The sequence below is a fragment of the Canis lupus genome, chromosome 38 (genome assembly GCF_048164855.1).
Source record: "Canis lupus baileyi chromosome 38, mCanLup2.hap1, whole genome shotgun sequence".
Lineage (NCBI taxonomy): Eukaryota > Metazoa > Chordata > Mammalia > Carnivora > Canidae > Canis > Canis lupus.
Genome location: NC_132875.1, coordinates 1,317,221 through 1,461,399, shown reverse-complemented (window position 1 = coordinate 1,461,399; position 144,179 = coordinate 1,317,221). Strand labels below are relative to the sequence as shown.

At 44.6% G+C, this 144,179-nt stretch overlaps 3 protein-coding genes, 1 long non-coding RNA gene and 1 pseudogene across 4 annotated transcripts in view; 2 read left to right on the top strand and 3 right to left on the bottom strand.

Annotated features, from left to right (window-relative positions):
* The first annotated feature begins 44,966 nt into the window (after window positions 1-44,966).
* Window positions 44,967-46,566, top strand: LOC140626833 (olfactory receptor 10J5). Its single transcript, XM_072814565.1, has one exon. The coding sequence runs from the start codon at window positions 44,967-44,969 to the stop codon at window positions 45,924-45,926; it is 960 nt and encodes a 319-aa protein (XP_072670666.1). The 3' UTR covers window positions 45,927-46,566.
* A 9,307-nt stretch (window positions 46,567-55,873) lies between these two features.
* LOC140626625 (uncharacterized) lies at window positions 55,874-68,539 on the top strand. Its single transcript, XR_012025691.1, has 2 exons — window positions 55,874-56,015; window positions 68,256-68,539. It is a non-coding gene; the product is annotated as an uncharacterized lncRNA (long non-coding RNA).
* A 27,707-nt stretch (window positions 68,540-96,246) lies between these two features.
* Window positions 96,247-100,801, bottom strand: LOC140626752 (olfactory receptor 10J1-like; annotated as a pseudogene).
* Window positions 100,802-104,140: 3,339 nt separating this feature from the next.
* LOC140626776 (olfactory receptor 10J4-like) lies at window positions 104,141-109,496 on the bottom strand. The gene is made up of 6 exons (XM_072814513.1): window positions 109,265-109,496; window positions 108,333-108,403; window positions 106,510-107,551; window positions 106,045-106,272; window positions 105,698-105,807; window positions 104,141-105,221 (listed from the first exon to the last, which is right to left on the bottom strand). The coding sequence occupies exon 6, from the start codon at window positions 105,205-105,207 to the stop codon at window positions 104,272-104,274; it is 936 nt and encodes a 311-aa protein (XP_072670614.1). The 5' UTR covers window positions 105,208-105,221; window positions 105,698-105,807; window positions 106,045-106,272; window positions 106,510-107,551; window positions 108,333-108,403; window positions 109,265-109,496; the 3' UTR covers window positions 104,141-104,271.
* A 33,126-nt stretch (window positions 109,497-142,622) lies between these two features.
* Window positions 142,623-144,179, bottom strand: part of LOC140627065 (olfactory receptor 10J1-like) — a 1,607-nt gene continuing 50 nt past the window's right edge. Inside the window, exon 1 of the mRNA XM_072815113.1 lies at window positions 142,623-144,179. This exon is cut by the window's right edge and continues 50 nt beyond it. Coding sequence (XP_072671214.1) covers window positions 143,240-144,169 — 930 coding nt within the window. The 5' untranslated portion in view covers window positions 144,170-144,179 and the 3' untranslated portion in view covers window positions 142,623-143,239.

The following is a 144,179-nucleotide window of genomic DNA, read 5'->3' as shown; positions in this document are numbered from 1 at the left end:
TATGCTCTAGAAAGAAGGCGGGAGCTAGGAAATCAGCTGAGGGTGCTTGGCCTGTTCTCATACACAAGCATCTGCATTGACCTGGCTCCCACTTCCCTTGGCTGTTTGGTGCTTGGCTTTTGTCAGAGGGTGGAGCAGACCTAGCAACAAAGCCAGTGTGACTTCACTTAATCCCAGGGACCACCTGAGACTTGCCAAACCACTTGTGTGATCTCAGTTATAGGATCCTTAGCACGGCCCTTTCAAAAAGGACTCGCCTTACCATTTGTTGATGGAAAAATAAATGGTTGCCGCCAAGAGAGACCCCTCTTTGATGAATTGGTCCCCGTCGGCATGTAGCATGAATTCAAGAGTACCCTTTACTTTTATGGGAGAAAACAAAGGTCTTTTTAAACTACGATATTGTCGCAGCTCCGGAAAATGAGCACAAGGAGAACAGATGGGCGTCTCTTCCGGAGGAATGGTGCCTTCCTGTAGAAGTCTTCGGAGAAACGTTGTCTTCTCAAAAGCCTTTGAGAATTGTTAGTTCCACGGTGGCGGCTAATTCTGGGCGAGCAGCTCCACTTGCTCTTCAAGTGTGAACTGCAGTTTTCCCAGGTGGGCGGGTGGGGGCTGAAGGGGTATTTTTCTTCTGTGTCTTTTCCCGTCACAGTTGTTCTGAAGAGCTCTCCTCTGTTCATGTCCAACCCTGTGTTTCTCGGTTGGGTGGTTAGGTGCCTAATGAGGAAATTTGTACGTGTCTCCCGTGTGAGCTAGTAAAGGCATCAGGAGAGTCTTGGTATAGTAACACCTACTCTACACACTCCTATATCCTAGAAGGAAGAGACTACTCCTTGTTTCACTGCCAAAGTCAGCCTTTCTGTGTTCTGTCCCATACTTTGGCCCTGTTTTTAACCACAAAATGAGGACGGAGAGGCACGTCTTGGTCACCTATGACAATCTGTCCCTGCAACAGACCGCTGAAAGTCAAGGGTGCCTTCTCCTGGAATCTCCTGTCCCACCTAGGAGAGTGGGGCAGTCAGTAGGTGATGCCGGCGTCTCTGGGAGGATCACCTGCTGGACCATCGGGCAGTTCTGAAGTGAGGTTCATGGATCCCGAAGGGTTTCCGTGGGTTTGCAGACTCCCTGAAGTTGGGTGTAAGATTTTGTGAGCGTGGGCACATGTGCATTTTTAAATCAAATTTTCAAAGATAAAAAAGATAAAAAATCTGCCAAAGATAAAAAATCTGTTGATCTAGAGTAGGCTTTTATAAAACTATTTGGACTAAAACCCACAGTAAGGTTTTATATTGCAGTGCCGTATGCACGTGCGTGCCGCACATGTATACGTATGTGTGCTGATCAGAATTACTCTAAAAACAGTAATTTAGACTTAAACAGGCTTAAGTCAGAAAAAAAATCACAGGATGTTTGAGAAGTGACCAGTCCTGTGTGGCGAAGGGGAGGCAAGAGCAGAGCGAGAGGGAGGATGTGTTGTAGGGGCCGCCTCCCTCACGGGTAGTCCTCCTCGCGGCAGCCGCCCTGCGTTCGTTCTCTCGACTTCACCCAGCCGACAATAGTTGCTCCTTTATCTCTGCTTCTACACTACTTTGCAAATGCTTTTCATATTTGAGTACTAACTGGGGCGTATTTCCTTTTACGATGTACGTTACTGCTCTAAGCCAGGTAGAGCCTGTTCCTTAAGCTCAGGGTCTCCAGAGACTCATGTGGGGGGAAAATACGCAGGCGTTGGGTGGATACGCACCTAGAACGGTGATGGTGGGAGATGCTGCCAGGGCAGCGAAGGGCCAAGGATGAGCTCGGCCCACGGACCAGGACCTTGGAAAACCAGATCTGGAAGGTCCCGGCTGCCCAGTCGGCTTGCAGCTGCCTGTGGGTGCGTTGGCCTGGGAGGAAGGAACCAAGGTTCTGAAATGCGATCTCCACTGGGGTGTGGGGAGTGGAGGGAGGCGCACCCCTTAGTTCCTAGAAGTGGCCGAGAGGAAGCCAGTGTTTGTGAATCCCCCACCTGAGCGAGCGTCGCCGCCGGGGCCTGTCCCGCTTGCCCGTGGGAGCCCTGCAGTCTGCAGGTGCTCCTTCCCTGGCCGCACCCCTCCTCCAGGCGCAGGCAGCTGGAGCAGCTTGTCCCTAATTCCACGGGGCAGGGGGTGGGACCCTGGGCACCATCGGGGGGTCCCTTGCTAGGTGGCGGCTTGGGGCTGGGGAGCAGCCGGCCGCAGACTGGGGGACGGACTCCAGGCCCCGCTGCACACGCCGTCCCCTCTGCCCCATCCTTCCCGCAGCCGGGCGCATCCTGGGGGACCCAGCCTGTCCCCACTCACACATCGGTTAGAGGTCTCTGGTGTCCTCCTCTTCGCTTTGGTAGATCAGTGAGACACGCTCATCCGCTTCCTCGCGTGTCAGTTCTGTCTCCACTCAGGAATTTAGGATGCACTGGAGGTGTTGCCTCTGTATTAAATTATCAACAGATGGCATGTTTGTGATTATTTTTTTTCTCCAACGAAAGCTGAACTAGAACTTATCATCCATAAAGTTGGAGTATGGAGGGCCGGCCGGCGTCTCCTCGCACAGAGACCTGGGCATCGCGGCCCTTCCTCTGGCCCTGAAGCCGCCAGCCCTGGGCGGCCAGGCTCCCGGGCACGTGTCTCTCTGGACTGGCCCTCTCTGGATGTTTTCACACACAGTCTCCTGTGTGACTTCTTTTCCCGGTCACTCCAGGGCTGTAGCAGGTAGCCGCGCACCGTTCCTTGTCATGCCTGAAGAGCTGTCCATGATGTGACTATTAGTACAATAACTGCCGTCGGGCTAAACCGCCCTTTCATTCTCGGGAGGATTCCCACTTGATTGCAGCGCATGATCCTGTTCCTACTGTGCTGGAGTCCGTGTGCTAGTATTTTGTGGATTTTTGCATCTGTGTTCACAAGAGAGATTGGTCTTAAGGTGATTTTTTGGTTTTGTTGTTTTTTTTTTGGGGTGTGTGTGTGAGTGTATGTGAAGGCTTTGGTTTTAACGTCCTGGTGAAGACAGGCAGGTGATGCAAATAGTGCGAGAAGTCTTGGGTCCTCTCATCCAGTCCCCCCCGCCCCCCGCCGTGGGTACATCTCATGTGATCATAGTGCGGTATCAGAATCAGCACCTGAACCAGGCCCTGGGGCTGTGCGTCTGCCCTGTCACCACCTTCAGAGATCCACATACCCATGGGGAGGGCCATAGGATTATAATTTTTGCTTCAACTGTTGAACGTAATTTGGAAAATTCCAGAAGGGAAGGTCTTTTATGTGCACCTCTATCTTTGCCTGCTGTGGTCTCCCTTCCTTGCTGATGTCCCAAGGATTCTTCTTTTGCTTCCTTTCCATTCAGAGGCCTTCTGTGAGCCATCCTTCTAGGGCAGGTCTGCTGGTGACAAATCCTTAGTCTCCCTTTCTCTGAATAGGTCTTGATGTCTCTCTTATTCCCGAAGACTATTTCCGCCAGATAGAGGAGTCTGGCTTGACAGCTCATTTCCTTCGGCACTTGAAAAATCTCGTGCCCCTTCCTCCTGTCCTCCACAGGGTCTGGTGAGAAATCCACTGTCACTCCAATGGTTTTCACTATTTCTCTCTGGCTGCTTTCAAATATTTTTCTTTCTCTTTTGTTTTCAGAAGTCTGTGGTGGGTCTTGGCGTGGATGGTTCTCTGGTTTCTTCTGTGGGGGGTTTGCTCAGATTAAGTCTGTAGGTTGGTGTCTCCTGCAAATTTGGGGATATTTGACCTGTGTCACCCGGTAACCTCGTCCTGTGCCCTTTGACCTTCCCTGGCTGGCTGCTGCCAACAGAGGATCTTTTATGACAGTCTCGTTCCTCCGACTTCACCCATTGTGCCTCCATCGCTTCTCTCTTGGTTCAGATCAGAGACTCCGTGTTCAAATAGTAGGATTCTTCCTCTATTGTTCTTTACGTTCTTCTGTGGAGCTTGTCCTCTGAGTTGCTTTTGATTATTTAATTCTAAATTTGTTAGGTTGTGCTTTTCCTCCCCCTCCCCTAAGACTGTTGCCGAGACTTGCTCATTTGTCTCCTGTGTGTTCGTGGGAACACCTGGATGGTCGCTCCTTTAACATTTCTGTCACCTAATGCGTCATGTTGGGTTAGCATCTGTTAATTCTCTTCATTCAGCTTGAAGTCTTCCCGTGTCTTTATATGATGAATTGTTGGTCAAAACTCAGGTATTTTGAGTATTACGTTGTTAGACTCTGGCTCTTATTCAAAACATGTTTCTGGGGGTCTCCTCTGAGGCTGCTCTGGGGCGAGTCACCACCTGTTCACTGCTGGGGGGGCGGGTGTCCTGGTGTCTGTGCTGCCTCTGTTGATAGTGGGGTGATGGGGTCCTTGCTAGTCCTGGAGGTGCAGGGAGAGCTCAGACCCCAGGATAAACCTGAACTGCTATCACCACTGCCTCCCAGGGAGCCTCCACGGACCCCATAGGGAGTGGCCTTGTTCTTGCTGAGTGCGGGGGACATGCGGACCTTCCAAGCAGCTCCTTAGTTACCACCCCTGCGGGGCATAGGGGGAAAGCACCTTATCTGCCCTGCGTGGGGCAGAAAAGCAAGCTCCGTGCCCGGTTGCCCCTGGGGGTCCCTGGCAGGGGAGTAATTACCATCTGACAGAAATGAAATGGCTGCTTCTGTTCGATTGATCGTCTTTGACCCCATTTGGGTGCGATGTCGGGTGTCCCGTTACTGGCGAGAGTGGAGACCCAGGCTGTCCCCTTGGCCTTTGCTGCCAGGGGCACACCCTGGGAGGCAGGTTTCTTTGGTCCTTTGCAGCAGTGGAGCAGCTGTCATCTCAAAGTGTCATGTCTTGTTAGGACCCTGCTTTCCCGGTCTTCTGTCCAGAGGGAATAAACTTTTGTGGGGACTCCTTGTCTGTACCCATCGAGGTTTCCAGGTTCCAGTATGGGCTACAGAGGCAGGTGGAAAACCGAACGGACCAGTTACCGTGCCATTCCTCAGGTCCCACGGCCTCCGGCTGGTCCTCCTTCCCCTGCGTGGTCTGTTTCATGCGCGGTACCCGGGCTCGTCCACCGTCCTGGAGAATCCCAGAGGTCCTTGCATTTAGCCTTCCTGGAAGTGGACATCTTAGGCATTCGTACAACTTCTCTCTTAATATTAGAGAAGGAAGAAGAGTAATACCCGGTCACTGTCTTGTAGAGCAGCCACAGTCTTCCTATCCAGTTGCCGTGGGGAGCTAGTCTGTCCTTATGGAGGCACATTCCGTCTGGCACATCCTTTCAGCCTGAGGCAGGCACTTCCGTTGGCGTCTGGTCGAAGGCAGGGCTGCCAACAGCACGGTTCCTGTTTCCACTTACCTGTGACGTGTTGATTTCGCGTTCGTGTGTGACAGGTAGTTTTGCTGCACGGAGGATTCCTAGCTGACACGTTTTCCTTCAGGACTTGGGATATGCCGCCCTGCTGCCTCAGGCCTGTGTTATGTCACACGAGAAGCCGGTAGTGAATCTCCCTGGGATTCTCTCGCATGTTATAGGGGGGCTTTTTCCCTTGCTGCTTTCAGACTTTTTCTATCTTTGGATTTTGACGTTTGGGCAGTGATGGATCCACGCACCACTATCCTCATGTTTATCTTGGAGTTTGTTGAGCTGCTTGATGGCAGGTTTTTTTTTTTTTTCTTGTTCTTTCTCAAATTTTGAGAAGCACTCAGATGTCCTTAAAAATGGTCTCCCTCTCCTCCGACCATACCATTATGCGTATGTTGGTCCACTTGATGGTGTTCCACATTTCTCGTAGGCTCTCCTCATTTTGGTATATATTTAAGGTCACATCATTTATGCTGCTCTGTTGGGAGCTTTGCAGCTGGTTTTGCCGGCTCAGATCTCTCGTTGAGCCCCTGCAGTAACTGTTGATGGTTACCCGCTGTTGAACTGTTCAAGTCTAGAGACCACAGCTGCTCTTAATGATTTCTAAGCTTGTTGCCGTTTTTAATTTAAGCTATTGCTACACATCGTAGTTCTTAAGACATGGTTTCTTTGGTTCTTTTAGTATATTGACAACAGCTGCTGTGAAGTCTGTCTGCTAAGTCCAACATCTGGGGCCCTCAATAGTAATCTCTTTGCTTTCCCCCCGCCCCCTGTTTGCATCGCATATTTCTTTACATGTTTCACAATTTTGTGTCGAAATATTTTAGAAAACCCATTGTAGCAGCTCTGGGTACTGATCCCTACTTTCAGAACTTTTTCTTATCTATTTATTGGTTTAGTGACTTGGCTGGACTAATACTGTGGAATCTTTCCCCTGCCCCAGGGTGTGAAACCTCTGCTCAGATTGCTTCCTTTTTTTTTTTTTTTTTAAGGCTGAATTTTTAACAGTTACCTTTCGGTCAGCATAGCTCAGTGCTGAGGTCAGAATTTGTGCTTCCCTCTTGCCAACACTTGTGTGGAACAGGGTGGGGGTGGGTATGGCTCGCTCTTCACTGGCTGGCCCACCAGAACTTTCTGTGGAGTGGGAGCTGGGGATGGGGGAATGGGCACTGCTGCTGCCCTCTAGAACTGATTGTCTTCTGTGGCTCTGAGCTGAAGGGATGGATTCTGTTGTGTTCTCTGGCCACCAGATCCATGTGCAGCACCTCCTGCCCAGCATGGCCAAGTGGTGAGGATGCAGGCACCATCAGATGCCAGTCTCCCAGGATTTTTACCAAGCTTGTTCTTGTCGAGTTTCCATAGATTCTGCTCTAGAAGTACTTCAGTTGTGGTAAGCCCTTTGGTCAGTCTTCAGAGACTCAAGATGATTCTTTGATAATTTTGACCAGTTGAATAGGTACATATGCAACTGAATGCTTCTGCTGAGCTGCTCACGTCCCCATTCCTTGAGTCTTTGTGCTTATGCTTTGAGTCTTTTTTTTTTTCTTTTTGCTTATTTTTACCATAGTGATTTCACTGAGTTTTGTTCACTCTAAGTGTCAGATGCTGGGTTTGGCACTCAGGATGCAGACATAAGTCACCACTGGTCCTAGGAAAGGACAATCTAATTGCTCTCCATTACATGATCGTCTAAGAGGGGCAGCAAAGGGTGCATTAGAGTACTGCAAATACAGTGATTTTTAGGTACCTAACGCTCACTGGAGGTTGGGGAGTTGGCTGCATGTGAGCTTAGTACAGGAGGCGGTATTTGGATTGGATTGGGAAAGATGAATAAGTCTGCATTTTGACAGGCAAAAGAAGGGATTGTAGACCGTTGGAGGGTGCAGGAAGTCAGTTGCTATGTTCAGGAACATGCAGATGATAAATTACAGAATATTTTAAGCCATAGGAAGCACTTGGGATTTAAAAAAAATCTTTATTGACTATGTTTGACATAGACGGCTGTGTAAATATAAGGTGGACGGTGTGTTACTCTGATACGTCTATATGCTGTAACGTGGCTGCCGGTGTGGCAGTTTCACATCACATGATTACAGTACGGTATTGTTTGTACTCAGTGTGCTGTGCATTTGCTCTGTGGCTTATTTACTACTCATGACAAACTTGTACCCTTAAGCACCATCAATCTTCTACCTGCCTCTCTACCTGCACTTTGAATTTTATTGTCGTAGGAATATTTTTGACGGGTTGTAGAGGAGGAAAATGAGAGGTGCATGTCACGTAACTGGCAGGCCTAAGGCCAATCAAGGACCCTAACTAGGAGGCTGTGTCACAACCCACTGGGCTTTCTTCCTTAACAAAGTATCTCCTGCAGTCTTTGTGTGACTTGCTGTTTGTTTCTAGAACATGCCATGACTCCTCACACCTTTTTGCTTTTTATATTCCATTTTCTCTGTAAAAAAAAAAAAATCTGGGTGAGAGACTGGGGGAGCCTGGTTAGAGGTTAATAATGTTTTGGCCAACCAAGTAGCCAGTGGGTGGTAAGAAACCATCTATCTATGGAAGTGGCATTTAAATTGAGAAGTTTACTCATAGAATTAAGCTAGAGATTTCAAATACTTCTGGATGTAGAGGTTTCCTTGGGATCCTACCACCACCACGACTTTCCCAAAAGTGTTGTCTCGGGCAACAGCAGACGAGTAGCAGGAGACCTGGCAGTGTGGGGAAGGAAGGGAGGAAGAAGAGCAATATTTTTAGAAGTTTATACCATTTGTTTTTGCCGAGCGGTCTCCTAGGTTTGCCAGGCACATCCATATGTGCCCATTGAATGTATTTTTAAATTTCAGATTGCTGAAGCAATAGGTTTCCAAACTCCAGGAGACTTATTTGTTGGGCATGCTTATTGATCACCTACCTTGTGCAAGAAAGACTCTATGCTCCATCTTTTGAGTTTTGCTTTTCAAGAAGCACAGAAGACCTAAAAACTTGAATGGAAAGCCCCAGTATTAGTTAAGGGTAACGTCCCGTCCTGTAACAGACTTACCTACGGAACCTCATGACGTACTTCCGTGGGAATTTATTTTGGCTCATGTAAAATACAAGTGCACGGTCTTGATTGGCAGCAGGCTGCCCTCCAGGCTGCCTCAGTCACGGTTGAGGACCCTACATAGCATCTCTCCATCAGCCACAGGCTGTCAAAGTCCTGTGTTTCTTTTTCTGCCTTTAGGTGATGATGAAGAAGAGCAATGAAGGAAAAAAAAACCCCTCACCTGCTGCTTAGCTATGACAAATTGGAAGTGGTGCCTGTCACTACCATCGGCAGGAGTCATTCTTGTGGCCACTTAGAAGCAAGGAGGCTGGAAACGGTTGTGAGCTGGGCGCCTGCTTCCCAGAAACCATGCTATGCTCTGGAAACGGGGCACAGATGGCTGGTGGACGGCCAGACAGCAGTTTCTGCTGCAGGATCCTGTGATCTTTAGAGTGGTACTGAGTTTTCTGTACTGAGTTTTAAGAATTTATTTGGGATTAATGTTTAGGAAAGCTTTGTTAAATGTTTCTGCCCTATGAGGTAAATTTAGCTTCTCTAGTTTCCTGGTGTATGATTCTTTACATGCGTGGTTGATTTGATGTGCTCATACGTTGAGGATTTCTGAATCCGTGTATGAGAGCTAGTGTTCTGAAGTTTTCTTTCTTGTGATATCTTTTTTTTTTTTTGGTGTTGCCGGAGTTCTTTATAGATCTCGAATATTAACCCCTTATTGGATACGTCACTTGCAAATCTGGTCTTCCATTCAGTAGGTTGTCTTTTGTTTTTCTTTACTGTGAAAAACCTCTTTATTTCAATGTAGTTCCAATAGTTTATTTTTAGTTTTGTTTCCTTTGCCTTAGGAGACCTACCTAGAAAAATGTTGTTATGGCTGATGTCAAAGAAATTACTCTCTGTGTTCTCTTCTAGGATTTTTGTGGTTTCCGGTCCCACATTTACATCTTAAATCCACCTCGAATTTATTGTTATGTATAGTGCTAGAAAGCAGTCCAGTTTCATTTTTCTGGACATGTAGTTGTCCAGTTTTCCTAGTACCATTTTTTAAAGATTTTATTTATTTATTCATGAGAGACACACAGAGAAAGAGAGAGGCAGAGACACAGGCAGAGGGAGAAGCAGGCGCCATGCAAGGAGCCCAGCATGGAACTCAATCCCGGGTCTCCAGGGTCACACCCTGGGCTGAAGGCAGCGCTAAACTGCTGAGCCACCCAGGCTACCCTCTCAGTACCATTTTTGAAAAGATTTTTTTCCTCCATTGTATATTCTTGCCTTTTTTCTTAGAGATTAATGAGCTTATAAACATGTGTTTATTTCTGGGGTCTCTGTCCTGTTCTCTTGATCTACTTGTCTGTTTTTGCGTCAATACCATACTGTTTTGAGCACCACAGCTTAGTAGTAGATCTTGAAATGTGGAATTGTGACACCTCCAGTGTTGTTGTGGTTTTTCAAGAGTGCTTTTGGCTATTTGGGGGTGTTCTGTAGTTTCATACAAATACTAGTTTTGCAAAAAATGCTTTTGCTGTTCTTAATAGCAGTTATGGTGAATCTGTAGATTGCTTTGGGTAATGGGGATATTTTGACAATATCCTTATCTGTGAACATGAAATGTCTTTCCAATTATGTTATTTTCGGTTTCTTTTATCAGTTTTTTAATGGTTCTCAGAGTACAGGTCTTCCACCTGTTTGGTTAAATTTATTCAGAAGTATTCTTTTGGGTACAATTGTAAATGTTTAATTTCTCTTAAACTTTTTTAATGTATAGAAAAAGTATCAGTTTCTGGGTGTTAATTTTGTATCCTATTTTACTGAATTCATTTATTCATTTAGTTTCTTGGTGGAATCATTAGGGTTTTCTATGTGCAGTTTTTTTATCTGCAAATAGTGACAGTTTAACTTCTTTTTAATAGTATGATTGTCTCATAGTTCCTACTGTCTGATTGCTGTGACTAGGGCTCCTAGTACTATGTTGACTAAAAGTGGTGAGGGTAGACATCCTTGCCTTGTTACTGACCTTAGAGGGAAAGCTGTCTTTCACCACTGAGGATACTAGTTGTGGGTTTTTCATAGATGGCCTTTATTTTTAAAAATTTAAAAAAGATTTTATTTATTTGTTCATGAGAGACACAGAGACATAGAAACCCAGGCAGAGGGAGAAGCAGGCTCTGTGTGGTGGGCCCGATGTGGGACTCGATTCCAGGACCCTGGGGTCATGTCCTGAGCTGAAGGCAGACGCACAACCACTGAGCCACCCAGGTGTCCCAATAAATGGCCTTTATTATATTGAAGTATGTTCCCTCTGACCCCATTTTGCTAGTTTATTATGAATGGATGTTGAATCTTGTCAACTGTGTTTTTTTCCTGGATCTGTAGATAACTGTATGATTTTTTTCCCCTTTGTTTTGTTGATGGAGAGTACGGCATTGATTTGCAAATATTGAACCATCCTTGCATCTCAGGAATAAATCCTACCCGGTTGTGGTGAATGATTATTTTAATGTGTGGTTGTATGTGATTTGCTAATATTATTATTGAGGTCTCCTAGAATGTATTCAGAAGCTGCTTTTTCTACTTTTTGGGGATAGTTTGAGGAGAATAGGTATTAACTCATTAAAGGTCTGGTAAAATTAGGAATCCATTTGATGCTGGACTTCTATTTTTTGGTAGTATTTTGATTACTGATCCAGTTTCATTACCTGTAATTGGTCTATTCAATTTTGTTCCTTCTGGGTTTGGTTCTGGAAGATTGTATATTTCTAGGAATTTATCCCTTCCTCTAGGTTGTCCAGTTCATTGGCATATACTTTTTCATAGTATTATAATCCTTTCTGTGGTATTAGTTCTCTTATTTCTGTGGTATTCTCTTATTTATGATTTTTATTTGGGTCATTTCTCTTTTTCTTAGAGTCTGGCTAAGAGTTTGTCAATTTTCTTTTCAAAGAACCAGCTCTTGGCTTCATTGACATTTGTTCTTTCTTTTCTTTCTTTCTTTTCTTTCTTTCCTTTCGTGGGAGGAGTCCTCTCTCCATTTGTTTCTGGTTTGATGTTCATTTCCTTTTCACCTTGGATGTGGTCTTTCTCTAGTTCCTTTTAGCTGTAAAGTTAGGTTCTTGTTTGTTTCTTGAGGAAGGGCTGTACTGCTCTATAGTTCCCCTCTTAGAACTGCTTTCATTGAAGACCAGGGATTTTGGACTGTTGTTTCATTTTTTATTTGTCTGTATTTTATTTGATTGTTTCATTGATCTATTGTTTAGTATCCTGCTTAGTCTCCATGTGTTTTTTTTCCTTTTTTTTTTTTTTTTTTGGTGCTTGACTTCTAGTTTCATGCCGTTGTAGTCAGATGCACAGTATGGATTCAATCTTAAATTTACTGAGGCTTATTATATGGTCTAATACATGATCTATGCTGGAGGACGTTCCATGCACACTTAAAGAATGTGTATTGTTTTTGGATGGAATGTCCTATATTATGTTCATCTGGTCAATATGTAATTTAAAGACCTTGTTTCTTTACTGATTTCTGTCCAGATGATCAATCCATTGACGTAAATGGAGTGTTAAAGTGCCCTAGTATTATTACCATCAGCTTCTTTGCTTTATGTATTTCATTGGTCCAGTGTTGGGTGTATAGATCTTTACAATTTTTATATACTCTTGTTAGATTGATTCCTTTATCATGATGTAATGCCCCTCTTTGTTGTTACAGTCTTTGTTTTAAAGTCTATTTTGCTTGATCTAAGCTACTCCAGCTTTTGTTCCACTTCCATTTGCATGGTGAATGTTTCTCTATTCCTTCATGTTTGGTCTGTGTACACCTTTGGGTCTGAGAGGAGTTTCTTGTAGGGAGCATATAGATTTTTTAAAAAAAATTCATCCTGCTACTCTCTTTTGGGGCACTTAGGCCATTTAAATTTAATTAATAGATATGTACTTATTGCCACTTTAAAAATTTCTTTTCTGGTTGTTTTAGTAGTTGGTACTTTTGCTGTCATTTTTTGTGATAAGTATAGTGTTCTGTTTGGATTTCTCTTTGTCTATCCTAGGTTTTGGGTTTGTGGTTACTGTGAAGTTCATATATAACATCCTAGGTGAATAGCAGTCCATATTAATTTGAGTCATTTAATTTCAAACACATTCTAAAGAAAAAAAAACCTCCCTTTTTCCCTTTTTTACTCCCTTCTCCACATTTTGTATGTATATTGTCATATTTTACATTTTTAATCTGTATTTTTTCTTCTAATGACTATGTCTTTTCCACTTAAAGAAGTCCCTTTAATGTTTCTTTTAAGGCTGGTTTAATCATGATAAACTTTGTTTGGAAAACGTTGTCTCTCCTTAAAATCTGAATAACCTTACTGTGTAGAGTATTCTTGGTTGTAGGGGTTTTTCTTTCAGCACTTTGAATATATCATGTCACTCTCCTGGTCTATGAAGTTTCTGCTGAAAAATTGGCTGATGATTTATAGGTTTTCCTTGGGGGTAACTTTTGTTTCTCTTGGTGCTTGAATTCTCTTTATCTTTAGCCTTTCAGATTTTAACTATTATGTGTCATGGTGTGGATCTCCTTGGGTTTGTTTGGAACTCTTTCACCAGGACTTGGATGTGTATTTCCTTCCTTAGATTAGGGAAGTTTTCAGTTATTTCTTTAAATAAGTTTTCTATACCTTTCTCTTCTCCTGGGACCCCTATAGTGCAGATATTTGTTCGCTTGATGTTGTCCAAGACAGCTCTTAATCATTTAAAAAAATTATTTTTGCTGTGCAGCTTGTGTTTTCTGTTACCCTGTCTTCAGATCACTGATAATGTTGTTCTACATCCTCTCAGCTACTGTTGAGTCCCTCCAGTGTGTTTTGTTACTGTATTCTTCAGCTGTGATTGGTTATTCTTAATATTTTGTCTTCATTGAAGTTCTCAAAGTTTTCCCCAGCCCACTAAGTACTTTAATGATCATTACCTTAAATTCTTCATCAGGTGCATTGTTTATCTTGGTTTCATTTAAGTTTCTTTCACTGAGGGTTTCTTTTCTTTGAAGCATATTTCTCAGTCTCCCATTTTGACTTTCTGTATTTGTTTCTATGGATTAGGCAAAATGGCTGTTTCTGAAGTTGAAGGAGTGGGCTTGTGCATGGTGACCCCTACACAGACTGTACGCTTGGTGGTTTTTGCTGGCTTCAGCCACTGGCTGAAGCTATGGCTGTATATACTATTTATTTATTTATTATTTATTTATTTATTTATTTATTTATTTATTTATTTATTTATTATTTTATTTATTTATTCATGAGAGACACACAGAGAGAGGCAGAGACATAGGCAGAGAGAGAAGCAGGCTCTTTGCAGGGAGCCCGACAGGGGACTCGATCCCGGATCCTGGGATCACACCCAAAGGCAGACGCTCAATCACTGAGCCACCCAGGTATCCCCACTAGTTACTCTTTTAAACTGATTTTTTACAGAGAGAATTTAAAAAGGGAAAGAAAAACCAAGGGAAATCTTAAAGTAAAATATGAAACTGTGGCTTGTATGGACTTGTGGACTGGGCTCACTGAGGTTGCAAGCTCACCGTGACAGTTTGACTGGTTATGGCAGCCAAACTCTGTTCCAGTCTGGGCTTTTGAGGTGGAAGGAATTGAGAGCATTCCTGAGTCCCCTACCCCTTTTAAACAGTGGCTTTCCCCTGTGTTGCAGTGCATTTAGGGCTGGCGTGAGCCTGTGGACCCTGGGCCCGCTGAAGTGCAAACTCACAGAAATGACTGGACCCACTCATTAGGTGTCTGGGCCTTACTCCGGTCTGGGTTTCCAAGATTGAGCTGGGAATGTAAGCTGTGGTATCCTCCAGTCCCCCTCACCTGGGGAGCATTCCCACAGGTCCTCCACTGCTGGGTAGAGTTCGAGTTGTCTTTTATATGCTAGCTCTTCTTCTAAGCCATGACTTTTCCCTGGGCCATCAGTGCTGTCCTTCCCATTACTATCCACAGCGTTGGGGTGGAGGTTCACCTCGTTACCATGTCTTCATTTTTTGCTATTCTTCTCCTTCTGTCTCTGGTTGTTCAGTAGCTGTTCAGTCAGCCCTCAGATCTTCAGGAGGAGGAGTCCTGTTAATAGGTGCAGTTTGGTGTGCTCAGAGTCTTCATACCCCACAATCTCCTTGAACTGGAACCAAAAAGGTGTAGGTCTACTTAGATCTATTTCTTCTTGATTCGGTTTTGTTAGATGGTGTTTTTCAAGGCATTTGTCCATGTCTTCCAACTATTTGTGGTACAGAGTTATGATTTCCCTTTTTTATCCTCTTCGTGATCATGAGATCAGTAGTGACATTATCTCTTTGATTTCTATTAGTAATTTTTGAGGTTTTGTGTGTGTGTGTGTGTTGCTGTTGTTGTTAGCCTGGATAGAGGTTCATCAATTTTATTGATCTTTTCAAAGAACTGGCTTTTGGGTTTCATACTCTCTTTTGCTGTTTTCAATTTTATTGATCTCTGCTGTAACTTTTATTCTATTTGCTATAGGTCTTTATTGCTCTTCTTAATCTAGTTTCCTAAGGTGGAAGCTTGGATTAGATTCTGGATCATCTTTTCTAATATATGCATTCAATGCTACGAATTTCCCCTGAAGTACTACTTACTGCTTTTACTGTCCTACAATTTTGGTAAGTTGAATTTTTATCATTTAAAAAATTCCCTTTGAGGGTTCTTTGACTCTGCCTTTTTTTTTTTTCCTTTTTGGAGGGGATATTTGTGGATTTACTGAGTTCTTAATTCTGTTGTGGTCTGAGAGCATACTTCATATGACTTTTGTTCTTTTAAATTTTTTATGGCCTAACACATATTCTTTAATTCTGTTTAAGGCCCAACATGTATTCTGTTTTGGTGAATGTTCCATGTGAGTTTGAAAAGACTGTATATTCTGCTCTTGGATGAAATAGTCTATAAATGTCAGGTCCAGCTGATTGATAGTGCTGTTCAGTTCAACTAGGTCCTTACTGACTTTCTGCCTGCTGGATCTTTGAGTTACTGATGAAGGGGGGATAATACTGGATTTTTATTTTTATCCCTTCAGTTTTCACAGGTTTTGCCTCATTTATTTTGATGTTCTGTTGCTAGGCATATACACATTCAGGGTTGTTGTACTTCTTGGAGAATCTGCCACTTTATTATTATGTAATGCCTCTCTTCAGCCTAGTTAATTTTCCTTGAAGTCTACATGTTTTAAGTTAATCAAGCTACTTTAGCTTTCTTTTGATTATTGTTAACCTGGTATATCTTTCTCCATCCCTTTATTTTTAACCTATTTATAGTTGGTTTCTGTAGACAACTTATAGTTGATCTTGTTTCTTTAATCAACTGTCTCTTTAATTGGCATATTTAGACCATTCACATTTAAAATGGTTATTGATCTAGTTGGATTAATGTCTACCATACTGGTAACCACATTTTATTCATTGCATTAATTTTTAAAAAATTTTCCTTGTTCTTTTTCATTGGTTTAAGTTTTTAATTTAAATTCCGGTTGACCTTCAGTGTGATATTATTTTCAGATGTACAATTTAGTGATTCAGCACTTCCACACTGAGTGCTCATCATAGCTGTGCTCTTAATCCCCTTCACTTTAGTTCATCCATCCCCCTGTACCTTCCCTCTGGTAACCATCCCTCATTGGTTTTAATTGAGCATTTTATAGGATGACATTTTTCCTAACATATCAATTGTACTTCTTATAAAGTTTTTTTGTGGTTATCCTACAATGTATAGAATATTTACAAATAATCTAAGTCCACTTCCTTTTTTTTTTTAAGATATTTGAGATTGAGAGTATGAGTGGGGGGAGGGGAAGAGGGAGAGGGAGAAGCAGGCTCCCTACTGAACAGGGAGCCTGATGCAGAGGTCAATCCCAGGACCCTGAGATCATGACCTGAGCTGAAGGCAGATGCTAATGGAATTGAGCTGCCCAGGAGCCCCTCATTCACTTTCAAAAACTTTGTGCTGCTTCACAGGCAGTGCAGGGACTTCTGTGACCATGCTCTTGGTTCCTTCCTCATGTCCCCTGTCACATTGCTGTCATTTATTTCGCCCACCCATAAGCTGTGATCACCCAATGCATGGTCACTATTGCATTGAAGAAAGTTACCTGTTAAAGAGCAAGAAAAAATATTTTATTCTACCTTCATTTATTTATTCTCTTCATGGAGACAGAAGTTTCTGATCTCTATCATTTTTCTTTTTGAAGAAATTTAACATTTCTTGCAAGATAGATCTGATGTGACAAAATCAGTTTTGGTTTGTCATATTGAGAAAGAGTTATTTCTCCTTCACTTTTGTGGGATAATTTCACTGGATACAGAATTCTAGGTTGGTGATGTTTTTTCACCCCAACACTTTAAATCTATGACTCTAGGCTCTTGTGTGATTTCTGAAGTCTAATGTAAGTCTTCTCCTTGTTTCTCTGTAGGAAAGGAATTTTCTCCCCTCTAGCTTTTTGGAAGATTTTTCTCTTGGCCTTTGATATTCTGGAGTGTTAATATAATATGCCTAGGTGTAGTTTTTTTGGCATTTATTTTGTTTCATGTTCTCTGCATCTCCTGGATCTGGTTTGGTATCGGTCATAAATTTTACATAACTATCATTATTCAAATATTTCCTCTTTTACTTGTATCCTTCTGGTATCCCCTTTATATGTGGGCTATGCCCTTTGTAATTGTCCTACAGTTCTTGGATATTCTGTTTTACTTAATTTTTTCAGTTTTGGAAATTCCTGTAATGGCTCTTCAAGCTCACGAATTCTTTGCTTGACCATGTCCAGTCTCCTGATGCGTCTATCAAAGGCAGTCTTCATTTCTGTTAAGGTGCTTTCCATTTTTGACATTTCCCTTTCATTGTTTTTGGTTTCCCTCTCTCAGCTTATATTACCTGCTGGTTCTCACCTGTTGTCCATTTTTTTCATTAGAACCAAAGTGTATTAGTTATTATAGATTCTCAGTCTAATAATTCCAAAGTCTCTGGCATATCAGTCTGATTCTGAGGTTTACAAGGTCTCCTCAGACTTATTTCCCCTTTTATCATCCTTGTACTTTTTTTCTTGTAAGCTGGACATAATGTATTAGGTAATAGGAACTGAAGTAAATTGGCCTTCAGCGTGTGGTCTCAGCTATGTTTATCTGGCTAATGTGAGGGTGTGTTTACTATTGTAGCCATAGCTGTCCATTTTCTCTGTTGCCCTTGTTTTAGTCCCTGTTCTCTTTGGATTTCACTAGAAACTCCTTCCTAAACAGGCATGTCTTGCAGCTCTCTTACCTCTGATCCATGGTTATGCAGGGTCTCTGATGCAGTGGTAACATTTTGGAGAGGATGGTTGTTTTACAATCTTATGATTAAACCTCTGTTCCATTTTGTGGGCTGTGACCTTCAGAAAACTTTTTTTTCTCCTCTCCTTATGTGAGCTCTCTCCTTATATGAGGCAGGATGGCCAAAGGAGGTAGACTTGTGCAGTTGCCTCCCTTCTGATTTTTGGATGCTACTTTCACCAGCTGGGGAGCATTCTATAAGGCATTGTCATATGTAGTGTAGGGGATAATTGAGGCACATTTGGGGAGGGAAGAGGAGGGCAAACTTCTTCAGTCCTCTGAGCATTTCCCCACTGGCCCAAAAATTGCATGCTGAATTTACAAGACACCCTGTAGCTAACCAGATCTGCCTGCCTTAGAATGTCCAACATTTTAGAACAACTGTCTTCTAAGGCAGGCAGATCTGGTTAGCTACAGGGTGTCTTGTAAATTCAGCATGCAATTTTTGGGCCAGTGGGGAAATGCTCAGAGGACTGAAGAAGTTTGCCCTCCTCTTCCCTCCCCAAATGTGCCTCAATTATCCCCTACACTACATATGACAATGCCTTATAGAATGCTCCCCAGCTGGTGAAAGTAGCATCCAAAAATCAGAAGGGAGGCAACTGCACAAGTCTACCTCCTTTGGCCATCCTGCCTCATATAAGGGAAGAGCTTATTTGTTATACCTCTCTTCAGGAGGGTGGGACTTACTCCCTTTCCTTTGACTGTGGCCAAGATTAGCTTCAAATGAATAAGAAAAGTAGAGGTTTCAGGGTGTGGCTTCAGGGATGGGGTCATAGAGGCACTGCGGCTTTCTGCTTTTTTTCTCACCTGCTGGTGGATCTCTGATGTTGTGAGGACACCCAGGAGCTGGTGAGGAACTGAGACCTTCTGCCAGGAGCCAGCAAGGCATGTAGGTGTGTGCTGACAGCTGCGTGAGCGAGCCATTGTAGAAATTGATCCACCAGTGCCAACCGGGCCTCCAGATGCTGCAGTTCCGGGTGATCTCTTGTTGGAAACCTCTGTGATAGACCCTGGACCAGAACCACTCAGCTAAGCTGCTCTTAGATTCTTGAGTTCAGAAACTATGTGAGATAATAAATGTTTGTGTGTTAAACTGGTAACTAACACAGCTATTTAGAGAATATCTATTATTACTTGAGCATATTCCTTGGCAGCCTTGCCCTCCCACACAGCACACACATGCAGGCAGGCACACACATACTCTTCCTTTGACATCCAGAATATTTCTTCATATCTAATTTCTTAACTATAATTTTGCCCATCTCATCACATTTTAGTGCTACAGAAGTGGCATTTAGAGCCAGCAGTCTGGAAAACTGCCTAGGTAATCCATGCCTTAACCTGCCTCTCTGAGGGTAGGGAAGCAGTCCCATGCAGCTCTTAAAGTGAGGGGTTCAGGGCTTTGTTCACTGAGGTTCCCAGGTGGGCTCTGGGAAGCAGTAGATGCAAGAGGCCCCTGTGGGTCTGGCATAAGCTACAGCCTTTGCTTTATTTACAGTCTCATGATCTGTATCCAGAGCAAAGCATATACGCCAAGTAAGCAGAGAGGGGTTGAGTGGAGATATAGTGAGGATGCTATTTCCAGTGACTGTGCCCTGGTGATGGATGTTGGAGGCTGGGTGGGGAGTGCCTTCTGAGCTGTGAGTACACATTCAGTAATTCAACACTTATTGAGCACCCAGTACTTGTGACTCTGTTCTAGGTGCCACACAGGTAGTGGTAAACACAGACTCCCTGACCTTGGGGAGCTTGTGCTCTGGCAGGCAGCTTTGAGTTCCGGTTGGTCCTTGGGTCCTGGTCTGAGTCAACAAACACTTGCAGCAAAGAATCTTTATGCATCTGTCTTTCTGTACAGTTCGTATTCTTCAAAGGTAACTGTGAAAGGAGAAATCCTGTTAAGTCCCAGTAAATTGTGTTTTATACAGAAAGAGCTTCCAAAAATCATTATAAATTATAGAGGCTGGATACCCTATGTTGGATCCATGCCTCAGAGTATTAGTCTTGAAGTCATTTCATAAAAGAGAAAGAAAAATAGTGAAACTCAAAACCAAAGGATGTGAAAGAAGTATCACTTATCCATGGGGGGGAAATCCACAAAAGAATCACATGGCTCCTTAGACTCAGATGTTTGTGATTTAAGCTGGGCCTACAGAATCAATGTGTTGTTGGAGAAGCTTGGAGTAGCTGAGGGGAGTGGCTTCTTGTGGGTCATCCTAACAGGCCAGGACCCAGGCTGAGGCCCCTCAGAGCTGTTTCCCCACCTCCCCACCCGTAGCCGGAGTAATAGGCTTATGCATCACTTAGGGCCTAGTTGCAGGAAGCAGAAACCAAAAACATACTCAAAGAGGTAATTGTTGACAAAGTTGTGGAGTCCCTCTAGGAACAAGTCCCAGAGCAACATGTGAACTAGCCTGCCTCTGTCTCTGCAGGAGGGATTTGGTTTGAGGGATTAGGATGCCACTCTGAGGGTGGTGGGGACTTGGAGCCATGATGCTGCTGGGGCAAAGGTTCTAGAGCAGCAGCGTAGCTAGTGGTCAGACTGGGACACCGGTTTCTCCCTGCCACTGCTACCGCAGTGGTCTCTTGAAACCCAGGAAGCTGCTGCTTGGGGGGGACTCAGCATTGCCACAACCTGCTCGCCACAAACACTTGCTATTCCATCATCGTTTTCATGTTGGTGTCCACTGAGCACAGTTATGACCAGTTATGACTTTGGCCTGGCTGGAGGGCGGGGGAGGGCATCTGGAAAAACTCGCTTTTCTGAAAAATGGGATAGAGCTCTCTGGTGCTGCTTCCCCTGCTCCCTACCTTGAGCCTGAACATGATGGTTAGAGCTGTGGAAGCCATTTTTGACCTGTGAGGTTATAAGATGTTTCGGAAGAATCCTGAAACATGCTTCTTCCTGGACCATCTACTCTGAACTTTTTGGTAGGAGAGACTGAAATAATACCTGTGAGCTGAAGCCATTTTTAATCCAGGAGGTCCTGGCAGCTGAAAGCACTCTAAAGTTTTATACAGAAAGACTTCCTGCCCCTCCCTCCTCTTCCCTCCTCCTTTAGGAACACCTTCTTCTGTCCAAGCTTGTGGGATAGGGGAGGTGGTACCCAAGAGCTCACACTGGAGACGTTGCTGCAGCATACTGGAGGGTGTTAGTCTAGTAGTCTAGACTAATAGAAAGTAGTAGTAGAGGAAAGTCTCCTTTCCTTCATATCCTTGATGACCCTTGTTATCTGATAAGTCAGTCTACTCAGATGTAGCTGAGTGGGCTTTTTTTTTTTGGAGTCTCCTTTTTTATTCAGATTTTTTAAAATAAAATTTTGAGGTTTATCTGTCATATAACATTGATTCCAGGTATACAACATAATGATTCAATATTTGTGCACATTGGAAGGTGCTTACCATAATAAATCCAGTTTTCTTCTATCCCTATAGAAAGTTAACATTCAGAACTTACTCTAGACCATGCTCGAGCTTGTAATACAGTGTTAGCATAGTCACCACGCTGTAGATCACCTCCGCCTGACTTACACCTGGAAGTTTGTACCTCTTCCCCTGATTTGTGCCCCAGCAACCACTATTCTATTTCCTGTGAGTTTTGTTGGTTTTTTTAGATTCCACATTTAATCTGGCTGCCACTTAAGTAATTCCCTCAAGGACCATTCATGTTGTTGCAAATGGCAAGATCTCACTCTGATGGGTATATAGACTGCATGTTTAACCATTCATCCGTTGATGGACACTTTGGTTGTTCCCATGTCTTGGCTGCAGTCAACTTAGGGATGTATGTATCTTTTCAAATTAGTGTTTTCTTTTTCTTCAGATAAATACTCAAAATTGCTGGTTCATATGGTAATTTTTAGTGGTTTTTAATTATCAATACACATAAGTTTACCATTTTAACCATTTTTTATGTGTACAAGTCAGTGGCATTAAGTGCATTTAGTTTTGTGCAGCCATGACCACTGTCTCTTTCCAGGACTTTTTCATCATCCCAATCAGTGTCCCCATGAAACACTAGTTTTTCCACTCTCCTCTCTTCTCAGGCCCTAGGCATCTCTAGTATAATTTGTGAATATACCTATTCTAGCTACTTTATTGTTTATTATTTTTTAAAGATTTTATTTATTTATTCATGAGAGAGCTATAGAGAGAGGCAGAGACACAGGCAGAGGGAGAAGCAGATTCCATGCAGGAAGCCTGATGCGGGACTGATCCCAAAGTCACGCCCTAAGCCAAAGGCAGACGCTCAACCACTGAGCCACCCGGACGTCCCTCTAGCTATACTTTATATACATGGAATCACAACATGATCTTCACACCTAGATCCTTTCATGTCAAATTATGTTTTCAAGGTTCATCCATGTCGTAGTGTGTATATGAATTTCATTTTTAAGATTTTTAATCAAAGTATAGTTGACACACAAGTTACATTAATTTTGGGTAAAATAATTTCCTTAAGGTTTAATTACATTCCATTTTCTATATATACTACATCTTATTCATTCATATTGTAGTTCAGTTTTTAATTTGAGGGCCCAACAGACTTTACCACGGTGGCTGCCCCAACATACATATATGCTCACCTTTACATGAGAGTCTCCTTTCCTTCATATCCTTGATGACCCTTGTTATCTGATAAGTCAGTCTGCCAGGTATAAGGTGATGTCTCATTGTGATTTTCATTTGCATTTCCCTGATGAATGATGTTGAACATCTTTTCATGTATCTGTTGGCCATCTGTAGGTCTTTGGTGAGGTGTCTAGCTCCTCCACTCGTTCTTTTTAGTCAGATTGTTTCTGTGCTATTGAATTGTAAGAGTTCTTCATATATTTGGGGTATTAATTCCTTACTGATTATGTGACTGCAAATATTGATTTGGGAGTTGAACCCATGTCAAGTGGCTCATGACGTATCTTTTCTAGCAGTTTGATGGCTTCAGATATTCAAGTCTTTAGTTTGAGCAAATTTCTGTGTTTGGTTTAAGATAGTGGTCTAGTTGCATTCTTTTGCAGGTGGCTGTCCAGTTTTTCCAACACCATTTGTTGAAGAGACCACTCTTTCCAATTATAAATTTTTACCTCCTTTGTCATAAATTGGCTGTGCATGGGTTCATTTGGGGGCCCTCTATTCTGTTCCTTTGATCTGTGTGTCTGTTTTTATGCCAGTACCAAATTGTTTTGATTACTTTATAACCTAGTTTGAAGTCAGGGAACATGATGCCTAGAGATTGGTTCTTCAGATCACTTTGGCTATTTGGAGTCTCTTTTGGTTCCACAGCAATTTTAGGATTTTTGTTTTATTGATGTGGAAAATGCCATTAGAATTTTGATAGGGATTGCATTGAATTTATATATTGCTTTGGCTAATAAGGACATTTTAATAATATTCTTGTAATTCATGAACATGGACTATCCTTTCATTTGTGTCTTCACTTTATTAGTATCTTAGAATTTTTAGGGTATGGGTCTTTTACCTCGGTTAAATTTATTACATAATTTTTCTTGATACAGTTATAAATGACATTTTTCTGTTAAATTCTTTCTCATACTTGGTCAGTATATAAAAACAAGTAGTGTTTTTTTTTTTACTCATATCAGTATTTATTTATTTTTAATTAAAAAAATTTTTTTGTATATTTTTTTATCGGAGTTCAATTTGCCAACATATAGTATAACACCCAGTGCTCGTCCCGTCAAGTGCCCCCCTCAGTGCCTGTCCCCCAGTCACCCCATCCCCCCCGCCCACCTCCCTTTCTACTACCCCTTGTTCAGTTTCCCAAAGTTAGGAGTCACTCCTGTTTTGTCACCCTCTCTGATTTTTCCCATTTTCTCTCCTTTCCCTTATGATCCCTTTCACTATTTTTTATATTCTCCGTATGAGTGAAACCATATAATGATTGTTCTTCTCCGGTTGACTTACTTCACTCAGCATAATACCCTCCAGTTCCACGCACGTCAAAGCAAATGGTGGGTATTCGTCGTTTCTAATGGCTGAGTAATAAGTAGTTTTTGTATATTTTATACTCTGCAACTTGTTTGAATTTGTTCTAACAGTGTTTTGGCAGTTTTTAGAGTTTTCTGTTTTTAAAATCCTGTCCTTAAGTGGTGAATTTTATTCCTTTCCGATCTGAATGCCTTCTTTCTCTTGCCTAATTACTCTGACTTGGACTTCCAATATTACATTGAAAGAAAGAGGTGAGAGTGGGCATCCTTATCCCATTCCTGATCTTAGAGGGAAAACTTTTTCACCATTGAATATGATGTTAGTTTGAACTTTGTTATTTGGAGTTCTCTCTGTACCCACTTTGTTGAGAGCTTTTATCATGAATGAATATTTCGTCAAATGCTGCTTCTGCATCTAACGAGATATGATTTTTATACTTCTGTTTGTTGACATGTTGTATGATGTTGGTTTTTGTGAATGTGGAATCATCCTTGCATTCCTGGAATAAATCCCATATGATCGTGGTATAGAATACTCCCAGTGTTTTGTTTTATCTTAAGATTTTTGTACATATGTTTATCAAGGATATTGGCCTGTAACTTTCTTGAGTGGGGAGAGGTTGACGTTTTTGTCTGGTTTTAGTATCAGGATAATACTTCTTCCTGAAATGAGTTCGGAAACAACCTTTCCTTTTCCGTTTTTTGGAAGAGCCAGAGGAGGACAGCTATTAAATCTTTCTTGAATGTTTTGGTATAATTCACCAATGAAGCCATCTGGTCCTGGACGTGTATGTATTGGGAGTTTTTGATTACTACCGATTGGTCTATTCAGATTTTTAACTACTCCATGATTCAGCCACAGAAAATTGTATGTTTCTATGAATTTATCCATTCCTTCTAGGTTGTTCAGTTTGTTGGCATGTAATTGTTCATAATAATCTCTTATGATCCTTTGTATTTCTGTGGTGTTGGTTGTAACTTTTCATTTCTGATTTTGAGCAAATTTTTTTCTTGGTGAGTCTAGCTAAAGATTTGTTAATTATGTTTATCTTTTCAAAAAACTGTTCTTTCACTGTTTTTGTTTTATGTCTATCTCATGTATTTCTGGTCTGATTTTATTTCCTTTCTTCTAGCTTTGGGCTTTGTTCTTTCTGTAGTTTCTCTAGGTATTAAGTTTTTTGAGGAAGGCCTGGATCACCATGAACTTCCCTCTTAGATCACATTTGGTATGTCCCATAGATTTTTGGAAATTTTAAAATTCTTTTGTCTCAGATTCATTTCCTTTTATTGACTCAATAGGTGTTCGGTAACATGTTTAATTTCCACATATTTGTGATTTTTTATAGTTCTTGTAATTGATTTCTGGTTTCATACCAGTGTGGTTGGAAAAGCTATTTGATAGGATTTCAGTCTTCTTAAATGTATTGAGACTGGTTTTGTGGCCTAACATGCAATCCATCCTGGAGAATGTTCCATGTACACTCAATGTGTATTCTGAGTGTAGATGTGACATTTGGTATAAAGTCCACCTGGTCTAATGTGCCATTTGAGACTGATGTTTCCCTATTGATTTTTACTTCAGCATGATCTAGCCTTTGATATAAAGGGGGCATTAAAATCCTGATTACTGTATTGCTATCAATTTTCCTCTTTAGGTCTGTTAAGATTTGCTTTCTGTATTTTGGTGGTCCTATGAGATACATATGCATTTACAAACGTTATGACCTCTTGTTCAACCCTTTTCCCATTCTGTCCTGCTGGATGAGCCTTTTTTAGTGCCCAGGCTTTGGGTAAGCAGTCAATATTAATGCCACATGTGAATTTTTTCAAATCTGAATACTGGACCACCCCAATGGTGACATTGTTTCTCTGGGCATCTGTTAGGTAGAACCACATGAAGTTGCTGGTATTGGAACATTTAAATTATGAATAGTAAGTTTACATGGTGCCACTTAGGATACATAGCTTTGGATGTTATTAGAATACTCTGGAGCTCAATTGAAGCCCATTTATAACCAGTGAGCCATTATCTTTACCAAGCTAATGGTTAAAAAGTGATCCAGGTCTGTCTTGCCTTTCGAGGCCAGCATTGGGTATTCCTTTGGGCCATGTGAGAGGCTCAGGCTCACACTCCAAAGGAACTAACAGTTAACACTTCCAGGTCAAATTGTTCCCTTGTTTTCATCCCAGTTCAGTGAGAAACTAAATTTTACTGTAGGCTGCAGTAAACTACTTCAAGTTCAGGGATTTGTACTGAATATACCTAAGTTAATTGTGCATAGAGTGGTAGGGAGTAGAGTAGTATTGCATATGCTTTTACCCTGGAAAATTCTTTAGTGGTTTGCACAGGAGGAGTTTTTTCTGGAGCCAGGTCGGCCCCTATATAGGAAGAAGATCCCTCTGTAAATGCAGCAGATGGCCAAAAAAGAAAGGACTTTGATGTTAGTGATTGCAGTTCTGTCCAGTGGACATTTATCATACAATGTGAGTGTATCTGTTGTTCTCTAGGTCTTTATTGGCCTTAGGACAACCAGAAGAGTGAGAAATTAGGATCGTTAACTCTGATCTTTCTCCAGTTGTGTTTCTGGGCCTTTGCGCTGTCCAGATCCTTCCATCTTTTTGGTGGATTTTTAATGGTACAAATGTTTTCTCCAGATGATATTTTCTTCATTTGCTCCTGATGCTAGTGTATCTGACAGTTATAAAATGCACCCCGGGAAGAGTACCAGATGTTTCATTTCAACTAATGCCACTAAGTTAGCTAAGAAAAAATATTACTATTGTCACTTATAGACATTCCCAATGGGAATTAAAGCTTTTTTAAAAAAAAATTGTATTTAGAGAGCATGTGCAAGTAGGGGGAAGGGCAGAGGGAGATTGGGGGAGAGAATCTCAAGTAGGCTCCTTGCTGAGCATGGGGCTCAATGTGGACCCCCATGCCATGACCCTGACATCATGACCTGAGCTAAAATCAAGAGTCTTATGCTCAACAGACTGAGACACCCAGGTGATCCAGGAGTTAACACTTTTGAAAGAAGGCTAATCTTTTTTCTAGCTAGAGGTGTTGGGAGGAAAGGTATAGCATCAGCTGGAAGTAGAAGAAAAGTCAAAATTGAGAAGACATTTAGTTTAATGGTTGACTTAGAGGAATTTGTTCTGGTGACAAAACTTGTTGGGATAGGTATTCCATCCGTGTTGCTCAGCTTTATATCTCCTACACCTAGCAGAGGGCCCTGCCACATAGTAGATAAGAAATAGATACAAGTTGATTAGATACATGAATGAAGGAAATGATTGTGTGATATCAAAGTTCTTTGACCAGCCCTGAGAATGTCTCCATGCTTTGCAGAGATAGGGGTCTATAAAACAAAAACAGCCTTTACTGTTTAAAAAAAAAAAAAGTCCTCATCAACACATACTCCTATTGGGAACTTATGGAAATATCTGTGTAGCAGAGCTGAACATTTTACTCCTTCTGTAACTCTCTAGTATTCTCCATGAATCAGTAGGTAATGAGGAGAAAATATTCTGTTTAGTTTAAAACTTGGTCTGAATTAAGTCCTCCCTTTGGATGATAGTCTTTTGGAATAATTGGTCAGTGTTTATTTCCATCCTGTCCCCTGTGCTTCCTAGGGATAGTGGCCAGGTGTGGAAAAGGGTATATTCCTTCCTCCAGGTGGATCCCTAGAAGTTTACTGGTGAGTGGGCCTGCCTTCCAGACTCCTCTCAGGGTCCAGGGTGACAAAGATTCTCTTTGACCAGACTTCAGTCAGGTTCAGTCAAGTTTTCTCCAGTAGGCTTTGACTCTGGGCTTCAGTGTCTGTCCTTGTCAGACCTGCATCACCCAATTTTAGCAAGAATCCTACTAAATCCATCTGAAAAGAATTCCCCACCCTTTACATCTGATCACTCTGGCATGGCTTTATCAAGAATCTTATCAAGTCAGTCTAACCAGAATCTCTCCTGGGGTTCCCTGAATCTTTTATCCCCTGAGTCCCCCAACCCTGCTCCTTGGTTATAACCCCCCGCCATGTTGTCCATGCTGTATAAGGAAATGAGCCCAATTCTGTACTGAGATCTCTTTTCCCTATTCCAATAGTTCTGAGTAAGTTCTATTTTTGTTGCTTTGACAACTGTCTAGAACTGTTTTTTTCTTGACCAGGATGGCACTGTGACTTGGATAGGATGGTGTTCATCATTGCACCCCAGGACCTCTCATGCATGCCCCTACCTGCGTACCTTTGAAGCCTTGTCTTTATTCCTGTCTGATTGATCAGGGGCCCATTGGTGAGTCTAGCTTCTGAGCCAGTGCTCCAGATGACAGGCCATTGACAGATTTTGATTAAGATTCTGAGTGTAGTCTGGGAACTGTGTTTTAAAGGCCTAGTCATCTTTGTCTGCAAGGTACCTCCTGGGATATCTTTCTTACTGGCTCTTTGTTTCAATAGAGATTCACTCCCTGACTCCTGGGCTTTGTTCTTTATTTTGAATGGGAATTCACGTTCTGACTCCTTGGGCTGGAGAATGCTTCCTGGCTCTCTGTTTTGAGTGGGAACTTACTTTCTGACTTCCTGGGTTAGAAGATTCTTCCTGGGTCTTTCTCAAGTGAGAATTTGTTCTGACTCCTATGGACATTTTTTTTCTTGGATCTTTGTGAGCTCTCTTTTCTCTTTTTGATCCTGTTTCTCCTGTGAGAGCTTCTCCATTGACTGAAGCTCCCTTCTCGAACCTGCTGACTATATGTTCTGCTAACTCTTTCTTGTGGGCATGATTTCACTAAGGATAGTATGGCACTTCAATAGCTTCTTTGAGAAACTTAAGATCTCCCCAAGCCAATTCCCCCTAAGACCTTTCACTTCCCATTGCTTCCACTCCTTTTACCACCACCTTCATTTCCTTCGGTGCCTTTGAATCCTTTGATCTGTTCCCCCTTCAACCCCTGCCTCCCGCATCCTCTGTCCAACTCTGCTTGGACCTTTTTTCACTCAGCTCCTCAGGCACTTGAATTTTATAGCTCCCTGTCCCCATTAGGCCTCTCAAGGGACTCCGGGACCCCTAAAAGCATGCATGAGGTTGAAAAGAAAAGGCGGGCTGGATATTGAATCTATTCGGACTTTGGAGACCTCCAGACAGTTGCTTGGGGTACCTCCAGTCTCTTACCTAAAATGTAGTTCAGAGCCTCCAGAAGAGGATTCATTAGGGCAAAAGAAGATTTTCATCTCCTCCACAAATACTGGCAAAAATATTGAACCCTCACATTGAGTAGGTAACCTTAACTTATTTCTGTCAAACAATTTGGATAAAACAGAGTGGAGATAAAACAGTGAAGTTTTTGTGCTACTGTATTTACCTGCCTCATGGCTGAAATTTGAGAATGAAAGGTGGAAGATGTATGCATCTGACTGTATGTATATATATTATGTATATGTGTTGGTTTTCTACTCCTGAATGGTTTTACCAAATTAGTTTCTAAAATCCTGTGAAGGAGCTCTATTCAAAGTAGCTTAGAGATAAATAAGTGCTTATATAAACTAACTATCCCAAACTTCCAGAAATAAAGAAGCTAGCCAAAATGGTTTTCAGGTTCATGTGACTTGAGGAAATCTTGGAAGACAAGTTTGATATCACTGACTTAATAAGAACAGCTATGTCTGAGTTAGCAGTAAGTATCATATGGGCATATTTTTATTCCATGTGGATTTACTAGACAAATAAGGTGATATTTACTGGATGTTCAAGATTATAAAAATTAAAAATTCAACTTAAAACTAAATGTACAGGTAAAGATGCAGTAAAAATGAATTCCTCGATATTTATTACTTTATCAAACACAGCAGTAAAACAACTATTTGGCTTTTTTTGGTGTGTTTTTGTTTTTCCTTTTGTGATACTTCCCTACCATGCATGTGTTGTGAAAATAGTTAAGAGGGAAATAACTTGATGATAATGGCTATCTTTGCTTACTGGTGTGATTATGTCTCCTAAAAAACGTTTCTAAAATATTACCAAAATATTATATATATATATATATATATATATATATATATATATATATCCTCAGAATGATGCTAAGAATATTCATTAAATAGCTGAATAATTTTTAGATAAACTGCTGAAACATTTATTATTGAACATAAGTATATATTACTATTGGCTCCTTAATTTCATGTGGCATAGAGGAGAGGCAAAGCATGGGAGACTGTTAAACATGTTTTCCCCCCATATTCTTCAATGTGAAAGCCTGTACCTATAAAATTGAGATGGTATATTCATAAAACCTTCTATAATGCTGGCATGTGATGACTCATGATTGTCTACTTCCTAGTTTTCTCTATAAAAAGTTAGTAATGGTAAAAGTATTATCAGTATATAAAAATAAAACTACCAAAAAATAAGGGAAAGAACTTTTTAGGAAAGTATAGAAGAAAAATAGGGTAGGTCTTTGATAAGGGAAATAGGCAAAGGTAAGAACGATGTATTTTCATTAAAGGAAAATGACACTAATTTTGTCCCAAGGTAAAGCACTGTTCAGAATGAGAAAAAAGGAAAAGTAGAAGAGAGAACCCTTGAATATAGCAAGTTGCAGAAGGTTTGGAAGAAAAGTAATTTTATGTGGAGTTAAGCTGGTGGAGATTGGATGGATTTATCTATAGGGTTATAAGGAGTTCAAAAGTATACTGATATGAAACTAGAATTTAGTTTTCTCTCTGTTAAAATGACAAAGTTTTCTTGCATTATTGGTCTACTCTTAATAGATTGTAAGAGGTTTTCCTTTACTTTTTAAGTAATCCATGTTTGAAACACAGATGCTACGTCTTATCAGAATAACTTCTTGTGCTTTATGTTAGCCTTATCATGTATGTTCGTGATTATTTAAGAGAACCAAGTCTTATCACTTTTTAAACAGCTGAGGTTTTCTTACACTTTGGGCAGTTCTGCTTTCCCCAAATCAAATCCTAAATGAAATCTTCTTACTTCAATCTGGCTTTGAGATTTCCCAGAGGTACCTTTGAAAATCTCAAAGGATTTGTTCTCTTACCTTGTAAAAATGAGATATTAAACTAATTTGGTTTATTTGATGTACTGGATGGCTCGGAAAGGCATTGTCAAATAAGAAAGATACTAACTTTCCATGGGTTGTATTTGTCTGTGTAAATCTAAATATTTCAGAAATTATATGAAGTTACTAGAAATCGGCCAATATTCTCTATCCATGATATGTCCAGTATATTATCAGCCATAATTCTAGTAATTCTCTTAAAATGTGTGTTATAGAAACCAAATATTCCTATTGAGTGCTCTTAATCAGTCTTAGCCATGGCTATTTTAAGTCCATGTCATTCACAGATGACTTTTTATTTTACTCCAATTCTTCCCTGAAAGCATTTGCAGTTAGCTGCAGGTCAGAATGCGTGATCTTCTTAGACCACGCATGGAAAGGACTGTGACAGGCACTCTGGGCTTACAGTTGCTGATGCGTTGCTTCAGTACTTTTGAGACCACACTACTGGACTAAGGATTTCCAAACTCTAATAAAGAAGTTGGTGGGTTCCTAACACTGGCAGCCCAAGGTGCAGCAGCACAAGAATTAATTACGTGGGACTGATGAAGGATGATGGGGTTTGGTTTGGAAACTTGCTAGACTATATATGTTCCATTTTCTGGATGTAAGACTCCCTTTCCCTTTTCTCCAACATTATTTATACTTGTAACAACTAGATTATAGTTTTGTAAGCAAAAACAAAACCTTTATGTTTTTGTCTCGGTTCCCTCCAAAATTTGGAAAACCTTATCGTTCTTATTCTCGTGGCAATGTTATTCGCATAAATTCACTAATAAGAATCTGTTCTCCTTGTACTAGGACATAACTGGAGACACTGGCTATAATTAGGCTTGGGCTGGAATGTCCTGTTTGAAAATGGTACATAGGGGGACGCCTGGGTGGCTCAGAGGTTGGGCGCCTGCCTTTGGCTCCCAGGTCGTGATCCTGGGATCCGAGATCGAGTCCTGCATCGGGCTCCATGCATGGAGCCTGCTTCTCCCTCTGCCCATGTCTCTGCCTCTCTCTCTCTCTCAGTCTGTGTCTCTCATGAATAAATAAATAAATCTTAAAAAAAAAAAGAAAGAAAATGGTACATAGGATCAGATGTGGCCACACAGTACTAAGGAATGAAGGTTGACTTTATGGAGCTAGTGCTTCCAGAGCCCTCTGGGGAAAATCAGCTTGATGTTTGCCTTACGACAGGGTCTCCAGCCTTTCCAGGTGAGGAAGGGAAGGGTCACTTCCCAGCAAGCTCAGCGAGTTTGGAGTATTTTGAAGAGAGCAATCTATCCATATCTGTAAGTACTGAAGGTAAAATCGACTGGTGGATTCTCAGCTTGGAGGCCTAGACTCGAGGCTTTTGAAACTCTGAGAGTCCTTAGGAGAAGCTCCAGCAAAGTAACTCAAAAAGGCTTATGTGGTCCATGTCCATTCCTGGTGCACTTACGTAAATAATCAGACCGAATCTAATGAAACCAGACTTATAAACAGGAAATCAAAAAGGGAGGTGGGTATAGAGAAATATTCTGTTCCAATAGAAAACCATGAACCTATTCCTGCAGGTCATTAGATTTTAGCTCTGTTCGTGGTCTTTGAGGCTTCATCTGTAAAATAGACTGGATCCTGCCATCTTGCCCATTTTTTTTTTCAGGCTTTGCCAAAATCTCAGTGCTTCGAGTTTTCTCCAATATCTGCTTCCCATTCTTGAAACTAACGTTTCCATTTTTTTCCCTCTACTCTCCTGCCTTGGCTGCCCTGAGAACCTCAGCCTGACTGCTGAGATCCTCCTAGGGGCTAGCTAAAGCAGTCCTGCGAGCTGAAGCTGTCTGCTTCTGCACTCTGCTCTGTGACACTGATGTCTGTGCTGTCACTAAAGATTCTCAGACAGCAAACCATCGAGGCTGCTGGATTGCTGCCGCCGCCCTCCCCTCACCTCTAGTGTGTCATGCCCAGCATTGTAGGCTTCCACTGGTTGTCTGCCCTTAGGAACTGGGTTTCTTTTCAGAAAAATGCCCCTCACTAGATGCAGAACTTGTATCATTGAGCAGATGTTTCCTAGCAAGTCTCTGCAGATGGTCCAGCTGGCCCTTCATGAACCAAAGGTAGCTGAACAAGGATGGCCTCACATTGTTCAATGGAAAAGAAAGGTCTGTGCACTTCTGGACCAGCAGGAGGGGCTGACCTTCTCCTTGACCAGACTTGAGTCAGGCTCTTGTAAGCCCTCGTCTCCACTAGGCTTTGACCTTGGGTTTGGGTCCATCCTTGTGGCGCCTGCAGCTCACCCAGTTTTAGAAGGCCTCCTCCTTCTTGATACCTTATCAGATTCCTTACCCTCCACCCTTAGTGTTCGGCTACCCTGGCCTGCCTCCAGCAAAATTCCCATCAAGTCCACTGAGCCAGAAGCCCCCCGACCCCTGAGGTTTCTGCATAGTAACTGTCCATCTCTGATTACAAGCCCTGCGCCTTGTCCCTGCTGTATTCAGAATTGAGCCCAGTTCTAGACTGCAGTCTCTTTTCCCTATGCTAATCGTTCTGAATAAGATCTGTTTTCTGCTTTACTGACTGTCAGGCTCTGGTTTCTCCTTGATAGCGGGAAGTCCTGTGTCTCGTCTTTCTCCTTTTGAAACAAAGATCACAAGTTAAGCTAAATCTCGAGATCCATCTTCCTAACCAAGGTGAGCCGCCAAATTAACTTTGATGGGATAATTCCAGTGATGACGTGTGTAGCCCAGAATGAGTGATCAGGACACGCACATCCAACCTGTCCCGCTTTTCTGTTGGTCTTTATCACCGTAGGAGGAATCTCGGGGGGTTGCACATAATGCTGTACATAGCTGCTATGAACTGTTGGGGCTCTGTTGTCACCACGCGGGGATCCAGGCTGGTGGTGGGGGGCCATCCCATGGGAGCACCAGAATGGGTGTGGTACACTTTCCCATAAGAGTGGGAGAGAACTCCTGGGGATCTCACACCCACTCTCATAGGGCAGCAAGGAGTTGACACAGGACACTTCTCACGTCCATGAACTAGTAACAGGGCCCTCCTTCTGGCAACAGGGCTTAAAAGTATGTTCTTTAAAGACCTTGGTGAGAATCAGTGTTACCTGTGATGGTCCTGTTAGAGGAGACTTTTTGTCAACCCACTAACTTCATCCTACCTAGAGCATACTTGCCCTTGAACAGTCTATCATGTGGCTCCATCCCACAGGTGGAAGGCTGCAGGGGTGAGGTACTTTAATGCATAATATTCACAGAAAGTATCCCTATTACATTTGTTAAAAACAGAGTAGGGTCACACCAGGGTTTTCTGGTATTCAAAATATAAAATTACGGGGATGTATCATAAGTGGGAAATACATGAAGTCAGGAGATAGGCAGGTGTTTTCTGGCAGTAAAGGAAGGCTATCTTGGTCCCTTTCCCTATTCTCTTACCACTCGGTGACAGGGCTCATGGGGCCTGGCCTATAACCACGCAGCAGCTCCTCCTCAGCACCTAGGACGTCTTTATACGCTCCAACGCCACTCTGTCTTGACCATCTGTTTCTGGAGTCTTCTGGTTTTATTACATTGTGCTGTGCCTTTCATCTGTACTTGGTTTCAGCAGATTTCTTGTTAAAACCCTGGATTATCCAAATGTTTTTCTTCACTGACTCCATTCTCTGCAAACTAGGACCAAAGTGTCTGGGCTGTCCCTATCTGGGACTCCCTCCTGAAGTCCAGCATCTTGTGCTCTTCTCCCTTTGGGAAAGGAATTAACAGATGAAACCCGCTCTCCCTGAGCACCAGCTAACATGATAGTGCACCTGTGTGTTTTATGTAAAAACAGCAACTACAGTAATACACACAATATACTAGCGTTATAACTTACACTAGATCTGTACTGCCTACTAGCCAGTGGCTGAACATCCTAGATGCACAGCCTTTGAACAGGTAGTCACATCCTGCAAGATCCTGATTCCATAGTGAGATGTTTGGTTTCTATCCCAAGGGCCTGGGGATCTTCCAAAGGTATTTTTGAGCAAAACACACCATGAGTCTTCTGCTTTTAATATTTTTTGGATGACCCAGGGGCCACTGGTAGGATCAACTGGTGTTTGACAGTGTTCCAAGGCTGTTGGGCCATGTGGCCCCAGACAGCCCTGCTCCCCAGACTTTCCAGGCTTGTATTTTATCAGAACAGAAGAGGGGTGGTGCTTCAGGAAGGAGCAGCGGCCCTGCTTGAGTAGAGCAACCCCAGACCTGGATCAACTGTGACGTGGAACTGCCACTCAGCAGGTCTTCAGTTAAATTCCATAGAAATACATAGTTGAGCGAAGTAAGAAAACAAACTCCGTATAGTGGAAAGTAGAAAAGCTTCTCCTAGCAATCAAGCCCTTGATTTATTTCCCCTACAACAAAGTTTTGTTTTTATTACACCCAGGGGTTTCCCTGTCTTTTTGAACAATAGAAAAACTAAAAATTGTGACCCCCTAAATAAGCACCACTTGGGGCCCTGAATGATACTGAGCAAATGCTAGGCGGCGTTGTCCTTCTGCTGTAAGCGAAGCAATTCCTTAGGTAGGAAATCAGAGCTGCTCTTTCCTGTCAGTGACTTTGCTTCCCGGTAACCTTGTGCTGTCGGAGCAGAACTTCGGCTCCACTTCTGGAGCTTGGGATTGTGTTCTCCTGCATCAGCTGGTTCAGGGCCTGCCAGTCCCCGGGGAGCTTGGGTGTCCGCACCCAGCACACAACTGAGCTCTTTGGGGCTGCTGCAGCCCCACCTGCACAAATCCGGGCTCCTATGAAGGACCGTCTCACCTCCTCTCTGCTCCCTCTACGGGAATCCTGCTCCTGCCCCAGGACAGTCTCGGGGTGAGCGCCCCCAGGGGAGCCCCGCCCCAGCCACTTGGGCACCGAGAATTTCGCGGTCGCAGAGCTCTGCGGTGCCCTCGGGGAAGACCCCGCACCCATCCTGAGGGAACCCTGCACCCATCTGGGGGACCCTGCATCCACCCGGGGAGGACCCCGCACCCACCCAGAGAGGACCCCGCACCCTCCAGGGAACCCCGCCACCAGCCGTGGCCCTGGGAGAGGTGGGTGCAAGCAGGGAGGCTTCTCCCCGAGTGACCCGAGGTCCCCCGAGCCCCTCCCTGCAGGCGGGTCACCGAGGGGAGCTGGGAGCGCTTCCAGGGAAACACGGCACCAGCTCAGCCTTCTGCTCAGCGGGCAGCTTGTCTGTCCTTCCTGTGGTGCGTCCTTGGGTCCCCAGTGGCACCGCCACCCTCCCACCCCGCCACCCCGTGTGAGCACCTGCTGGTGGGGCCGGGGCCTGGGCTGGGCAGCCACGGGGCGACCAGCAGGGGTGCAGACAGTGGTTGCCCCCAGCTCCCAACCCCAGGCTCTGACACCTCGGGCTCCCCGGGGTTCATGTGCAGTCTGCAGGGGGATGGAGGCCAGGATTGAGTGATGGGTTCTCCACCTTCCCCCCCCCCGCCCCGCCCTGGGGGCCAACTGGCAGAGCTGCTGATGGAGGGAGGGCGGGAAGCGACTGGGGTGGGTATTGGCTACGGGCTCTGCCGGGGTGCCACCCCTGTGACCTGGCTCCAGGCTGGAAGGGTGGAGGCAACACTGAGGGTGGCAGGAGGGGCCCAGTCAGCCCAGGGTGGGGGTGTCCGGCGTCTCCTCCTGAGCCGGCAGTGGGCTGTGCATGCAAGGCCTCCCTCCCCGTCTCCCAGGCAAGTGGGCTGCTCCACGACATCCCAGGTTCTCCTCTCTGCTCAGGATCGTCCCCCTCCCCGGCTAGTTCCAAACCTGCACCCTTGGCCGTGGAGTTCAGGCAACTGGTAGACACCGGGTCTGGCCTCTGGGTGCGCCCCCTTGGCTTCCTTCACCCCAGCCCGACCCCCAGGCCTCCCTCCGGGCCCTGCCGGGAGCCTGGGTGACCACGGGCCTCCCCTGCCTGTGGCTGCCCCCATGGGCTCCAGGATGGCGGGTGGGGGCTGGCCCAGGCTGTGGGTGGGGACTGTGTGCAGGTGCAAGGTCACCATCACATTCTTAAAGTAATCCACTGCAGAGTCAAGCTTCACAATCACCAGCATGGAGTGTCCCCGGAGCTGCACCTCCCGCCCTGGGGCTGCGGTGACTCCACCTGCCTCTTTTCTCCAGGTTCCAGACAGATCCCTCACATTCGTCTACATCTTCTGCTTCTTTCATCCTGTGCACCTGCTCTGCCCACGTTCACCATCCTCCTGGAGTCGCCTGTCTCGTCTTGGCCACTGCTTCAGCCCCTCCACCTGCCCTGCCAGGCCCGGGGCTGGGCCCTGGGCCTCGGGGACCACTGTGCAGCCTGGCTTCTCCTGCTCCAGCCCCAGCGCCTGGAGCCCAAGCGCCACATCGGGGGAGCAGCCCCCTGCACCTGAGCATTGGCGGGGACCAGGCTGCGCTCCCTCCCACTTAAGCCAAAGGCACGTGGGCCAAGGACCGGGGCCAGCCATGACCATCTCCCGGTCCCATGGGTCCCTCCTCTCATCCCGTTGCGCCCTTGCGTCTACTGTGGGCACCTGCCTGAGCCGCTCCCTGGAACCCTAAGTCTCTCTGTAACCCAGAAGCTTGGGGACCCCTGTCTGCTGCTCCAGCCTCGGGGCGCTACCCCGAAGTGTCTCCTCACTTCCTGATGCGGCCGAGGCTCCCATCCTGTCGGTGGGCAGAGGTCTTGGAATCGGACCAAGGTGGATTCCAAATCCAGTGCTGTTGGCCAACTGTGAAAACTGAAGCTTTCAAACCCTGTGCATCTATACTTCCTTGCGTGTGAAACCGTGACATGCTACTCCCATTGCGGGGTCCTGGTGGCCGGTGGCCGTGCGCCCAAGTACCCAGCGCGGCGCGTTGGGCAGAGCGTTTGGAAGTCATCGTTGCTATGGCCTTTCAGGGGGTCACAGAATTCTGGTCTCATCAGAGACCCCTTGTGTATTCATCCAAACACCAGGGCGAAACCGTATAAAAGGCTCCATTTTACCTTTCCCTGGATCCTATCCATGGCTTGACATTTTGCTTCATGTACACAAGTGACGCAGTGGATGTCTGTTGAATTAAACAAGCAGTGATGAAAATTTGTGCGGAGTTTTTAAAAGGTGAAGGGACCAGGGAAAATACTGGTCCAGCACTTTGCTATGCTGCTTCCCACAGATGAAAGGTTCCTTCCAGAAAATAATGGGAATGCCTGATACTTAGCGTTCCTCATCATGAATCAAACTGCCATGTAGTTTGTTAAAAAAAAAAGCATCCCAAAGATAAACAGTTCTTTTCTTTCTTTTTGCCCTTCCTTACCGAAAGATTGAGAATTGATCACTAGATGGGACCAAACAAGGAAGACACACTTGGGGGAGGGAGTGCTTAGGGAAGTAGGGTGACCCAGAGCGGTGAAGAGGGCAGAGGAGGGGTCTGGCCGGCAGTGGGAGCCCATTCTGGGCCTGGGAGGTGGAGCAGGGGAGGAGGCAGTGGTGGAGGGAGGCTGGTTACCTGCAAAGAAATGGATCCCCACTATCCCTAATATAGTTCCTTACTGTATCTGCTTTCTCACTGTTGAAAAGGAGAGTGTGATATGGAAGTGGAGAAACTCGGTTATCCTGTGGTGGTAGACGAGAATTTGTGGTTTTGCTGTGAATTTCTTTCCTACTCGATGCTGTATTTCACTAAGAGCAAACAGGGATCCTTGAGGAGGTGGCTTATTCCAGTCCTGAGGCAGGGAAACTAGAAGATGAACCTGGACTACTGTTTGGTGCCAAAAGGAAGGAAATGATCAAAGAATAATGGAGAGCTGTCAGAAGGACACTAGAGCTAGAGTGAAGGGGATCCCACTGGCTGCACTTGGAGTCATTTGAGAATCTACATTAAATCGTGGAAGTAATCACAGCCCGTTGAATAAGAGTAAACAATCTAAAGTGATTTAGGTGAATAAACAAATTAGAGGAACAGGGCATTTACATAGCTTCAGACTACATCCTTGCAAATTCTTAGAGAAAGAGTGACTTCAAGGTAGAGAACCGTGATGTATACCACCTTAAGCAGTCCCAACTGAGTGTCATTAGGAGTGGGATCATTCAGAATCCTGTGCCTCTCCATTGCATATGGTGAAGCAACATGCAGCATCCTCCATCCTTCCAGGGACATGACTTCATGAGAAAAATATTAGACAAGCCAACCTTTAAGGATCTTCAATGACATATCTGGCCTGTAACCTTTGGAAGTGCCCAGGTGATAAGAGACCAGGATAGATGAAACTTCTAGAAAAAAGTAGGCTAGCAAACACCCCATGCTGGTGATTGTGAAGCTTGACTCTGCAGCGGATTACTTTAAGAATGTGATGAGAACTCTTGGCAAGACATGGGATGGGATCTGAGAAGTAGAGGAGAGTGGATTAGGGTTAATTTCTTGATGTAGGTGCTTGCTCTGTGGTGTGGTGGGTGAGGGTCGTCGTTTCCGGGGAATATTGGAGCATTTGGAGGTGGTGAGCCCTGTACCAATAGCCTGTCTTCTGATGGTTCCAGGCCCTTGGGCTGCACCTTCTTAACTTCTTTCTGAATTTGAGGGGAAGAGAGTGTGAAGAGTTTGGACAAAGTGGCATTCCATCTCGCCCGGGGCTACGACTGAACCATGGACAAGGCGAAAGGAAGATGGATGATTTGGGCCACAGAAAATGGGGATGACTATTTACTAGACAGACCTGTGTGTTGGGTGACCAGTCACCCTGCAGAAACCAGCCTCTTTGGAAAGTCATGTTCTTGATGGGGTGGAAGGGGAGAGGTGAGGCGGGGCAGGGGCTTCATTCCCCTCCTTTTCTCTAGAAGTCATTCTTAGGGCCTTGAGGGAAAGCATGTATGGGGTTAGGAAGACTCAAGAAGGAATAGGGAACTCTCCAGTTTAGGAGGGGAAAGCATTGGAATGGTGGAAAACTGGACTCTGGGTCTTAATTTCTTAATTTCTCACTCTGTTTAGGTGAAACACCGTGGTTCCTGACTCAATGTCTCTGGCATTTTGTGCTTATGTGATAGGATTTCCTTCTTAAGGAAATGCTCACTGACGTATTTAAACTTAAAGAGGCCTGTTGTCTCCTACTTACTCTCAACCAATTGGGAGTTTGCGATGATGAAAAAAAAATGGCGCAAAATAGAAACAATTGGTGAACCCAGGGAAAGGGGATGCTGGAGGTGTTCCTCGCATTAGACTTGCACCTTTGTGAGCTGGAAAGATTGTTTAAAAATGTCAAAAGACTTTGTTGGTCTGGGGGATAGGCATCTGTGACGGCACTGCCTCAGTCAGGGCTGGGGGAAGGCCGGAACGGAAGGCGGCCAGAGATGTTTGAGATTCATTAGATTAAGGGATTTATGAATGCGCTTCAGGTAACTTCCAAAGTCAGGGGTGATGCAAGATCACGAGGTCCCTGTACAGTTGAGTAAAGACTGAATCCAGAGCTACTGGGTTTGAAACTGGTCGAACGGGATTTGGGGGCTACTTAGTTCCTTAGCGTGACTTCCATTGAGGCGCCTTGGAGTCTTAAGGACATTTAACTGCAGTAGACGAACCTGGCTCCGCCGTTGATACGACTACTTGATCCTGATCCGTGCACGTGTGCATGAAATAAAACGCACAATCCCAGGCTTCTGGCACGGTCTTAAGGTATAAAGGAGGATATAAAAAGGACACTAAAATCTTAGCATTCCGTAACTTCAATGCAGGTGAGAGATGAATAAGCACAAACCAAATGGAAAAACTAAAATATCTGCTGCAGTCTGAGGATCTTGAGAGAGGGAGGGGAGGGGTGAGGGGCTTGTGCCCGTCGAGATGAGCAGCCACTGGGCAAAGCTAGGGAGCTCTGGCTGCTGGGAACATGACCTGGCCGTCAGAAAGTCTCCCACAAGAAATCCAACTACCATACTCAGGCTGTGGTTTACTAAGAGAATCTCTCCCACTGAAATGGAATCTATTAATAAGTGAGCATTTTTGGGAATTAGTGGATTTCGTTCAAGCACCCTCTGTCTTGGAAATGGTCCACAGAGTAGTCTCCTGGCCTCTAAAGACGGTTCCTGTACCACACATGCGTGTCCGTGACATCCTCTCAATAAAGTCAAGGATAAGGGAAAGAAACCATTTGAGAAGATGACTCTAGAAACTACCAAGCACCAACCCCTTGGATAAACAAAGATGCTCCATTTTTAATGAACTCCCCTGATAACCTGTCTGGAGTCCAATTCTACTGGTTCCCTCGAGACATTTAGGAAGTTTCGAGGAAGAGATTAGGGAGAGCAGGGCTAGTCAACAAGGCTTTTCCTTGGAGACTCCTCTTGATGGAGGAGTTTATAGGGGCTCCTTCTCTTATAAACAGCTTTTAGAGCCAAGGGAGCCAGTAGGTACGTCATGTGCGACTTTTTCTGAGCTACGGTCCTATCTGGAGAGATGTACGTGACTGTAAGATTGCACATTCTTGAAAAGGTGACAGGGTTTTTGGGTTTTGTTACAGATACTGTCAGACTAGCTTGGAGCGGTATTGGGGATGCCCGTGTATCCTCCTTTTTTTTTTTTTTTTTTTTTCCGTGTATCCTCCTTGAGCCGACTTGAGTCCCGCTTGATTCTGCATCCATCTTGGGCCGGGATCTGGAGTTCTGGGATGGGAAATCAAAGATACCAAATGGGCTCAGGTCCTAAAAGCTCAGCCTTGCACATCCTTTCCCATCATCCAACGATCAAGTGTTCCTCCCTCCCCCCCCCCCCCCCACTGCTTTTGGATAGTTATAATAATGAGATTTTTAAAGAGGTTACTTTATCCATCCCTGGCATCTTAGAATTTTTGTGTCAGGGTCTCTGGAGAAGAGGCCATAGGTTTTTATTTATTTTCTGCATTAATTGACATGTAATATCAATTTTTCAGGATATTAGCCCGAATTGCACATCTGAAATCCTTTCCCTTTCCCTAACAGGTTCACTCAGATTTAAATAACAGATAGATGACTTGTTGTAAGTATCAAATTCTGTAGTAGTTTCTTTCCTTATAAATGCAATTTCTCTTGGCAACTTTGGAAATATCCCCCCTCTTTTATTTGGAGTATAATCTTCATGACTGAAACATTGGCTGCACTAACTCTTTATTATGTTAGCCTGTTGTGGTGGTTTTATTTTCCCAAGAGGAGAATCTGCAAATACTTTTCTGTGTCTCTCGTCTTTCATTATCTCAGTGTTCTCTTTGTGTTGCCTTAAAAAAAAAAAAAAAAAAAAAAAGTTCTTAGATGGCTGCTGCTTATCACAGAGCTGATATCAAGGATAATTTTAAGTGATCTGCCCCAAACTACATGTTTTGACCTTGAAAGATTCCAAAGAAGTTTCCAGATATCCCAAGCCCTGGATGATTCCTGTGTTTCTTACATTCTAATGAGCCCCTAAAGAATTGTAGTTCTAGCGGTGACAGATTTGCAGGGATGGAGTCTTATTTGCAGCTGAGAGCCTTCCAAAAAATGATCTTTGAGGTATTTACCTCATAGGATACACAATAATGTAATAAAATACACCAATTTTAAGTATCCATTTTGTTGAGCTTTGATGAATTTATACATCTGATAACTACCACCATACTCAACATTTCCTTTATTCCAAAAAGTTCCCTTGTGTTCTTTTGCGGTCAATTCCCTAACAATTCTGGCAAGCACTGGTCTGTTTAATTGCGCTATAGATTAAATTAGCATTTTCTAGAGTTTCATAGAAATAGAAAAGGGTACCCATTCAGTACAATTCTGACTGCTGTGATTCAGTACGTTAGGAATCAGCCATGTTTTGTTTGTATTAGTAATCTCTTCCTTTTGCTGTTTGAGTATTTCATTACATGGATATGCCCTAAGCATTTGAGTTTCCAGCTTTTGGCTTCTAGGAATGAACGTGACAGGGCAGTCCATGAAAATGTCTGTACACAGATGTGGACACTGTGTGGACACACATTTTAATCTTGTGTAACTACTTAGGAAAGTCATTGAGTCGTGAGATTAGTATGTGTTTACCTTTCTGAAGGTAAACTTGCCAAACTTGTACACATTGGTTATTACCATTTTATATCACCACCTCCAGTGGAATTAGGGGTTCCATTTTCTTTACCTCCTTGCCAATAGTAAGTGTTAAACTTTTAATTTTAGCCATGTGAGTGGGTGTGTAGTGGTATTTAAGTTTTATTTTTCATTTCTCTTGTGGCTAATGAGGGGATATTGAGCATCTTTCATGTGCTTTTCAACCATTTGTATATCTTTTGTGAAATGTCCAAATATTTTTCCAACTTGAAAAGTGTCTTAGTATTGAGTTGTAAGAATTCTGTATATATTCAGAATACAAGCTTAGACATATCTATTGTGAACATTTTCTCTCAATCTGTGGCTTTCTTCCTCATTTTTCTAACAATATCTTTTGAAGACTAGAAGCTTTAGTTTTGACAAAGTTCAATTTGTGACTTTTCTTATGGTTTATGCTTTTTTTTTTGTATTTAAGAACTCTTGCTCATTCTTGTGAAGATTTAGTTTCAGCTTTTATATACGTATCTTTGATTCATTTTGAATGATTTTCGGTGTATGGGGTCTTCCTCCCATATAGATATCCAGTTCTAGCAACTTTTGTTGAAAATACTATCATTGAGCTATTTTAGAACTTTATCAGAAATCAATTGACTGAATGTGTGGATCACTTTTGGTTTCTGTTTTTGTTCCATTGAGCTATGTCTACTCTTAAACCAATACCACGCCACCTTGATTACTGTAGTCTCCGAATGAAGTAGTGCAAGTTCTTTACTTTGTTCTTTGAAATTGTTTTGGCATTCTTGGTTCTTTGCATTTCCACATAAATTTTGGAATAGGAGTTTTTTTTTTATTATCCCAAATAGAGGGTTTTTAGTATCCTAATCTTTTGTTGAATCATTGTGAATCCAGAAATTTGGACAGATTTGAGAACTTGTTTAAGGAAAAATTTTACTGAATGTGGTATTGAATAGATCCAGACCTAAAATGCTGACCCCAATAGACTGGAATAATGGTGATGTCACTGAGGAAGTTGGAAAAATAGAGATGGAGAGCTTTTGCTGAATATCAGAAGGGTAGAGGTTTCATTTGCTTTTGAAGTTACAAAATTATGTTTGCAAGACCCACAAGTAGAGAAGCCCAGGGCAAATTGTAGACTTCGGGGAGAGATTGCTCCTAAGTCTCTTTTTCCATCAATCAACATAGAAATAATAACAGAAGGATGTCGTGGGACAGTGTGGAGAGAAAGCAGGGGCCAAGTATTAAGTGTAGCAGCATTTACAATGCGGATGGAGTGAGCAGGTTCATGGAGGATAAGTATCCAAGCACTGAGAAGAGAGCGAGAGCACAGTGTCATGGAAACCAAGGTCACAGAAGATTTCTGGGAGGCAGGGTTTTCAGAAGTGTCAAAAGAGGAGAAAGCAAAGTCTGACAGTTTTAACCACGGAGGCTCTGGTGACATTTGAGAGAACGGTTTGATGGAAGTGAACATGATTGAAGCCAAATTTCAGGGAATTTGAGAGGGTGGGGAAGAGGAAGTCTGAAAATTAAAAGAGAACAATGGAATGGTCTCTAGAGACCCACAGGATCAGCTGCATGCTCTCTGCATAGGATGTGTATCCCTTTTGATAAAGGGGACTAGTGAACTGTTTCTCAACATTATATCAAATCCAGTGTGGACCAGATTTAAAAAAATCAATAAGCCAGTTTAGCCCAAAGCAGCTGACAGACTCCTTCCTCCTCTCTCAGCTCCGGCGCCTACATTATCTTGTCCGTGCCTTGAATTGTGCTAACACTTTCCTGTTGTGGTGGAGACAAAGCTATGTCTTCTCATCACCATCCTCTCTTCCTGACCCCACCTCTTAAAAGGATGACTGGAGTCAGCAAAAGAGATCTCTTCAGTGGCACCTGAGTAAGCAGAGTGATCACGGCGGGTTTCTGTGAGGGGCTGCTGACCTCTTTGGACAGCATTAGCTCTTGGAGAGAGGTTTCTCGGTTCAGAACTCAACGGAACTCAACGGAATGAAGCACTGTATCAAAGCCCTTGGGGGTGTGTGTGAGGTGGGCTTTTATTCAGGAATAACCAGCCTGAGCTCGCTGGTCAAGGGGAGGGAGTCGGGCTCACTCTCTGGCTTCACTGTCCTGGTCTCTCCCCACGGAGTCCAGCTGCTGAGGGGGATGTTCTCCTTGATGACTTCCTTTCTTGCTTGCAGACCCTGGTCTAGCAGAATGCAGAGAAAGAACTTCACGGAAGTGACAGATCTCATCTTCCTGGGATTTTCTATCTTTGGAAAGCACCAGCTAACGCTCTTTGTGGTTTTCCTGACTGTCTACATTTTAACTCTAACTAGTAATGTCATCATTGTGACCATCATCCGTGTTGACCGCCACCTGCACACGCCCATGTACTTCCTCCTGAGCATGCTGGCCAGTTCTGAGACTGTGTACACACTGGTCATTGTCCCACGAATGCTTTCCAGTCTCCTTTTTCATAACCAGCCCATCTCCTTGGCAGGCTGTGCAACTCAGATGTTCTTCTTTGTCACCTTGGCCACCAGTAACTGCTTCTTGCTTACAGCGATGGGCTATGACCGCTACCTGGCGATCTGCAGCCCCCTGCGGTACACGGTCCTCATGAGCAAAGGAGTGTGTGCCACCTTGGTATGCGGGTCCTTCGGTACCGGCCTGGCTATGGCAGTTCTCCATGTGGCAGCAATGTTCAACTTGCCCTTCTGTGGCACAGTGGTGGAGCACTTCTTCTGTGACATTTACCCAGTCATGAAACTTTCCTGTGTTGATACCACTATCAATGAGATGATCAATTATGCTGTCAGTTCATTTGTGATCCTGGTCCCTGTGGGCTTGATCTTCATCTCCTATGTCTTCATCATCTCTGCCATTCTCAAGATTGCCTCCGCAGAAGGCCGGAAGAAGGCCTTTGCCACCTGCACCTCCCACCTCACCGTGGTCATCGTCCACTACGGCTGTGCCTCCATCGCCTACCTCAAGCCCAAGTCGGAGAACTCCATAGAACAAGACCTCCTTCTCTCGGTGACTTATACCATCATCACACCCCTGCTCAACCCTGTTGTCTACAGCCTGAGGAACAAGGAGGTCAAAGACGCCCTCCGCAGAGCTGTGGGCAAAAACATCATAACAGATCGAATCGCTTTGTCAGGAGACGTTTAGCCCAGTGTAACGTGTGTCTGCTCACAAACATGCTATCGAACACAAGTTCATCAGAGATGGTGCTGCTTGAGAATGTCAAAGAGTAGAAATGCTGCTTTTTCATGCTCCAGAGACAAGGCGGAAAGCAGGCTTACGCTCTAGTGAATATCGTACCTGAGATACCGGAATCCTTCCAAGCCAGATTAGCACTACTTGTTTCTGTGCTGCAGGATTTTGGTTTTGAGATCTTTTCTGTCCCCCCTCTTCACCTGGCTCCTCTCAGTCAAATCCTTGATGTAGTCTGGTAAGAAGATGTGAAGAGGAGGCAGTTGGAACGGATGTGGACAGGGTCTTCGGAAAACAAGCAGCAGAGCCAGCAGGAGGATGGCTTTCATCCTCAGGACTTAAATCACTTCCCCTGTAGTGATCATTTCAGAAAGGGTTTCCTTAATTCTCTCTGATTGAAAAAACGAACAGCTTTAGCAAAACTGACTTTCATTATCCAGCCATGTGAGCTCCTTCAATAGTATTCATTTCTATGTGCGTCCCTCCTTCTTTGCCATGAAGGCAAAGACCCATGTTCCCTAGAAGCAGGGAGAGACTGTATTGGTGGCTTTTCTGTCACCGCACTCTTCTCTAGACACATTTTTCATGAAGACGTTAAACCTATGGAAGCTTCTTAGATTTTTAATGTATCTATAGCAGCTGCAGCAGATTTGAAGGAATTGTCAGGTATTGGTTGTACCGGTTCCAGAGTCTGAAGCAGCTGCCATTAAGTTCACTTCTCTTAGCAAAGAGCTAAAACTTCATACTTCTCCTGTGTTTATATCAAAATAAGCATAACCATGCCACATGACTGTATACCCTCAATGGGGAAGGTGGTTGGAATATTTATATTGACCTTCCCATCAGAGTTTATCTCTACTGAGCCTGAGTTGCATGATAGTGAGAGAGGCAGACCTGGAAACATGGGTCTTCTGACAATCCTGCTCCTCTTAGTTCATCCGGCCCCAAGTCGGAAACTAAAAGCCAGGAGCCATTTGTGTTTTTTCTGACCTGTGCCACAGAAATGGCACTGAAGCCTCCTCTAGGTGAGCAGTCATTTTCTTCTGCTCTCCACATCCCTTTGAGGAGGAAGTCACCACAGCTGAAGGCTGGCGGGGTAATCTTTGTCCAGTGTCCCCGGTAGCAGGCTCTCACAGTCGAATGCTGTAATAGCTGATGCCAGTGAGAATGATGGAGATTAACAAGACAGGAAACAATACATGTTGGAGAGGATGTGGAGAAAGGGGAACCCTCCTGCACTGTTGGTGGGAATGTGAACTGGTGCAGCCACTCTGGAAAACTATGAAACTGTGTGGAGGTTCCTCAAAGAGTTAAAAATAGATCTGCCCTATGACCCAGCAATTCCACTGCTGGGGATTTACCCCAAAGATACAGATGCAGTGAAAAACTGAGACACCCGCACCCCGATGTTTATAGCAGCAATGTCCACAATAGCCAAACTATGGAAGAAGCCTCAGTGTCCATTGGCAGATGAATAGATAAAGAAGCTGTGCTCTTTGTATACAATGGAATATTCCTCAGCCATTAGAAAAACAAATACCCACCATTTGCTTCAACATGGATAGAACTGGAGGGTATTATGCTGAGTGAAGTAAGTCAATTAGAGAAGGACAATCGTCATATGGTTTCACTCATACGGGGAATATAAAAAATAGTGAAAGGGATCATAGGGGAAAGGAGAGAAAATGAGTGGGAAATATCAGAGAAGGAGACAAACCATGAGAGACTCCTAACTCTGGGAAAGGAACAAGGGGGAGGGGAAGGGGAGGTGGGCAGGGGGATGGGGTGACTGGGTGACGGGCACTGAGGGGGGCAGTGGATGGGATGAGCACTGGGTGTTATGCTATATGTTGGCAAATTGAACTCCAATAAAAAAATATACAAAAAGAATAGCTGATACTAGATGACGACCAACACCTGCTCTACCTCCAGAAGAGGTGTCCTAGTTCTGTAAAGAGTATGTGGTTGGACCTCAGAGGGCTTTTGAACTTTCTGAAATTATTGCATCATGAGTATAAAGGTGAACATGTCTTTTCCTTCATGTTCTTATAGAACATTTTCTCTGATAGAACTATTTCTTCCCCCATATCCTGGGAGAAATGAGACAAGATCCAACTTCATTCTTCTATAGATAACTTACTTCCACAATTTCCTTAAACCCAAAGAAGCAGTCTTTGACCCCATCCATTTCTTGCCTATGTGGGTGATGCTGCTTTTTAATTAAGTTGGGGAAATGGCATGGGTGCTGCTTAGCTGGGAGGCTGAGGGGGAGGGTGGTGGTAGGTGGACAACAGTGGGCACGTGCAGTTGTCTTTACGGAGTTTCCTTGCCTTCTCCCATTTCTTCCCCCCAAATCCCTAAGTTTTTAAACATCAGTCCTGCCACTCCCCTCTTACCTCATGGACAGGTAAACACTCCTCTGGTGTTATGTGGGCTACATACTTGGCATGATTTCACTTTCACGTGAGGAAACTGCTCCTACGAGGGATGCGCAGCCAACAGTACAAGGGCTCACAGGCCTGTGTGGCCACAGGGCCTCCCAGTAGGATGAATCAAGAACAGTGACTCCTTTTATTATGGGCTTCTATAATTGTAACACTTAGCCCCCATGTTAGCAAGCCATCTGTCTTCATCATCTTTATCCTTCACCAAGATCTCTACTGGTGCTCCTTCATTTTCTCTTGGATGCCACAAACACCTCTATTCTTCTAGTACTTTTGCTCAGCTCTTTTGTTCATCAGAAAAATACTCATAATAACTTAATCTACGTATATTTCTCAAGCACTATGTCAAGCCATTTACTAGTTTTGGGTTCATAACAATGGGGAACGCAGGGACTGGGTTTCATGTTATTCACAGTTCAGTGGAGAAGACAAAATTGCATAAAGTGCAAAAACTTGCTTTCAGCACATGCATGGGATTCTTGTTTGGGGTCAGGGGTGTTAAAACACAAAGAACTGATTGGATCTATTTTGAAGGTGAGGAGAGAATTCATAGATGTCTAACTTTTTGCAGCATTGGGTCAGTTGAAGTCTGGGAGATTGGGGGTGGGGTGGGGAGGAACCTGAGCAGAGACACAGTCTGTAAAATCTGCAAGTGTCAGGACAGCAGGTTTCTTATTCATCTCTGTATGCCTACTGCCATGTCAGGTTTTCACCTGGCAAGTAGTAGGTACTTCATATATCTCTGCATAGATGAACGTGTGAACACCTATTAAATATAAGGTCCTATCTGGGAAGGTACAGGGTTTTTTGTTTGTTTGTTGGTTTGTTTTTGATAGATCTATCCTATTTCCCTCTGTCTGCCTTATAGACTTCCCTCGCTGAAAGTAAACCAACAGAGAAAAGAACAGCAAAGCCTACCTGAAATTACTTTTCCCCATTCTGCAATTGCCTGCAAGCAGTTCTCACTTCATAAATGATTGACATCCATACATTAGTCACTTAAAAGTAGACTAGAGAAAAATCCTCCTTTTGAAGGAGACTGGATTAACACTAGGTTAGTATGTTTTAGCCATAACCAGGTTAATGACAGAATTTGAAGTGATTGATAGCTTGACCTAGAAAACCAGATGTTAAGGTATTTTAAAACTTTTTAGAAAAAAAATATGAAACCAACTAATATGGGTCTTAAAACTCCGGAAGTATAATTTTCACAGTGTTGACTTCATAGCTTCTCTAGAGAAAAACTAGTTTCATCTAAGATCCTTCCACATACCCTACTTATCATGCATGATGTGTTAGAGGAGAAAATAGTTGCAGTTCTCCCAACAATAAGTAGAACAAACATTTTCTTGAGTACAAATGTTTCGGGGAGGAGAGGGAGGAAGGGTGGTCAGCAGGAGAGGAAATTAAGCTGAAAGGCAGACAGGGAGGATGTGGCACATGGAAATTAACATTTAGGGCATATTTTAAAAGGTACAAGATTCCAAATCAGTTTTGTACTCTTGCTGAAGTGTGTCTGCATGTGAGTGTGTATGTGAGATTATGTGTGTATGTGCATGCACATGTACTTTTGTGGGGAGAGATAACATTTGAAAGTTTTAGATGTGATGAGTGCCACGATAAGCAGTACTGTTGTCTTCCTGTTATGTACTAACTATCCCTAATATTTATGTAGCTCTTTATAGTTCACGAAGATCTTTCCCATTCATGACCTCAGTGGAGTTTCCCAGCACTCCTATAAAGGAACTTTGTCAGATCAACACAGTGGGGCTGGATTAAGTGACTTTCCTGAGGTCACATACACCACTAGAGCTAGGGCTAACATAGAAGTGAGCCTCAAGATCTGTTAATTTTGAATGACCTGCTCTTACTCCATGTATACATACGTACTCTATTCTTACCAGGGAATAAGGTATGATGGGTAAACCTTATGTTTAAATGCTAAAGCTTCATTTCAATCAGTAGCAATGGACTCTCTGAAATGTCCTATTTCTTTCTCTGCCTTTGTAAACAAGGCATATTGAAAATCATGAATATATTTCCTTAAATGTTTACTATGAGGCACTTAAATTTATCTCGTGGTTCACTGATTTCTTCACTTGAAATAGAGCTTACAATAGTGTTTGTTTCTGACTTAAATGACCCACACATTCCAGTATTTTCAGTTTTGTGTTAGCCTTGTATGATTTCTGAATTTTTAAATGATTCAGTTTTTTCCATCAACAAATAGGCCTGTCAACTCTGAGTATTAGGCACTGGATTAGGCACTAAGGATCCAGAAATAAGACCTGAGCCTTGTTGTTGAGTATAATAATTTACTTGCAATGCATTTTGATAAAGAATTATTAGTGCTATACAGGAATTCTCTGGAACTACGGAGAAGAAAATGGCATAACTTAGTTGGTGACCTTCATCTTTGTATGTACTAGTAGGAACAGGTCACAGTGAATGAGTTTGGTAAGTCCAAACAGTTTTCTAGGGAGACTTCCCAACATTGTCTACTCAGGTAGCAAGTGCACTAAGATTAATGAATCCAGAATTTCTATAATGGGTCATCCACCATGTCTAGTATACAATTACAAAATGTGTTCACCATGGGAACAACAACAACAAAAAATATGACCCATGGTCAGCAGAAAGGCAATCTATATAAATTAACTTCAAGATGGCCCAAATTAGTGGTCAGGGACCTAAAAACAGCTAGTATATATAGGTTAAGTGACTTAAAAATAAAGTCCTAATGATCAAACCTATGTGGGATGCCAGTCAAGAACTTAGTTGTAATAAGGGAAAAATGAATTCATAGGAATGAAAATTAAAATACTTCAAATGAAATATTGACTAAAAGAGTTGATTAAACTGAAAATGCCTCAACAGATTCTAGAAAATGAGGAAGACTGAAACATGAACAAAATGAGGTTTCAGTGATTGATGCAACAGTATATAGAAGTCTAATGTCCATGTAATTGGAGCCTCAGAGAATAGAATGTGTCAAATACTTGAAGACCAACTGGCCAAAAATTTTCCAAATTAATGAGAAATTGAAATTTTTACAGATCCAAGAATCTTCATGAATCCCAAGCAGGATAAATGAAAAGAACAAATCTATGTATTTCAGAGTCAAATCTTTAAAACCAAAGATAAAGTTTTGAAAGTCACTAGATAAAAGTAATCTGTTACATGCAATAACAGTCACTTCACTTTTCATTAGAAGCAAAGGAGACCAGTAAGCAAATGACTTTTAGTATTAAGCCAGAATTCTATGTCCAGTAAAAATATTCAAAAACAAAGGTGAAATATTTTCAGATACGTGAATACCGAGATCATTTATGTGCTACCAGAATGCTAAAGGAAATTCTTTAGGTTGAAGGTCAAGGACACCAGATGCAAGCTATAGAAATGGAGATGACTGGAAATGGCTAATAATGAGTAAATATAAAATGATACCTTGTTTTCCTTCTCTGAATGATTTTTAAGGAATATATTTAAAGAAAAATATTATGAGGCTTATAATGTATGTAATGTCCTGCATATGACAATTGTAGCTCAAAGCTAAATGTAACTATAATCTTGAGATACCTTTAACAAGAAGTGGTAAATGTTAACTCTAAGAAAGATGGTGATAGGTTAAGAATGCATGTGTTAATAGAGCAATGAGGTGTATAGCTGAGAAGGCAGTAGAGAAAAACAGAACAATATTTAATATAAAATAAAGGATAGATGGAGGGGTAGATGAACAAATAACAAATGAGGCCAACTAAAACCTAGCAAAACAGTAGGCATAGACCTCAACCATATATTATGTTTGACCTAAATAGACTAATGATGTCAATTGAAAAGACATTGTCAGAATGGATAAAACCCAGCAAGACAACTCTATGCTATTTACAAGAGATATACTTGAAATAAAAAATACATAAATCAAAAGAAAAAGAGGTAAGGATACACCATGTGAACTCTAATTACACTGGAATGTTTATATCTTCCAGAACTTCCTATAGCATTTGGTAGTATAGACCTTATTTCAACTTAACCTAAAAGTTTCACTATTTCATTTGTACTTTATTTTTTATTTTTTAAAAGATTTTATTTATTCATGAGAGACAGAGAGAGAGAGAGAGAGAGGCAGAGACACAGGCAGAGGGAGAAGCAGGCTCCATGCAGGGAGCCTGACGCGGGACTTGATCCCGGGTCTCCAGGATCAGGCCCTGGCTAAAGGCGGCACTAAATCACTGAGCCACCCAGGCTGCCCTGTAGTACTTTATTTTTTAAAAAAGATTTTATTTATTCATGGGAGACACAGAGAGACAGAGACATAGGCAGAGGAAGAAACAGGCTTCCTGAGGGGATCTCAATGCAGGACTTGATCCTGGGACCCCAGGATCACACCCTGTGTGGAAGGCAGACCACTGAGCCACCCAGGCATCACTCATTTGCAATTTAAAGTTAGTATCAGAAAGTAAGTATCAAAAAATTATAAGGAGGGAGATTTTATTCAGATAAAGGACCTCCATAAGACCTGACAATCTTAAATGTGCACGCCCCTAATACTAGAGCTCCAAAATAAATAAAAACTAAATTAAATAGAGAAGTAGCTAAATCTTTGGTTCTGGTTGGAGATTTTAATACTTCTCTTAGCGATTGAGTAGACAGGAAATCAGCATTAAAGTTCCAATTTCAACGGAATCTATTAATACTTCTAGAACATTCCAGCTAATCAGTACATTTCCAAGTGCACATGGAACCCAGAGCACATGATACGTTGTAAAACAAGATTCAATGCATTAACAGGGATTAATATTCTACAAACTATGTTCTCTGTCCATAATGGAATTCAACAATATGGTGAAAAAATCTTGGAAAAAAAATACCTAAACATTTGGAAATTAGCACAGCTTGGTAACTGATGGGTTAAAGAATAATAGAAATTAGAAATGAGATTCATAAGATATTAAAATGTAAGATATTAAAACATGTGAGATTCAGCAGTGCTTAGAAAGTTGTGGATGGGCTACTTCGTACAGAGAAGTAGGGAATTAGTTGTGGTCCATTCAAGAGACAGAAATCAAAGTGTTTTGAACATGCAAATTGAATATAACGAGTTAATTGTAATGAGATGGCCTGTTGGTTCAAGCAATACGGGGCTGCGAGTGGCCAGGTGACAGCCTCATCACCTTTTATTCCTGGTCGAAGTATCTTCTCCACAAGGATGAAGACCAATGGAACTGAAGGATCCTGGGACAGGAAGAAAAATTCTGCAAGTGAGTTATTAGATATAATAGGTGAAAGTAGGAGTAGCTTCCCTCCCATTAACTTCTGGATACATGAATTCCGGCTAGAGAATTGTCTGATTCAAAATGTACACTGCTTGCTTTAAAATGGAACTCCGTTATTTCAAGATCTCTCTCAACTGGTGATGTAACCCTGTCATTAGTAAGCTATTCATCTTTCCAATACATCAGCTATTTCTGGATGATGGAGTATGTGGTAAGACTAGTTTCATGAACATGAGTCTAGTGTTGTACTTCCTTTACTGTGAAATGAGTTTCTTGATCAGCTGTAATGCTGGGAAATGCAGTGATGGTGGTTAAGGCATTGTGAGGGTCTGCAGATGGTATGCTGGCAGAAGCATTATGGGCAGGGACAGCAAATCCATTTCCAGAATAGGTGCCTATCCCAGCAAAGACAAATTTCTGTCCCTTCTATGATGGAAGAGGTCCAATATAATAAACCTGCCATCGGACCTTTTTTTTTTTTTTTTTTTTCTGGTTTGTTTGTTTTACAAGGAATGGTGCCACTCTTAGGACTACTGACTGGTCTGTGTTCTTGGTAGATGAGATGTGCAATAATAGTGTTAGGTCAGCCTTGGTAAGAGGACATCCATATGGTTGAGGCCACTCCTGACAACATGGCCGCTTTGTTCATGGGCCTTTGAACAAATGCTTAAGTAGCTGGGGAAAGAAGTTGACTGGCATCCTTAAAGCATGCCATTTTGTCCACGTGATCACTGTGAACCCTCATTTTGATTGGTGTGTTTATGTTAATGATGAAGGGTACTTCAAGGAGACTTGGCCTCCCTTTCAGTCAAGAGGCTCTGGGTCTGTGGTTTGATGTAGGTTTGGAAACTGATGGGGAGATTTGACTGGCCAAATCTGTTGACTCAAGTCAGGTGACAGGCATAGGGTCAGTTTGGGTCTGAACCGCAGTGGGCCATTTGGTTCCAGGTCTCACCCTGGGGTTATTTCCTCAGTTTTTGAATGTAAAATGAGAGTAGACACCCTTAGCAATTGGCAGAGTCCCCACAGTGGCTCCCTGATAGACCCTTCTCATGGTAAGTAGTCTTCTCCCTATCCAGAGAGTAAACAAGAAGCAATATCCTATTACTATGGTACTTGTAGAGATCCATTGCACCATAAAAGAGTTGAAAGAAACAGGGATGGTAATACCCATCCCATCTCTTTTAGTTCCTCCTGTTTGGCCTGTGAAGAAGTCAGATGTATGTTAGAGAATGACTATGGGCTATTGTGAACCTAATCACCTTGTGACCTCAATTACAGTTCTTGCCTCCCAGGTGTCCTATCTTTGCCGGAGCAAAATGACAAATCTGTGGTGTATAACTATTGACCTGAATAAAGAATTTCTCTACATACCAATTTTAAAGATAATCAGAAGCAGTAGCTTTTATTTGGAAGGGCCAACAGTGTATTTTCATGGTCTTGCTCTAAGGCCAGGATCATCCTATTCTCTGTTGTTATACAGACCACAGAAATCTTGCTCATCATAACATTTCATAAAGCCTCACACTTATCAACTATATTGATGAACTTATACAAATTGGATCTGTTGAACAGAAAGCAGCAATTACTATAGGTGTTTAGGAAGACGTGGATGGGAGGGTAAATCCTGATTCTCTATCAGAGTCTAATTAGAAAGCCTGTGACACAGTAATTTGAATAGGGAGCTTCATATAAAGAATTATTTACTTCAAGGAACTAGATCAATGAGAGATTGATAGTGATTAGTAAAGATCATCTTGAAGAACATAAGAGTAACAGATAAAAGGACTGCCACTGTCCCCAGGGCTAAGATAGAGTAGTGTTTGGAAGACAAATTTTCTCCAGAATGTGTGTTCCTGAGCCATGGAGATGCACACATTATAAGAATAGAGGGTTTGTTTTTATTTCCCCTAGAACCATTTTACTTTTTACATACAATGAGGATTAGATCTGCAGGCATTTGTTTCTCTAATGGTGGAGCTAATTGCTTCTATACAATAAAGCTCCTCTTATCTTCCCCAGAGCCAAGGTGATGTTTTTTTATTTTTATTTTTTATTTTTTTGGCTAGGCACCTGAGTTAAAGTATTATCTCCCTGCTTGTTTACATTTCAAAAGGGGTGGAGCTTGAAGCCTTGAAGAAATTTTCTAAGTTGTAAAAGCCCTAGACACTGGGTTTATCTTCCTCATGGAGATATTTATTTACATAACAAAGGATTAAAGATTCTTTGCATCCTGTCTCCAAGGAGACACTCAGGAGAGGAAGAATAGCCTTTCCCTGTTATAAATGGAGGACATTCCTATTTCTTCACCTCTTGAATCCAGAGTAAGTGTGCCACTTGTGTAGGATATATTTTCCATCTGGCTCTTATCACATCACTCTGCAGGATTGCAAATGTAGGGAGACTAATGCTCCAATGTCATTCTGACTGTTGATTGTGCAGGGAGCATAATAAGAAATCTGCTCTGATTCAGAAACCTCATGTGTGCTTTCAGGAAAATTTAATAAAGATGAATATTAAAAACCCAGCAAGCACCCGAGGAAGAGGCAGCCCTTCCCTGTATGAGGGTTAAGATCTAGACCTTACTGGGGGAGGGTACAGTATTGACTTACTATGACTCACTTCGGAATGTGCCAGAAATTTGCCCTCTAGTATGCTGGAGAAAGCTGCGCCAAGGATGGTGTCTTTCTGGAAGCATTTCACTATGTAAAGAGGGATGCTGAGGGAAACTGCTTATTTCTGGGGGCTATTGATTTGCCATGAACTAGAGGAGCTGGGTACTGGAGGAGCCACTCATGTTGTAAGACCTTAGTGCCGGTGAAGCCTGCCTGTGCTAAAGCAACTTGCCAAGTGGAGCACAGTGGGACCAGGAAGGGAAGTCCCTTCCTCCTGTAGTATTTCTGCAAGGCTCCTTCCCAACAAAGCTTAACCTGCCAGTTGTAAAGGGCCCAGCTCAGTTCCTTCACAGCAAGCAATGAAGGGAAATTTGAAATTGAAGGGCAATAAATTGATAAATGACTCAAGGGTATAAAATCAATTTGATATCACTGTTTCTAGTCAGGAGGGAATAACTACTACTTGATTAGTCCTTGTAGCATAAAAATATATAAAAAGAAAAATACATGAACCTGCTTTTCAGATCTTGGATAATGGGCACTGAAAGATAGGATTCTTGAAGGAAGACACATACCATGATTGCTCTGGCCTTTTGCCTAAAGGTACTTTGTGAAAGACAGCATAGGGAAGTGAAGTCTAAGCAGGAAACAGGGTCCTACTGAGCTGAGGAGATTAAAAATTGAAATTAAGAGCTGACAGTATGGTTGGAAACTGGGGGGAAGTGTGTGGGGGCACGAAACAGCCCCAGAAAGGTGCATAAGCATCTCTTGGTCTTGAGCTGAATACCAAGCTATGCATATGGGGGACCAGGCTCTGTAAGGCTAGTATGGTATGGAACAATGACGGGGGAAAGGGAGTTAAATGGATGGTGAAGTTTGCACTTGGTTGTGAGACTTTGGTGTCTGACCAAGTAGAGAATCTTAGCAACATGGGCTGTCTGCTGAGACTTCAGTAGGACCCTATCTTAGGAATAAAGCTATTCTAATCCTCAACTGAAGGCTAAAGAGACCTGTCAGAACTTCGTAGGGTCCATAAGTAACCTATTAATATCACAGAAAAAAGTATAATGCTCTTTTAAGATAAACAAAAAGTGTAGCATTCTACACATAAAATTCAAAATCTTTAGCTTTCACTAAAATGCTATTAGAAGATACACAGAGTGGGAAAATGTCACTTATAGTTAGAGAACAATCAGAAGAAATGAAAAATTGGATGGAATGAGCAGACAAGGATTTTTTTTTGAAGCGATCACAAATATCGTGGGTACATCCAAGGATTAAAAGAAAACATGAGGGATGCCTGGGTGGCTCAATCAAGTGTCTGCCCTTGGCTCAGGTCATGATCTCAGGATCTTGGAATAGAACCCCACGTTGGGCTCCCTGGTCCATGGAGGAGTCAGCTCTTCCCTCTACCCCTCCCCCTGCTCATGCTCGCTCGCTCTCAAAACCCTAAAAGAAAGTTCTTAAAATAGATAAAAGAAAACATGGATGTAATGAGAGAGAATGGAAGATTGAAAAGAACCAGATGTACCTTCTAGATGTAAAAGGAGATATGTGGTCTGCAATGAATTTCACCAGATGGGGTTAATAGATGAGGAACCGTAGAAGAGAAGATCATCGAACGTGAAGAATAAGCAATAGAAATGAGCTAAAAGAGAGCTTATAAATAAGATTGGAAACAGCCTCAGTAACCTGTGGAAAAAGTCTCATGCCCCCATGTAAATGCTGGTTAGAATCTCAGAAGGAAAGACTAGACAGCAAAAAGGACAGTAGGAATACTTGGACACATTATTAGCAATATCATTTTAAAATTGGGTAAAAATCACAAAACTACATAACAAATTCAAGGAGATACAAGTAAGGAATACAGTTATACCCCACCCACTCCAGGGCACCTCCACATCACATTGCTGAAACTGGTGATGAGGGGAACATTAAAAGTTACAAATAGAATTACCCTATGATCCAGCAATTACACTACTAGGTATTTACCCAAAGTTTACAAAAATAAAATATAGATTTGAAGGGGCACATGCACCCCAAAGTCTATAACAGCATTATCAACAATAGCCAAACTATGGAGAGAGCCCAAATATCCATATATCCATATATACCTTGCCATTGCAACAACATGAAACTAGAGTGTATTAGGCTAAACCAAATAAGTCAGAGAAAGACAGATACCATAGGATTTCACTTGTGTGGAATTTAGGAAACAAAACAGATGAACACATGAGAGAGGGGAAAAAATAAAAAGGGAAACCACAAGATTCTGAAGGATAGAGAACAAACTGAGGGTTGATGGAGGGAGGTAGGAGAGGGATGGACTAGATGGGGGATGGGGGGTGGGTATTAAGGGCAGGGCACTTGTTATGATGAGCACTGGGTTATAGATAAGTAATGAGTCACTAAATTCTGCTGAAACCCACATTACACTAGAATTTAAAAATTTGAAGAAAATGCCAAGGAGAAATTATGTACACGGGAATATAGAAGAAATGGAGATTTCTTGTTAAAAAACAATGCAAGTCAGAAGACAGTGAAACGGTATTTTTTAAATGCTAAATGACAAAGTCTGTAAGCTTAATTTTATATTCAGAGAGAATAGGACTAAAAATGAGGCTAAATAATTTTTCAGACAAACCAAAGAACTTATTACCAACAGGCCTGCCCCACAAGAAATGTTGAATTCTTTAGACAGAAGGAAAATCATCCCAAATGGCAACATGGATATACACCAAAAAAAATAGATTTGTGTGAATAGAATTCAAAAAAAAATTTTAAAAGATGTATGGTGGCGTTTAAAACATGTAGAGTTATAGAAAATAGCACAGAGGGCAGGAGAGGGAAGGACACTTGAGATCTTCTGTGTGAGGTGGCTTAATGCTTATGCAGGTGTACCCGACAAAGGTAATAGTATAAACTCTGAGCAACCGCTAAAAAGTGAAGCAAAGTAATTAAGAAGCCAATACTGCAGATAAAATGGAATTGTAAAACATGCTTGGTTGATTCAAATTAGTCTGAATAAGAGGGAAAAATGGAACGAAGGTTTTGGGCTACCATTTTGTTCTATTTGACCCAACTGTATTGATAATTACATTAAACCTTATTGCTATGAACATGCCAGTTAAAATGGTGAGTTTGTGAGGAAAATGACTTAACTGTGTTTTCTATATGAAGTATGCTTCAAATATAAAGAAAAAGATGATGAAAAATTATGTACTATGCAAACACTAAACAGTATATTGATCGTTTTAAGAGGGGATGTATCACGATGATAACCAGGCAAGCCATCAGGAAGATGTAACCGTGCAAACATGTAATAGCAGAGCTTCAAAACCTGTGATGGAAAAATGGACAGAACTGACAGTAGACTAGAGCCACAATTATCCGTGAAGAGTTCAATAATTCTTTCTCAATCATTAACAAATAGGCCCCAAATCAGTGGAAATATGGGACACTTGAACCACAGTTTCAACCAATTTGACCTAATTGCTACTTAGAGACCACTTCATCTAAGAACAGCAGAATACACATTGAAATGTTCATGAAACATTCACCAAGACCATTTTCTGGGCTTTAAAACGAGGCTTAGGGGCGCCTGGGGGGGCTCAGCAGTTGAGAGTCTGCCTTCGGCTCAGGACGTGATCCTGGGTCTGGGGATCGAGTCCCACATCGGGTTTCCTGCATGGAGCCTGCTTCTCCCTCTGCCTGTGTCTCTACTTCTCTCTCTGTGTCTCTCATGAATAAATAAATAAAATCTTTTTTAAAAAAATGAGGCTTAAATTCAAAAGAATTCAGAGTCTCTTTTGTGATCACAACAGAATTATTAGAAATAAGTGCCAGAAATGTGTGTGAAAATACATAGGACGTGTATATCACAAAATCCCCAAAGTAAACACACTTCTGAGTATTTCGTAGGTCAGAGAAGAAATCACAGGGATAATTGGGACATATTTTGAAGTGAATGAAAATTAAAATGCAAGATGTAGAAACTTGCGATGGAGCTAAAGCAGTTCTTGGAATTTTATAACTTTGAATACTTATATTAGTAAGGAAAAGTCCAAATTCAATGATCTCAGCCTCCACTTTAAGAAGCTTAAAAAGAAATTAGAGCCAAATTGAATAAAATAAGATAAAAGATGAAATGCATGGAATAGGAAATCAAATCAAGGAGACCAAAAGCTTTAAAAAAGATTGTTGGTGAACTTCTAGTCTGGCTAACCAAGAAAGGATAAAGCAGGAACATCGCTACAGACTTCATAAATAAGCTTAAGGAAGGGACGCATCAGAAACTGTGTCAACCAATTTAACCACTTACATGAAGTTGATAAAAACCTTTGGAAGTCAGATGATCAAATCTGGCCCGAGAGAAAAAAAAAAGATCTAAAAAGCCTTATATTTATTAAAATTAAATTTCACCTACAAAGAATGCTGCAGGGCTCTCAATGGCCTCACTGGTAGATCCTATCAAACAGTTAATGAGTAAGCTGTATAAATTCTTCACAAACTTCTAGATGAGAGAAGAAATGAATATTTTCCACTTTGTGGCCAGCTTTATTCAAATCCAAAATCAAAGTCTTTCTACATAACATAAAAAAGAAAATGAAAGAATATCCCTCATAAACATACGTGCAAAGCTCATTAAGAAAATGATAGGAATTAAAACCCACAAAATAAGCCTGGGTGGCTCAGTCAGTTAAACATCTTACTCTTGATTTCAGTCTTGGTCTCAGAATTGTGACTTCAAACCCCACATTGGGCTCCATGCTGGGCGAGGAGCCAACTGAAAAAATTTTATATGTGAATTTAAATATATATAATAAATATAAATAATATAAATATATACATTTATAAATATAAATAAATATATAAATCTTATAAGCTTTTCTGTATATATGTGTGTATATACATATATCATGTCTCTATTCACAATATTGAAGGGTTGCATCAAACGAGCGTGCTATCATCATCACCCTAACTAGGGTTTCTTTGAGATCCAAGGAGTTCTGGAGGATGTAGGGTCAGGACACTTAAAAAAAAAAAAAAGAAAAATCCTATATAATGAACAAGTAGGTCTTTTTCAAACAATAAAAGATTTAACCTTTGAAAAGCAATTAACAAAATTTGCTGTATATGTAATAAAGGAGAAAAGTCCTATGATCAACTTGATTGATTCAGGAAAAGACAAAATTTAGTCCTGGTTTATGGAAAAGAAAAATGGCAACCTAGCATAGAAGACAATTGTTTCAACCGACAGGTAGGTATCACCATAATTAATGGTGAAACACTGTTCTGTCTCTCAGAATGAGGGTGAGGCAAAGGTACCTTCTTTGGTCACTTAGAGTCAACATTGTCCTCCGTTTCCAACCAGTGCAACAAGGAAAAGAAATTAAGGGGATTAAGATGGTAAAGGAATAAACATAACTTATCTTTATTCAGATATGATCTGCTTGTGTATGGAGAAAAGTCTGAGAAATCAGTAGAAAATGTGCTAGAATTTAAAGTAAATTTAGCAAGTCTTCAGAATGCAAGACCAGTATGTACAAACTTATTGTATTCAAATATTAGCAAACCATTAGAAATGGGAACAATGTAATTTTTATGAAAATATAATTTCTACAAGTAGGTGAAGACCTCTGCACAGAAAACTATAAAATATTGCTGGAAGGAATTAAAGGCATGAATACATATAATACGTGCGATGCACATGGATTGGAGAGTAATTGTTGTCAGCTCTCCCTAAATTAGTGCATAAATTTAAATAATCTCAACCAAAATTCCAGCAGGCTTTTAAAAATAGAAATTGACAAGTCAATTTAAAATTTATATGTAAATGCAGAAGACTTAGAACTAGCAAAACAGTATTTAAAAAGGAGACTATCAAGGTTTACCATAAATCTACATTAATCTAGATACCATGGCTACAGGATAGTAACATATGTGTAAATTGTTGTAACAGAATGGAGAATACAGAAATAGATCCCATGCACATATAGGAAATTATTTATCAATTATAAGGCTGGTGTTTAATAGATACTCTTAAACATTTTTCATTGAGTTATTTGTCTTTATTGAGTTGTAAGAGTTCTTTATATACTCTGGATACTAGACCTTTATGTGATTTGGAAATATTTTTTCCATCCCGTGGCTGGGGTTTTTTTTTTTATTAAGACTATTTTTAGAAAAATTTTAGGTTAGCGGCAAAATTGAGGGGAAGGTACCAAAATTCCCCATATGTCCCCTCCCTCCACACATATCCTCCCCCATTACCAACATCTCTTAACAGAGTGCACACTTGTTACAATTGATGAACCTTCATTGACCATCTGCGCCTGGCGCTTTCTGTTCAGGAGGTTATTGATAATTGATTTCTTTTATAGATACGGGCGTATTCAGATAGTCTCTTTCATCTCATATGAATTTTAGCAGGTGTGTCTTTCAAGAAACTGGTGTGTTTCATATGATGTTATTAAATTTGTGGACATAGAGTTGTTTATTGCCTTTTAGCGTTCATGGCATCTGATACTGTAATGTGTCCTTTTTTTCTTGGCTAACCTGGCTCTAGAGGCTTATTGATTTTGTTGATCTTTTCCAAGAACAGGTTTTTTTTTTTCATTGACCATCTTTATTGATTAACTGTTTTCCTTGTCATTGGTTTCTGCCCATTTTTTTCCTTCTGCTTACTTTGGATTTCTTGGCTCTTTTTCTAGTTCCCTTAAGTGGAAACTTACTGATTTTAGATTCTTTTTCTTTTCTAATATATATATTCAACGCTATAATTTCCCCTCTAAGCCCTGCTTTTGCTGAATCCCACAAATTCTGGTTGTCATGTTTTCATTAAGTTAAATTTTTTTTCATTTTTTCAATTTCTCCTTTGATCTATGTTTTGCTTAGAAGCCTGTTGCTTAATCTCCACATGTTTTGGAATTTCCAGATATCTTTGTTATTGATTTGTTATTTAATTCCATTGTGATCCGAGAGCAGGCACTATACGATTTTTTATCCTTTTTTTGGGCCATAAAACAAATCTAATATGGTCTGTCTTGGTGAGTGCTCCTTGGGAGCTTGAGAAGAATGTGGAGTCCATATTTGTTGGATAATATATTCAGGTGTACTAGACCCATTTGATGAAAAGATTACTCCTTCCGTGAAATCACCTTTGTTGTGAATTGGTTGCCTAAAAGGTGTATGGGTTTGTTTTTGGACAATTCTATTCCACTGATCTATGTGTGTCTTTATTCTAGCAGCCCACAGTCTTGGATGTTCTAGTTTTATAGTTAAGTTTTTGAAATTGGGAAATGTGAGTCTTCCAACTTTGCTCTTTTTCAAGATTATTTTGGTTATTAACTTTTTACAAAAAGGTAACAATGTGTAAGGCTTAAACGAAACCAGTGTGCTATGGGGTGTGTAATAGTGTAGAAATAAAATGAATTCTGAAAAGCATAAAGAAGAGGAGGGAGCACATGAAATTATACAGTCTAATTTTTCTGTATTATATGTAAAAATGTGAATTCAGGGTGGACACTGGAAGCTTAAACATCCATATTGTAAACTCTAGGGCAACAGTGAAGAATAAGAAGGAATATGAGGAAATCAAAGGCTAATAGAGCAGATATAATGGATCATAAAAGTGCATGATTATTATAGAGTGCAGTAGGAAAGAAGGAACAGAAGAACAACAGATTAAAAAATAACCATGTGGGAGACTTGAACTATATAAGCAAACAATATAAACAGATTAAACATCCCAATTAAAAGACAGTTTGTCAACATGGATAAAAAACAGGACTTGTTACATGTTTATCTGTAATGCGTTTTAAATATAAATCTCCCAATAAAAAAATAAAAATAAATAAATAAATCTCAGCTTACATTAAAGGTAAACCAATGGAAAATACATGCTATACAAATACTAGGAATGATAGGATTTGGAGGATAAATGCTATCAGGGAAGGGAGACTTCAGGGTAAGGGAATATTACCATTGTTAAACAGGGATTGCTCAACATGATAAAAGGTCAATTTCTCAAGAAGACCCAAGTCTTAAATGTCTATGTGCCTAGTGCACTTCAATTCTATGCATCAAGGTTCAAAACAGAACTGAAAGAAAAATTAGACAAATTCAGTTTGGTGGATGTTTGAACACTTCCTTCTCAATAATTGATGTAAAAGACATAATATCAGTACAAATACAGAGGAACAAGATCTAGAAGAACATAGATGAAAAAGAAAATAATAGTGAAAGGGAATATAAGGGAAGGGAGAAGAAATGTGTGGGAAATATCAGAAAGGGAGACAGAACGTAAAGACTCCTAACTCTGGGAAACGAACTAGGGGTGGTAGAAGGGGAGGAGGGCGGGGGGTGGGAGTGAATGGGTGATGGGCACTGGGGGTTATTCTGTATGTTGGTAAATTGAACACCAATAAAAAATAAATTAAAAAAAAAGAAAAAAGTATATTGAGGAGTAAGACCTATAGTTTCTGCTAATTTGACTTAATTGCTGTTTGTTGAGTATTGTAAAACCAGAATACACCTCTTCAGGTGTTCATAGGAGATTCACCAAGATAGACCATTTTCTGGGATTTAGAACAAGTCTGACTACATTTTTAAAAGATTAAAATGATGTAGAATATCCTCTAATACCATAATGGAATTAAATTAGAAATTAAAACAGAAATGTATGTGAAAGATACCTGAACATTTAAAGATTAAACATCAGATTTCTTTTTTTTTTTAATTTTTATTTATTTATGATAGTCACAGAGAGAGAGAGAGAGGCAGAGGGAGAAGCAGGCTCCATGCACTGAGAGCCCGATGTGGGATTCGATCCTGGGTCTCCAGGATCGCGCCCTGGGCCAAAGGCAGGCGCTAACGCGCTGCGCCACCCAGGGATCCCAAACATCAGATTTCTAAATAATCATAGGTTGATGGAGAAATCAGGAGGAAAATTGGAACATATCTTGAAAATGAGAACAAAGCACATAACATTTGTGTGATGCAGCTAAAGCCATCCTTAGGGAGAAATCATAGCATTACATTTTCATGTAAGTTAGAAGAATGGACTAAAGTCAGTGATCTGTCTTAAAAAGCTAAATTGATAGTTAAACCCAATGTAGGTAGGTCCAACCAAGTTCAATGTATCAGTAGCTCATTTTTTTGTATTGCTGAGTAGTATTCTGTGATGTGGATGCGTTTTTTGTTGTTGTTTGTTGTTGTTTGTCTTTTTTCGGTTGGATTGTTTTTCTCACCATGGAACTTTGGGTTTTCACGTTCCCCAGGAATGCACTGCCATTACCATCCAAATCCTCACCAAAATTATATTGTCATGGCACTAGTGGGTGGAACTCTGATGTGCTAAAAAGAGGAAGAAGCAACAGTGTCTAAAAAACATTGTGAATATAATCCTATGATTATTTTTTAAATTTTTGAATGTCAAAATTTTAGAGAAGGAGCAAAATGTGGCTGTACTTGAGAAATGTTTTAAGAAATTTGTTGAGCTTCCACCATACGCATATTTGTACTATGTGCCGATAAATCTTTATTGGCCTATTAATACAAAAACTTTAAACTTGAACAGGAATTTATTAAAAGTTTAAGATGATAGGGAATACTACTTGCAGAACTAGCAACTTGAGTACATTTTTTCTCTGATATGATGCTGACTCCACAGCCTCATTTATGAACTCTCAGCAGTTTCTGTGTGCTCCTCAGACTACACTCTGAAGCAGAAATTACTTGTAGGGTTGTTTGTTCTTAGCTTTGGGTTTGGGGCAGCAGTAGGGATCTGTTCTCCCCAGAGACGACAAGGCCAGGGAGGGGGAGGGTTAAAGTATGGGTTTGGGTTCCAAGTGGAAAGACCCCATAAATCTCCCCTATGAAGGTGTTCAGTATAATCTGAGGGTAGGAGTGCTGAATGAGATTAGGGGTTTGAATACAGGAGAGACTGGGAGACCTCCATGGACGATGCTATGGGGGCTGGTATGTAAACAAAGAATCAAAAGATGGCATCCAGCACACTGAGGACAGGGCTGTTCCAGTCTCTCCCTGGGACCAATGACCTGGGAACAGGAGACATGAGCCATTTCTGTTCTGAGCATCCAGGATATCCCAAGACCTCAGCGTTGCAATTTTCATGTAGGTGAATCAGAATTTACAGCCAGTGATGTCCAATGAGCTTGGCAGAGAGACAGGGGATTCTGAACCAGGTGTTTCAGGTCTGAGGAAGAGAGGGAGAGGTTCCTGGGTTTCTGTCAAGAGTGTAATGAACGGGGAGTGAGTGTGATGAAGAGTATGATGGGAGCTTTTACAGGGGGGTCTTCACTTAGAGTGGCAGAGGAATTGTAAGCTCCTAGAAGCCAGAGGTTAGGTCCAGGTTTCTTTGTATCCACCTCTACATGGCAGTGCTCAGATACGCGGTGAGTACTCAGTACTGGGAAGGAAGGCAGATGGAGGGCATTCGTTGTTCTGGAGAACGACTGCTCTAGGAGAAGCAAACGTGCATGCCCTGGGAGTCTGGGCCACACACTGGAGTTCAAAGAGAGCTTCCCAAAGCTAAGGAGAACCTGGCAGGGACCATGGGAATGCAGGCAGAGCTGTCCTTTGAGTATGAAACAAGGACCTCCAAGCTGGGACTCCTGGGCCACAGAGTGGTTGGCTGTATCCATCCTTCCTCTGTTCTGGCAATGCCTGGACTTAGATGTTTTCACAGGATTCTGGGTCATTTCATTACTGGAATCTGGGCCATAAAGTTTGGCATGCATGCAGTAGCTGGTGTTTTTAATAATTAACTACCATTGATCTCTGAGCCAAGGGTCATTTCTTTCTTCCTTTCAGAGATTCAGAGTCTTGGCACCTGTGTGCAGAAGTGAAACTTCACAGATTGATACTCTGAAGCCCCCTCCCCCCTTCCCAATCCGTGTATATGAATAAACCCCAGAAGGTCTGAGCCCTGGACCTGGTGGGTGAGAAGCTTCACACGCTGCGAGGGTGTTGTGTTGCATGTGTGTGCACTGCTGTTGGCCACAGGTTTTGCTCGGGCAGGGAGGAGAGGGAGTGGGGTGGGAGGGGGGACCTGCAGGAACAGGAGGAAAGGGATTGCTTTTAAAAAACCACAGTTTCATCTGGTCTTTTCTACCTGATATTTTATTGGGTAAATATTTTTCTGCTTTTTTACAGATAACCATAGGGAGGGCTTTTTATTCTCCAGAGAATCTACTGCTTGTTACGTGAGCTTAGCTCTACGGCTGGAGAAGCTTCTGCACAATGTTGCTCTCTGTTGCGGAGCCTTCACAGACTTCTCCCTTGGTGGCAGTCCCTTTTCTCTACTACTCAGAGCAAGGGCGCTGGATGAGTTCTTGTGGGGCCTGTAACTGGAGAACACAGTTTGTAGAAGAGGGTCACGATGTTGACTCCACAATCATCGGAGACTTAACCACTCAGTGCTCATCAGTGGTAGTATTGAGGGTCCTCTGAGGCAGGGGGCATCAGTGGGCTCCTGAGTCAATGGGAAGGACTCCATGAGGAAGGGTCTCTGGTAGAGATAGTTGGGGAGGTGGGGAGGGCTCTTCCCAAGGCTGTCCCGGGACAGGAGCAGGATTCCCATGAGAAGGGTTCCATAAGGGTTGTTCATCGTGGAAATCGTCAGATTTGACTGAGAGTCTGTGTCTTGTGCGGAGTAGAGGTACCTTTCCAGTCCTGATAATCTAGGGTAGTGGAAAAGAGTTTATCTTTGGACTCAGAGTCACAGATTTTGTGTCACCAAGCCCCACGCACAAATTGGGAAACAAATATGGCTGGCATCTGCATGGCATCATTACTAGACTCTCTTCCTTATATTTCTAATACTACTTTTGCATTGCTTATGTTTTAAGTTGCCCATTAGACTGTTAATGTCTGAAATGCTTGTCGAGATGGTGAAATGCTTTTTTTTTTTTTTTTCCTGAACAGAGGGCCTTCGTGTATAGTTACTAAGCTCTTTGTTAATCAGCTCTGTGTTGCCCCGAGCAAAAGAGCATTAAGGAGTAAACCAGACTATATTTTGGACAGCCGGGATGCCATCACATAATCCGTGACCTACAGTGTGTTTTCAGTATTCTCCCGAGATGCTTGTTTGCTGAGGTTCATCGTGATTGGACGCTAAGCTTCAGGAAAGGCTTTGTCTGTGTCCATTGAGAGGATAGTTTTCCTCTGCCTTTCTGTAATTATGAAATAAATGGATTATAATGTGTCAACCGCATCTTGTATTCCTGGAATAAATCCAACAGGATTTTGAAGTGTTACCAGTTTTAGGTATTACTGCTGTCCCTTTCAGGTTTTGGTATTAGGTCTCAGTTGTGTTAAATTTGTTTGGGAGGGCGATGTCAGCAAGATGGCTGAGTAACCATCACAACCCCCCCCCCCCCCCAGCCTACTCCCTTAACAGCAACCATTTGGCATCCATCCTCACACAAAAGGGCCTTTGTGGGAGCTCTGGGATCCAGGTAGGATGCTGAGACCTGAGGGCCACTCCAGACCAAGGAGAGCTGTTTTGAGAAGATGGACCCTCTAGGGCTGACTGACTGGGGTCCCAATTATGGACCTGCCAACAGCCCTATACTCATAATTTGGCTGTAGCCCTGTTTGGCTCTGGTTCTGTCACCAGCATCGTACACCACGTGACCTGGGAGGAGTCAGGCCTGACCAACATGCACACACCTCAGTCCTGGCTGTGGACTATTAACTGGCTCCTGCCCTCTTGACCATGATCTAGGAACCCCTGGAGGTGACCTCATCAAAATGGTGACATAGGTCATGCCCAGCTTCAGTCACCCTCACAGGAAGACCACCTAGCACCTATCCATAGATAAGGCACCATTGCAAAAAATCCCCAAACCTGGGGTGAGGCTAACACATTCCCCCAGAACACAGACCCAGGAGAGGCTACTGCATGAGGAGGGTAGTGTGAGGAGAGGTTTCACTGTGACTGCACCATCCCTCCCCAACGCCAGCAAAGCTCCACACTGAGGGAGCCTCTGGGCCTCCAATTCCTCCACTAGGAAAGACCAAGATGGACCGCTAGCTCCCCCGGCTTGAGGGTGCTTCCCAGGAGGCCCCTCAGGTCTCTTCTCCTGGAGATCACTGGGAGAATCTGGGGGCCCCAGTCCCTGGGGATCGAATAGAGAAAGGACCGGGGGTTCATGACAGCCAGGTGCTCCGGCTTTGGGTGACTATATTCCTGCATGAGGCAGGGCCCAGGCAGAGAGCTGAGCCAGTGGTCTCTCTGTCCAGAGAGCTCAACTGGCAATTTTGCCAGATTTGAGTCCTTAGCCAGTGAGTCTACTGGCTATACCCAGGCAGGGAAGGAAATTTGCAGTATTGCCCAACTATTGTGCATAGCTCGAAGTCTCACTGGAGCAGGAAGCCTGGCCAGAGAGCCCAGGCAGCCACGGAGCCCATCTTATAGCCAAGTTCAAGCAGAGTCAAGCCAGCAGCCCTATGCACCTGTTGAGCGTAGCCTCTGGCCTTGTTTTACCAGGCAGCCTAAACAGTGACCTTGGGCATCCTAGGAGCTCAGCCTGTTGCCTTGTCTGACTGCTGAATGGAGCTGTGGCCTCACCCAGGGCCTGGGTCTAATCATTGCACCCACCTAGGGTAGAGAAGAACTTGTGGGGATGAACCAGGGAACTCAGCGAGCTGCCCAATTTTGGAGAACAATCTCCAGCCCTACCCAACCTCAGACTACAGCTGGAGCCCCTGCCTGTCCAGAGAGCCTAGCCAGCGACCTTGGCCAACAGGGGAACACAGCCATCGGCCCCACCTGATTGCAGAGCTCAGAATGAGGCTGTCTGACCTGAGGCCCTGCCTGCTGCTCCCCAGAACATGGAATCCTACCAGTGGTGTTGAATTGGGAAGCACAGCCTGAGACCTCTTTCACATGTACCTATAAGAAAGAACCTTAACTTTAAAACTGTTGGAAGGGGATGCCTGGATGGCTCAGAGGTTTGGCGCCTGCCTTCAGCCCAGGGCCTGATCCTGGAGTCCCGGAATCGAGTCCCGCATCGGGAGCCTACTTCTCCCTCTGCCTGTGTCTCTCCTTCTCTCTCTCTGTGTCTCTCATGAGTAAATAAAAATCTTTAAAATAAAAAAATAAAACTGTTGGAAGACTTCAGTATCCCCACTACCCATCCCTCAACCCAGGAATTATGAGGAGAGCCCAGTAGGTGGAACACAGGTGATTTTATTTAGGGCAGTGAAACATTTGTAGGATTCTTTATAATGGTGGATCATCTTAAAAATTCGTGAGAATTTTGTGTACAACATAGAACTCTGAACCGTTGCCTTAGCCGATGGTGATTTATCGGTGTTGGTTCATGGATTAGAACAGATGCTGGTTGGGGGGGAGGGAGACAATGTTGGAGATGCGGGCAATTTTTGTACTGTCAGCTCATCTAAAACTGCTCTAAAAGCTAAAGCCTATTAATTTAAAAATGCGAAAACAAAATACCCACCTTATATCCTTCAGAAAATCTCATGAAAACAAAAAGAAGGGTCGGTATCCCAAAACCTTAGGCAAAGATGCTGGGTGAGTACTGTGGCGATGCGAGTCAGGAGTGTCAGGGCACCACGTTCACCCCAGGCTGCAGGACTCTGTGGCTCCTGTCAAGAAGATGGAGAAACGCTCCGCCTAAACCATTGGCACAACTGTGAAAGGCTATGAACATTTTTACAATTAGCTGAAATGTTATTATAAAACCTTAAAAAATTTACCTGTTGACTCATAAATCACTGAGAAATTGAGGTCTAAACACATCGGTCTCAGTAGGTTAAAAATATATCTGAAAAGATGGTTATTATACTACATTTTCATCTTGAGTATTTCTAATCAATAGTTAAATAACGTAGTCCATCATTTTGGAATATTATGCCTCTATGCAGAACAATGAGCTACATCTGTTTGTATTTATATGAAATGACATTTGTATTTTGAGTGAGAAAATGCATATTGATAATGCACGTGGACTAAGACAGGCAAAAATAAAGGAAAACGTGTATCTTTGTGTAGGTCCATGAACGTGGGGTGGGGGAGGGGTAAAAGGCTAAAACCATAAACATTGATTGCTTTGGAAATGAGGGAAAGGGGAAAGGCTTTTTCTTGTTACATTGGCGGTTGTTTTATTTTTGCAACAAGTAGGTACTGCTTGTGCAGCTTGAAAGGAAAATCCACCAAATTGTAGGAGAAATAAAAGAAAAGCAACAAAAGAGGAGCCCTGGACAACACGAGCTCAGGGTCAAACATCTGTACGTGGTCAGACCTTTTATACCGGCCATGGTGACTGCCTCATAGTGCAGCTCCTCAGCAGAACTATGCCAGAAATCCATTTCTTTTCTACGCTTTGAGGGAGGTTATTTAAAACAAAACCCCTCCTGCTATAGCAGAGCTTGGTGCATAGCTTAGCAGCATGAGACGTCTGGTAGTCAAAGCTCAGGGAGTGAGTGAAGGGAAAGGTCTCTCCTCCCACCTCATCATCTCCATTCTGTTTTTAAATTGGTTTTGCATCCAGTTTAAGAAGGGTGTGGGGGATAATGTGTCGTGCCCCAGAAGAGAGTAAGGGGACTTGGAAAACTTTGTCTTAAAAAAATTGCAAGTCTTGTCTAATGTCACACATTGCACGTTAGAGCCATCTAATACCGCGTAACCCTGAAACTTAGACGGGCTTAAAACAGCAGACGTTCTCTCTCCTGAGAGTGGTGTCACTGGGTGGTTCTGGCCCAGTCTCTCATGAGGCCACGGTGTTGGCCTGGGTGCACTGAAGACTTACCCAGCACCGGAGGATCTGCTCCACATTGGCCGACTCACGTGGCTGCTGGGTTACAGCTGGTGCTTGAAGAAAGGCCTCAGTTTCCCCCATGTGTGCTTCAACACGGGGCTCAGGATGTGGTAACTGGTTTCACCCAAAGCTAGTGATCCGAGAAGAGGGGCAAGGAGCAGCCCGTAGCACTTTTTATGACCATGTCTCAGAAGTGACATGCTGTCACTCTCGCACATTCTACTCATTAGAAGCAAGTCACTAAGTACAACCCCCCTCCAGGGGAGAGGAATTGACTCCACCTTTTGAAGGGAGGAGTATCCAAGAGTGTGTGAGAGGCTCACCACCACCCAGTGCTCACTGGGCCACTGTTTTCTAGTTTCAGAAACTTCTAGAAATGTCAGATCTGTGGAAGGTGTTCTTTTTCTCCAGAAGTTTGTGGATTTTTTTTTCTTAGTAGCTTTTCTTCAATTTTATAGGATTTTGGTGATCCAGGGTTCTGCATTCCCTTTTATGTACTTGGCTCCTGTTTAGACAAGGTCACAACTTCACATACCTTTGTGTTAAGATCCCAATTCCTATCTTTTCTTCCCGAATCATAGATTCACCAATACAGTGCTCCTAAAATCTGTTGGGACTAATACCATGACCAACAGCATCCCTGTTCCCATCAGTCACTGTACTGAGAGTAATAGCTGACATCTACACGGAGATATCTATATACGAGGCGCTGTTCGAAGGGTTCTATGCATGTCAGAACATGCCATGTACACCAGGGCCTGCTCATGACTCAGGTCTCCGTTCACAACCTAACTCGCTCACCCACCCCCTTGATGCCCATGCGTTCCCTCAGCCCATCACTGGCAACATCCCCAGTATCTTGAATGTCTTCTCTCAAATGTTTCCTTTACCATTTGCTTCCATTACCATCTTGCTCACGCTGGAACCTGGCTCCGGGACAGCTGCGACTTCTGTGGCTCCTCCTAGAGTGGGTGTTTCCTCTCCCGCTTCCTTGGTAGCACTGGGTCCGAGGATGGAATAGCTCTCCCTGCTCCTCCCTGCTGCTTCCAGGCCATTTCCCTCCTCCTCCCTTAAAACCCTTGCAGCTTTGAAGCTCGTGATCAGACGCCGCTGTCTGGGTCCGTCTTTGCTGTAGTACTTTGGGGATATCCCTGGTCACCCTTTTCCACTCCTTGAATATTTATATCTCCTAGATTACGATCTCTACTGCTGTAATTCACGGTGATTTGGATAACTGTACATAGACTAGCTTTCCAAAACTCTGGCTCCTTGGTTTTTATCTTAGCCTCCAAGGATTTTTTTTCCCCACTCTACCTTGATCACCTACTTCTATGGTCCTACAATCTTTCTGCTATTAAGAACTACATCTCCTCTGTGATCTCTAAAACCAGAGCTTCCTCCCTTTCGACTTCTCCCTCTAGCATCCAAGGGAACCAGTCTTCAGCCCAAATAGGACTTGGGTTCTGTGATACTGTGTGATGCATAAGAAATGGGTATTTATGGGGCACCTGAGTGGCTCAGTTGTGCATCTGACTCTTGATTTCAGCTTGTGTCATGATCTCAGGGTTATGAGATCAAGCCCCACATCAGAATCCATGCTGGGCATGGAACCTACTTAAGATTCTCTCTCCCTCTCTCTCTGCCCCTCCCCACCCCCCTCCCTAAAGGAAAAAAAAATACACTTGGTCTCCATCCTGTTCCTGGCACAGAGGTCCTACAACCCTTGGAATTTCCTGTGATGAGAGTCATAAAGATGTCTTTTGTTAACGAGGTGACTTGGAAAGCACCTAAGGTTGGGGGCTGGGTGCCAGCAGGGCCACCCTTGTGATTAGGGGATTGGAACTTTCAGCCCCACCCCTGACCTCCAGGGAGGCAGAGGGGCACTGAAAGTTGAATTAATGACCAGTGGTGGACAATTTAATTATGCCTCATAATGAAATGCCCTTAAAACCCGGAAGGATAGAATTCCGAGAGCTTCCAGGTTTGTGAACAGAAGGAGGTTGGGGGAGAGTGGCACACCCGGAGGGGGAGCATGGAAGTGCCCACACCTCACCCCGGGCATCTCTTCCCTCTGGCTATTCCCTAGTAAGTAAGCTGTTTTCCTGAGTCCTGTGATCCATTCTAGCAAGCTGGTCCAGACCTGAGACGGGTGGTGGGAACCTCTTACTTGAGCCACTCTGCTCAGGGGCACAGGGGACAACCTGGACTTGCAACTGGGATCTGAAGTGTGGTGGGTGATGGTCGTGTGGGACTGAGCCCCTAACCTGTGACGCTCTGGTGCTGTCTCTGCATGGACAGTGTGAGACGGGCCTTGCAGGATACCTGGCTGGTGTCAGAAACTTGCTTGGTGGCGTGAAGAAAGCCAGCACTTTGTAACTGGGAGCAGAGGTAGAGGTTCACTGATCACACAGCAGTCTTCCTGCTCCTCTGGTCCTAACTTCTTACCTGGCTTAGGTCCCTGGTCCCTCACGATAATCACTCTCTTGCATAGTCTCAACTCCCTCGTTTCTCTCTTCATTGCACTCACTTGGGGAGCTTCCAAGCCTAGCCAAGTCCACTCCCAGCTATTTGCCTCTAAAATAAACAGCAGAAATTTTATTTCTGGGGTGGAGCAAAGCACGCTACTCTGTTTCTGACTGTTGACGTGGGCTGCGGGACTGCGCGGTAACCTTCCCGTATTTTCATAGTGCAAACCTCCCTGCACACGAGAATCTCCTGGGCAAGTGTTTTAAAAAATCCTGATATCAGGCCGTGCCCCGAACAGTGAAGTCACAGCCTCAGGGGGTGGACCAGGCATCCGCGCTTGCTTCTAAACCGCCAGGTGGTTCCGAGGTGGGGCCGCGTCCAAGACCCACTGCTCCCGAGCACGCCCAGCTCAGTCCTGCCACCAGACCACGGGAAGGATTCTCTTCCTTCTATAAGGAACTTTCCCCCAGAAAGTTTCCTGATTGGCTTCCTTGCTCCTTCAAGTTTCTGCTGTAAATATCTATTAGTAATACCTGTCTGAGTTATCCCTCACACGACAGGGCCCTCCACCTACCGTAGCCACTTCCTGGCCGCCTCGACTGTTTTCCCCTTAGTATGTATGTATGTATGTATGTATGTATGTATGTATGTATGTATTTAAAAATTTTTAAGGATTTTATTTATTCATTTATGAGAGACACACACACACACAGAGGCAGAGACACAGGCAGAGGGAGAAGCAGGCTCCATGCAGGGAGCCTGATGTGGGACTCGATCCCGAGATGACGCCCCGAGCCAAAGGCAGGTGCTAAACCACTGAGCCACCCAAGGGTCCTCCCCCCTTAGTATTTATTACCATCTCATGGATTATATAGTTATTTCCTATCATTTGGTACCACATACTACAAAAAAAAAAAAAAAAAAAAACCAGCAGGGACTTCGCTCATCTTGTTCATTGCACATAACAAAATATGCAGAGTAAATGTATTTTACTCACCGATCAATAGGTGATCAATAAATATTTTTTTTTAAAGACTAGGCAACAGAAATTTCTCCGGGTTTTATGTTCAAGGCAACTGTTATTTTGTGCAATGAATGCATGTCCAATCCTGGCCAAAGTGGTTGAGGTGGGACTTGGGTTGGGGGTGGAGACCCTGGGGCCCTTGAGAGTGGGGTCCTAGGGGTAAGAGTGAGGCTGGCTGGGATGGAGGGGAGAGCAGCCCTGAACAGTAATAGGAAACGTCACCGTGTGGAGTCCGCAGGGCTCTTTTCAGCAACCAGAAGAGAACCAGCGGGAGGACTTTTACAGAAGCTCAAGGCCCAGAGGGACCTGGCTGGTGAGCAGAGTGACCAGTACTGAGGCCACAGCACAAGTGACAAGCTGCTCTGGTGGTCCTCGGAAGGGGGGGGGGCATACGAGTTGTAGAAGTTACAAGGGTGAAGATTCCACCTGTTATGACTGGTTTGGGTCCCAGTGAGGCTGCTTTTCTGAGTTTGATGACTGGGAAAGTACAGATTCCGCCTCTGCTCTGAGATCTAAGATACAAAAGGAAAGATACTTTACAGGCTAAGAGTAGATCATTTTCTTAAGCTCTGACAGATCATGCGGAGCTTAATTTTTTCTCTCGATAAGTACACTCATTACAAAAGATGAAAGATGTCTTTAGTCAACATCGCTCAACTTTGCTCGAATGATCCTATTTGAGTAATAAACACATGAGCGTCTTAAGCATAGATTCTCCGCATGCAAAGTGGTAGATTTGAATCCATTCGCAGGTCTTTAGGGACTATAAACGTCTCGTTTCTTTTTCTAAATCAAATGAAGTTTGTCAGAAATTCCCTCTCATCCAATCCCATGGGAAGTTGTGCTGTTGAGTCTCCTCCCTCCCCTGGTGGGGCTGGGACCCTATTTTTGAGGCCGCTCAGAGACACATGGGCAGGTGCAATTGCAGACAGTGAGGAAGGAGTCTTGTGCCTGCGCCTGAGAGTCCACTGGAAGGGGCCCCCCTCCTGCGGTGGGTGAGGATTGGAGGGAGGAATTAGGATTTTAAAATCTTTCACTTAGCCATGATCAAAAACATTTTTAATGTGACAGTGAAAACCCCCAGTAGGAAAGTCCCCGTTGTGCCGTGTTGCTTGTCTTTTCAACACACAGAGCCGGTCATTTATTGAGGTCGATGAGAAGACGTCGCAGAATTTTCATTAGTCCGCTAACGTTGTGGGCACAGAACGTGAAGGAGCAGGGAACGTACGCGAATAGAGGTTGTGCGTCTGGTTCTGTTGAGCTTCCTGAGGTAGTCCCAGGTTCTTCGGGGGCTAGTTGTCACAAATTCCTCCTAGAATATTCTTTCATTAAATACCCAACTTGTGTGAGTTATTTAAGTTCCTCTTGAGATGTAACCGTCAACTGGGGAGCATATAAGACCTGTCTTCATTTCCCGTATAAAAATACATTACACATTATGGTGCAGAAAACAGAATTTTTCATTAAAATTGCAAGTGAGCTAATCAACCATATGTTAATCTAACGCATTACTCTGTAAATCATATAGGGGTTTTGTTTTGCTTTTTAATGAAAGAGAAGGTGGTAGGGAAGCAAACCCTTCATGTGCCCTGACCTGCTTTTCCTTTCAGCAAGCAACAAATAAAGGATGCCCTTAGATATTCTAATTTCAAAATATGAAACTGGTTCTTTTCATAGAGTTTGGTCTCCATGGGTATTCGTACAACTGTTTTCCCTCTGCGATCTTTCTATTTATGGGGCACTGTGTGTGAGGAGCCTGCAGATTTCCATGACACCCAGCCCTTTCAGCTCACCAGATCCTCTCGGGTTTTAGGGAATTCAGCCCCCTTAGCTCTATGCCACCCACTCTTCCCCTTCGAGCCACAGCGTCCACATTCCCACTTGTGGACAAACCATCCTAATCGCCCTAATCTCCATTTTTGAAACACAAAGATTTCTCGTTCTGAGAAATATGCAGAAAGTAGTGTTTCTCTCTCTCCGGCATCGCGGAGCTTCCAGAGTGAGAAACAACTCACCGTTTCTGTTTTGGAGTGAAGGCGGGGGCGGGGGGGTGGAGGAGCAGGGACTATGTAGGTTGTTGTTAATGAGGAAGGACAAAGATGTCTTCCTTCTTTCCTGATAAAGTCAGAGCAGGAAAAAAACAAAAACAACCTCAATCATTTACCAAATAAATGAAAATAAAAGGTTTAGAATAGTTCCTCTTGAGTAGCCTGGACCTCAAGAGGGCAACTCCCCAGCACAGGTTCGCACGTCATGAGTGCCCCCAGCATGCCCTGAGCAGGCATTAAAGACTGGGTGACGAGAAGGGAAACCAGGGATTATTGACCTCCAGCCTTCTCACATGGTAGTTCAAATACCACAGGCCACCGTCATGTATTCTTAAGTGCTTACTTTCTAATGTCTCTACTTTTCATATTTATTTACACTTTTAATCATTACATTGACTTCCTGGGGCTGCCATAACAAGTGACCAGATGCCTGGTGACTTGAATTTATTTTTTCACACTTCTGGAGTCTAGAAGTTCGAGGTCAAGGTACGCCTAGAGTTGAGACTTTCCATGCCTGTTCCCTAGCTACTGAAGGCTTGGTGGCTGCTGGCTGGCAGTCCTTGGTATCTGTTAGCTCCTAAGTCCATCACTACAGGCTCTGTTTTGGTCTTTATCTCAACTTCTCTGTCCTGTTCCTTGTTGTAAAGTCGTTTATTATTGGAATCCAGGCCCACCCTAATCCAGGATGACCTCATCCCCAAATCCTTGATTACATCTACAAGGACTCCCTCCCTCCCCCAGTCCTGGGTACAGATTCCCAGCAGGCATATCTTCTTGGGGGCCACCATTTAACCTATGATTGTCTTGGCTTTTTAAAATTTTTGCACTCTTTCCTTTTGAATTTAATGTACGAATCTTCCTATACTCACTATCTCTTTAAGTAGATGTTGTGGGATAGAACATTTCTCCATAATTAATCAACTGGAAGTCAGGGGGTTAGACTTTGATTTCGAATTTTTCATCCATTATCCAATCATGTGATCTTTGTGATCTTGGATAAATTTAATCACTTTGAATCTTACCTTTTTTTATGGTGGTTACAAATCTAGAAATCAGGCCTAGCTTAAGGAAAAGGAAAATTTACTGCAAGTTATAGCAGCATCTCATAAAGCTCAAGGACAAGAATGTAGCCAGACCTTGGGATGAAGTTAGGTTATGGTGCTGAAGTTTCAGCATGACGTCTTGTTTTGGGGCCTATTTCTCTCTACAAACTCTGCATTTCTTTTTCCCTAGATAGCTGTTTCTCTGATCAGAGCGCTCCACCTTAATGTTCTGTCTCCATGGACCACTGCTTTTCGTCTTTGCCCCCTGTTTGTTCTTTCCTCTCTCCACTTCCCCACATTTCTCTTTCTGTTCGAGTTCAATTCCTAATAGAGGGAATAAGACTGATCTCATTGGGATCTCCCTGACTCAATATTTTGACCAGTGATGGGGTCATATGGTACAAAGATGAGTTCTGAGGATCAGACCATATAGTTTGGGGATTAAGGCAGTTTTTCTTTCCTTTTTTTTTTTTTTTCTTAAGATTTTATTTATTTGAGAGAGAGAATGAATTGGGGGGGGGGGAGGGGGGAAGGGCAGAGGGAAGAGCAGGGAGCCTGATGCCGAATGACAGTTTTTCTAGAATAGTTCCTGCTGTGCTTGTGTCACAGGTGTTTGAGGATCAGAGTAGACGCTGTGCCTAAGAACACACTGCACATGGCGTACTGAACACTTGAAGGGGTTTGGTTTTAACATTAATAGTCGTGGATTTCAGTTCTGGACAAGTAGAAGACTTGTTTTTTTTTTTTATGAGAAACGATGATTCATCTGGTTGTGAAATGGATAAAGATTTTCCCTAAGTTCATTGCCATGGTCTCCAAAGTCTTTACTGTTGCCACAATGGCAGGAAATTCCAATTTCAGAAATAGGAATGAAGTTGCAGGAGAGGGGAAGAAACTGGAGCTGCAAGGTCTGAGTGGGTGATGTCTGTACATGGAAGCAGCTCTTCAGAGTTTTCCAGATGGCAATGGTGAGAAGCCTAACTGGACTCACATCCTCCTACATAGAAAAGGCTGAGCTATTTGTGGATTGATTTCTCAGTGACCTATTATATGGTTATTTCTGACAGGTCTTGAAAAGCAGGATGAGTATTCGACAAGCAAAAGTTCATCAGTTTGGGGGGAATCCATAGTTTAGTGGGGGTGTTGGGGGGAAACAGGTTTTTCTCTTTCAACAAATGGATCAAAGACATTATAGAAACGTTTTGTCAAGAACTTTGTCAGTTGGGATTATTGCTGCTTCTCTTATTTCAAAGGGGGCTGGAGTAGCAATAGCATCTACTGCTTTGGGCTTTGGAGCATCTGTGCGCCAGGAAAAGCCACCAGTGCTGGGATGGGCACAGAGGGAAGCCTCCTTGGGTCGCTGTACTTGGGCCTTGGGAAGCCAGGTTCCTACTTTTAAGATCTGTCTTTTCCTTGTTTTACTATTTTATTTTTTAAAAATATTTGGGTCCAATTCCTGGAGTAGACCTGGTAGAAAAAGCCAGCAAGTCATTTAAGGCTTTAAATCTTGACCTCAAGTTAGACCGGCTGAGGGACATTGTGAGCAGGACACATGAGCCGGCCTAGCTCATCAGAAGTAGGGCACTTTATTTTAGGGCAAGCACACATTTTCCTAGAGTGTCATCCATGTAAAATATGCCCTATTAGGAATCTACAAGAATGTGCTCTATTAAAATTCCTTAGAATGCCCTATTAACAATCTGTAGCAGGAGACAGCTGGCCCAAGATTTGGGGTGCTGGCTATCTTTCTGTTATCACGGCTAAAACCAGGCCCATTAGCAGGTGCTCACTAAGTGATGAATTAACGAACACTTTACTGAACACGTCCTTTTTCAATGTGGCACTGAGATTCATTAGTCTTATTTTATGAAACATCAGCAGTTTCTGAGTCGTACTCTGTGAAAATGGCAGTGTTCCCTGGAGGCAGAAATGCATAATTTTTTCTTGGCAGTTGAGAACACCACTACATTGCTTGTCTTCAGTTACAAATGGAGAGATTAGTGTTGGCCATGAGAACACACTCTTCCCCAGAGAGAGGGTCACAGGAAAAGAAAGGGAGAATAAAGATAGATCTAGGTTAAGAGATTTGGAGGAATCTATGTCAAAAATGTCTTGGTATTTTTGGTATAATGATATAATGACTATATGATTCTATAATGACTGTATGATTCTATAATGACGTAGAAGACCAGGTCATGAGCTAAGAATCCAGCAAATAGGGCTGAGGTTGGTTAGGAAAATGTACTATGGTGAATGTGGGAGAAAAACGAGTCTATCTTCACACGTTTGTCTCCCAGATCTGTGCTTTAGTCAGGTCTCTCCTCAGGTGTGTTGTCTCCGAGAGGCTTTAAAGGCCCAGCCCCGTGAATAACCCGTCTATTACTCATGATCCCCTTGCCCTGTATTATTTTCATGGAAATCATGTTTAACATATTTATTAGGTTTCTCCCTACCAAGAAGCAAATCTCATCACAAAAGGGACCCTTGGTTTCAGCTGCGTCCTCCAGGAAACAGAACCTGTGTTTACTGTAGAGAAACACCTGTGGGAAAGTGGGGGGACAGCAAGGATGGGGGGCAGGGGTCAGCGGACCATGGTGGCTACCTGATGGAGTTGCTGCCAGCCCCGGGGGGAGAACATGGGAGGAATTTCGGCTTGTTAAAGGGATCACTTGCTGGGAATGGCCAGGCCGTTGTGCCCCAGTCTTGCTGGTTGTTAGCCTGGGGGACCCCAAGAGTGTGACCTGACTTACAAGCCCGGGTGGACCTTAGACATGGGGAACACATCTTTTCTTGAGAGGGAGGTCCAAGCAGAGTGTCTCTGTGTCTGCCCCAATGTGCCCTCAATCCTGCACCGATCCACTCTCTGTGTGCATTTGGGAGGTGGCTCATCGAGGCTTCGGTAGAGCCCCTTCCCGAAGGGCGGCCTACAGGGTGGAGGGTGGTGGGGAAAGTGGCAGCCCTCGTCATTGCAGTTGGTTTGGAGGCCACGACTGATAGTAAGAATTTCTTCCCTCTGCTCTCACTTCTAAGTTCCCTTCGTCCTCCACCATCCTCTAGAAAGGTCTCCGTGATTGACTTGTGGTGTCACCAAAGCTCCGCACCTGGTGGTGACTTTGATGGTGAAACAGGATGAGGGATAACACATGAAGGCCATTTGGCATGGACAGTTGGCATCTTATTGTCAAACATTTTTTTTTTCTCTGCTAGGGCTCAATAGCACGCCAGGAGCCTGTTTTCCAAAAATATGTAATTCTCTGTCCTACATGGTATGACCTTGCTCCATAACCTGAGATCTGGGTTGTGATCCTCCCCTTAGAGTTTACTGTAAACTACGCACTGCATTTTTTTCCTACCAGTGACCCAGCCAGAACTGTGAGATCTGCCAGTGTATATGGCCAGGTGACAGGGCTGATTGTGTCCAACCTGGATCTGCTGCAGAGCTCTGTCCTATTCTAAGCCCTGCTTGGAGTTGGATGCTTCTGATGTAGTATCAAGGGCCAGAACATTTTGCTCGGGTAAGGAGTATATTGCCTTCAGAACCCGCAGAGACCTATCAGGTGTCTGTGCTTCCTATGCTGTGGTGAGGGATAAAAGACACAGCAGCTGGTTTTTCCCCTTGAGGGGCTGTCCTAGCATACCTCTGACCTCTGACCTCTGACCACTGGTTTCTGAGCTGAGATGGCAAATTTCTCAGCATTTGGGATTTCTCACTATGAAGTGCCTGTGTCCCACCAAGCCCTGTGGCATGCTAGCCATCTTGAACTCACCCCTCCTGACCAGCATGGTACCACTGACGTGATGGCTCAGTGCAGTGGTCTGTGTGAATGGCTTTACAGAGTCACTGGGAGGAAAGAACAGAATCTAGCATGACATTAGGGAATCATCTCTGCATTCATACCGCAGAATGGAGTCCTCAAGGAAACTCTCATCTCTCGGATAAGCAGGACAGACGGCTCCAGAACCTACAGCATTATGGCCATCCCGGGGAATCCACGACATGCAAGAGTCCACATAAGTAGAAAGGTGCTGCCATTGTTGCCAGTGTCTCCAGGGCCACACAGTATTTGCTCCAATGGGGCCCAGCAGCACGTGTGGTACTCCTGAGTCCACAGGTAGGGACTGGACAGTGGCACCCCTCTAATTCTGCTGAAAAGTCAGTCCCCTGCACCAGGAGAAAGGGCAAAACTCCCAGACATGCTGTCTTGGCCTCACATCCAGGCTCCAGATCTCACTCGTGTGGATTTGATTGGCTGATTGTAATTCACCCTGAGAAATAGTTTCAAAGTCTAGGAAATGCAGTAGCTTTCTCTCTTGTCCTTCAGGAAGGCCAAGTAGAAGAAGGATGAAGCGGATGTTGGGCACAAATCTGCCATTTCCAGTTTCCATTTCCATAACGATCCTCAGACGTTTTCTTTGAGAGGATTAGATACAATATATGGAAGTGCCTGTTTTTAGCAGCTCCAAGTACTAATACTCAATAATTGTTGAGTCTACTTGCTTAAACCGTCTATTCATAATTTAAAAGTTTTCCACAGCCTAGTGCTATATGATTAATATTCTACATGTGGAGTAGCTGTCAGTTTGTCCATGGATCCAGTTGAGAATTTCCTCTACTTTTCTGTGATTGTGACCATCTGGGACTCTGCCCTGAAAGCACGGCTGCCCAGGATGGTGGCCTCCAGCCACGTGTGGCTGCGGAGCACCTGAAATATGGCCGGTCTGGATTGAGCTGTGTTGTCAGAATAAAGTAGACAGTAGATTTCAACGACTTAGCATAAAAAATGTAGAACACCTCATTAATAACTTTTGTACTGATTACACGGTGACATGGCAATATTTTAGGGAGATTGGGTTAAATAAAAGATATCATTAAGTCTTTATTTTTACAATTTTTAATTTGGCTATTCCAAAAACTAAAATTATGTCTGTGGGCTCACATTTTATTTCTTTTGGACAAGCAGTGCCTCCAATAGGAAACACCTAAAATTCCCCTCAGAGTGCGCTGGGCAGGTCCCTGCAAGGGGGTGCTCGGCTGGGAGGGCTACAGACAGCAGACTTGCCCCCTGAACCCAGTCTTCTGAGTCTGTCTGCCCACCCCGCACCACCCCCCCACCATGGGAAGAGAGTCTTCCTACCACACTTGAGTTCTCTCTGGTCTTCGTTTTCCGTATAACAGTGGGGATGAAGTAATTTTTTAAAACTTCATTAAAAATATTAAGAGACGCTCTAAAGAAACAGAACTGTGTCTGACTCAGATATTAGCTCTTTCTCCCTCATCCGCACTGTTCTCCGAGTTATGATTCCCTGGAACATTGTTTTCTCCCCGGACTAACTTGAACACAGAACTCAGCGCTTCTTCAGCCCTACGAGACCATGCACAAAGGCAGGGTGCAGTACAAATGGCACTTTTGCAGATATCTCCGGGGAATCACAGGGAGGGACTTGAACTGTACACTCGCTCTTGCAAACCACCTACCCCCCAACCCCCATTAGACATCTTTACTCTTTTCCCAAGTCCCTTCTCTGCCAGTCAGTAGGACACCTGCCCCCACCAGCAGCACACCCCACGCCGGCGCCCACTCCTCACCATCTTCCTTCCTCCTACCCTCTCTCCCTCCCCACACTCTCCCTGGTTAGACTTGCTCATCCTTTTATTAGGCGGAACAATTTAATTGCTGTATTGTGTTACTTGAGCATTTCCTTAGGGTCTCATACTCCAAAGAAAGTAATTTCTTTTGAATAAATACAAAGTCTCCCTAAGAGGAATTTTGGGGAATATGATTTTCTTCATTTCATTACACAGAATAAATTGGATAAGTTTTAAAAGTAAAGGTTTTCAATGCTAAGAAATTTGGTAAATATAAGGAGATTTACCAAGTCCCAAGTCTCTTTAGTGTAAGATGGCCTTCCTCTGGCCACGTCTGGGCTCCTAAAGCCTACTGCAGCGTTGCCTTCCTTTGTAGATCTTCGTTTGGTGAGACCGGGTCCAGTGGTTACATGATCAGGAGCTGTCCATCAGTTCAGGGACGAAAGCCAGCTCCTCTTTCAAACTTACACTCCCCCTGGGATCCTTATACTCTCTCTCTGAGAACAGGCTTCCTGATTTAAGGTAAAAAATAGATGACTTGTGGGGCTGTGTTCTGTCAGCCCCCTGAACTCCGATCCATGCCCTAGTCCTCATTGGCTCATGATCAACCCTCCCCGGCTTTGCTAGTTCTCTGAAATTCTAGTGTCGCACTTCCTAAGATAAAAATTTCATAAAAAGATAACCAGTGTCATTCAGGATCCTACCATAAATTTGCTGAGGCTAGAGCCAAGTAGAAAAATAATAATGAAAATAAATAGTTGCCATTTATTAGCAAGGGCAGCTCTGGGTGCTTTATATGCAGTTAGCATATTTGGATTCTCATAACCACACAAGAGGCGGGCATTGTTATTGCTGTGTTGTCCCAGGCAACTGAGGCTGTGAGAGATTAAGGGGTTTTCCACAGACCACAGAACACTGTAACTCCCATCGATGTGACCTTCACGTCTACATGCTTCTGCACTGCCCCAAAGTCTCTGGTGGGTATCCTAGAAGCATAGGTTCTTGTAACCGATGGGACTTAGCGATCATTGATCCTATACCCTCACCTCACAGATTTGTAAAGCGATGGCTAATGTCCCAGTTAGAGCCATTTGGATCCCAAGCAAGAATCGTTCGATGGTATATTACACGTTCAGAGACCGCCTGGAGGTAAAGAGAGTAAGTTGGCTTACCAAAGGATTTGAAACACCTTGCTGTCCTTAATGACCTTCTAAATGAAGACAATGGCTTTTGAGGACTAGAGGTCCTCTCAGGGAGGGGCAACACATGAGCTGACTTACTACCAGCTCTTTTTTTACCTGGTCAGTGGACTAAGCAGCAGCCCTGAGCTGCTGATGAAAGTCTTGAATAGGCCTCAAAAGGAGTCAGCTTTAAAGGAATGTCAGAAGCATGGGTGGCTGTCTTGCTTGTGGGCTTCAAACTGGGGTGTCTTGGATGCACTGGGAATAGTCAGTAGGAGGACGGCGGTTGCGTCACGGGAAGGAGAGGCTGCTGCAAGGAGAAAAACAAAGTTGCTGAGCTCAAAAGACAAACTGCTTACTTGGAAGTGTTTTCTAGGACTCTCCCAGAACAAGCTCCTCTCCCCATGGAAACCTTCCAGATGTTTTTGCCTGGTTATTGCAGATAGGTCTGTGGTATGGCACTGCCAATTAAGTTGGAGTGTACTCTGCATTTTGTAGGCTTTATGGTTTTCCTGAGGGCGGTGTGATGTCTGTCTCTACTGAATCTGAAATAGATCTGCAGAATTGAGCAAAAATGTGCTTAATTATACATTGTTCTTTCCTATGGCCAGAACATGCTTTTCTTGTTAGAAAATATAGGATAGTGGAAAATATTGAGTTCTGAAATAATGAAAACCAAGGGTTCTATCACATATTCGCTCATTACAAATATCCATCAAAGATTTCTCTGCTGATAACCAGCAAATGTTGTAAACAAGACCCGGAATGTCACAGCTCTCCTGGAATGCATATTCTAAAAAGAGGACTTAGATAAGGAACAAGGACTAAATGAGTAAAATAAGTGTCGTAAGGATAATAAAATACAGATGATAGGATCCATGGCAAGGATCTGCCTTATGTTGACTGGGTGGTCACGTAAGGCCACTCTTCGGAAGTGACGTTTGAGATGGAAACCTCTTCTGAGTGACCACATAGAACCAACCAGGCCACAGTCTAGGCGAGGATTGGCATTTTTTTTTCTGAAAAAGTTAAGATAGTAAATATTTTAGGCTTTGCAACCTGCATCGTCTGTCTTACCTCTTCAACTCTGCCGTTAAAGTATGAGCGCAGCAGTAGGTAAGAGAAGAGGATGGGCTGTGTACCAATACAACTTTATTTATAAAAATGTGTGGAGGAGTAGAATTTGGCCTAGAGGCCATGATTTGTGATCCTCTGATCTGGGGGAAAGCATTGCAGGCAGGCGGCATTAGGAAGTTGAAAGACCCAAAGCTAGGTTCATTCTCTATATTCTTGTAACAGAAGGGAGGGGTATGGGTGCACGGTGGTGAGTGGGAGTGAGAACTAGTGGATGGGGTATAGGTAATGGTCACTGTTGGGTGGTACAGGAGTGGAAGCAAGGACATGTCTTAGGAAGCCGTTTGAGGAATCCATGCAAAATATGATCACGAAGACAGGGAACACTGTGTAGGGGTAGCAGTTTGAATCTCTCCCCACGGTCCCTTAACTGTATATGAACTTTGAGCTTCATTTCCTTCAACAGCTAAGTACAGATAAAATTTCTATTTTATTTGTTAGGACAAAATAAGACTATAAGTCAAATGTCCAACACATGGTTAGCTTTCAATTACACTGGTTCTTTTCCCCATCTTTGTCTATAGATCAAATACTTTCTCCTTTCTCTTGTCCTTCTTTTTTTCCTCCTTTCCATATTTCTTTCTTTCCTTCCATAGATAGATACTTGATGGGGAACTGTTTTGTACAAAACATGGCACTTAATCACACTGGGAGACCTATAGGTATGTTGTTTTTAAACATGTACTGACTTGCGTAGTTGTGTGCCCCAAAAAACTAAACCTAGTATTTCCCTTTTTGTTTTGCTCTTTATTTTTTTTCAGTAAGACAAGCTGTCATTTTAAAGTTCCAGATATTTATGTAAATAATAATGGAGGAAAAGTCACCTTGGGGAAGATTTCATTCATTTTGGAAAGAATCATTTAAAGATTCACAGTGACTTTTAAAAAAAATTATTCATGAGAGACACAGAGAGAGGCAGAGGCATAGGCAGAGGGGGAAGTAGGCTCCCTGTGGGGAGCCCAATGCGGGACTCGATCCCAGGACCCCAGGATCACGACCTGAGCTGAAGACAGACGCTCAACCATTGAGCCACTCTGGCATCCCAAGAATCAAAGTGATTCTGAAGATAAATTGGAAGTTCTATCCTTGGGTAAGAGAAAATATGTATAAATTCTATAAGGCCTGACAAAAATGCCTTAACCTATAACCCTTGAGTGTGTATGCAGCACAGGAAGATGGCTGGAAAGGGTGTGAGATTATTAACATATTCATAGTGGTTGAAGTAAGGCAGGATTCAAGATGCCTCCTTCCCTTCCATCACCATGGCTGGGACACAGCAGATGAATCATGAGTCAGACTTTGTCCAACTCTTACTGTCTTTTTCATCTTTTGCATTTGTACTTCCAATGAGATTTAAAATTAAAGCTTAAAGTCATCCCACATTTTCCCACTGAGTGATTTACCTTCCCAGGGCAGATATATTTTTTCAGCTAACTTTCAATTATCCATCTTTATGGTGCAGGATAGTATCACAAAATATACTAATTTCAAATCAGCCATGGACTGGCTAGCTTCATGTTGGACAGGTCCCTTAAAATTTTGCAGACTCTGTTACCTCATTTATAAAATGCAGTACTGGATCATATCCACGTCTCTTTTAACTGACACAGGAAAGTTGTTTCTGGAGAAAACTCGATAGCTCTATGTTCTGTGTTTCTACTCCTATTACATATTTTAAATTGGTTGAAAATTTTCTATAAACTGTCAACAAATTTTTTTAAAGATTTGATTTATTTATTCATGAGAGACACAGAGAGAGGCGGAGACACAGGCAGAGGGAGAAGGAGGCTCCTCGCAGAGAGCCCGATGTAGATGTAGGACTCGATCCCAGACTCTGGGATCATGCCCTGAGCTAAAGGCAGACAATCAACCGCTGAGCCACCAAGGTGTCCCTAAACTGTCAACAAATTTTTAGTCCTTGATCATAACTATCTGCTACATACCCAAGCCCCATTGTGCACAGTTCCTGAGAATCCAGTCCCAGGAAAAAACATCAGAAAAACCTTAACATAATATCTTACAGCAACAGGCATATTGATCTGGATACTTGACTATAAGAAAGGTAGACGTTCTTTCTGCTTGTTGGGATACCTGTAAATAGCCAAAGCCCAGTGAATGTTAAGGCACAAAATGATTGAAAGTAATTAGAATGATTTTTTTTAAGGGAAAGGAAATAGAGTTATTAGAAAAAAGAGTCGGGGTTAATGCACTGAAGTAGAAGGATTAATTCTAGGTTTGCATTTATTACCTGGAAAAAAAATTGGACCGTTTTTTATGCATTGTGGGGATTTCACATACAGAAGGACCTGCGTGTCACGGCATCCATGAACACCATGTTTTTGCATTTCACTGAAATTGATATTCAAATTAAAACTGTTTCATGGGAGGATGAGCCAAAATGGATTATTTTAAAAAATAGAAGCCATGTTTTCCTAGATTTTTTTTTGTACTGAAGAAAGTGAGGTGGCAATCCAAATGCTAAAAACTAATGACTAAAGAAGGTATTGAACATCTATATCATGGTATATTTTGAAGCTTTTAAATATTATCTTTGAGAATCTGCAATAGTGGAAATGAAATCTTTTGCTATATTAAATGAAAAAGCAAAATGTGACTCTATATAAAATATCATCTCAGAAATGTAAAAAATAAAGACTAAAAGAAGACTGTCCAGTTGGATTTTAAAAATCACTCCTATATTCTTTCTTACGTATTTTATATTTTATTTTTCCAGAATGGGCATATATTACTTAAAACTGAGAAACATAATACTTTGAATACTTTGTGATATGATCTGCAGAATTCCTGAATATATAAAGAATCTTTTGGATTGTTTTAAAAGGAACAGTAATGTGTAGATGCAAATAATCACAAAATATCTAGCGGCAATATAACTGCTGAAAGTAGGGATGATCTTTTCTGAAAGGGTAACATTGGAAAGGATTATTTAAAGATATCGTATTATTGGTGTTAGTGTGGGGTTTCAGTCTTCTGGTGTTCACAGGGCACAGATATCAGAAGGTTCTTTCTCCTTATTGAAGAAGAGAAAGCTGGGCGAGGGAGGTAGATAGTGATACTGAGTATTCGCTAGCAGAGCAAATACCCAAAACAGCACCAAGAGCCAACAAAAAACTGCTTACATTAAAGCTGAAATTAATTTAATGCCTACGGTAGAGGAGAGCTCTTTGCTCCTTTGCAACGAGCCCTATTCTGTTGACAATGACCCCTTTTAGCCCCTGGTCTTCCGTCCACCACTTGAACGCTACTTATCAATTTCAAGTCTTCCATTTCTCTGTGTGACCTCTCCCTCAGAGAAAGCCTTTATTCTCACAGCTTGACTCTTCACCTTCTATGGATGGCTCCCCTTTTCCTATTCTCAGAGGTCCTCACCTACATTTCCAACCTTCTGCAGAGTATTTCCACTTAAAGTCTTCATTAAGCACCTCAAATTCATCGTATGTTTACAACTGAACTCACCCGTATTTCATGTTTTTACGAATCACCTCCTGCTTTTCCCACTGAGAATGAGAAGAGTGATTTTGCATTCCACCCTCTTCTTCAAGCTCCATATTGAATCTGGGACTAGAGCCCGATTTATTCTTTGTAATACTCATGTAATATGTAGCATTTCCTCCATTCATGCGCTCATCATTTTGGTTCAAGTTCCAGTCATCTCATTATTGATGACATTGTGAAAACATGGAAAAATATTCTGAATGTGATATAAGGGTTTGCATGGAAGGCTAAGATGTGTTTCCACTGAGATTTAGACGTGTCAGGGTCAGACCTACAAGAACCCATTTACATAAAGTACTTTGTATGAGATAGAACTTCCTTGAAGGGATTCATACAGGGAGAGGGAGAGGAGTGAAGGAGGAGGTTGCAGAGGCATGTTTTCTGTTTCCTAGTGTGGTGTCTGGAAGGGGGACTGCAGGCCAGGCTGGTTTCATGGGCACCGATATGCAGAAGCAAGTCTGTCTTGCTGTCAGGTAATAGGGAGCGATGCAGGTTTCTCCACTCCCGAGAGTGCAAGGACACAGTGGAAGTCAGCATGGGGCCTGTCTGTTGCCAGAATTCCTAGGCGTAATTAAACCAAACGACACAAGGAAGCAACACACAGAAGTTGGTAGTGGGGTGTGTGTGTGTGTGTGTGTGTATGTGTGTATGTGTGTAGGGGGTCAGATCTTTGGAGACGTGTCCTGTTCCTGAATGAGAATAGTCAATATTACACAAATATATAGAATTGATTTTTGACAAAGGTGCCCAAGCAATTTAGTGCAGAACGCATAATCTTTTCAAAAGGGAAAATTGAAATCATTGGATATCCATATGTAAAAAAGAAAAGAGCCTTGACCTAAACCTCCCATCTTACCCAAAAATTAAATGTATCCTAGATCTGTCCGAATAAAACCTAAAACAATGAAGCTTTGAGGAGAAAATCCTCATGAACTGGAGTTAGGCGGCAGGTTTTCAGATATGATACAAAAACATCATTAAACACAAAATCGATAAATTGAACTTCAAAATTTAAAAATCGTTGTGAAATAAAAGTCAAGCAACAGCTAGGCATAAAATATTTGCAAATAAGCTATCTGACAATAGACTTGTAGCCAGAATACATGAAGAACTCTCAGCATTTAAGAGCAGGAAAACAATCCAGTTAAAAATGACACAATATTTGATCAGACACTTTGCCAAAAAGATAAAAGGATGATAAACACATGAAATGCTCCTGTTCAACCTTGTTAGCCATTAGATAAATATAAAGTCAAACCTCTGTAGTATAACCGTATATCTATCAGAATAGCTAAAATGAAAAATACAGTATCAACAGCTTACCAGGATGCAGAGCCACAGGGATTTTCATACTGGGAAAGCACATTGGTGTAGCCATCCTGGAAAACAGTTGGACAGTTTCTTATAAACAAACACTGATCCTATGACTTACACCCTATTTCTTGTTATGGACCCAAGTAAGCAGCCACTAAAAAGCTATATGGAAAGATCTGCTCAAAATGTGGAAAGGGGCACCTGGGTGGCTCCATCGGTCAGGTGTCCACCTCTTGATTTTGGTTCAAGTCATGTTCTTGGGGTTGTGAGATTGAGCCGGGAGTTGGGCTCTGTCCTCAGCACAGAGTCTGCTTCAGACTCTCTAACTTCTCCCTCTGCCCCTCCTCCTGCACATTCTCTCCCTCCGAAATAAAGAAAATCTTAAAAAAAAATTATGGAAAAACCAAAATGTAATCCTAAAATGCATTCAAATAACCCACAGGAAGGCATGAAAAAGAAAAAGATAGAAAACAAAATACGGCGGCGTACTTGGGCCCAGACATATCAATGATGACATAAAGTGCTCTAAATAGGTCCCCTTAAGACAGAGATTGGGACTGTGGATTTATTAACATGACCCAAGCATATATATTCCCCACAAGAAATTAATGTGATATTGGCTGGTAGAAAGCAAAAAGGATAGGAAATAGTAACTGTTATGTAAACATCCAAAGAGAGTAGAGGTGGATGTATCCATAGCAGATAAAGTAGGGATAAAGGTGCTAGATTTGGGGAGGAAGACCACGAAGAGAACTTCTCACTGTTGATGTTCACCTTGATGACCTGGATAAGGTGGCTTCACGGGTTTCTGAAATAATTTACCTCATTGGAAGGATGTCACTTAGTACGATGCAAGTTACTTTTAATAAAGTGATGGTCCACCTCCTTGAGAGTAGGATAGAAACATTATTTGGAGTTCTTCCCAAAAGATTGGTCTACTCTCCGCCATGTATTTCTGTTGCATCAGTATGGACGTGTGGATGTGTGTGTGTATTTTCATCTTTTGGTTTATAACGTGGTGCTACTTTGTCGTTCACGTTGTCCCAGCGTTGGCTACTATGTCCTGCTGGCATCCCCAACCTACTGAGTGGTTTGAGTCTACTCTTCCTTTCAGGCTCTACAAGATGCTTCAGGCTCATTGTGTTATTTCTTGCCCTCATTCTAGGATATCTATTTATCCAATCTTAGATCCTTTTATTGGAGAATGGTATTAGAAACCAAGATCTGGGCTTCTGTAATCCATTACCACATAGATCCTTTCTAGTCTTCTCTTGCTTGTCTGTAACGTCCCACACTAAGTGGAAAACCTGGCTTCCACCATCTGCCATCCATTTTCACATGGTTCAGTTCCAGTATACCTTTATAGCATTGTAAGGAATGTCAACCTGGACCCCTGTGGGTAGCGATTTTAAAAATTAGAAGATGGTGCTTACGTGTTGTTCCTTTTGCTTTTAACCTTCTCAGACTTTGCTCATTTTCAGAGTTCTCGAGGTCAACAGTTTCCCCCTTTCCCCCTCCAGTGGGCTTTTGTGTGTTTGTAATACAGTTAGATTCTTCTGCTTCAGCCTGCATTCTATTCTGGGATCTCACTCTCCTAAAATGATTTTTCTTTCATTTGCATACATTAAGGTTGACTCCACTGCAAAATTCTATGGGTTTTGACAAATGCATAGTGTCGTATCCACCATCATAGTGCCATGCAGAATAGTTTCACTGCCCTCAAAAAATTCCCTATGCTTCCTCCGTGCAACCTTCCCTCCCTCTCGGACCTCTGGCAACCACTGATCCGCGTGCAGTCTCTATAATTTTGCCTTTTACATATACTTATAAATCTGTCTAGGGGCCAGAAATTCAGCACAATCCACCACTGTGCTCTCAGCACTTAGCACCAGACCTTATCTTCTTAACGAAGGGCCAGGCTGGCTTCTGGAGCTCTCAATGCTTTCCTGATTTGTCTGTATGTTGGAGAAAGGTCAAGAAGAAGATGTTACAGCTTGACCTTCCACCAGACACAGTCTTCCTCTGACATCCCCGTTGATTGGCCAGGGGGAGGCCCCAGTGGCCCTTCCAATGGGGCATAAATTCTTTTCTCTGACAAAAAGGTTCAGGGACAAGGTCTCGTTTTACTTGGGAAATCCGAGGCTCGGGGGTATTCTCTAGCACGTCCTCTCCGTGCTGTGGATCGCCCTGGGTGGTGATACGCTCTGGGTAAACAGAAAATGTCTGCCAGCTGGTACACATTCACGTGCTCTTTTCACCCCCTTTTCAAAGTTAGCCTTATTTGTGCAGCAGAGAGCCTCGCCCCTGTGTCCCTGCTAGGGTTGCTCTCAGAACCTGGTGAGAATAATGGGTGGGAAAGTGACGGGAGGAGACCTCATTATGGAAGAGGTGTTTGCGGTGATGTGATACTGAGTGTGAATGGTGGCCAAGATAACACCAGGGAACCAGAAGGATCCCCCTCAGGGGGTGGATGCAGCCAAGTCTTCTGTGAGTTGCTGGCCCCACTGAGCAGGTCCGGGAAAGGTCTGTGGCCGGTTCCTCCATGGGGTGAGAAGAGCTGTTGAAGCTTCTGGCTCTAGGATTTCTCCCGGTGAAGCTGTTCTTTTTAGGTGTGGTTTCTGAAACAGCTGGGCGGTGCACGTGCCGGGGGTCCACGGGCTAAGGTGTTGTGGGTGATGCTGCTGGGAGCCGCTCCCCACGGCCGGCCCCAGAGGCCGGGCAACACGCGTGTGTCTCACGGAGCTCCTGCCTGCGGGGCTTCTCCTCGGGCGAGGAGACAGGACTTTATGTAGATCACACACCCAAGCCTGCGCTAGCGCTGAGGTCCTGGTCGCCAGGTGGCAAGCACACTGCGTCCGGCTCCCCATCACGTTTGCGTCCTGCGGGCTCCATGGAAGCTCCTCTGCCCCGCACGCCGGGAGCATCCTCCTTCGAGGCAGGCGCAGGGGCTTCCGCATCTGTGTCCCGTCTGGCACAGCCCGTGGCGCGCAGCGAGGACTCCCGGAGTGCCCGGCCAGTGGCCCACGCCCTGTGCCTGCTGGCCTGGCTTCTCTTCATTACATTCCTTCCTGCGCCAATTAGTAACTTCTCCTCATTACTCTGAGCCACTGTCCATCCTAGGGAGCTTCAGGCATCGTTTGATTTTTGTCATGGCTTCTCTAAACCCCAAGAGAGGCCTGGTGTTTCTGTTAGGGTCTGGAGAGCAGATGCAGGTGCTCTCTCATCTGTTTCTGTTAGGGTCTGGAGAGCAGATGCAGGGTTTCTCTCTCATCTTCTGAGTCATGCACCCACCCTCGAATTCCGGTGGAAGGTGTGTCCTGGGGCCACGGTGGCCCATGTCTGGGGTCCAGCCTGGTCACTGATTCAACAGCAGGTCCCCATTCTCCTTCTCTGGGTCCTCGTTTGAGCCACAAGCTCTAGAAACTCCTCCGCCAGCCTCTGCTCCGCGCTCTCTGATTGATTCGGTTTCATCACACATACATAGTTATTTCTGTGTATTACCTCTAAATACTCTACTCACATTTCCTTTCCCCCAATTTTCTTGGCTTAGAGTCTACAGATCCATACAACTTCTTACATGTCTCCGTGTTGCTGGGTAAGGACAGGAGGATGCCAACAATTCACACAAATGCCTCATATACTGAATCCTAGCTTTCCCAAATCTTGGGTGATTTCCACCATTTTTAAAAGTTAAAGCCAAAATTTCTTCATTCGGTACACCAAGCCCTCACAATCGGACCCCAGCCTATGCTTCTGGTCCTGTCTCCCTCCACGTCCCCCCGCCCACTGTCCCTGGTGTCAGCACACAGACTAGTTCTTCATCTCCTGAACATTCTTCTTTCTTATCTGTGAATATATAGCTCCTTCTCCTTGGGATTCTTTTCCTCCAACAAATTGCTCATCAGGCGCTCTCCAACAAAGGTTCTAAAGCCAGTTCACATGGTGGGTCACCACCTCCGAGGCTTCCCCAACATCTCCAACACTTGCTCTCCACCCCTCCTCCCATCCTCCTGTAGTGTTTTGTATAATATGACCTGTTACAAAGCATTGAAATCATACTCTTAAATGATTGCCTCTGCTGCTAGAGTTTGAGCTTCTTGAGGCCAGGCACGTAGGGTTTTCTTCATCGGCCTTCCCCAGAATCCAGGACATGGCTCATTCATTGTTATTGCCCATTACACGCTATCTGAATCAACAACAGCCAAACCCACCCAGGAGGATCTTTGAATGTCCCCTTAAGACTGACAAGATCTGCAATTGTGAGGATCTCTAATTAAACTGTCTATAGTCCATCACCATCTTTAATAAGCAGTTTCGCTAGAAACTAGGATAAGTTGAAGCAGCCAGGAGAGGAAATCTATTTTCCCTTGCTAGCCCATCTGGAGGCCACTCCCCCTATCCACACGGTCACTTGTTACTTGACATGTCATATAAAAACCGATTCTAACAGGGCTCCAAGTTGAGAAGTCCTCATGTTCTTAAGTCAGAAGGGATTGTAGGGGAAAAATACATGTCCTGGGTTCTGCTTTTTCTCTGTTGCCTTCACTAGAAACCAAAAAGTCACTGAAAAATCCGGGGCCCACACTATTTCCTGATCTGTTCTTCAGGTAATTCCTGTCCTCGTTTGTCTAGTTACCCACATAAACAGGGCTAATGCTTTGTTCAGGGGCTTTAAAGTTCTCAGACCCACAGCTGGATGCTCCTGCTGTTCTGCTTCCTTACGGGGCAGGTCTCTGGGAGTCCAGGGCACGTGGCTCTGCTCCTATTCCTGCTGGGAGGAGATGCCGAGAACCTCAGGGGAGCACTTCCCATCTCTCATCAGGAAAGCTTCCTGCCAGTGGCCCGGAGCAGAGCATCCTTGACCTCCTTGTTCCTCAGGGTGTACACCACAGGGTTCAGCAGCAGGGTGATGACTGTATAGGTCACCGAGATCAAGCTGGTCCTCATCCCTGGTGTTCTCCAACTTGGGCTTGAGGTAGGCGATGGAGGCGCAGCCATAATGGACGATGACCACGGTGAGGTGGGAGGCGCAGGTGACCCCTGTGCAGAGGGGATCTTGAAGATGGTGGAGATGATGAGGACATAGGAGACGAAGACCAGCCCCATGGGCACCAGGATCACCAGCACACTGATGATCAGAGTCAGGATCTCATTGGCTGTGGTGTCGATGCAGGAGAGCTTCATCACGGGTCGGATGTCACAGAAGAAGTGGGCCACCCTCGTGGCACAGAAGGGCAGCCTGAACACAGATGTCACTTGTGTGATTGCTACCATCAACCCAATGCTGCAGGCTCCCTGCCCCCACCAGCTGGACACGCTTTCTCTTGTTGATAATAACTGAGTATCTCAAGGGGTTGCAGATGGCCATGTAGTAGTCGTAGCCCATGGCCATGAGCAGGAAGCAGTTGTTGATGCCCAAGGTTACAAAAAAGAACATCTGGTTGACACAGCCTGCCTGTGAGATGGCCTGGCTCATACCCACGAGGCTGGAGAGCATCCATGGGAGAATGACAAGGGTGTAGACCATCTCGGAGGCGGACAGCGTGTTCAGGAAGAAGTACATGGGCATGTGGAGGCAACGGTCACAATGACGACGTTGCCACCCTGGGTGAAGGTGTAGAGCACAAGGAACACGGCGAACGGGGTGAGCTGGTGTCCGCAGAAGCTCGAGAAGCCCTGGAAGATCAACCCAGTGCTGGAAGTGTGGTGTCTGTCTCCACTGAGCAGCTGCTAAGCCTGAAATGTGGAAGAGCAGACGCACATCGTGTCAGCAAGGCCGTGGAGGCACATTTCTCAAACTGATTGCATTTAGTTCTCAGCTGTAAACCTGGGGATACATTTCCCAATGCATTCAAGTTAATCTCTGGGCTTATTTAAAATACTTTTATGCTGTGACCATCTATCATGATTCCCTGTGGTCTCAGATTCTTTTTTTTCCCTTCCTTCGTATTCCCACAACATAACTGCATACGTTCCTGCTTCACCCTACTCTTCCTACTTGACATCTGGAATGCCCCTCCTCTTCCTCTCTTGTTTATCTATTTATTTTTTTCTTTCTTCTCTTGTTTAAATCTTTCCCAGTTCCTTGAGGGCTGATGAAGCGTCGGCCTACCGACACCTGTTATGGCGCGATGTTCTCTTATTTACGTGGACGACCGTCTCCCCGCCAGGGCTGCGCCGTCTGCCCACAAACGCTCTGCAACTGCGTGCCTCCTCCTCCATCTGTGCGTCTCCCCAGCTCGGGATTATGGATGAATTAGAGAATTGAAACCAGTTTAAGGATTGACTGGGGACTTTTTTTTTTTTATTTTAAGACTATGAATCGTTACCTTGCCAATCCTTTAGGAAGTAGGAGCAAAGCTGACTCAGGAAGGTCCATCTTGTTCTCAAGGAAGAAAAGGCAGGTCTTAACTGACCACCGTCCTCTGCCCACTGCCCTCTGCAGGATGGAAGTCTGTTGATGGTTTGCAGCACCGACTCACATTACAAACTATGCTACAGCTTCCCCTTCCCTAAACTAAGAGGCAAATTTATAGCCATTGCAGCTTAGTAGGCATACACCCTGTCTGCAGAGGTAGACAAACAATCGTGCCGGGGAAGATGCAGCAAATTCAGGTCTCTCCTCTAAAGCTAAAGCAGATCCTGAATATGAAAAACAGAGAGAAGCTAAAGATACATCATTGCATTGAAGGATGGGGCTCAGTCCAATTTACGCAATATTTCACATTTTTTGTCCCCTTAGACAATAAGCTCCTGTAGGGAGGGCACTTAAATTATATTCTGATTTGCTTATGCATATTCAGAAAGACTTTTTACATAAAATAAATCACATCAGCGATGAAGGTTAGTAGGCACGGAGACCTCCTTCAAGTTTATAAAAATATACTTAAAAGAAGTTGGCTACCAGCTGTTAATCACTTACACTTGAAACGCTAAGAGAACAGCGGCGACAGGACAGGAGACCGTTCCGAATAGAGAAAGTCACGTGACGCCAACGTTTGTAGCTAAAGACCTTGACCTTCCCTGAGGCCTCTGGGCAGAAAGGCAGCGGTCCAGCCACGGGGCAGCGGGCACATGGGGCACAGCTTCTGAGTGTTGTAGTGACGGATGCGGGTGTGGCCGGCAACCCACTTAGTGTCCTGCCATCCAGGGGATGCTCCTACCCAAGGAAGAACCGTCCTGTTCCAAATACCAGGTGGGGTCTGTCCTGAGGGACTGGAGTCGGGTGGGGGGACAGCTGGCTGGTGCCCACCCGGAGGGGAGGAGGACGGCCGCCGGGCCCCAGCGAGCGGCCTCCACCGAGGGAGCCTCTGATCCCGCCACGGAAATCAAGGGGAAGAAGAGCGAGCCCAACCGCACAGGGGTGGCGGCAGGGGCTGCTCGATACTGCGGCAGATTGAGCCTGCCCGCCGGCAGCAGGCTGCTCTCTTGGTCCCATTTGTGAAGAGCACTTACCTGGTCCTCCTGGGGCAGGGGGGCACGGGGACAGGCCTGCGGTGGTACCTGCCACTGCAGCAGGGGCGGGGGTGGGGCCCCGGGGGCTCGTGGCCTGAGGATGTCCCGAGAGCAGCATCCCTCCCAGGGCCCGGAGGATGCAGATGTTCCATCAGGGCCCGCGTACTGGGTCCCACAGGTGGCAGCTGGGGCCCTCAGGACAGGTTCGTGCTTCAGGTGGAAACAGCCCGTGGCCGCCGTTCACCTGCCCGACCCTAACCACATGGGGCTTCTCCACAGACGGGCCTTGGAAACCCGTAGTTCACAGACTGGGAGACGCTCTGGGCACTGCGTGGGTTTGCAGGTGCAGATGCTCAGGCCCCCGCCGGGCCGAGTCTGGTTCTCTCTCGGAGGTAGCAGGGGCGGCCCGGTGGTGCTCGGAGGTGGGCGCCGTGTGCCGGGAGCTGAGGACTATCTGGGGCCACAGGACACGGGAGTGCTCAGTACCTTCGCTGCTCACCCAGGACTCACCCCTTAGTCCCTTCCGTAAACCTCCAGTCTGTTGAGACCCAGGGCCAAGTTTACCCCCAACCCCCGTCCCCATCCAAGACTTCCTGCGACTTAATTCATCTCTGGCTTAGCGTGTTCTTCCCTAAACGTGTGCCCCCCTCTGCGTGCACACGTCCTGGGCGCTGCTGGGGATGGAGCACATGCTGCCCCAGCCTCCGAGAAGCTCACTTAGTCCAGGCGACAGCGGTTATAGTGAACCTAATAATACTGCGTGTGAGTGGGACCCGGAGGCTCTGGTCCTGGATTAGACTCTGATCCATCACAGAAAAAATTCTGTAGCATAAAGACCGGGCTACAAAAGGTCTTAGGGATTTGGATTTTACCATTTTTAAGGGCCTCCCAGGTGCTGTCACTCTCTCCTCCCATTCAGGGTCTCAAAGCCCCTTGGTAACTGGCCTTTACAGGGCCACTGGCTCTTACCACCAGCTACTCTGCACCTTCCCCCTGCCTGCCGGTGACTTTGCTTCTTTGTGGGATCGATGTAGCAACTGTGGGAAAGTGATCCGGGGTGGGTGAGAAGGGCCAGGTCAGCCACGGTGCTGATGCCACAGATCAGGTCAGAGATCAGCTGGGATTGATCTAGACGGTGGCAGTGCTCCAGATAGGAGGGACGGACGTGAGAGACATTTGAGGTGAGCCAGGAGGCCTCATAACTGAGCGTGTGGATCAAGGGGGAGAGGAGCGGACCAATCATTTCCTAAACCGCTCTCCTCAGGTGCATTCGTGCCAACTTCTTGACCAAGCTCCAATGTGCATCGCTTCCTACTGGCCCAGATAAGTTGGCCCAAAGGACCTCTGTTAATGGTCAGCCACTAGGTGTGACTGGTGGCTGTGGGGTCCCGCCAGAGAGGGAGGAAAGTTGAACAAAATAGCTCAAGGCTTTAAGATGCCTTTGCTTTGGGACAAATTAGGGAGAGTCTGGAAATGGGGCACTTGGGTACATGGTATAAAAATGCGGTACCTGGTGAAAATGAGAGGTTGAGCTTCAGAATCACTGAATACTGAATATTTTAACCCATTCCTGTCTCAGCCCTTCAGATGACCTCCGATGTCTGTGTCATCCCCAACTCAGAGATGAGAGGTTATGAGGGGCACACTGTACCATCCACGGCCCGCCCGCTGGGCTTGGGCGTCAGACAGAAACGAGCACGTGGGGGAGCCACAGAGACGACGCTGGCGGGACAGCAGCTCACCTGCTCTCAACTCCCTCAGCCCCACAGACCATGTTGAGCTCTTACGAGGGCTCCTTCGTGGCATCTCATCAGCTTAGAATTAATCAGGTCCAGACCTACTGGTGATGCGTGAGAAGTGTCATGGGGGTCCCAGAAGTCGGAAGAGGGCTCACCTCGCATTTGGCCGAGGTCAACATTCTTCCTATTTCTTACAGTTCTGGAGGCTGAGCATCCTGGACAAGGTGCCAGAGGACTTGGTTCCTGGTGAGGGCCTGCCTTCTGGATTGCAGATAGCTGGTGTCACTCTGTGTCCTCCATGGTGGAGAGAGTGAGAGAGCTCTCGGGCGTCTCTCGTTAAAGGGCCCCCGTCATGACCCCACCCTCGTGACCTTATCTAAAGCTAATCCCCAAAGGCTCCATTTCTAGATACCATCACACTGGGGATAGGCCTTCAGGATACGAATAGGGGGCCATGGTTCAGTCCACAGCAGTGAAGTTTTTTTGAATCTCCCACTCCAGCCCTATCCTCCTCATCCAGAGCAGGGGTGTCTAGCTTTATACATGTGAAAACTCTATTTTTATTTATTTATTTATTCATTCATTTATTCATTCATTCATTCATTCATTTATTTATGATTTATTTAAGATTTATTTATGATTTATTTAAGATTTATTTATTTATTTATTTATTTATTTATTTATTTATTTACTTATTTATTTATTTATTTATGATACACATAGAGAGAGAGGCAGAGACCCAGGCAGAGGGAGAAGCAGGCTCCATGCCGGGAGCCTGACCTGGGACTCGATCTGGGGACTCCAGGATTGCACCCTGGGCCAAAGGCAGGCACTAAACCGCGGAGCCACCCAGGGATCCCTGAAAACTCATTTTAATTTGAAAATATTTGGGCAGCCCAGGTGGCTCAGAGGTTTAGTGCCACCTTTACCCCGGGGCATGATCCTGGAGACCCAGGATCGAGTCCCACGTGGGGCTCCCTGCATGGAGCCTGCTTCTCCCTCTGCCTGTGTCTGCCTCTCTCTCTCTGTGTGTCTCTCATGAATCAATAAATAAAATCTTAAAAAATATATATATATATCTCTCCAGCTTGGAAATAGTCAAATAATATGGTTGTACTGTTTGTATCTATGGATGATTCTCTGTTTCAGAATTTATTTTTTTCTGTGAATTCAGCAACTGATGCTTTCAAATGGGTTATAGTCCAAAAATAGGTGTACATGTTTTGTTTCATGCGTCTTCGGCCTCCCTCTGAAGGTGGCACTCTCTGAACCCCGGGACTCTTGCTGTGACTGGAGGTAACCAGGGGAGAAGTGGGAGTGACACCATGAGAAGAGGTTGACAGGCCAGCAAGTGGGCAGAGCGTAGGGGAAGGGAATCTGGGGTAGGAACTGAGAAGGGAAGCGAGTGGTTTATTGACACACGGCAGGTGTAGCCAGGAAGTGATTCTTGCAAGACCCTGGGAGAGTAGGTTTTGTGCACTGAACTATAGGATCAGAGGCTACCTGGGGGGTGGGGGGGTGGAGGGAGGGCCCATTTCGAAGTCCCTCCCAGGAAGGGGGAGCTCATTCTGTGAATGAGGACTTGGTTGTCAAAACTGGCTGTGTGTCCATATTGGGGTGACTTGATGTTGACCTCAGGGTGACCTAGGGAGCAGTGTGTGGTGGGGGTGGGAGTAGAGGAGGTGCAAACAGTTCAGCGGTTTCCCACGAGCCAGGAAGTGTTAGGCCCCTAAGATTCTCAGGTCCTCACGATGACCTTAGAAGGCTGATCCTGCCGGCCCCGTGGGCGGTCGGGAAGGAAGGCCCCCTTCCTAGAGCACACGTGTATAACGGGCAGACCTAGGATTGGGACGCGGGCCTCTCTGGCCCCAAACCTGTGCTCCGTCTATAATGTTACTGCCTAAGTGTCTCCTACTCCAGGTCATGAGGACAGAGAAGTGGATGCGTCAGGGTGGGTAATCCGATGGGCGTGAACCCCATCACCCCATCACCCTCCTGTGGACTTTGCCCCACTTTGTATCCTCTGCGTCTTGAGGGCTGTGCCGAGCAGGGAAAGATGCACCAAGGTTTTCGAGGGGAAAAAAGCCTATTTACAGTATGTGATTTCTGGACTTCCAGACTGATTTCTGAGACCCAAGGACATCCTAGCAGGATTTGAGCGATGTGTAAACCCACCACGCATGGAGCTCCTTCCACAGTTGTAAAGGGGAGAAGCCGGTAAGATAATCGTCATGAGCCCATAATGCACCTATAGACTCTGGGGCTGGATTGTTTTCGGGTCCTAATTAGGCTCCGCATACGAGCGCTGTGGCCTTGAGGAATTTACTCCATCTCTTCAGCCTTTGGGTTCCCCATCTGTAAAGTAAGTTTAATAAAATACGTACCTCGTGGGTTAACAGTGAGGATTAAACGAATTCAACACTTAAATCCATGCCGGCTATCTAGGATGCACTCAAGAAGTGCACGAAAAGGACGTCACAGAGCAGGGACAAGCCCCCGCGAGCAGAGAGGGCGGTCGCTGATGCCGCTTGGACCGTAGCTGCTCACAGCTGTCCTCTTCCTTTCCTCCTTTCTTCCTCCTTTTCATAACTACTGGGCGGCTGCTCTGGACCAGGCACTGTTGTAGATGTGAGGGACCCGAGTGACTGCCCAATAGATAGGGGCACCCCTGGCCCAGGTGGGGTGACCTGAAGCAGAGCCTGCATCTGACCCCATGTGCGGGACGGAGGACGTGCGCGCAGAGCCCAGAGTGAGGGAAGCAGGTGGGACAGGGCGGGCTCGGCCGGGATGTGGTCCCGTCCCAGGCTCCCCACAGCCCGATCCCACGGGAGACTCTAGTTGCACCTTGAGCCAAGGTGGGTGGCCTTCGGTACCTCCCAGGTGGGAGTGGGGTTCACCCCCCCACCCCGCCCCCAAGAAAGCCTCCTTTCGGCCAGGGTGGTTCCTCAGGGCAGGGATGGGGGGCGGCTGGGAGCCTTTGACACCTGGGCCGAGCAGCTGCAGGGCCTGTTACTTCAGCCAGGCCTCTGGGGACGGGGCGTGGGGCGGGGATGTGATGGGAGAGACGGGCAGGGGCGGCGGAGGGGGGGTCTCTTCTCCGGAGACCCTCAGTAGCCAGGAAGCTATTTTTGCGGTTTTCACTTTACCCGTCTCACCCCGCTTGTCCCTTGGCTCTCAGGGCCTGTGTCTGCCACAGACGACTGGGGTCCCTGCAGGTGGGGTACATTCGTTTTTTTTTTTTTATTATTGTCCTATGGAATATAGCACAGAGAGTGTTACGTGTAAGGAATGGAGGACCTGGATCTCGGGGCTCCCGGTTTTCAGGCTGAGGCCAGGCTCCGAGCCCACAGGCTCCCGCACGAGCTGCTGTGCCCTGTGCCCCCCCCTCGCTGCTGGGTCTCACGCTCCCTCCTGCCGACGGTCGCGGAACAGGGTCTGGGCTCCTGGATGTGTCTTCTCTTACTGGGTCCCCATGGAACTGCGGGTCCTCGGAAACGCCCCGTCCCTCATTCGTGTTTTCCTTCCTGGTCTAATCCCACCCGCTCCCTCCCCGTTGCCGCCTCCACCGGGTCCCTCGGCTCGTAGCCGCCTGGCTCCCTCGCCGCGAGGCCGCAGTAAACCGTGGGAACTCCCGGAGCCCAGCGGGCGCCTACGGGAGAGGCTTCCTGCCCACAGCTCGGAGCAAGGCCTGCTTGACCTCCTTGTTCCTCAGGCCGTAGACCACGGGGTTCAGCAGGGGCGTGATGACCGTGTAGGTCACAGAGAGGAGTCTGTCCTGCAGGGAATTTTGCGATTTGGGTTTTAGGTAGATGAAGGAGGTGCAGCCATAGTGGACGATGACCACGGTGAGGTGGGAGGCGCAGGTGGCGAAAGACTTCCTCTGGCCCTCAGCTGATGCCATCTTGAGGATGGTGGAGACGATCAGGACATAGGAGATGAAGATGAGGACCATGGGCAAGACGAGCACGCACAGACTGATGAGCAAAGTGAGAAGCTCTTTGATGGTGGTGTCGGCACAGGCCAGCTTCATGAGGGGCCGGATGTCGCAGAAAAAATGGGAGATGACGCTGGCGTCACAGAAGGGCAGGCTGAACACGGAAGACACCTGGATGATGGCTGTGCTCAGGCCCACGCTCCAGGAGCCACACGCCAGGTGCACACAGGTCCTTTGGCCCATGACGACCGCATACCGCAGGGGGTCGCAGATGGCCACGTAGCGGTCGTAGCCCATGGCCGCGAGCAGGAAGCAGTTGGTGACGCCAAAGGTGAGATAGAAGAAGAGCTGAGTGGCACAGTCCGCAACGGAGACGGCCTCCCGGGGGCTCAGGAGACCGGAGAGCATGCGGGGGACGATGGCCACGCTGTAGCAGGTCTCAGAGAGGGACAGCGCGCTCAGGAGGAAGTACATGGGGGTGTGGAGGTGACGGCTCAGGCGAACAGCCGCCAGGATGAGGGCATTGCTGCCAAGGGTCACCAGGTGCAAGGCCAGAAAGACCACGAAGAGGAGGAGTCTGCGCTGCCACCCCAAAGCGGAAAAGCCTTCGAAGGTAAACTCCGTCACAGCAGTGGCATTGGGCTTCGGCATCGGAGGATCCGGGTCTGAAAGACACGAGGCGGAAGGTGGGAGACCCGGGTCCTCATCAGCCAGGTGCGGGGACCCGAGGCTCCCAGACGCTGGCTGGGCTCTCTGGTTCCCGGGCTCTGCGGGGCTGGGCCAGGGGGTGCCCGGGGCAGGGAAGGGAGCGAGCACACCCGGGGATGGAGGGGCAGCCTGCTGGGAAGGGAGCCAGGCTGCGGGGGTGCTTCGGGGGAGGCGGGGGCCTCGGCCCGGGTCACTGGGGGGCCGGGGTCTAGGGTGGGTGAGCAGAGACTCTGCGCCTTTCTCTGGGGCGACTGGCGTGTGGCCCGGCGCAGGCTGTGAGCCCGACCGCTCCCTGCTTCCTTCCCACGTCCCCCAAGCGCCACTTGCTTCCACGCCCGGGCCCCTGCCTCCCGCGTGGACGGCGTCTCTGCTTGTTTCCTGGGCTCTAGTCAAAGCGGCCAAGCATCGGAAACCTCCGAAAGGTCCCAAGTACCGGTGTCTGCACGCAGACAGCGGGAACAGGATCCTCAGGGCACACGCATCCCTGCTTTACCCCCGCTGAGTGCTCTTCTTTGCTCACTTCACTTGTCGGCATTTGCTCATCTACAAAATGGAATAACACGGACTCACAGGGTTACTATGGAGATGATGCGCATTGCCGCGTGGGAAGCCGAGCTGAGCCCCCGATACGGGGACAACGGGGCATCACACTCCCGCACCTTCACCCGACCTGCCCTTCCCACTCCCTCCTGGGTTCTCCTTGTCTCCACCCCCCCCCCTCGCCCCCATGAGACAAAGGCAGGGCCCATCGCCACGACTGACGGCTGGTGGGAGACTTACCCGAGAAGAAGCCCGGAGGGCACTGAGCACAGAGAGGGGGTATACAGTAGGCCGCGAGGACATGGTCGCACGGGTGAAGACGAGCGTAGATGTTCAAATGGGGATGTTTTAGGTGGTGCTGCGGTCCTCACTGCTTCTCTCCTGGGCCTGGCCCAAGGTTCCAGAGTGGCTGGTCTTCATCCAGCTGGAACGTTTGCGGCAGCCTGAGGGCTCGAGGGGCTGTTCTGGCTTTTGGAGACAGGTGTCGGGGTGGAGGTGGCACAGAAGGAAACACGGGAGCAGGGGAGTGAGAGGGTTTGGGGGTGGGGGCTGGGGCAGGAGGGTGTGGGGGGGCAGCAGGCCGTTCCCAGCACAGCGGTTCTGCCGCCGCACCCGCGTCCAGGCGGTCCTGCCCCGGCTCCTGCCCCGGGAAGCCGGGCTGTGGGAGCGTCCCTCTGACCCTCACCTCCCAGCCTCTGCCTCTACCTGGTGCAGGAAACAGGAGGACGTGGTGGGGACTCCTCTATCCCGGAAATAAGCTTTCTGTGGGTAGAAGGGATGCCTCAAGTTCACCCCATCGGACCCCCCAGTCCCAGAGTGTGCCGGGGGGGACGGGTGGGACTGTGCGTTCCCAGGTCCCCGGCTCCCAGTCCTCCCCGAGCGATGCCCTGAAGCCCACTATCTGGGGCTAAATGCACCAGTTAAGCTCTTTGAAAGTTCTTGCCTCCGATTTACTTAGGCTCATGTCCGGATCACCCTTTCTGAGTGATTTTTTTGGCATTTATAATGCTTTTTATTCCCTAAGTTTTACAGCACAGTTGTTGGTTTTCCCACTTGACCATACCCCCCAGGGCAGGGAGGAAAAAGAAGAGGTGGCCTGGCTTGAGCAGGGGTGGGGAAGCCCCGCCTCCCTGCGTGGGGGGAAGGGGTGGGGGGACTTAAACCTCGCCAGGCAGACGGGGGGCTCCGGCCTCAGCACCCACCACGCTGGCCAGGGTCCTGCTCCTGCTGTGCTGGGGGGGGGGGGGCGGTGCAGTGCATACGCGCAGCCTTGGGAGGGGAGGCCCCGAAGAAAGCCGCGGAGCCCCGCGGAGTCCGGGGCCTGTCTGGGAAATCCTCTCCCACTTGGGATGTGGGAGCAACAGCCCGAGGCCCCGGCTGCCTTCCCGGAGCCCCTCCCTTAAGTGGGTGCAGGCCGTCGGGGGGGCCATCCCCCTGCGCCCCGGGAAGCCGCGGCGACTGTCCCCAAGGAGGCAGCAGCGGCGCCCAAGCCTCCACGATGCCTGCCTGGGGACCTCGTTAGGCGGGGGCTCGGGCGGGCACGCGGAGAGCATGCAGCAGCCCCTGGGTCCCCCGGGCACGAGGCGGGGGGCGGAGCGTGGCCTCCGAATCCCGCCGTGGAAGGGCGCAGCTTCGTCAGGGGCTCGCGGGCCAAGGCCCCGGGCGGCCCCCTCGGATCCAGATGTCCCGGAACTGCGATGCCTGCCCTCGTGGGTGCTCCCAGCCGCCGCTCACTGGGCCTTCCCACCTGCGGGGGCAGGGGTGGAGCGGGTGCCCGACGCCCGTCTGCCCCCGCCCCCCCCAGCAGCATGTGCTGCTCTGCGGGTCACCCTCCAGGGCATCGCTGGAGTGGGCCCCTCCTGAGGAAGCCCTGGGGGCAGGCAGGCCTGCTGTCCTCCCCACCTGTGGTTCTCCCCGCCTGCAGTCCTCTCCTCCTGCCATCCTCCCCGCCTCGAGTCCTCCCCGCCTCGAGTCCTCCCCGCCTGCCGTCCTCCCCACCTGCCGTCCTCCCCTCCTGCGGTCCTCCTCCTGCCGTCCTCCCCTCCTTTCGTCCTCCCCTCTTACCGTCCTCCCCTCCTGCCGTCCTCCTCCTGCCGTCCTCCCCTCTTACCGTCCTCCCCCACCTGCCGTCCTCCCCCACCTGCGGTCCTCCCCACCTGCCGTCCTCCCCTCCTGCTGTCCTCGCCTCCTACCGTCCTCCCCTCCTGCCGTCCTCCCCCACCTGCCATCCTCCCCACCTGCGGTCCTCCCCACCTGCCATCCTCCCCTCCTGCCGGGATGCTCGCTGAGCGCCAGGCCAGCCCCTGCCGGGACCCGGACGGCAGCGGGGCTCCAAGCCGGGGCGCGGGGAGGGAGACCCAGGGGGACCCCAGGGGCGCGCGGGGTCCCCTGGGCCAGGGCGGGCCGGGTCGTCTGGGCCCCGCCTTGCGCGCGTCCCTCCTGGGCGGGGTTTGCAGCTGCCCCGAGTCCGGGCGCGGTCGGAGCCGAACACCCCCGACGCCCCGACCCTGGCGCGTGCGGACGTTCACCTGCCAGGGGAGGAGGTTAGGTGCGAAGGCCGGGAGGACCTGGGCCTGCAGGCTCTTCGCGGCTTTCTTTTCTGAGAGGAGAGAAAATACATTGATGACATCACCTGCTTATTTTGGCAGTTTTGTCTTTTTCGTCTTTTTATATCTGCTCTCGTGTGGCCTCCGGCGCTGAGCTGCGCTGGCCGAGGTCAGGGCTTTACCACCCCCTTCCCCTCCCCCCCCGCCCCCCCCCCCCCCGCTTTAGCGAGAGTCCTCCTCCCCGGGCACGGGGGGGGCGCGGGGGGCGCGGCAGCCACGGGGGCCTGGGCTCAGGCTGCTGGGTCGGCCCTTGCTGGCCTCAGCGGGGACCGCCTTGGGCCCCTCCCCACCCCCTCCCTTCCCTCTCCCTTCCTCCCCTCCCTGCCCCTCCCTCCCCTCCCCCCTCGCCCTCCCCTTCCTGCCCTTCTCTCCCCCTCCTTCCCCCTCTCTGTCCCTCCCTTCCTCCCCTCCCCTTCCCCTCACTCCCCCTCCCTACCCCCTCTGTTCCTCCCTCCTCCTCCCTCCCCTCTCTCTACTCCCCTCCCTGCCCCTCCCCTCCCCCTCCCTCCCCCTCTCTGTTCCTCCCTCCCCCTCTGTCCCTCCTTCCCCCTCCCTTCCCTCCCTCTCCTCCCCTCCCTGTCCCTCCCCTTCTCTGTCCCCCTCCCTCCCCCCTCTGTTCCTACGTTCCCCTCCCTCCCCCTCTCTGTTCCTCCCTCCCCTCCCTCTCCTCCCCTCCCTGCTCCTCCCCTCCCCCTCCGTCCCCCTCTCTGTTCCTCCCTCCCCCTCCCTCCCCTCCCTCCACTCCCCTCCCTGTCCCTCCCCTTCTCTGTCCCCCCTCCCTCCCCCTCCCTCCCCCTCTCTGACCCTCCCCCCCTGCTCTACCCTCCCCTACTCGCGTGCACGCTCATGCTCACTCGCTCGCTGAAATAATCTTTCAAATGCTTCTCGTGCTTGGGTCACCAGGAAAGGGGGTGCTGGCTGTACATTTCTGGCGGTCGCCCTCCGCCGGGGGAAGGGGGGTTCCCTTCTATTCCTGGTCTGTCTGCAAGTTTACCGAGTAGTCTCCTGAATTTTCAGCTGCTTCCTTCTCTGTACCCATTGATACGGTTCTTTGCTTTTCACTCTTTCACTGGTTAGGGTGGTGATTCACGTTAATAGACCTTTCTAGCGCTGACTCCTACATTTTTAAGGAAAACCCTTACTTAGGCAAAATACCAAGACCATGTACACCATTTGGGTTCAATTAGCTATTTTTTTTCATCTACTCGTTATCCACTAATAATTGTCTTTTAGTTATCTTTCCCTTCTTTGCCTATTTTTGGTACCGAACGTTGGCAGTTAGCAAGGTTTTTAAATACTGGGGAGATTTCACACCTTTTCTATGCTCTGAACCTGATGCCTTTCCTTGTTTGTTTTTTTGAAGGGCTAGATTTTCTCCCTGTCCCCCCCCCCCCCGCTGCTTTTCCATTTTTGTAGGGTTATTATCCCAATAAATTTTTTATTCTTGGTATAATTATGGTAATTTATATCTTCTTCTGAGTTTGCCCATTTTATATACTTTTTCATATAGATTAAAGTTGTTCAAGGTATGTTTTTTATAATTTATGTGTGCCTGCCCTGGTATTCTTTTTTCTCCTACCTTATTTGTTTAGTCTAATTTATCATAGTTGTTGAACATTGTTGTAAATTGATCTTTCCAAAGATTCCAAATTAAAAAAAAAAAAAGAATTTCTGTTGTTTCATGTTTACTTTGGTATTTTAAATTCTACTTTGTTATTATTTGTTTCTGTTTTCGGGGGTTTATTTTGTTCTTTTCCAAGCTTTTTTGGATCAGAATCTTTTATCTTCCCCCCTACAGTAAACATATAAAAAGCTATAAATTCCTTTCTGAGAGTGGCTCTGGATATTCCTCATTTATTTTGATCTGTAGTGCTTCTGTTAAATCATAGTTGTAGCATGTATTTAAATTTTTTTCTTTTTATGATGTCTTTAACTCTGTTTATTTAGATGTTTGTTAATAGGATGAGTATGAGATAAAGAGTCCAGAGCTCAGACCCTGGAGTCATGGAGCTGGTTTGTCTCATTCTGACACCTCTTCCTGACTTGGGGCAAGCTGTTCCTTCTCTTCACGTCTCTGTTTCCTCGTTTCTGAAATGTGGGGGATGATAGTAACTTCCTCAAAAGCAGCTGTTGTAAAGATTGAATGAGTAAATATTTGAGAGTACTTGGAATAATGGCTGGCAAGTGTTTATGAAGTAAATATTCACATCTATGAGGAGGGGTAATCGAGGGTTTGGCTACTTTTGAGGGATGAGGCTTGATTTCTTATTGCATCATGGTCCATGAAGATTACTTATATAAGATCAATACTTTGGGATTTGTCAAGGCATCCTTTGGGGTCAGAAGAGTGAACATTCTCGGTAAGAAGGTTAGACTTTGAGATGAGGCTTGTTAATCGTCCTTCGACCCTTTTTAGCTCTATCGACCCTTTATTGTTTTATTAGTTTCCGAGGGTGCTGTATGACCACCTCCTGTGATTGGGTATTAAATTTCCCCCAGTGGTTTTATCAATTGTTGCATAATACAATTTATAGCTAGGCCGTTAGGACCCTGTACATTCATAAATGGAACAATTTCCTGGTGAATTATTTTGCTTAGTAGTCTAGGTCCCTTACTGGTTTTCACTTGGTATCTGATTTTGTCTGATGTCAGTAATAGTACATCACCTCCTTCTGTCAACATTTTCCTGGATCCCCCTCAACCTGTACCTTTCAACCTGTGCCATTTTATTTTGATAGTGTCATGTTGGATTATTAAAATTCAATCTGAGAGCCTTTTTGTTTCAATTGATTAACCTAATCTATTCACATCTTTTATAATTAGAGAAATTGCTGGAAATTACTGTCATCCACTATTTTCCATTTACTATGATTTCTGGCTCTGTTTGTTGCTCTGCCAGGCTTTTGTTTGACTCATTTTTCTGGTTATGTATACACCACTTCTAGTCATCCAAAAGTCAAACTGAATTTTTACAATTGAATTTAGTTTTTATAAATAATCCAAATGAAGAATTAAAAAATACAAAAATGGTGCTTCATTATTAAAACAGTTCCCTATCTGCCCATGATTCTTGCTGCTTCGAAGCACCTGCTCTCCACCTCTTTGCCTACTCCTCATGGTGTTCATCTCCATATAGCTGCTGCTGCTTTTTATGTGAAATGCCTCTGATAGGGCCCCGGGTGGCTCAGCGGTTGAGCATCTGCCTTCAGCCCAGGGCATGATCCCAGGGTCCTGGGATCGAGCCCCACATCAGGCTCCCTGCAGGGAGCCTGCTTCTCCCTCTGCCTGTGTCTCTGCCCCCCCGCCCCCGACCGTGTCTCTCATGAATAAATAAATAAAATCTTTAAAAAAATGCCTCTGATGATATTTCTTAATTCCTAGATTTTAGGCATCCTCTCTTGCCTTCCCAGCTCACAATGCTATGTGCACGTGAACACAAACATACCCACATACTTCTCCTCTTGTCATCCTCCCACTAAAAATTAAATCTGTTTTCAGAACATATGTTATTATAATATGCAAATATTATTCCGAGCCATGTAGCATAGTAGAAGTGCATCTTCCATTGCAACATTGTTTTCTCACTAAATTTTAGGAGTGGAGCCCTCTTCGTTGTTCAGTTTTGAAGTATCTATAATTAATCCAACCTCGGTTTTTTTTTTCTTTTATCAGTTTTGTGCAAAGGTAAAAATCTTCCCACAGCACTAGTTACATATGGTCAAACATACCTGGTCGCTTCTGTGTGTCTGTATCCACCCGTCTGTCGAGCTGGCTGCAGTCCTCTTTCCTGCAGCTCCAGCCTGGCTTGGCTTGTTTCCGGGACTCCTCTGGGGGCTCTAATCCTGGAGCTTTCCCTCACTGGCATCTCTCCCCGACCCTGACCCCCGGCTTCATTAAATGGAAACTATATATGTGAGCTGTACGGTGCAATGATTTGATATACACATCGTGAAAGGATCGCCACACTCAAGCTGGTCAGCACACCCAGCACCGTGTGTGTGCCCAAGTGTGTGTGTGTGCATGTGCACGTGCATAGAGGACACTCAGGACCTCTCCCAATGGGTTTCGGGTACACGACATAGCATCATTCACGGTAGTCACCGCACTTGCTGCACAGTAGATCCTTACAACTTCTAACTGGAAGTTTCTTTCTTCTGACTGATGTCTCCCCAGTGTCCCCCAGTCCCTGGCGTCCACCATTCTATTCTTTTGTCACATTTTTAACCCCTGGGGACCTCAGGACCCCAGGACCCTAGGACATAGAAGACAGATGATGTAGTATTTCTTTTCCTGTGTTTGGCTTATTTCGCTTCCTGTGATGTGCTCCGGGTCATTCACGTTGTTGCAAACGTCCGCATTTCCTCCCTTTTTATGGCTGGATGATGCGTGTGTGCATGTGTGCACGCGTGGGTGTGCGTGCACCCCTTGTCCCCCGCGGCATTCTTGCCCACGCATCTGTGGATGAACACTTGCACCGTTACCATGTCTTGGCTGTTGTGAGTGACGTCGTGGTGAACATGGGACTGCAGCCATCTCCCCACGACACCCACTCTGCGGGTCCTGGAAGAGCCATATTTAGAGAATTAAGAAAACTGAAATACAGCCGCTGTCAAGAGCCCTGCAGGGTCTGAGGTTGACCTCACTGGTGGGTTCTCCCGACGCCGCATATCAGACATGGGCAGAGGGCACCAACTCCTGGGTCCGAGACCAAAGCTAGCACCGCTCACCCCCTGCTGTCGACGTGGGCCCGGTTCTTCGAGCTCTGGCTCCCACACGGGAACAGAAGAGGCTCAGGAAATCATTGGACGTGCAAGGAGTTGCATTAGAGAAGTGGAGCTTGCGCGTGGGGAACCTGAATCTGCTTGGAAGTGCGGTAATCCCGCCTGCCTGGGCTCCTGGATTCTGGGCCTTCATCACACACTTCAAGGGCCTTGAAATACTAATCTGGGACCAAGGCATTTGGCGCCTCTGTCTCCAGATGTGCAGAGATGTGAGCCCCGAGGACAGTTATCACAGTTCAAATAGGTAGAGCAGATTCACGCAGGGAAGGACCGGGTTGTGTGCGGTGGCGAGTGGGGCTACATGCTGGCTCTGGCAGCAAGTGCAGACGCACTGAGCCCCACTCAGGAGGCGAAAACGGCAGGACTTTTAAATGGGGGATGTATTCTGTCTCTCTCTCTTTGAATTTATTTATTTGAGAGAGAACATAAGCAGGGGGAGTGGCACAGGGAGAAGGAGAAGCAGACTTCCCGCTAAGCAGGCAGCCAGATGTGGGGCTGGACCCTGCCTGAGACCCCAGGACCCTGGGACACCAGAACCTCAGGACTTCAGGACCTCAGGACCCCAGGACCCTAGGACCTCAGGATCCCAGGACCCCAGGACCTTAGGACCCCAGGACCTCGGGACCCCGGGACCTCAGGACCCCAGAACCCCAGGACCCCAGAACCCCAGAACCTCAGGACCCTGGGACCTCAGGACCTCAGGACCCCAGGACCCCAGGACCTCAGGACCTCAAGACCCCAGGACCTCAGGACCTCAAGGCCCCAGGACCCTAGGACCCCAGGACTCCAGGACCTCAGAACCTCAGGATCCCAGGACCCTGGAACCCAAGGACCCCAGGATCCCAGGACCTCAGGACCTCAGGACCCCAGGACTCCAGGACCCCAGGACCTCAGAATTCCAGGACCCCAGGACCTGAGAACCTCAGGACCTCAGGACCCTGGGACCCCATAACCCTGGGACCCCAGGACCTCAGAACCCCAGGACCCTAGGACCTCAGGACCTCAGGACCTTAGGACCTCAGGACCCCAGGACCCCAGGACCCAGGGACCGTGACCTGAGCCTAAGGCAGACACTTAACCAACTGAGCCACCCAGATGCCCCTGGGGGGAATGTATTATTCTTAAGAGGCTAGATGAACCATTTGCTGAATGAATAAAACCAATAATATGTTTTGGGTTTCACAATTTGGAAAGGTTTTCTAATATTTGAGCCATTAAGATAACAAAGAATCTTTATTATGTTTAGATTAGAGGTAGGTAATAAAGGTCAAGATAAGTGGTTATTTATCTTAATAGAAATGTATATACTCAAAGATTGGAAGATAAGAAGTCAATGAAAATAAATGGCAGGAATTTCTTTGCAGCTGGCAGGAAGAGGGAGCGAGGAAATGTAAAATAATACGTTTAAGAAGAGAGCAGAGAGTATGATTAAAGCATAGAGTCCTCTGAGCTATTAATTTAAAAGAAAGTAGAATGTGAAGCCCCTGTGGGCAATTTCTAAGTATTTAGGCCTGAAAGATGAAAAAGAAAAAAGAAAAAAGGATTTCATCAGGGAGCAGTAAAAACAGAAGACTCACACACCCTTGGTTCTCCTCCTTGCAGGTGGTGACCCCTGTCCTTGGCCCTGGAAAAGAGCCGGGAAATGCCCCTGCGCGAGTGCCAGGGGTCCTGTGTGCAGGTAGCCCGATGGGACAGAGGGTCTGAGGTCTGCGGTGGCCGAGGCGGAGAAGAATCACACGAATGTGATTCGTGTCAGTATATGGGGCACGGTGTGAACGGGGCTAACGCAGGCCCATTCAGCTCACACAAGAGTAGAAAGCACATAATGACACATTTGCTTCAATCAAATTCAACTTTTGTATTTTGGAACATCCCACACACCGAGGCACTGTTCAACCCCAAAGTCCCAGCTGGGTTTCCCTTCCTTACAATAGGACCCCAAGGTCTCAGCCTCTTTAAAGCTGCCACAGGCCACATGGCCCTAGCCCCGTGCAGAACCGCTCTGCATTTCCTAAACGTGACACGACCTTCCCTAACAGTGATAATCAGGGCCCGCATTTTCCGAGACCTTGAGACCCCGCTATGGGCCATTTTTCTTAGCGGCGTGTGCTTCAACCTGTGTGGGCCTTACAGTGTCCTAGGTACCAAAGTCGCCCGCTGTTTAGATGAGAGCAGCGTGTGCCCGAGGTGGAGCGAGGGTCAGGGGTAGTACCTTCTGGCTCTGGAACCTTTCCTTAACCCCTGAGCCATGGGGATTCTCTTGCTGCTTCATCTAAATCTTTCTAAATGCTGGTCCCTGTAACTAGATGCCCCCTGAGGCCCACGTGCATGGGTCACCCTGCCCTTAGTGGTTTGGATGACCTCTGTCTAGTGTGTGACCCTTGTCTTACACTTGCTCCTGTAGCATCCTGTTTGTTTGGTTTTTTTGTTTGTTTATTTATTTATTTATTTATTTATTTATTTATTTATTTACTTACTTACTTACTTATTTAAAGAGACACACAGAGAGGCAGAGACACAGGCAGAGGGAGAAACAGGCTCCATGCAGGGAGCCTGATGTGGGACTCGATCCCGGGTCTCCAGGATCACACTCTGGGCTGCAGGCGGCACTAAACCTCTGTGTCACCTGGGCTGCCCTGTAGCATCCTGTACTAATCGCCATCATTCCGTGCTGTCATTCCCATCTGCTTTTCTCTCCTAATGGTGTTCTGAGTCCCTTAACATCAGAGGCTCTTTCTGATTCGTTATTCGTTGGATAAATGTTTATTGAGAAGCTAGTATGGACTACATTGTGTCTCTATAGAGCTTATCCTATGTAGGGAACTAGAAAGTGTGTGAACAAATACATAAATGCTCTTCTTTGGGATTCCTCTCCCCTTAAGATCAATTGCAAACTTTATGGCTGATCACAGAGAGAGACAGGGGTTGGATGTGTAGCCACATTAAATGAGTCACAGAATGGATTGTATCCACGCAAGCTTCCTGGGAATGTTGCCTTTAACTTTAGCTTCCAGGCCCTGCTCTAAAGTCCCTGGAAGTCTTCCTAGTTAGGCACTGGGAATTTAGTGTCTGCTGATGGGAAGCCTCAAACCTATTGCATACTTAGCTTCGCATTTACCAGGTCCCAGATAGCTTTCTAGACACTTCGACTCTATTAACCACTTTGATCCCCACGACTCTGGAGGCATTGCTATCGTTAAGCCAACCTCCGAGATTAACCAAGACAGAAGTGACTTGTCTGTGGAGACATCACTAGGAGGAAACAGGACTCAGTCCCGGGCAGAGCGGCTCCAGATCCAAGTTTTTAACCACTGAGCCCTCTTTCCTCTCACTATGCGCTCTGTTTGCTCTTTGCGACCTAATGGCGGGAAATTGCATCTTGACACCTCCTTTGTGAGAGATGACGCGGTAAGAAATTTTATAGAGAGAAATGTGATAGTCTATCAAAGTTTAGTATGCTCCTAGCCTTTGACTTTGCATTTCACTTCCTTGTGTTCACTTGAGTATGAAATGACATGTTTATAGTTGTCTATTATAGAATTGTTTATAATGGCAACAGCTGGAAAAAAAGGCTGTCAGCAATGAGCTGAGTTAATAATGACCTATCTATGAAATGGAAAATTATGCCGCCATTTAAAGAAAAAATTCAGATGAATCTTTAAGTACTCTGTGGAATGGCATCCAAGATATTGTTAAGTATAGTGGGAAGACTATTAACGTGTACCCAGATTATTTTGGTGATGTTTTCAGAGTCAGCATTCTAAAAGGGACAGGAAGGACATTGAAGGCAGAGCAATATTTAATATTACCTATTCTGCGGTGTATTACCTATTCAACAAAAACAATTGGAAGGAGGGATGAATGGAAGCCACTAAGGTGCTCAGTAGAAGCACCTGTTCAGGAAGGAAGGTTAAAAAACCCAGATGTGAGTCCTTGGACATTTCAGTTTATAGCAGCAGACTCAGCAAGCAACTGAGAGAAAGCATCTGTGATAAAAACAAGTTAAAAAGAAACAGGATGCTTTCAATTTATTAGAAGCAGGGTCATTTGTGGAAGAAACGGGTAGAGGAGAGGGATGCCATTTACGTTTGCAGGTGTGGCTCAGTTCCATGAGTTCTAGAACAGCTGGGAGCGAGATGCAAGTAAACTTGAATGCCCCTGTATTAACCTTCTTGTTCCCAGGAAGAGCGGAGTCTGTCTGTGGAAGGGAGGAGAGGCTCCAGCTGTACCTGACCAGGTGGGCACAGTGGGGTGGAGCTACCTTGCCATGCTGGCATGCAATTGCTGCCTCAATAAACCCAGTGAGTGGTCTGGACCCCACCTGGAGAGAGAGTGCGGCTCAGGAGGGAGGGCGCACAGAAGAGCCAGAGAGGAAGTGGGAAATCCAGCACACACTGCCTTCTCCCAAGAAAAGACATTTGGTTCTTTCAGTGTCTGTTGGGGCCGATCTCCCTCCCAAACTGTGTTGAGAAACATTGTGCATCCAAGAAACTCACCCCACCAACCCCCCACCAAAAAAAAATGGTAAACACAAAGACAGCCGTGGGTAGAAACATCACAAACTGTTGACGGGTAAAGATAAAAATCATGAAGTTGGCAAGAAATAAATGAATCCTCACACGTGAGATTGACAGCCGACTTGTGGGACAGTGGAATCTACAGGCAATGGGATGACACATTGAAATTACTGGGGGAAGAGAAAATATTATCAGTTATCTTTTATTTTTTATTTTTTGGCATGTTTTGTTTTTCAAAGAGATGTTGAAGCACCCAAACGGAGAACGTGGCTTCAGGAAAAGAGATGCGAATGAATGGGAGCCCCCGGTTGTCCGTCTGTCGGCAGGGGATCCGCAGCTGCCTCTTCAGTGCAGCCTGGAGCTTTCGGAGAGGAGTGCCCACGGGTTTGAGATCAAGAATTCCATATTTAGCAAAACTACTGTTCAAAAACAGAGGTAAAAGAGAGATATTCCTGGGTAATGAAGACCTGAGCGTGGGTGTTGGCGGCTGGCCCGCCTTAGAGGAGTGTGGAAGGAGGTACTCCGGCCTGAAGGAAGGGACGCTGGACCAGAACTCGGGTCTGCTGGAACGATGAACCATAACTACGTGAAATGCAGTACAAATAGATGGTTTTACGTAGAACAATTTTGATATCAAAAGCGATCGTGTATTTTTGCTTTTCCAGGGACGCAGGGATCGCGTACTACTAACATACCACACAGGTAGCGTGCGGACTCTTAAGAGTTTTGAGTCCTTCCTCTCCACCGTTGGTACCTGGATTGCTAAAGGAAGACTCTTGTCTAAACTCACGTTGGCTCCTCCTGTCCATCAACCTTCCCGTTCCCCTGTTCTATCAACTAGAAGCTCTTAGTTCCAATCTGCTTATTTTTCTGCCTTTGGTCGATCTTCCAGCATTTTCGGCCAAGAGCTCTGTTGTTAATCTTGTGCACAGAGGAAACGTTTCTTCAGCACCCCATGGCCTGCACTTCATGTGGCTTATTCTAGCTGGAATTGATCCCATGAATCCTGTAAATCAGACCAAACCCTGTGACCCTGTTGACCTGGCCAGAGTCTGATATCTGTTTCATCTGGTTAAAAATGTTTCCCCAGTTTCTGCTCTCGACAGGGTCCTGGACATTTGGAGATCTACCTGGAAGATTGGCTTGGGTTGCTAGTGCCCGCTGAAGAAAACTTGTAGCTCACTCCAACTCATTCCTAAAAGTTTGTATCTGAATAATATCATATTAAAACGGCAATCAGTTTTGTCTTAAAGACTTTTTTTTTTTTTTTAGAGCTGATTTAGGTTCACAGCAAAATCGAGAGGAAGGCACAGAGTTTCCTGTAAACCCCTTATTCCCGCTCACATTCAGCTGTCTTATTATCCGCATCCACCTAGGGGGTGGTATGTCTGTTACAACAGATGAAACTAAATCAACACGTCATCATCACCCAGAGTCCAGTTGACATTTGGGTTCACCCTTGGTGTTGTGTGTTGTGTAGGTTTAGATGAACGTAAGATGATATTGTATCTAACACAGTATATGGGGTGTTGTCCCTGCCCTGAAAATCCTCTGTCCTTGCCTATTCACCCCTCCCCTCCTGCTCAACCTCTGGTCACCATTGATCTTTTCATTACCTCCATAGATTTGCTGTTTCCCGAATATCACGTACTCGTACGTGCGATAATCACAGATCCGCTGCTTCCACTTCATGATACGCATTTAAGTTTCTTCGTGTCTTGTCAGGGCTTGATAGCTTGTTTTTAGTGTTGAACAATATTCCATTCCCTATGTACCATAGTTTCTTTCTCCATTCCCCTAGTGAAGGCATTTTGGCTGCATCTCCCTTTTGGCAATTGTCAATAAAGCCGCTATAAACATCCACGGGCAGTTTTTTTGTGTGAACATAAGCTTCCAGATTCTTTGGGTAAATACCAAGGAGCACAATTGCTGGATCATATGGTAGGAGTGTGCTCAGTTTTGTAAGAAACTACTAAGCTGTCTCCCAACACGGCTGCACCAGTTTGAATTTCCACCTGCGGTGACTGACTGTTCTGCTGCTCCATGTCCTCACCAGCATTTGGTGTTGTCAGGAGTCCGGATTTGGGGATCTGGGCCACTCCGATAGGTATGTAGTGGTATCTCGTTTAAACTTGCATTTCCCCGATAACCTGTGTGGGGCATCCTTCCCTATGCTTGTTTGCCCCCTGTGTGCCTGCTTCAGTGAGGCCTGTTCACGTCTTAGACCTGTTTTTTAAATCAGATTGTTTTCTCATTGAGTGTGAAACTCGTTTGTATATTTTGTATATATCAGGTATGTCTTAGGCAAGCATTTTCTCCCAGTCCGTGGCTCGTCTTTTTCTTCTCTCGCCATCTCTCACAGAGCCGAGGTTTTTATCTTTAGTGGATGGTGTCCTTGATGTTGTGTCTGAACCATCATCGCCATACCCAAGGTCATTGAAGTTTTCTTCTCTGTTGTCTTTTTAGGAGTTTTAGAGTTTTGCAATTTTTTGTTGTTGTTGTTTAGTTCCATGATCCCTTTTGAGTTCATTTTTTGAAGAGTATAAGATCTGTGTCTAGATTCTTTTTTTTTTTTACATGTAGATGTCCAGTTGTTCCAGCACCATTTGTTAAAAAGACTGTCTTTGCTTTATTGTATTGCCTTTGCTCCTTCATCGATGATCAGTTGACAGTCTCTATGTGGGTTTATTAGTGAGCTTTCTGTTCTTTTCCACTGATCCATGTGTCCATTCTTTTGCCAGCACCATGCTGTCTTGATTACCGTAATTCCTGGGGTTGGGTAGTACCACTTCTCCAACTGTTGATCTTTTGCCTCTCCAAACAAACTTATAGTAAGTCTGTTGATACTCACCAAAGAACTTTCTGGGATTTTGTATGGGATCACATTGGACAAATCCATTTGTGAAGAATTGACGTCGTGACAACATTGAGTCTTCCCGTCTGTGAGCTCATAATAGCTCTCCATTTATTTAGCTCTTTATTTTCATCCATCAGAGTCCCTGTAGTTTTCCTCACATAGTTCTTGTGTATATTTTTGTAGATTTATACCAAAATATTGCATTTTTATGGGGCGCCAACATAAATGACCTTTTTAATTTCAAATTGTACTTGTCATTGCTGGTGCATAAGAAAGCAGTTGACTTTTGTGTATTACCCTTATGTCCTGCAACCTTGCTGTTGCTTATTGGTTCCAGGACTTTGTTGATTCTTTTGGACTTTCAACATGGACAGTTGTGACAAAATTTCAACAAATTGTAATATAGACAGTCATAGATACTCTGAACAAATACAGATTTATTTTTCCATTCTGAATCTATATACCTTTTATTGCCTTATTGCATTAATTAGGACTTCCAGTACCATCTCGAAAAGGTATGATGAGACAGGACTCCCTTATCTTGCATCTGATCTTCACAGAGAAGCTCCTAGACACTATTATGCTATTGCCTATATAGCGTTCTTTTGGTTTGTTTTTGTATATTCTTGCTCACATTGAGGAAGTTTTCCCCTATTCCTAGTTTACTGACAGTTTTTATCATGAATGGGTGTTGACTTGGTCAAATATTTTTTCTATTGATATGCTCATGTAATTTTTTTTCTTTTTTAGCCGGTTGATGTGATGGATTATAGTAATTGATTCAAATGTTGAACCAGAATTGCATACCTGGTGTATATCCTGCCTGGTTGTGGTGTATAATCCTTTTTACACATTACTGGATCCAATTTGCTAATATTTTGTTGAGGGCTTTTGCATTTATGTTCATGAGACATTTATAGTTTTAGTGTTTTTCTTTTGTAATTGTCTGGTTTGGGTATTAGGATAATGGTGTCATCGGGCAGCCGGGGTGGCTCAGCAGTTTAGCACAGTCTTCAGCCCAGGGTGTGATCCTGGAGACCCAGGATCGAGTCCTACATCAGACTCCCTGCATGGAGCCTGCTTCTCCCCCTACCTGTGTCTCTGCCTCTCTCTCTGTGTCTCTCATGGATAAATAAATAAAATCTTTATTAAAAAAGGGTAATGGTGTCCTCTTAGAATGAATTAAGACCTATTCCCTATTCCCTATGCTATTCTTGAACAGAGATTGAAAAGAACTGGTATAATTTCTTCCTCAAATGCTTTGTAGATTTTACCAGTGAACCCATTTGGGCCCGAGGCTTTCCAATGTTATTTTCCTCCTTTCTAAGAATTTATTTTAACATTCCTGGGAACACCAGTCTACTGGAAACAACATCTCTGTTTTTGTTTGAGAAAGTCTTCATTTCTCTTTCACTTTTGAAGGATGATTTTGCAGGTACAGAATTCTAGGATGGTCATTGTTTTCTGTCAACACTAAGTATTTCCCACCACTCTCTTCTGTTTGTATGACTGCTGAGGAGAAGTCACATGTGATCTTTCTTTTTTATTCTATAGATAAGATTTTTTTTTTTTTTTTTTAGCCTCTGACTCCGACCTGAACTTAGTGATAGGAGGAATCCTGTGGTACACATTGGGGATGCCAGCAGGACACAGGTCTTTTAGTTCTTGAATTAAGTAAGAGTCGATCAGCCATATCAAGGTATTACCCCACTACTGCCATGTATTGGTGATAGGAACACAAAGAAGATGACCCATGTCCCACAGGGAAATGGGCTGATTCTTGCTTCTGCTAGACTGGAAAGCAAAAGTGGGATAAAGTCCATGCAGTACATTTTTGAAGGAAATGGGTCAGTAAGAAACACAGGAGGATTGTGGAAGGGATAGTCACTAAAAATTATAGTTACAGTGATGACACTATTAGCCATTGTTATGAAGCACAGGTATGGGGGGAGACAAAAACCCTTGGAAAATAACTCCCCTCTATATCTTTCTTTTCACTGAGAAATTTCACATCAGAAAGAGTTAGAAAAAGTCAATGTCATTTATTGACACCAGCTACTGCTTTTTTCTCTAGAAAGGATACTGTATAAAACAAGGAACATGACCGAACTTAGTTCAAAAGAGCATTGGCCTCCACTTCTGGAAACAGGGTGAGTATCCTAGCTCGAGGGCCCTTCCACAGCCTGCCCTTGTACTAGTCATCTTCTGTACGTGAAGGAGCAGGGCTAGGGAAAGGAAAGCTCAGGACTCAGAATATTTGGGAAGAACACCCGTTCTGGGACATTCCCAGGCCACTTTGTGCTGGCCATACATGTTGACAGAGATGCCTGGATCAGTCCCAGGTGGTACAGAGGGAGCTGATGTGCCAGGGTCACTCAACACCTGCTGCCTCTTTGACCTCGACCCACCTCTCTAATCATCAAGTATAGTAGTTGTTTTCATAATTCTGCTGTCCACTTACGTTGAAACTTTTCCTCCCTCTCATTCCTGCTGTAAATGAAGCAAATCATGAGAAACTTCTTGATTTGTTCTCGAGAGTGCTGAGTTCCTAGCTGGTGGAAAAGCACTGGTGATGCCTGAGGCCTGGGGCGTTATTCAAGAGTACAGCTCAAAGCACAGTGCAACCTGTTGGGCAATGAGAGCCTCACCCTTCCTTCCCTTTGTCCAATTCATTCAGATCCAGACCTTTCAGTGGTAGCATAGGCTTATCCTTTTTTTTTTTTTTTTCTTTCTTCTAACTTTGTACCCATTGACTCTTTCTGGGCTTGTTGTCCTCATGACTATTTGTCTGGACCATCATCTCCATACTCCCTTGTACTGCTTCCTGAGCATGCTATAAGCTCCTACACTGTGGCTGTCATCCCTGCCTTCTGTCTGGCCTCCCGAGTCCTCATTAGCCTGTTGCCATTTAGGACTATTCCACCCACACTTCCGTCTCACCTACGTGCAACCAACAATGGTTTTCCCGCTCACGGCCATGCATTATGATCACTGTGCAGCCATGGGCAGCCCTTGTGGCATTCAGTCATTGTACTTACCATCAAAGTTCTCCAGAGACACAGAACCAATAGGTGTTGCTGATAATGTGTAAGAGATTTACTATAGGAGTTGCCTCACATGCCTCACATGGAGGCCGCGAAGCCCCATGATCTCCTGAAGAACCAAGAAAGCTGAGAGTGTAAATCCCAGTCTGAGTCTTAAGCCCAAGAACCAGGAGCCCTGATATCTGAGGGCAGGAAAAGATGTCTCAGCTCTTCCACAGACCTGGAATTTGCCCTTCGTCTGCCATTTGCTCTCAACAGGTGCAGACTCTCAACAGATTGGATGATCCCTGCTCACACGGGGGGAGAGTGACCTTTTTTACTTGGTCTACTGATTCAAATGTTAGTATATTCTAAGGACTCCTTTACAGGCATGCCCAGAATTAATGTTTTGCAAATTGTCTGGACACTTCTCAGCCCAGTCAAGTTCACACACAAAATTCACCATCACAGTCCTCCTATGTAAGAGGCCTGGGCAGTGGGCATCCATGTCACTAAGAATTGGCTTGGACACGTCCTCGTCCAGGTAACTTCTGTATTTGGCCAGTTTTTTTTTTTTCTTAAATTTATTTAGAGGGCATGAGCAGTGGGTGTGGGCAGAGGGAGAAAAAGAGAAACAGACTCATCACTGAGCATGGAGCCCTAACTGTAGGACTTGATCTCACGACCCTGAGGTCATGACCTGAGCTGAAATCAAGAGTTGGATGCTCAATGGACTGAGCCACCCAGGTGTCCCTGCCCTGTCCTTCTAAAATGCTTTTCTTTTTAAAATAAATAAATTTATTTATTTATTCATTCATTCATTCATTCATTCATTCATGAGGGACACACAGAGAGAGGCAGACACACAGGCAGAGGGAGAAGCAGGCTCCCTGTAGGGAGCCCGACGTGGGACGTGATCCTGGGACTCTGGGATCACGACCTGAGCCGAAGGCAGATGCTCAACCGCTGAGCCACTCGGGTGTCCCTGTGATGGCAGGACATCTTACTTCTTACTTACTTCTTACTTCTTACCTCTGTGACGTGAGACCCCTGCTGAAGCTGGCCTGCATGGACACCACTGTCAATGAGATCATCAACTTTGTTGTCAGTATCTGTGTCCTGGTTCTACTCATGGGCCTGGTCTTCATCTCCTATGTCCCCATCATCTCCACCATCCTTAAGATCACTTCAGCTGAGAGCCAGAAGGCCTCTGCCACCTGCGCCTCCCACCTCACCGTGGTCATCGTCCTCTATGGCTGCACTTCCATCATCCACCTCAAGCCCAAGTCCCAGAGTTCCCTGGGGCAGGACCTACACGGTCATCATCCCCCTGCTGAATCCCACTGTCTACAGCCTGAGGAGCAAGGAGGTCAAGGATTCTCTGCACAGAGCCGTGCCGAAAATACTACTCAACCCTCAGTGTGTCAAGATTGTGGCAGCTTCCCTTCACATGCTCATTCCCCCTTAGTGTTGACAGGAATGCTGTGGTTCTCTGCAGAGCCTCCTATGGGGTCTGTTCCTACAGTGTCCTCTCAGGAGACGTCTCCTGTCACACTTGAGCCGTATTCCCATGAACTCAGGTAACAGGCCCCGGGGTTCTGACCAGTTCTTACTTCTGCCGAATAGCACATAGAAAAGGGAAGATTCATGTTGGACGCCTTGGAAAAAAGCTCCAGATATTTTATTCTGCTTTGAGCCCAGGGAGCTTTCAGAAGAGACGGGATTGGTCAAGTTGTGCCTCGTACAACTTGGTCTCACGTTTTGTTTGCAAATTTTAGTACAGACGCACTTGGCGCTCTCTAGCTGGTCTCTTTCACCCCACCCTGGGGAGTCTGTGCTGAGCTTCACCGGGTGCCGTTCCTCCTCCCAAGGGCTGCTTCATGCCTGCGTCCCCCCTGCATGGGGAGTAAAGCCTGGAACCCAACATCACCCTGATGATAAAGTCATCATTGTACACACTTCACAGTTTATGAGGCGCCCCCAGGTGCAGGATTTCACGTGGTCTCCAAGGTAGGCAAGACAACACTTAGAAATTGTTGATAAAGAAATGGAGGCATGTGCACGTGGCAGCGATGGGCCCTGGCGTAGAGAAGTAGACAGCTGGGGACTCAGGATTGGGGTCTGCTTCTGTTCTGGTCTCTTGTTCTTTCTAGCGAATCTGTTTACAAGATGCAAGGTTTCCATGGGCAGAATCCGGGCCTCCAGTGAATAGGCAGGACTGCTCCTGGTCTGTGGGGGGGCTTTCTGCGCTTTAGGAAAAAATTCCTCCTCCTCGGGACACTTGCACCAGAAATGGGCATCACGGCTTTACTGTCCTCCCCCGCCCCCCCTGGGAAATTATCCTGAACCCAGATGGCCGGGCTACGGCCGGGCTCCCTCCGACGTATCGCTGTCCCACGCTGCACGCCTGCAGAGCCCTGTCCTGCAGGCCCCCAGGGGACGGACCAGGAGCCAGGAACAGGTGCCAGCATCCTTCCTCCTCAGTCTTCACTCAGTCCTGGGTTGTCTGGAGGCTCATTCCAGGTGCTGGTATTGGTGCCGTACCTCCAGTTTCTCTACGTCAGGTCTGTGTAATTTCTGGGGTGAATAGAAATGTGGTATCAACACGGGGGTTCCTAGATGGAACCAGCCTCTCTGGGTCCTGGAGACCTGCTCTTGTCCCCAGCTCTGCCCAGAGCTGGAGGCATGAGTGGAGGAGGTGCAGGGGGACGGAGGCCCATGGGCGTCTTCCTACGTCCAGGGAACTGCGGAGTTAACTCCCAGCCTGTGTCGAGGGAGGAGACTCTCATGCACGCAGGACTTACTCTGCCCCAAGGACCCTGCTAGAGGCTGGAGGTGTGTCGCCCGATTCGAACCGTAGTGTGTCCTTGAAAACCTAGTGTATGGGCCCCGTGCTGCCTCGGGTGCCCGAGCGCTGTCCCTTGAGGGCCGCGTTCTGCAGCTGATGCGGTGCAGCTGGCTTGACAAAGCCAGGACCATCCCACCCTTTGTGACCGAAGAGCCCTTTAAACTCTTAAAAAAAAAAAAAAAAAAAAAACAACTGAAGACCCAAGAGCTTTTGTTTGTGTTTACCAATGATAGAAATTAAAACTGAACATTTTTGCACAACGTTTTTTAGTCACTTAAAAATGACAATCCGCGTGACAATGGAAATAACATGGTCATGAAAAATGAGCAAAATAACCAAAACGAAGAATGTTTAGGAGAGTGACACTTGTTTATATTCCTGCTAATGTTCTCAGCGCCTGGCTTAACAGAAGCCTGGATTTTCACAAGTGGGTCCGTGTGTGCTCTGTGCCACGGGACATATTCCGTGGCCTCTGAGGCACTTCGGTCTCGGGAGGGACGAGTGAATGGGGTAAAGGACATCGGCTTGGTCGGGCAAATCATTCTGCCGTGGGCCCCCCAAGGGTCGCCGAGCCCTCGACGTGCACCTGAGCTGAGCACGGGCCCACCTGGCTCCACCTGGCCTGTCCTCTCACTGGTCACACTGGTTTGAAGAGCCAAGTAAGAACTGGAAGCGACAAGGGGACGCCTCGGGCCCGGGGGTTGGGGGTCAGCGAAGGAACCAGGGAGGAACTCCCGTCCCAGCCTCCGTCCTCGGGGAGCGTCTGGTGCATCAGAAGGAGCATCCGAGAGGGTGTCCGGGTGCAAGAAGGGAGGCGGGACCTGTCGAGCGGGATCAGGACTTTCATCACCCCTGGGTGCCCAGTGCGTGGGTGAAAGTCAGGCTTCCCGAAACTTGCTTTCCTGTGAATTTTCTCTTCCTCCTGACCCGACCAGCAGGTTAGAGTCTGTTTTGCTTCGTAGCAACAGCTGAACCTCAAGTGAGACCCTTCCCTTGGACTATTGGGACCAAACGGGGGGAGAAACAACTGATGGATCTTTTCTTTTCTTTTCTTTTCTTTTCTTTTCTTTTCTTTTTTCTTTTCTTTTCTTTTTTCTTTTCTTTTCTTTTCTTTTCTTTTCTTTTCTTTTCTTTCTTTTCTTTTCTTTTCTTTTCTTTTCTTTTCTTTTCTTTTCTTTTCTTTTCTTTTCTTTCTTTCTTTCCTTTCTCTTTCCTTTCTCTTTCCTTTCCTTTCCTTTCCTTTCCTTTCCTTTCCTTTCCTTTCCTTTCCTTTCCTTTCCTTTCCTTTCCTTTCTTTCCTTTTCCTTTCCATTCCCTTTCCTTTCCTTTCCTTTTCTTTTTCCTTTTCTTTTTCCTTTTCCTTTTCCTTTTCCTTTTCCTTTTCCTTTTCCTTTTCCTTTTCCTTTTCCTTTCCCTTTCCCTTTTCCTTTTCCTTTTCCTTTTCCTTTTCCTTTCCTTTCCTTTCCTTTCCTTTCCTTTCCTTTCCTTTCCTTTCCTTTCCATTCCATTCCTTTCCATTCCTTTCCTTTTTTAGTAGTCAGCTCTAAGCACACAGGAGTTCAGAGCCAGGAAGTGCAGTTTATTTTATTTTATTTTTTAGGAAGTGCAGTTTAAAAAAACAACAACAACGAAAACAAAAACAACTAATGAGAACTTCGTGTCTGCACATTTCTAGGTGATACCTACTCTATCACAGTCCTTTCTTGGTCCTATGCCAAACGGGTGTAGATGGGTACGCATCTGTTTTGGGATTCTGTTCTGTGGATCTAGTTTGGCTATTCTGTACCAATTTTATTCTGTTTTAATTAATATGGATTTATGATGTATCTTGGTATGTTCCAGATCAAGTAAAAACCCACTACAATTTGTTTTCTGGAGTAGCCTTGCCTATTTTAGCACATTACTAAATATAGGCCCCACGAGAGCAGGGAGGTGGTTTATCATTTGGATTGTCGTACCCCCAGAAGCTTTAATAAAAGTATAAGCACTCAATAAATATTTGTTAAATAAAGGAGTGAACTTATACTTCGGAACTAATTTTAGAATCTGCCAGTATGTACGCAGCACCTTACTGGGGGTTTTATTGCAATTGTGTTGAATTTGTAAATCGATTTGGGAAGAATTGACATCTTTGCATCCCTGAATCTTCCCATCAATGGATATGGCCCCATTTATGCAGTGCTTCCTTTATGTTTTTCTGTAAAGGGACGTAATATTCTCCAGAAGGATCTCCTATAAAAATATCCATTTACAGTAATAACACCTTACAAACACATAACAAAAATATACAACAGCTTTATTGAGACGGCATTCAGAATGTGAAATGCACCCTTTTAGAGAAAGCAGTTTGGTGGTTTTTACCAAAATCTGAGTTGTGCAACTATCACCGCTAATTTCAACACATTTTCATCACCCCCGGAGACACCCCGTAGCCCTTAGCAGCCACTCTTCCTTTCTCCGCTTCCCCCAACCACTCTCCAAACACTGATGGACTTTCTACCCGTGGATTTGCCTTTTCTGCACACCTTTTCTAAGTGAGGTTTTATACCACGTGACTTGTGATTAGCTTCTTCTTTGACGGAGCACAACGTGAGTGTCATCCACACTGCGGCGTGTACCAATATTTTATTCCTTTTTATGGTCAAACAATATTCTAATGTATTGATATACCATGTTTACGTATCCAGCCACCAGTTGATGGAAATTTGGGCTGTTGCCACTTTTTAGCCCTAATGCATAGAGGCCTATTATGAACCTTCATCTACAGATTTTTGTGTGGACATATTTTCATGTCTTTTGAATCTGTGCCCCAGAGTGGAATTGTTGCTGGATTCCATCTCGTTGAGGATTTTTGTAACTAAATTCATCAAGAATATTGGTCTATAGCTTCCCCAACCCCGCTTTTTATTTACTTATTTATTTATTTATTTATTTATTTAGTTAGTTAGTTAGTTAGTTAGTTATTTGGTGATGCCTTTGTCTGGTTTTGGTGTCCAGATAATACCTCATAGGATGAGTTGGAAAGCATTTCCTCCTCTTCCATGTTTTTTTGAAGAGTTTGTGAAGGATTAGTGTTTTTTTTTAAGGATTAGTATTAGTTCTTTAATGTCTTGTAGACTTCATGAGTGAAGCCACTTGGTTCTGAGCTGTTCTTTGTGGGACTTCTGTTCATTACCGGTGCAATCTGTGCTTGCCGCGGGCCTATTCAGATTTTCTATTCTTACGTCAGTTTTGCTAGTTTGTGACTTTCTGGGAATTTGTCCACTTCATTTAGGTCACCCAGCTTGTTGGCCCACAGTGTTCATAGCGTTCCTTTATGATTTTCTATTTCAATAAGGTCAATGGCAATATCTTCTCTTTTAATTCTCAACCTTACGATTTGTGTCATCTTTTTCTCTTGGTCTGTGTAGCTTAAGGCTTATCAACTTTGTTGACCATTTTAAAGAACCAGCTTTTGGTTTCATTAATGTTTTCATTTTTCTGTTATCTATATTGATTCCCCATTCAGTCTTTAGTTTTTCCCCCCTTCTCTTTGCTTTGGTTTTAGTTTGCTCTTTTTCTAGTTTTTTAAGGTAATTCTTGGGTTAATGATGAGAGCTTTTTTTTTTTTTTTTTTTTTTTTAAGACTATTTATTTGAGAGAGAGCATGAGCCGGGAGGAGAGGGAAAGCCGACTCCTCCTGAGCAGAGATCCCGAGGTGGGGCTCCATCCCAGAATCCTGGGATCATGACCTGAGCTGCAGGCAGATGCTTCACTGACTGTGAGCCACCAGGTGCCCTGAGAACGTCTTTTTTTTTTTTTTTTAAAGATTTATTTATTTACTCATGAGAGACACAGAGAAAGGCAGAGACACAGGCAGAGGGAGAAGCAGGCTCCCCGCAGGGAACCTGATGTGGGACTCGATCCCAGAACCCCGGGATCATGACCTGAGCCAAAGGCAGATGCTCAACCACTGAGTCATCCAGGTGCCCCGAGAACATCTTTAAAACACACATTTACATCTATAAATATCTCTCTAAGCACTGCTTTTGCTGTATTCCATAAGTTTTGGGATGTGTTTTCATTTTTACTCATCTTAAAGTACTTTGTATTTTTTTCCTCTGACACAGTCATTGTTTAGAAGTCTGTTAATTTCCATGCATTTGTGAATTTCTCAAATTTCCTTCTGTTAGTGATTTCTAATTGCACCGCTGCCAGGGAACCTACTCTATTTCAATACACCTCAATTTATTGAGGCTTCTTAATGGTCTAACATATGGTCTGTCCTGAAGAATGTTCCTTGAGGACTGGACGAGAATGCGTATGTTGGTAGTTTGGGGGGATGTTCCGTGGGTATCCGTCTAGCCGCCTCACAGCAGTGCTCACATCCACTCCTGCGTCGGTCTTGCGCCTAGTTGCTTTGTCCATTATTGAACAGAGTACTAAAGGCTCCAACCATTATCGAATTGTGCATTTTCCCCTTCAAATCTGTTAGTTTTTGCTCCGTGTATTTTGGGGCTCTGTTGGCAGGTACACATAAAATCGATAATTGTCCTTTCTTCCTGTCGGATTGAGCTTCCATCAGTTTATTTTAGAAAATGTCCTACTTTCGTAACAATTTTGGTCCTAATGTTAATTTTGTCTAATATTAATATAGCCATTCCACATATTTTTTTGCTTACCGTCTGCTGGCCTGGCGTATCTAATTCCATTTTTAAAATTTTACCCTATTTGTCTCTTGGAATCGACAGTCTGTCTTGTAGACACTGTAGAGTTGGGTTATATTTTCTAATCCATTCTACCAATCTCAGCCTCTTGATTGGATTGTTTAGCTACGCTGGGTTTACCGTAGTTGCTGACCGGGCGGGAGCTACATCTCCTACTTTACTGTTGGTTTTCCCTCTGTCACGCGGTTTTCTCCCCTCTGGTCATCCATCACTGCCGCCTTTGCTGCCATAGTTCCCAGTGTACCATTTTAATTTCCTTGCTTTTTCCTTCCTGGATTTTTTGGAAGTCGATTTCTTAGTGGTTGCCCTGAGGACGATTACAATTTTTCCCCCCTTAAAAAAAAAAATTAGTTTTAATTAATACCAACTTAATTGGCATAGAAACAAAATTGGCATTTTACATTTTATTAAAATCGTACATTTGGTCTGTGTTCAAATTGATCTAAAGTGTTTATTGCTATTATAATTTTAACGGTTTTATTGTATCCCTAGTTAGGTCCTTATTCATCAGTTCTCGATGGTACCTACCAAAACTTTAATATTTTCAAGACTTCATTTATTTTGCGATTTTTACTTAAAATCTCCAGTGTAGATACTTCCCTCACCTCTCCTTCCGCTATTCTTGCTGTATTACGTCTTTGCACGTCACGAGTCCATCTGCACATTCATTTTTGTAGGGATTGCTTGATGGAGTTTTATTGTAAGTCAGGAGAAGACGAGCACCGCAAACAAGACATACCTGTATTGTCTTCCATGTTTGCTGATATGTATATATTTTGGGTTTTTTCTCCCTGACTTAAATACTCAAATGTGTTGTCACGAAAGAATGTTTGCAGGCTTCTGACAGATGTTCATAAGTAAAGGGAACTGCGTGGGGCGCCTGGGTGGCTCAGGTCATGACCCCAGGGGCCTGGGATGGAGCCGGGTGGGCGTCTGGCTCCCTGCTCAGGGGGGAGCCCGTGTCTCCCTCTCCCTCTGCCCCTCCCCTGCTCCTTCTTGCTCTTTCTCTGTCAAATAAGTAAATGAAATTAAAAAATAATCATAATAAAAAAAAAATAATCATAATAAAGGAAATTCCTTTTTACACTTAGTAAGAACGTTTATGGTCAACTGGATGTTGGACTTATAGCTAATATTTTATGTTTCTCATCTTTTGAAATCATAAATTTTATTTAATTGTTAATACAATAAATATTCTGATTCTTTTAATATTAAATCATCCGGCTGTTCCTTGTCGGAACCCGACTTGGACCTGCTGGGGTTTTTTTCTTAGCTATGAATTCTTTTTAAAAAATTTTTATTTTCAATAATTGCCCTCATGGCATTGGTGTTTAATTTTGTATTTTTAACTACCTGTTTCTGGTTGGACATAAAGTTTTTCAGACTAGTGGCCTCATGATTTGAGATTCTCCTATTTTTAAAATCTGAAAGAACGTGCATAGCTTAAAGGTTTGGTTTCATGTCTTTATGTTGAATGAGGATGAAAACTACATTTTGTCTGTCATTTTCATTTTTCTTCACTATTGTTGCTCTGTTCATCTTCTAATTATTCTCAGCCCATTAATATAAATTAACATTTTATTAAAATTGTACACTTGGTCTGTGTTCAAATTGACCTAAAGTATTTATTGCTATTATAATTTTAAGTTTTATTATATCACTAGTTAGGTCTTTATTCTGTTTGTGATTTTTATTCTGTTAGATGGTTTTTCTTTCATCGGTTCTCAATGGCACCTACTAAAACTTTAATATTTTCAAGATTTCATTTATATTGCGATTTTTACTTAATTCTTTAAATTCTAACTATTTTTTATTTATCTTTGCCTTCATTTATATAAACACATTTTTTTCTGCGTTCTTGAATTAAACACTTAGTTTACTTTTGTTTTTCTGAGAAGTGGATTTATGATACAGATTTATGATACAAATTCAAAATTTATATTTTAATATACTGCTCTGGTTTTAGTAGTCTTCATTTTTATCTTTTAATTTCAAATAGTTTCTAATTTTTAACAACATTTTTATTTCCTCTTTCGCTTATGTTTTTTTTTTGCAAAATATATTTTTATATTCGCAGATGTAGGGATGGTTTTCGGAAAGGGCTAGCAAGGGAGGAGTGGCCAACTTTTGTGGCTGCCTTTTTAAATTTACTGCCTGGGTTGTGAAAGCTATATGCATCTGTTGAAACTCACAGAGATCTCTTTGGGGTAAAGAGTGTGGTCAGATTTTTGTCAAAAATTGCATGTATATGAAAAGAATTTAAAATTGATAAAATTGACTATAATAATTTTTTTTTAATTAAGTGTGTTTTTTCTCAGTCTTCATAAACTTCTGTATTTTCTCACACTTTGTCTGCTTTGCCAGTCTTTTGAAAATGTCTCTTCAGTGACTTTACAATCCTGGTTTCTCCTTGTGGTTTTGTTAGTGTTTGCCTGATATATTTTGAAGCTTGGCTGTTAGGTTCATACCAGTGTTGGCCGCTACGCATTTTTGGTGAATTGTTCTTTCAATATAGTTCTTTGTGAACTACATTTACCTCTGTTCATTTTAGTGTCTTTTTCTCCTTGATGAATTTTAGTTCAACTAATATTTATATAATTCTTATAGGAAGCTTATTCTTATTTTGGGTTTTCCTTTTACCATGTTTCTCCTTATTTCCCCCTTTTCTCAGCATCTAATCAGTTTTTATATGGTCTATTTTACATGGTCTACCCTGGTGTGAAAGTTTTGCATTGTCTAGCTATTTACCTAATGATTACCCTTAACTTTTTTTTAACATTTTCATTTTTTTAGAAATAGAGCACATAATAAATAATAAACATTAAAATGCAAATATTTCTGAAATATATGTACACATATATGTGTGTGTAATGTGTGTATATATATATATTTATACTTATTTATTTATATATATATAAGGAAATGATTCTCTACTGTCTCCCTTCCTCCCTTTTTCTTTTCTCTAGAGGCTACCTGTATTTGGTGGCTTCAGAAAAACTAAGTCAATTGAATATGTATGTCTGTGTGTGTTTTTTAATTAAATTCATTAGCAAACATAGAGTACAGCATTCGTTTCAGATGTAGAGTCACGTATTCATCAGTTGCATATGTCTATTTTATATATGTGTGTATGAGATAGAAACAGAGAGGAGATGAATACTTATTTTCACGAGCTGATTCCCACAATTATGAAGGTGGACACATCTCAGGTCTTCCAGGTGGCCCACCAGGCAGGAGGCCCAGAGCAGAGCCGGTACTGTAGCTCCAGTCTGAAGGCGACTGGCTGCTGAGTTCTACTCCTCATGGTAGGTTAGTTAGTTAGTTTGTTTTTTGTCTACTCATGCCTTCACCTGGCTCACCCACATTACAGAGGAAATCTTCCCTACTCAAAGCTCACTGATTTATTTTAGTTCATTTTTAAAAAATTTATTTAAAATCCATTAATTATCATATAGTGCATTATTAGTTCCAGACCGAGAGTTCAGTGATTCATCAGTTGCATATAATACCCAGTGCTCATCCCATCACATGTCCTCCTTCATGCCCACCACCCAGTTACCCCATTTCCCCCACCACCTCCCCCCACAGTGACCCTCAGTTTATCTTCTAGAGTTAAGAGTGTCTTATGGTTTGTCTCCTTCTTTGATTTTTGTCTAATTTTATTCTTCTCTCCCTTTCCCTATGATCCTGTGTTTTGTTTCTTAAATTCCACATGTGACTGAAATCATATTTGTCTTTTTCTGACCTATTTTGCTCAGCATAATATCCTCTAGTTTCACCCATGTCATTGCAAATGGCAAGATTTTATTCTTTTTGGTGACTGAGTAATATTCCATCACACACACACACACACACACACACACACACCCCACATCTTCTTTATCCATTCATCTGTTGATGAACATCTGGGCTCTTCCCATATTTTCAAATCCCACCAATTTAAATGTTAGTCTCCCTTAAAAACACTCTCAACATCAACCAGATTGATGCTTGAGCAAGTATCTCAGCAATGTGGCCCGGCCAATGTGTCAGCCAAACTGACACATAACATTAACCATCACACTATTTTTAGTTACTTTACCTGTTTTCATCTTTAGTTCCTAACTCACACATTTCCTCTTTCCTCTTTCTCAAAATATGTGTACATTCTAATTTTGGTTGTCACTATTTTCTGTTTCAATAATAATGATTACATGAATAATATTCACAACTGATCCATCATACACTATAATTACGTATCTCTTGACCAAGAGGGCTAAGCGTTTTTTTTGTTTGTTTGTTTGTTTGTTTGTTTGTTTGTTTTTAACCTCTCTATGGTCTGTAATGTCAGGCATCTGTTAATTTTCCTGTCTTTTTCTTTTCACAGAGCCAGTTGACCAAGAACCCTCTGCCTTTCTCTGGTTTTGCTCAGTTGCTCCTTCGCTGATTGGAAGGCTATGGATGTGACACTTTAGTTCCAAACTGGGGATCCTCTTCCATCTCTCCTCTTCTGGATTCACTATCTCCTTTATCTTTATCTAGATAAAGGAAAGATCCTTTATCTTTCTTAATGGTGTACACCCTCATTTTAATGGCTTCCCGAGAAAGAGGAGATAGGGGCAAAATGCTGAGATTTTACATGTTGGAAAATGTTATTTTACTCTCACACATGATTGATAATTTGCTGAATTTATGTTTCTAGTTTAAGACACAAAAATTAGTAATGGGAAGCCTCACAAATGGAATTGAGAGGTTTGGGAAGGGGTGTGGGCAGCCCTACCACTCCTCATTGACTTGAGACCCAGCAGGAAGAGAGGGACTAGACCTTACATGGACTTGACCTTGAACATGGACCACTCTACTACTGTAGGAGGAGGACGAGGTGCTGCTCATCCCCCCAAGCAATGGCTCAGCCCATGAGAAGCCACCACATTCAGAATTCCTAGTTTCCTCCAATGGACTTGCTGTTCAGAACAACCTTCACAACTCCCCCCTTTTCTCCTTAAAAAAAGTGCTTGTCCTTTGTTCCCCAGACTTGCTTACGGTTGTGCTGCAGCTTGTTTGTCCCAGACTGCAATTCTCTTATTCTCAAATAAACCCATCTCTCCATGGTAAAATAACTGGCAGTTTCTATTTCTAAGGTGAACAGGACTAATTTGCTCTTAAAAATGTTAAGCCATTATTTCATTGTCTTCCAGCTTCTAGTGTAAAGTCCAAGGCCATTTTGATTCTTGATCTGTTCATTGCTTATTACTACATTTGGGGTTTTTTCAATCTTAAAATCTGTAAGGTCACCTTTGTAACATGGTTTTTAGAAACTCGATGAAGGTGCATTTTGCATGTGTCATGACTGCTTTGGTTGTGGGAGACAGTTGGTCTGGAAACTCATGTCCTTTTGCTCTTTGAAATTCTCTTTTACCATTTCTTTGAAAATTTAACCCTTTCTACTTATTTTTGGAGTCTATCCTAGTCAAATATTAAACATCTTCTATTTATTTTCGGTATTCATTTGTCGGCCCCTTAGTTCACTCCTGTTTGTCATTTTGTTCTGCTATTCAAGACATTTCATCAAATTTCTCCTGCAACTCTCCTATTTAATTTTTTATTTCAGGTAATGTATTTTTAATCTGTAAAAAAGCTCTTTCTGCTTCCCAGGACATGCCTTTTATACAGAACGGCTTTTATTTCACCAATACAGTGTCTTGTCATGTCCTTCTGAAAATGTTGAGTATGTATCTTTAGAAAGACTTTAATCCACTCCCTGCCCTGTATCTGCTTCTTCCATGTTCTTCTGTTACCTGTTTATTAGATGATACCTGTTTTCATGTTATTCCCAAAAGCTTGGGGATCCTTGTCCTTTGTAATGTGACTAATACACCAACACGCTATTTGGAAACTGTGTTGCGTAAAGGGCTGGGGTATGTTCGGCAGAGGGCTTTACTTTCTAGGGGGATAGAGCTGAGTGATGTGGCAAAGCTGGCTCTCTTATAAGCTTATTCTTCTAACGTAGGACACTGAACTTTCCTTATCTGTTGGTCGTTGTTCATGGAATGTCAAGTTCTCCAGGGGACAACCCTTCATTTTCCTGATTGGGAGCTGTAAGCCTTATCATCAGTGTCCTGTAAGTCTTGTTAATGTTCTTTACATCTTCCTTACCTTTTAAAAAATACTGTACCAACCTCCCCCGGCCCCCCAGCCTACCTCATCTCTGTCAGTGTCCCCAGAAAGCCACCCTCTGGCCTTCTGAGCAGGTAGGGGAGAGGCTCTGGCTATATAAATATTAAATATTTTCAACGGTGTTTTACCAAACTAATTGTACACTCTTAGGTCCAGAAAGACTTGCTCTCTCCCCTTCAAGAGCGCTTCTGGCATTCTGGGCAAGAAATCAGTGTTTCTGGTGTTTCTTCTGCCTCAGGCACCTTCCACATCTGTGATCTCTGTGCTAAGTCACACGGAGGACAGTGACCACGTATTAATCTCCTTTCCAGATTCCATGATTTTGCTGCACATGCCCGCTGTCATCTCCCTGTTTCTTGGCTGTGAATGTGAGCCTGTTCTGAACTGAAATTTAGTCAGGTTTTAGGGAAAAGCCACAAATAATTCCTATGTAAAAGTTTGTGTTTCATCGACATTCTCTCTACCCTCCAATTATATTTTTTAATTTTGAGATGATGTATTTTAGAGAGTGAGTATGCAAGTGGGGGGGTGGGGAGGGTCCGAGAGGGAGAGAGGGAGCAGACTAGCAGACTGCTGAGCACAGAGCCCAGCACAGGGCTCGATCTCATGGCCCTGGGATCACAACCTAGAGTCAAAACCAAGAGTCAAGGCTCAAGCAGCTGGGCCACCCAGGCACCCTTCTCCCCTTCGATTATATTTAACAGAATACCTATAACTTTGTTTTAAGTAATGACTAGTGTTAACCAGTATGTATAGCTTCACATTGAGTAAGAGAAGTGAGTTAATTTTCTTATAATTATTTTACAAAGAAAATATTGCTACTATTGAGCTCAAGACTTCTGGTACGTATTTGCTTCATCCTATATTCATGTCCTGTTTCCTCGATCTGTTACAGCCGGACCCCTGTGTTGCTAGTTGTCGCTTTCTCTCCAGGGATTGCTTCTGTCTGGAAGCCACCAATACTCTTCTGTTGGGAGCAAGAAATGAGGGGGAGGGCAGCTTTTTTTCTGGGCTACTACCCTATATTTCTTTATCCTGCCATTTCCCATCGATCTGGTTCTCTTCCACCTCTGGTATGAAGTGGCTTTTGTTCTGGGCTTCCCTTCTGATTCCCACTGCCTCCGAGGTACCTCATCCAGTTGATCACATTTCTTCTGCGTCTCTAGGTCATGCCATGTATTTTGTAGCCCGCTAAAAAATGTATTTCTGTTTCTAAGCACTGGCTATAGGATCCTACTTCAAAGTTTTTTCCCTTCTAGGGTTTGGTAGGGGTGGGGCTGCTGAGTGTGGGGAGGAAACATGCTCTATGCATTCATTATTCCAGAGTGAACATCAGAGACAGAGGTTCCATTTTCTTTATAATTTTTGAAGCTTTTTTTTTTTTCAAGAGTGAGAGTATTGCTTTTGTAATCAGATAAATGCCAATTAATATGTCACTGTTTCAGAATTTAAAAAAGACAAAAACAGGTGGCCTCCCTCTCAGATGCTCATCCTGGCCAGCATGGAGGTGCTCACGTGTGTAGCACCCTGTTGTGGCATCACCCTAACTTTAGAGGGTAACCCCAGGAGCACATCCAAGTTTGACCTTGCTTTTGGCATTTAGTCAGAGTCTACTATTTCTTTCTACCTTGGTCTTTAGTCTTTGCAAAGTCAATAGCTAAAAATGTTGTATACCATTTTTGGGGCAACTCCGAGCTTGGAGGAGAATAATCATCACATGATAGCATACACGGTCACCTCCAATCTGGCTGACAGCATCAGGAATCTGGACAAAGCAAGCCACTGGCTTTAAAAAAAATCCAAATATGCATTTTCAAATATAGTTAATCATTCTGTGGCTTTAGATCAAAATAGCTTTATATGTTTTACATGTTAAAATTCAATCAGTTGAGGTATACATTACATTTATTACTTCAAAAGTAAAATGCATGAGCAATTGACGATTGGGAATTGTTGATTTTGGGGACAAATTTAAGAGTTTTGGGAAAATCACATTTCAGATAACTATCGAGGGTTGTATGTTGATTTTTAGTTTTGGAAAGAATGTTCTATGTTGTAAAGCCAATAAATACTTAGACAATTTAAATATACAAAGCAGAATGATGGAAATTAGGTGTCAGAATTCTAGTCTTTGTAAAATTATCTGGTGTTCTGTATTCATGATTTTATTTTATTTTATTTTATTTTATATTTTATTTATTTATTCATGAGAAAGGCAGAGACATAGGCAGAGGGAGACGCAGGCTCCATGCAGGAAGCATGACATGGGGGCAGCCTGGGTGGCTCAAATCCCATGTCAAATCCCACATCGGGCTCCCTGCATGGAGCCTGCATCTCCCTCTGCCTGTGTCTCTGCCTCTCTCTCTCTCTCTCTCTCTCATGAATAAATAAATAATTTTTTTTTTTAAAAAAAGGGAAGCATGACATGGGACTCAATCCCGGGTTCCCAGGATCACACCCCAGGCCGAAGGCGGCGCTAAACCACTGAGCCACCCAGGCAGCCTGTATTCATGATTTTAAATAAAACAATTGTGAAGCCCTATAGTTTTAGCTTTTTAATTCTATTTAAGTCCTTAATTTACAGCTTGATTTTAATTTTGCCACCACGCTCATCGATTACCCACTTCAGGATAAATTATTTTTAATCCATATTTAATGAAGAATATGAATAGAAGAAAGCGTTAGAGAAAAGTGAGGTGTATCCCTCAAGATGATTTTGTTCTCTGCCAGTCTCTGTGTCTCACGTGAGGAGTGAGCACACCCACCTGGTGTCCCAGGCGTGTGACCACGGCAGCAACCCAGCATCTACAGTGAAGAGTAAGTATCCCTCCTTGGAATGTCTGGTGTTTAAATACGAATACCGGATGTTCAATATCAGTAAGATTTTCATTTCAGTAGCCCAGAAACCTAGTCTGATGGTATTAGGCTTCAGCATTAGCCTCAGTTGAGTACTTGAACTTTCAGCTGTTGAGTATTTGGCCAACATATGTCGTATCTGCACCTCTGTACATTAACATCATTTGACTAAAATGAATTAGAACAGAAGAGACTGGGGGCACCTGGGTGGCTCAGTCGGTTGAACATCTGACTCTTGGTTTTGGCTCAGGTCGAGATCTCAGGGTCCTGGGATCGAGCCCCACGTCGGGTGCTCGGCGTGGAGTCTGGTTGGGATTCCTTCACCCTACATCTCTGCTCCTGCTGTTCCCCCTGTGTGCGTTCTCTTTCTCTCTCTGATACATAAAAAACCAAAAACAAACCAAACTAGAACAGACTAGAATGAAAAGCATCAGAATGCATTGCAAGTAGTAAGGATAAATAGTATTCTGTGAACTCTTTCAGCTTGTAGATGTATGCATGCACACTGCGTTACATTAGACCATGCATTCCTTACCGAGGGCTGTGGGTCATGGTGAAGAATTTGAAATCACGGTACTAGAAAGAGGGCAGGTGCTTGTTATTGAGCAGGAGGGTAGGCAGTAAGTGCTGGAATTGCTAACAAAAGATACAGTGATGCGAGGCATGGGGATTTTTTTTTTTGTTTTTTTTTGCAAGGCACCGCGCCTATGTGACCTTAGTGCAATAGCGATAGAGTGCAAGCAACTGTGGGAGAAAGGTAGGAGTCAACAATTGGCGAAATAATATAAAAATGGTCAGGAGAAACTGGAGAGGTAAGAATCTAGAGATCATGATGATAATATGCTATCTTAACACTTTTTTGTGGTTACCGCAGCAATTTCTACCGTCTTCAGTCTAGTTGATTCTTACGACAGCCAAATGGGAAAGACAGAGGAGATGTTGGTAAACCCCATTTCGTAGAACAGGAAAGACTCAGTCACTTCCTTAGAGATCCTCAGCTGGGGAGGAGTAAAAGTGTGTCTTAAACTCAAGCATCTTATGATTTTATGCTCTTAAGGAAAGAAAGCAGTTGAGAAGCAAAGGGTGGTGGCCTGGGGCTGGGGAAGCCAACTACAGCACCCGCTTTCTGGCACCTGGTGCTCCTCGAGGCACTGTTTCAGATTCGTGACCACACTGTGCCTGGAGGATCCTCCAGAAGCCACCTTGCCGTCCTGACCCTCCAGACCATCCAAGGAAAGAGACCCTGAGCCACGCGTAGAAACCGGAGGGATGGCTGGAAGCCGGAAGAGCAGCCTGGAAATCTCTGAGGGCAGTGGCTGCCTCAGGTGGATGGGGTTGGACTCTGGGTTTGTTATGATATGACTGGAAGTTTATGGAGATGACGTTGCTTTGTTCTTACTCTAATAGAAATCTAAAGAATTTGTTTCGTCACTTGCAAAGGATTTTCACGTTTCTTGTCTCACGTGTCTGTCACAAACTTTGGATATGTTTTATAGATAAGGAAACTGTGTCTTAGGGAAGCTAAATAATTCATCCAAATGTAGATGGTAAGAAGTTCGGCAGGACCCAGATGGAGTCTTTTTCTTCCACTACTTATGTTCCATTCCCGTCACTCAGCCAACCTCCAAAAAGCACTACCTGACTTTTGACATAGCTAAGTTGGCAGATGCAGATTTTCTGTTGAGAAGGTCAAACGGACAAAGGCACGTTTTGGTAACTAGTCCAGAATAAAATTTTTATTTACTTAGTAAAAGTGCAGGGTACCTTTATTTTGGGTTCTCTTGGATTTCACCATAAATCTTTTAAAAAATAAAGCCCGTAGTTGAATCTATGTAAGAGTGAACCATAATGAGCTATTTCAGAGATACTTAGACACAGCCCTACTTTTTAAATGAACCTCGAGGAGAGCACAGCCTGTGAGGACCATATCTCTGGGTACAAGTGAGACGTGACCCAGCAGGTGCCGCTCTGCACTAAAGCCCCGCGGCACTGCCCAGTTCACATGTGTGTCCGTGAAGACCCCAAGGGGAAGTTTGCTGTAGTGTCGTGTGAATGCAAGAGTGGGGGGTAGTGGGGTGGAGGAAGTGGGTGGACTGATTCCTTCATCAGAAGGCTCATAGGAGAGCAGCTTTGGTTTGGGGTTTCAAAATGAGTCACAATGAGAGGTTTCCATCCAGGGGCCGTAAGCAGTAGAAGGGCCTGAGGATGGGAAAGGGGAAGGGACCAGTCACTAGGTGTGGTTGGGGTGGAAGGCAGTGTGGAGTGGAGGACACGCTGAGGGCAGGGGTCCTGGAAGTGGAGATGGCCAGCGAACCATGTCCCGTTAGTTCAGGGCCTGGTGGGTCTTAAGTCATGGTAGGGAGGATGGATGACTAGAATCTCTTTGGTTGTCTCTAAGTTACAGATGACCACATTGTCCTTACCACGTACACCCTCCCGACCCTCTCCCACTCTTCCCTGCTGCGGACTCTCTCCTTTATTCCCCTGCTCTTGTTGCTTCTTTCTGCCCCACGAAAGCCCCTCCCGAGGCAAGCCCATCTCTCCCTGACGGGCCAGTCACTCACAGATTGTATCACCACGCGTCTCTTGTATGGTCTCATAAATGCCAGTGTGATGTATTTGCCACTACAGCTTTAACTAGATCATGGAGGGATTTTAGTCACTTTCTGAGAATGTTTCTCTGACATGATCAGGGAAACAGGTTTCCTTTTTCCCCTATTGCCAACCTGGAGCTAAAGGGGAAAAGATCCAGAATTTAAGCCTACTGGATTGGTAGATGCTCTGATCTCTGATATCCATTTACTATGGTGTCTAGGATGCAGGGAGCTTGAATTGCCCATGAGGGAAGTACTTCCGCTACGACTTAAACCTGTGTAAGTGGGCGTGGGGAAACCACGTGTCCAAAACTAGTGTTACAGAATGCATTTAAAATGTTAGCCCTGTCCCGGAGCAGCCTGCCCTGGCTAATCCAGCCTCTGTCCTGATCTCATCCCGTGCACACCCACCTGTGTGGCACTGTGGGCACTGCTCTGCTTTCCTGCTCTAGAGAATCTTATAGGACCCTCATCGAAGCGGGTCTATCTGATCAGGAAAGCTTCCTGCCAGTGGCCCGGAGCAGAGCATCCTTGACCTCCTTGTTCCTCAGGGTGTACACCACAGGGTTCAGCAGCGGGGTGATGACCGTGTAGGTCACCGAGATCAGCTGGTCCTCATCCCTGGAATTCTCCGACTTGGGCTTGAGGTAGGCGATGGAGGCGCAGCCGTAGTGGACGATGACCACGGTGAGGTGGGAGGCGCAGGTGGCAAAGGCCTTCTTCCGGCCCTGGGCAGAGGGGATCTTGAGGATGGTGGAGATGATGAGGACGTAGGAGATGAAGACCAGCCCCATGGGCACCAGGATCACCAGCACACTGATGATCAGAGTCAGGATCTCATTGGCTGTGGTGTCGATGCAGGAGAGCTTCATCACGGGTCGGATGTCACAGAAGAAGTGGGCCACCCTCGTGGCACAGAAGGGCAGCCTGAACACAGCCAGCACCTGTGTCATGGCTACGATCAGGCCAATGCTGCAGGCTCCCCCCACCAACTGGATGCATATTCCTTTGCTCATGATGACTGCGTACCTCAAGGGGTCGCAGATGGCCACGTAGCGGTCGTAGCCCATGGCCGTGAGCAGGAAGCAGTTGTTGATGGCCAAGGTGATGAAGAAGAACATCTGGGTGGCACAGCCTGCCAAGGAGATGGGCTGACTCAGGCCTAGGAGGTTACAGAGCATCTTGGGTATAATGACGAGGGTGTACACGGTCTCCGAAACAGACAGCGTGCTCAGGAAGAAGTACATGGGCGTGTGGAGGCGGCGGTCAACACTAATGACGGTCACGATGACCACGTTGCCAGCCAGGGTGAAGGTGTAGAGCACAAGGAACACGACGAACAGGGTGAGCTGGTGCTCGCCGAAGCTCGAGAAGCCCTGGAAAGTGAACTCGCTCACCAAAGTGTGATTCTTTCCCTCCATTAAGTCATAG

Bases quoted from the DNA above. Each gene is read 5' to 3' on its own strand.
- LOC140626776 (XM_072814513.1), bottom strand. From the start codon at position 105,207: ATGCCGAAGCCCAATGCCACTGCTGTGACGGAGTTTACCTTCGAAGGC.
- LOC140626833 (XM_072814565.1), top strand. From the start codon at position 44,967: ATGCAGAGAAAGAACTTCACGGAAGTGACAGATCTCATCTTCCTGGGA.